At 35.1% G+C, this 125,999-nt stretch overlaps 6 protein-coding genes across 8 annotated transcripts; 4 read left to right on the plus strand and 2 right to left on the minus strand.

Annotated features, from left to right (window-relative positions):
• Nucleotides 1–19,901: 19,901 nt before the first annotated feature.
• LOC132543067 (focadhesin-like) lies at nucleotides 19,902–41,501 on the plus strand (the record flags this gene model as incomplete). The annotated part of the gene is made up of 17 exons (XM_060206522.1): nucleotides 19,902–20,127; nucleotides 22,920–23,177; nucleotides 23,353–23,423; nucleotides 23,827–23,971; nucleotides 25,369–25,488; nucleotides 25,931–26,053; nucleotides 26,831–26,908; nucleotides 27,355–27,523; nucleotides 28,312–28,392; nucleotides 28,620–28,745; nucleotides 30,014–30,129; nucleotides 31,910–32,167; nucleotides 33,015–33,214; nucleotides 33,608–33,785; nucleotides 37,239–37,466; nucleotides 40,341–40,416; nucleotides 41,319–41,501. Coding segments are annotated over 17 exons (2,539 nt in total), but the record flags the coding sequence as incomplete, so codon positions are not given.
• Nucleotides 41,502–42,688: 1,187 nt separating this feature from the next.
• Nucleotides 42,689–58,930, minus strand: LOC132543142 (E3 ubiquitin-protein ligase arih1l-like). Of its 2 annotated transcripts, none has more exons than XM_060206609.1 (14): nucleotides 58,428–58,930; nucleotides 56,462–56,529; nucleotides 55,919–56,006; nucleotides 54,935–55,009; nucleotides 54,544–54,692; nucleotides 53,910–53,976; nucleotides 53,245–53,351; nucleotides 52,489–52,603; nucleotides 51,900–52,030; nucleotides 51,387–51,444; nucleotides 51,013–51,096; nucleotides 50,334–50,507; nucleotides 49,804–49,916; nucleotides 42,689–48,632 (listed from the first exon to the last, which is right to left on the minus strand). In XM_060206609.1, exons 1-14 carry the CDS (start codon nucleotides 58,641–58,643, stop codon nucleotides 48,545–48,547), a joined length of 1,533 nt encoding a protein of 510 aa, XP_060062592.1. In that variant the 5' UTR covers nucleotides 58,644–58,930; the 3' UTR covers nucleotides 42,689–48,544. The 2 variants fall into 2 exon arrangements, with proteins under 2 accessions (XP_060062592.1, XP_060062591.1); XM_060206608.1 differs by having other exon boundaries at nucleotides 54,935–55,012; nucleotides 58,428–58,929.
• Nucleotides 58,931–64,906: 5,976 nt separating this feature from the next.
• Nucleotides 64,907–75,059, plus strand: LOC132543113 (lysosomal acid glucosylceramidase-like). Of its 2 annotated transcripts, XM_060206573.1 has the most exons (9): nucleotides 65,059–65,081; nucleotides 65,564–65,707; nucleotides 66,112–66,245; nucleotides 67,485–67,657; nucleotides 69,448–69,685; nucleotides 70,951–71,175; nucleotides 71,715–71,878; nucleotides 73,190–73,309; nucleotides 73,977–75,059. In XM_060206573.1, the coding sequence occupies exons 1-9, from the start codon at nucleotides 65,063–65,065 to the stop codon at nucleotides 74,077–74,079; spliced, it is 1,320 nt and encodes a 439-aa protein (XP_060062556.1). In that variant the 5' UTR covers nucleotides 65,059–65,062; the 3' UTR covers nucleotides 74,080–75,059. The 2 variants fall into 2 exon arrangements, with proteins under 2 accessions (XP_060062557.1, XP_060062556.1); XM_060206574.1 differs by lacking the exons at nucleotides 65,059–65,081; nucleotides 73,977–75,059 and adding an exon at nucleotides 64,907–65,058 and having other exon boundaries at nucleotides 73,190–73,313.
• Nucleotides 75,060–75,764: 705 nt separating this feature from the next.
• Nucleotides 75,765–77,083, minus strand: LOC132543102 (histone H1-delta-like). Its single transcript, XM_060206558.1, has one exon. It carries the CDS (start codon nucleotides 77,059–77,061, stop codon nucleotides 76,489–76,491), a length of 573 nt encoding a protein of 190 aa, XP_060062541.1. The 5' UTR covers nucleotides 77,062–77,083; the 3' UTR covers nucleotides 75,765–76,488.
• Nucleotides 77,084–79,583: 2,500 nt separating this feature from the next.
• LOC132543110 (myotubularin-related protein 10-B-like) lies at nucleotides 79,584–100,857 on the plus strand. Its single transcript, XM_060206569.1, has 15 exons — nucleotides 79,584–79,684; nucleotides 84,284–84,328; nucleotides 87,195–87,258; nucleotides 87,615–87,754; nucleotides 88,295–88,373; nucleotides 88,630–88,709; nucleotides 88,907–88,963; nucleotides 90,858–90,945; nucleotides 92,359–92,479; nucleotides 93,153–93,240; nucleotides 95,060–95,145; nucleotides 95,976–96,106; nucleotides 96,577–96,726; nucleotides 97,428–97,600; nucleotides 98,126–100,857. The coding sequence occupies exons 1-15, from the start codon at nucleotides 79,631–79,633 to the stop codon at nucleotides 98,948–98,950; spliced, it is 2,181 nt and encodes a 726-aa protein (XP_060062552.1). The 5' UTR covers nucleotides 79,584–79,630; the 3' UTR covers nucleotides 98,951–100,857.
• Nucleotides 100,858–102,216: 1,359 nt separating this feature from the next.
• On the plus strand, nucleotides 102,217–102,717 carry LOC132543069 (circumsporozoite protein-like). Its single transcript, XM_060206523.1, has one exon. It carries the CDS (start codon nucleotides 102,217–102,219, stop codon nucleotides 102,715–102,717), a length of 501 nt encoding a protein of 166 aa, XP_060062506.1.
• Nucleotides 102,718–125,999: the final 23,282 nt, after the last annotated feature.

Consider the following 125,999-nt stretch of genomic DNA (forward strand, 5'->3'; position numbering starts at 1 on the left):
GAGGAAAGGAAAACAGTTCTAATCTCCAAGAAAAATATAGACAATTCTAAACACTTCTTCACTTTCAAAACAAGATTACGATCACAAGTACAACATAGAATTGCCAGATGATCAACACTGTAGACTTTTAAAAACAGCAAATGTTTTAATATCAGCAGGGTTTGAGACTGCTGTAAAGAACATTTAATGACAAAAGTCAGTCTCTCAGCAAGGTTCCAGAAGGGCTATAGATCAATAACATATACTCCCTCCTCCTTCAACCTTTAAACAGTCATTTTTGAAAAGTATTTTATTGAGTAGCAGAGGTCAGGTGAAGGTGATATGTACTGTAGGACAGGAGAGGTATATATAGAACATATAGAGGAGGAGTAGGAAGGGAGGATAAGCATGAAGCAGAAATAGGACAGACATAGGAGACGTAAAGGATCAGAAAAATGTAGTAAAGATAGGTTGAGGGAAAGACAGATGTAGACAGGTAAGGTGAAAGAAGGTATAAAAGGTGCAGTACAGGAGAATGTAGGTGTACTAGTTAAGAAAGGTGCAGGAGAGAATAAGTGTTGGAAAGGACATACACAGAAAAAGATGGATGGGATAAGACAGTGTGAATGATATCATATTTTCTGGATTATAAGTCACACCTCTTTTCAGGTCAGGTGTGTGGCTAATATCATGGTGTGGCTTATACGTGGAAGAAAAAAATCAACAGGATGGGGAAAAAAAGGAAAAAAGGAAGTGTACCAGTACGCCAGTACAAGACAGTATACTCCTATAACAAAAGAGGCCACTGGTTGGCCATTTTATCATCGGTCATAATTGTGCCAACTGCGACTACACAGCACCTGTCATAAGTTTCTTGCCATATAAAACCTCTAACATAGTTGGAGTAGAAACGTTGTTGAGTTTTTCACAAGTACCTGCCAATCATGTGTTTGTGACTGAAACAGATTGTCTAGAGCAGTCATTTGCAACTGTATACAGGATGATTTGAAGATTGAAATAAAAATAACATTCTCATGGATTTAATTAATCATACCTTGTAATATGAATCACAATAATATCTTCTGAACTTTCACAATTACTTCAAAGCCATTAAAATAGCCTTTTGCATCCTAGGATCGATAAGTCATGGGATTATAGGTCAAATTCTAGAATGACTGAATAGCTTCGTGTAACTTACAAGAAGAAATAATATAGGACTATAAGAATATAGTCAGCATGCAAGGGCCTTCGTTAATATTTAACAGTACAGACACTGACAGAGAGATTGTTTCGTAAACACTACAAGTTGTCAGGCTCTATATCTGTGCGTAGACAATTTGTGAAGGCACCCAAGATAAATGAGTTCCATATTTGCTATTTTACGTTTTTTGAATTCATCAATAAAATAAAGGATTATCTGTGTATAATTCATCTGCAAACTTTATTAAATGTTTCACTGACAATCTTGATAAACTGCCCTCTGTTGTCTGTTATATCAACAAACTTTAATCAACGTAATGGTTACCATGTAAGATCTACCTGCCGTTATCTGTTACTGGTATATCAAATATCATCAACAGTGGTCACCATATTGTAAGAAATGGTTCTGCTTATTTACCGGTGCAGCTTATATGTGGGGTAAATCGAAAAAATCGAAGAAAATCCCCTTTGTGGATTATATACCTAGCAAATATACGGTAAGTGGAGAAAAAAGGAGTTGCAAAGATAAAGGTGAGGTGTAGGAAGTGAGAAGGAAAGGAAAAGAAGGAAGAGATGTAGGATTGGTATAGGAATAGGGAAGTATTGAAGGGAAGAAATATAGGAGAGAAGAAGGGCACGGACAGGAGAGGAAGAGGAGTAGGATTGGTATAGGACAAGGGAGGTATTGACGGGGAGAAATATAGGAGAGACGTAGGGGAACGACAGGAGATAGAGAGGAAGAGGAGTAGGATTGGTATAGGACAAGGGAGGTATTGACAGGGAGAAATATAGGAGAGAAGTAAGGGAAGGACAGGAGATGGAAAGGAAGAGGAGTAGGATTGGTATAGGACAAGGGAGGTATTGATGGGGAAAAATATAGGAGAGACGTAGGGGAAGGACAGGAGAAGGAGAGGAAGAGGAGTAGGATTGGTACAGGACAAGGGAGGTATTGACAGGGAGAAATATAGGAGAGAAGTAAGGGAAGGACAGGAGATGGAAAGGAAGAGGAGTAGGATTGGTATAGGACAAGGGAGGTATTGATGGGGAAAAATATAGGAGAGACGTAGGGGAAGGACAGGAGAAGGAGAGGAAGAGGAGTAGGATTGGTATAGGACAAGGGAGATATTGAAGGGGAGAAATATAGGAGTGACATAGGGGAAGGACAGGAGATAGAGAGGAAGAGGAGTAGGATTGGTATAGGACAAGGGAGGTATTGACAGGGAGAAATATTGGAGAGAAAAAGAGGAGGGAGAGAAGGAAAAAGGGAATGTAGGAGCTGTATGAGATATGGGGGTTTTGAAGGCGAATGATGTAGGAGAGGAACAGAAGGAGAGAAGAAAAAGAGGAAGCATAGGATTGGCATAGGAAATGAATGAATTAAAAGGTATTAACAAGGAAAGGTGTAGGATAGAAGTTGTGGGACTGTTGAGAAGAAAAGTCATAGGAAAAAAGGGTAGAAAAGACACAAAATCCAACAACATATGTTTGGCCCTGTAACAGAGATTAGAGTGATTGACTGTAGTAATGAACAGATGTAATAGAAGAATGTGTATATTTAACCAAGGAAATGGTATGTGATAAAGACAGATTGAAGACAAAACAAACTTTATCTATACTTCCAATCCATAGAAAATATACAGGATTTTCAAGTGATGCAGATGATGTTATGAATATTATAAAGATCTCTTCAGAAAACTGTTTGTATATACAAGGATCACCTGGAGGTACAAATAACAGTACGTGCAGGCCTACAAATTTTAGCTTCCTGTTCTAGCCTTTATGTTACACTTTAGACACACACAAGGTGCATGTCTTGCACGTGTTGGTATCTCAAATCATTGTTAGGAATGTATTCAAGTAAAACACCTGCCTTCATGTACCAATGTAGAAATACTAAATAACATATTCTGTCTGGGTCTTAGGCAACCTGGCCCAAAATTCTATTAAACAATAAGAAACCATATGTTTGTCTCTGGTTTTCCTCTGTGTAAATTCCTGAATGACTTTATTCAACAGTCATCAATTTCTGTATGTATAATATACATACCTTGAGCAAAGATCAGTATCACCTACCTTATTTTCTGGGTTATAAGTTGTACTGGTATATCAATCGCAGAGACAATTCTTATTGATCTTTTTCAATTTGCCACATATTAGCCGTACCAGAATAAAAGCAACACTCTTTCTTATGATGTGGTAACCATTATGTTTACCAAAGTTTTTTTTTATATAACATTTAATAATGTTTACAAATAAATTATGCACAAATAATCCCTTATTTATTAATGTATTTTATAAAATATTCTAAACTTTAACAAGAGGCCCAGAAGGCCTGTATCACTCACCTAGATCTTTATGACCAACATTACTATATCTGTGCAAATGTTCCACATTTCACATTTAACACATTTGACCCCTGTGACCTTGACTATGGGTCAAGGTCATTTATTTTACATTCTTGGATTTCATAAAAGGAACATACTGGCCAAATATAATGATTCTAGGCTTTTCAATATTTCAGAAGAAATTGTTTAAACATTTTAACACATTTGACTCCTGTGACCTTGAAGATTGGTCAAGGTCATTTCTTTCAGCAAACTTTGTAGGAAACCATAAGAGGAACATAGTAGCCTAATATAATGATTCTAGGCCTTCCAGTATTTTGAAAGTCGCTTAAAATTTTCTAACACATTTGACCTCTGTGACCTTGAATATGGGTCAAGGTCATTTCTTTTTGCATAATGTGTTGGGCTTCATCAAAGGAACCTTCCAGCCATACATAATGATTCTAGGCCTTCTGGTATTTTGGAAGAAGTCGTTTAAATGTTTGAAACACATTTGACCTCTGTGACCTTGAATATGGGTCAAGGTTATTATTTTTACTACAAACTTTGTTGGGCTTCATCAAAGGAACCTTCCAACCAAATATAATGATTCTAGGCCTTCTGGTATTTTGGAAGAAGTCGTTTAAATGTTTTAACACATTTGACCTCAGTAACCTTGAATATGAGTCAAGGTCATTTCTTTTTGCAAACTTTGTTGGGCTTCATCAAAGGAACCTTCCAGCCAAATATAATGATTCTAGGCCTTCTAGTATTTTGGAAGAAGTTGTTTGGGCCAGGTGAGCTAAAAATACAAGAAATAGCAAATATTGAACTCATTTGGTTTGAAGACTTCAAAGATTGTCTAAACAAAGATATAGTGCCGGTGTTGCATACAGTTTACTGAACATTCTCTCCATCATTGTCTGTACAGTTAAATATCAATGAAGGCTCTTGCATGCTGAAAAAAATCATCCTTCATATGTCAGAGGTGAATGACATCGTACTTCATAGGTCAGTGGTAAATGACATCATACTTCATAGGTCAATGGTGAATGACATCATACTTCATAGGTCAAAGGTGGATGACATTGTACTTCATAGGTCGAAGGTGAAAGACATCATACTTCATAGGTCAATGGTGAATGACATTGTACTTCATAGGTCAATGGTGAATGACATCATACTTCATAGGTCAAAGGTGAATGATATCATACTTCATAGGTCAGTGGTAAATGACATCAAACTTCATAGGTCAATGGTGAATGATATCATACTCCATAGGTCAATGGTGAATGACATTGTACTTCATAGGTCAGAGGTGAACAACAGCAAATGGACTTTAAATATTTGGATTTTGATGGCACTGTAATCCATTACCTAGTGTTTCCATGTTCTAGTGAACTGACAGAAATAAACAATACATAATGATGATTGACCTCCTACTAGACAATAAGTTGATCACATACATTGTGTCCAATCACCTCGACTCCAAGTCAAGGAACTTCCCCACCCCTTCCTCTCAAACCAGCAGTCGAAATTGATCTTAACAAATTAAGTGGAGGTCTTCCGCACCTATTAATGGATTGAATAAATATTCATGAACAGACTAATGATCAACCTCCAGGACAATAGTAAAAGTCAGGAAAAACATCATCAATTTTGTCATTTATCCAATCTCAAGTGGACCTCATATTGGTATGTACTTGCTGTGCCAGATCACTGAATGCTGTTTCCCTGTCTACTGATACATGGACACACCTAGAACATGACCAAAATGATCACCAATACAATATTGATGATGATATGGAGTGGCCCAGAGCTTGGAGCACCATTTATGACTGATGTAATATTGATGACATTGATTCAAGGCTATTGGTTTCTTCAGTTTTATTTCCTGATTCAAGTCTTGGCATCCAAAATTTGCATTGTGTAATTGATAAAATCTTCAAAAACCAAAAAATTTCTAGCGATATTGTATGTTGATTGGGCACAATACATACACCAAGGTGTGTTTCTTACAAAGTCTTCACACGATGTCTAATAAAAACCTGTTTTTGCTAGTTACTTTTAGCCTTTAAATTGACTTATTCAAAGAAATTATGCATATGGCAATAACAGGTAAGATTGGATATATGCTTCTAACAAAATGATAGAGTGAACTCACAAATGATAATTATTGTATATACACGGGCACGAAACGTAATTTTATGACACACAACTGTGTTATAATTATATAAACCCACTTACATCACCTGGAAATTGCAAAGTTGGGTGAAAAACATGAAAAGTTATTTCCGAGGACAAAGTGATATCCTGTGTGATGGACTAATCCGAGTTAATAACAAATGAGATAAAATGAAAGAAAAGAAAATGGTCACACGTGTTGACAGGTTTAAGAAATGAGGGATAACTCCTTAAAGAAAGATATAAGGTTAGAGGATTAGGCAACCTAACTCCTTCAAGAGTATTGACAGGGAAGAGAATCAGAATAACTCCTTAAAGATCAAGAGTTGACAAGTTAGAAAATGGTATCATAACTCCTTAAAAAAGTGTAAACAGGTTTATAGAGAAAGGTAGCATAACTCCTTAATGAATGTTAACAGGTTTATAGAGAAAGGTAGCATAACTCCTTAAAGAGTGTTAACAGGTTTATAGAGAAAGGTAGCATAACTCCTTAATGAGTGTTAACAGGTTTATAGAGAAAGGTAGCATAACTCCTTAATGAGTGTTAACAGGTTTATAGAGAAAGGTAGCATAACTCCTTAATGAGTGTTAACAGGTTTATAGAGAAAGGTAGCATAACTCCTTAAAGAGTGTTAACAGGTTTATAGAGAAAGGTAGCATAACTCCTTAAAGAGTGTTAACAGGTTTATAGAGAAAGGTAGCATAACTCCTTAAAGAGTGTTAACAGGTTTATAGAGAAAGGTAGCATAACTCCTTAAAGAGTGTTAACAGGTTTATAGAGAAAGGTAGCATAACTCCTTAATGAGTGTTAACAGGTTTATAGAGAAAGGTAGCATAACTCCTTAATGAGTGTTAACAGGTTAAAGAAAGATAGGATAACTCTTTAAAGTGAGTTGTAAAGTTAGAAAAGTATCTTAACTAGAATACATATAATTTAAGGTCTTAAAAGAGTGTTGACAGGTTAGACAGGGTAAGATAGCATAACTCTTTAAAGAGTGTTGACAGGAAAGAATTATAGCTAAGAAGAAAGATTTGATGTACAAGAAAATGTTGGGTTTGTTATTTTGACAAGGATTGGACAGGTTTATTGTAAGTTTACAATTCGAGCACCAACATAAGGACGTAGATCCTATAGCCACATGAACGCCTGCTAATGGGGCATGATACCAACCATTACCTCCACACTTTTCTTTTAAGTCATAATTATTGCAAACCCTGTTTTCAGAATTGGATACATATATGATTAAGACATCAACAGCATGTTGAACATGATTTTCATGTGAGTTGAAGATTGTTTTTACATTCAGTGCTTTATGATCCTACAGTTCTGCTCCACCAGGTATCAATTGGCGTGAAAATACTAAGAAACTTAATGAGATATTAGGTAAAGTTTTTCTGTGAAAATTGCCTGACTTTTTGCCTAATGATGTTTAACTGATGCTGTCCTGAGACTTAGGATTGTCACATGGGAGAGGAAGACAACTGTCTGCTTTTTATACATCATAATACATGAATGTTTTACTAATTAGAAATGGAGCTCCTTATTACGACTTGATGATTATTCCAAACGCTCGGATAACATGGGATATTCATCATGACACGTTCTAAAGAGTTGGGATTCCTGAATGATAAACAGCTAATGGAGGCAAATTTAGCCTACGACTTCATCACCACACAAAAACACACAATGCTACAAAAAATGGTTACATCCTGTTTCCTTCAATCTGTCAGGGTAATAAAATTTACAGAAACTTCAAGAAACTCGAAAGAGTTGTGAAATGATAAATACAGACCTGCATATCTTTATCAGTAAAGATTTTGTTATATCCATATTTCTTCTTGTGTACATACAACATGTATTTCGACAATAACAATATACAATTTCAGTCAGCATTTGTCAATAGCCAGAAAGATAATAAAAACATGGATTTTCTTTCCGTAGGTTTGTACCAGTGCTCTTGTACGTATATCATAAATAATTCTAGATAATGTTTTCAAACAGTCATCTGTGTATGTTTCATATTGGAGTGCATACCTCATATCATTCCACAAAGTTCATTACAAGTATGTAATTAATGTTGTCTATTTGTCTTATTTAATAGACAGATTTTTTTTTTTTTAAATTAGACAGTTTAAGTCATCATCATTAATGAGTATTAGATTCATAACAACATATAATTACACATAAAAAGTCAATTAAGTCACGTTTAGTTTGTATCATGTTTACTTGTTTAAACATACATGTACTTTCTTGTCATGAAAACAACAAGGGTATGAGACCAAAGTTATCTCCAGACATACAATAAGATAAATACAGCGTACAACAAAACTTAGACAGTAACGATCAATATGATTGGATTACTTGTTACACCACAAACCAATCATCTTTTTTTTTACACTGACAATATCTAAAAGCAAATTTGGCTGTTTTCCTGGGGAAAATCGACAGAGTTAAATCATAGTTAGACATAACCTGAGCCAATCAAATTAAACTACTGACTGTGGTTCTGGAACAGTATACTGAGGATAGGTGAGATATGGACTTCGCATATCTATCTTGTCACTCACTTTACAGTTCTGGTTAAAATTCTATATTTTAAAATACATCATTAAGTATGTTCCAAAATCAAGCAAATGCTGATACAGCTGTTGGTGTTCCCTGTGATCTGAGCTCTAACATAGCCTGGTCCTAACTAATTGGTGCCCTACAACATAGCACTGCTCCCTAACAATAATGAGTCACACCATTTATTACTCAATTATTTTAGTTCTAACAGAAATTTGTGTGAAAAAAGGCTCCAACCTAGGTTCATTACCGGTACAAACAGCTTCATAAATCTGTGATGTTTCTATTTTGAAGACTATGCCTATATAGATTGTTAAAAAGGTAAAAATATCTGTTATAATATTTGACTTTTTTTCTAAAAATGATGTTTTGTTTCCGAGACATCCGAATTTTCCCTTGACTATAATGCAGTGACAGAGCAGTACAGCTGAGTCTGTACCTAAACATGTGTTTGCCCGTCAGTAAATCAGCCTACTTTACACGTGTATGTCAGAAGTCAATTTGTGTATATTTCCTGTATGTTATACAGACCCTCTGATAAATATTTTCTGGCAAAATATATCTGTTCCTTAATCCGTTACTATTTGGTGTCGGCCTGAAATTGAACCCAGATGGGCCCAGTTAACTATACTTGTTATAATGGTGGCGCAAAAATCAAACTGCTGCTAAAAGAAACTTGCAGTGGTGAGAAAGGGGAAGTGGAAGGTTCCTGTTTTGTCTGATTCTTAAAGAAATTCTTTGATCCTGTCTCAATCAAATATACTCTACAGATATGTTTAAGGTTTGGAGGGGGAAGGGATGGAGCGTATAAGAAACAGGGTAGGGGAGAAAAGGAGACAGGTTGAGAAGGTAAGGGTAGTGGAAAATTGGGGAAAATAGGAGATATATTAAAATAGAGAGGGGTTGAGGGTGAGGTATAAAGAAATACTGAGAATGGTTGCAGGAGGAATAGGAGAAATGTAAATAGAGGTTAGGGATAGGGAGAATAGGGGAGTGACTCAGAGGGAGTAGGGAGAGTGATTGAGAGGGGTTTGGGGAGGGGGAGAATAGGGGAGTGATTGAGAGGGAGTTTGGGGAGGGGGAGAATAGGAAAGTGATTGAGAGGGAGGTTGGGGTGGGTAAGAAAAGGAGAGTGATTGAGAGGGAGGTTGGGGTGGGGGAGAATAGGGGAGTGATTAAGAGGGAGTTTGGGAAGTGATTGAGCGGGAGGTTGGGGTGGTGGAGAATAGGAGAGTGATTGAGAAGGAGGTTGGGGAGGGAGAGAATAGTGAGAGTGATTGAGAGGTAGGTTGGGGTGGAGGAGAATAGGACAGTGATTGACAAGGAGTTTGGGGAGGGGGAGAATAGGAGAGTGATTGAGAGGGAGGTTGGGGAGGGGGAGAATAGGAGAGTGATTGAGAGGGGATTTGGGGTGGGGGAGAATAGGAGAGTGATTGAGAAGGAGTTTGGGGAGGGAGAGAATAGGGAGAGTGATTGAGAGAGAGGTTGGGACAGGGGAGAATAGGGAGAGTGATTGAGAGGGAGTTTAGGGAGGGGGAGAATAGGAGAGTGATTGAGAGGGGGTTTGGGGTGGGGGAAAATAGGAGAGTGATTGAGAAGGAGTTTGGGGAGGGAGAAAATAGGGAGAGTGATTGAGAGAGAGGTTGGGGTGGGGGAGAATAGGAGAGTGATTGAGAGGGAGGTTGGGGTGGGGGAGAATAGGAGAGTGATTGAGAAGGAGGTTGGGGAGGGAGAGAATAGGGGGAGTGATTGAGAGGGAGGTTGGGGTGGGGGAGAATAGGAGAGTGATTGAGAGAGAGTTTGGGGAGGGGGAGAATTTGAGAGTGATTGAGAAGGACTAAGATGGGGGAGAATAACAGATTTATGGAGTTGGGTTTTGGGAATAGGCAGAATAGGTAAAGCCATTGAGAGAGATCGGGGGAGAAGGCAAGTAACAAGAGGTTTAGATGGGGAAGAAGAGGTAAGAAGGGAATATGAATTCAGAAAGAGACAGAGTGTAGGATGGTTAATATTTGTTCTTTTATCAAGTTCTACACTTAACACTGTTTATAGTACTAACAAGAGGTCACATATTCTATTTATCTGGTGTAAATATCAAACACCCCTAATAAACCTGGTACACTGGTCTATTGAGAATGAGGATTTACTTAATTAAGGAATAAGGATCAAATTCATGTCCCTGATAATTAGTCGTTTCCCAGTTTCAATTACAATTGATGGCACATGATGAGGGAAAAATGAATCAATTATGTTGTGCATATTTAAATATTATGAAGCTAATCCATCTAAGTCAGCTAATTAGGTAACAAACAAACTTTGTCATTATACAACCGATAAAAGTGCACCTCTGTTAAAACATCAGATTGAATACTAATGTTTTCCCCGTTTTTTTCTGCCTGTTAAGACTGAAAACTAATGATTTCACTTTTTTCCTATTCTAATTAAAGTTGATGCAAAGAAATAAATTTGATAAAATCATTTCTTGAACCACATGCTTTCCACCTAATCTTTTTCTAATTCAAGTTCATGATTTCCGCTACTAGAAGATGAATTCATTCTACATGTAGTTCAGTAATCTTTTATCAGGGCATACATCCACATTACAATAACAGCAATACTACCAATAAAACACAGTGGCAGTGGTTACTATAAGAAGGGTCCTCTATTGGTCAGTTACATCCCTGTCTGATGCTGGACCTGATTTATGGGTAACGATGACATGAACACTAACAGACACCCAGTATAGGTAAATATTACTGAGATACCGTAAACCCCATAACTCAATCACATCAATGTTTACAGTGCGGAGAAAAATAATCCCAATTTATCATCAATATTTCACCAAATTTTCTCCTACGGTAATATTTGTCTACATGATACGGTCATTGATAGTGTATTCACACCTATAACTGACAGAAGAAGGGAGACAATGTCCCTAGGTTAGGTTAAAATGATAGACGTGGCAATCTTCTCCAGACAAAATCTTACAAGACATCCTTTATAATACTTCTCTATGTCTGGTGCTTCGTTGTCATATCTTATTAATACTCCATAAAGTAACAGATAAAAAGGCTAGTATGGCACAAAGGAACAGATTTTTATAAGGTAAATTACTTAATATAAGTAGGCGAAAATGTGTCTAAAACAGGATTGCTCAAATATTTTAACTTTTTTTTGACGTCTTTTAATAATCTTATAATGCAAAAGTACTGCCATGCAGTCAAACAATAACGTTTAAAACAACACATTCCAAACAGCACAGAAAGGAACAATTGATCAAATATTTGACACGTTGCTGTTCTTAATCCTTTGTGAATGTGGAATCATTGGATTAAATCTACATATACATATTTATAGAAACTTTTTCTGTTAATTGGATAAACTGTAAACCTTCGGTCAGTTCTAACAAAATTAATTGAATATTGTTGAACTTGTTTGAATAATACAAAATTAAGCTATGAAAATAAATTAGAGTTTGAACAATCAGTGTCAACATTGCCCAAAATCACAATGAAGTGTCTAAAAGAGTCCTAGCAGGGCAGGAAACTACCAATTTTCTGAGGTCAATTATAAAATGATTATCTTTTGAAACACTTACTGTACTGAAATATATGTTAATAGACTGTCATATAATAACAGGTTTCGTTTTGATCTTCATAACTTTGGATACCCCGATGAAGAAGCCAGCCCGTAAAAAGCACATTTCTGGTTGTGTATTGGCTGAAGTTAGCATTGATATATCAGTTTGCGGGGTGTGGATTGAGACTGTATATGACTACAGATTAATGTTTGTTACTTTTAGGAATCTTGAAATTATTGGAACATTCTTAACATGATTACCTCAAGTTGTGTCAGGTGGCGAGGGTATGATGTGAAATAAATCATACAACACATCAGTGCTAATTAAGTGACATGTATGTGTATAATCTGATGCTATCAACTGTTTACTATGGTCATTTAGTGCATGCTACAGTGTTAAATGTGGATGTGAATAATGACCACATGGAGTGATTACTGGAAGCCAATGTCTTTATCATTAATAAGACATGTGGTCTCACATTGAGGTTTTTTAATGTAAAACCAATTTTCATGATGTAATACTTACCATAACTTTAGTATGCAAATACAGTACCTACACCCATCTTTGTATCCCAACAACAAAAGATTCAAAAGAAAAACAATCCCGCCCTCCCTACGATCCATGAGCCATCACGACAGGAACGCAGAGTGATCTCCCTTCCTCTAATAACCTTTATGGCGTAAACCCCACAGAGGGGCAGCCAGGCAGATAAGGAAGAGGGGAGGATAGGGTGGGACTCCATAAAGTTATGGTAAGTATTACATCATGAAAATTGGTTTTACATTAAAAAAAACCTCAATTTCATTTCAGTAATAATTACCATAACTTTAGTATGCGAATTCGTCTTACCGTAGTGGTGACTAGAAGCCAGGCAGCCCCTTCAGCACAACCAAAGTAGTAGGGAGGGAGAACAGAGTGCTAAAGTGAAGGAAGGGACCTCTCTGTGAAAGAGCAGGTGTACCCACATGCCGCCGTACGGAAAGACATGGCCCGGGGCTAACGAGGAGGCCCAGCCACTGACTATGCCACCACCAAAGGTCCCGATGATACAGGCCTTCTGAGTGGGAAGCTAGGGATCACAGATAAAAATCTGTTAAGGTATCCCTGCCCTGCCAGAATACTGCAGACATGACCTCCTGAAAGGAGGACTCATTGAGAGAAGGGCCCAGGATGAAGCAAGGGCCCTGACCTCGTGAGACCGCGCTTTCACTCTCGCCCGAGCCAGATCATCAAAATGCTCGTAAGCATACTAAATCACCTGGCAAACCCACCTGGAAACCGACTGGGAGGAGATATCTCGTTGCCCCTGTTTAATGGGCAAAACAGACGGGATCGAGAGCCCCGCCCCCCCCTGGTTTTATCAAGATAAAACCTAAGAGCCCGACAAGGACAAAGCAACCTATCTCGCTCCTCCGAGCTAGTCACAGCCAGGATCCTGATGGGATCGTGCGAGAACCCCGGAACCTGATTCTTCGCTAAAAACAACTCTATTCATAGCAAAGCCTCTGATTAGGGCAGAAAGAGAGGAGGACTAACCGATCTCCTTCCTGCCATAACAAGCAAGAACTCTGGCAATAGCTGTACGATAGCCAGCAATAGTGCCAGGTGGCAGATAGCGGTACCTAAACAGAGAGATTAGGAATTCCGCAATCAAATGCAGAGGCTTCGAATGAATAAGCTTCCTTGCCGACACACCAATCACAGAAGATCATCCAACGTGACTGGTAGACGGCAGAAGAGGAAGCCCTGATTGATTGCTCAATGCAATCGGACACCTCTTGAGAAAAGCCTGCCTTGGCGTGGCTTCCAGAGATAGCCTCAGCGCGTGAAGGTGGAGGATCTCTGGTCAAGAGTGTGTCGTTCTGGGCCAAGGCTGGCGAAGGAGATTCGGTCTGGTGGGGAGAGCCAAGGGCTCCTCCACCAGAAACGACAAGAGCTCCTGAAACCAAGCTTGCCTCGGCCACAGAGGGGCTCTCAGAAGTAAGGAGCAGTGATGCTCCCAGAACTTCTGTAGAACCCTGCCCACCAGGTTGAAGGGAGGGAATGCATATGCATACGTCCCTTCCTATTCCAGAGAAAGGGCGTCCACAGCCCACGCCTTACGGTCTGGGACCGGGGAGACGAAGGTTAGCAGCTGGTTGTTCAGGGAAGTGGCAAACAGGTCTATAATAGGTCTGTCCCACGCCTGACAATTCCCCTTGAAAATCAAGGGACACAGCTGCCATTCCGTCAGCACCGGCTGGTGGCGCCTGGAGAGTGGCCACCAACACACTCAGCCTGCCAGAAAGATGCTTGACCGCTATGGTCAACTGCATGTCCTGGCAGAGAAGATGGATGTGGATGGAGAGGGCACACAGGACATGAGACCTGGTGGCCCCTGTCTCTCCAGATACGCGACAACTGTTGTCGGTAGCCACACTTTGGACTGCAGGATACCCCTAAAGGACTGCAGAGCCAAATGAACAGTGTCATCTCGAGTACACTGATGTGCTCCGAGAGTTATTCGCCAGACCACTCCCCCATCGAGGTAAGCTCACATTCCTGTCATGAACGCGTCCATGAACAGGATCATAGAGGGGATAGGCTTGGTCAGAGGTACCCCGTGGAAAACGTTCTCCTGAATGGTCCACCAGCAAGAGAACTCCCTGACCGACTGGGTAAGCGGGATCCAGGCCTCCTGGATGACGGAACCCAGTCAGACAGGAGGAACATCTGGAGAGGTCCGATGTGAATCCTCCCTAGGGGGACCACATATGCCAAGGAGTTGAGATACCCCAGAAAACTGAGGAACCAATGTACCTGGACAAGTGACCAAGTGATGAAAGTCAGAGCCAGAGCCCTGACCTTCTCAAACTTCTCCAGAGGTGGAAGGGCTAAGCCCCGAACCATGTCAAAATGGTTCCCCAGGAAGAAGAAGTCCTAATATGAAGGAACCTCTGACTTCTCTCTGGAAGGAATGAAGCCGACTCTGAGCAAGAGTTTCAGGACCAGACGAGTGTCCTTCACTAACGATTCCCACACCAAAAGAGGCATGAGGGAGTCGTCGAAATAGATGTGGACGTCTATTCTGCAGGAGTGAAAGAAACACCAGCAGCAACTTGGTGAACACCAAAGGAGCTGTCGTGAGCCCCAAGGGCATCTCTGCCTTGGCAGCATGGTCCCTACTTCCTCCTGGAGCACCCGTGCCCTTTCTGAATCCCCGGGAGGAGGAAAGAAACAAAAACGGCCAGGAGGTGAGGGACGAATCCTGAAGAAGGGGAATACCTAGACCCTCCCTGACCACCGACAAAAGCCCAAGCGTCCTCTGTAATATCCTGCCACTAGGAAAGGAAAGCAGAGAGACGTCCGCCCACAGGGAGTTCCGGATGGGGCAGATCGAGCCCCTGCCAGACCAGAGAATCGTCTGCCCACCCGGAGCCTGAGCCTGCAGGAGAAGGACATGAGCCCGGGAAAGGAGAACCACCGTCCACCCGGCCATACCCTTCGCCTTTCGCGGCCAAGAAGCAGAAATAGTCAGGAACCCTTCTTCTTGCCCCCAGGAGGTTTCTTACCCTTCCTACCCTTCCCCTTGTTGCCGTTGAAGTGAGGTTGGGACTTGGGCTGTGCAGAAAACTGAGCAGCCGAAGACTTCGCCTTCTTCTTAGGAGGCACTGACCCCTGCGAGGCACTGGCCTTCTCAGCCTGAAACCTCTTCACCAGAAGTGCTGAGGCGACCGAGTCCTCCTTCATATCCTTCTGAACCCAAGGAAGAGCTCCCCTGAACAGGGTAGAGCCCTAGAAGGGGGCATTCAACAAGCGGAAACGGTAGGGTTACTGGACTGGGCGGAATTTCAGAACTGAAAACTGCCTAGCCAACACGGCATTGACGAGCAGAGAACCTGCAAGGCTGCCGTGTCCTGTATGTCGGCTGTTCTGTCTCGGATAACCGACACTCAGGCAAATCGGATACCCTGTATAGACAAACTGTCAGGAAGTCTATGTATGACAGAACTTGGATGGAGAGGTGCAACATTCTCTCCATCCTGTGGTGCTCTTTGGGATCGAGCACCACCTGGTCCACTGATTTGCCGGGCCAGGCAGCCAGCTGTCTCAACTCCAGCTGTGCTGGTTGAGAGGCCAGCTGCCCATCATGTGTGGCATAGTCGGAAGCTGAAGCCTCCGACAATTCACCAACACTGAGCTGCAGACCGACAAACCCGGGAGCACGGGTAGAGAAGGAGTCCTTCTCTAAAACCGGAGCCCGGGCCGTGGCCAGAACCGAAGACATGATATTGCCTTCTGGCAGAGACCGATCTGAGCGAACGGAAGCCCGAGGAGCCACCAGGGAACCCAGAAGGATGGTGGATTCAGGCGCCGACGATGCTGAGGCGGTGGGCAAACCTCCGCCCTGAGAATCCGGGAGATGTTGGCCCGGAGGACCCGCATCCCAGAAAGCACATGCTGAGCCTCGGCTTCAGCAGTCTCAGGGCCATCTTCCCCTTGTGAACCCTCTTGGCCCAGGAGAAAGATGAATGACATCGTCTTCCTCTGCCGAGCCCGCACCCTCGATGTCCATCTCCTCCTCAATAGAGACCGAAGTCCCCTTGGGAGGAACAGGGGCCGCCAGAGGAGCCATCTCCGCAGAGGGGAACTCCTCTTTATGGCATTTGGACGCAGCGCGACCAACAGCTGTAGCTGTAGGCTTGGGTCGGAGACCCGAAGCCGACCCCTGGGAACAGGAGACCGACGGGTCCGCGCTGGAGGCGGAAGTCCTTAAGGTCTGGCAAACCTTTATAGGACCGGCCAACAAGGCCCCCGAAGTAGCAGAACATTGGGGGGATTCCGCACTGCTATAACATCTCCTAGAGGAGAGACCAACCCCTATGGGTTCCACGAGTGAAGACCCATGGGGTAAAAACTCAAACCCCTGAGGGAATGGGAACGGTCCAGCGGGCCGGGAGTGACCCCAGAACTGGCCAAGATGGCCTGCCTGAGTCTGGGGCTGGACATCCTGTCCAAAGGACCAGGATGAACCGCCACTCCCACCAGGTGGAAACCCAGACATGTACGGGCTAAGCCCGTAACTGCTGAGTAACTGTTGGTACCCAAAACCATCCGCAGGTTGGCCTGGGCGACCCAGGAATAAGTGCCTGCAGGCACCCCTACTCCCTGAGCCCGGGGGAAAGGGAGACCGGAAACCAGACTCCTGGCCTGAAGCCCCAAACCCTTGGAGGAAAACCCCCTGGGAAACCCTGCACTGGGAAATCTGGATTGGGACGGAAGTCCCAGAGCCAGAAGCCTGTGAGGGTGGGAAAACAGACCCCGCGCTGACACCAGGATTAGTGAACTCAAGTGTCACTAATCCCCGTAGCCACAGACAATCCTGACAAAAAGTCTGTGGCCCCTGAACCTATACCCGAAGGCAAAGTTCCGGAGTCAAAGCGGCCCCCACCAACGACGCCACCTGGCGTGCCGAGGTCCCTGAAGGAATCAGAGACCTCGACCGGAAGTCCCTTTCCGACGGTAACACCGCCGCCTATCGAGAGCTACCGGCCAATTCGACCCTTGACTGCGCCGAGTCAGGGTCGGGCTGCCCCCCCCCTACTCCAGGACGCACCTGGACAGGGGGAGCCACCCCCTGCTGAAGGGCGGAGCTCGGTGGAACGAGAGCACCCCCAGCAGGAACGCTCTGGTTCAGAACTTCAGAAGGGAGGTCTTAAAAAGCTTACTTCCCTTACCGGAAGAAGAGGACGAATCCCTCTTCCGGTGGAAAGTTAGCTGGAAAGGCATGGGAGCCTAAGCTGCAGACTCCATGTGCAAACAAAGTTCACATAGTGAGGTCTGGCTGCAATGTCGGCAAATGGGACAGGTATCATGGGGTTCCCATTATCTATAGAAATAGGAACATCCATGCGCTGACCCCCGACGTAAACCCGGCACCTTTATCCAGCATCGAAACAATAAAAAATTGTAACAATGAAAACAAGGATAAAAAGTTTTCTAACAATCAAAAAACTACGAACGAGATCATAAAACCTACCGTACGCAGCAAGATTGTACTGCAAAAAAAAGAAAACGGTCGTACAAAACGGCCGACAAAGCAGCAAGAAAACAATTTCAACTTCACGAAAATCCGAGTGACGAGACAAGTAGTCACGCACTTGAACATGCGGAGGAAAAACACGGCCGGAAACGAAGTTCTCGAACAATCAAAAAACTACGAACGAGAGCACAAAGCCTACCGTACGCAGCAAAATTGCACTGCATAAATAAAACGGCCGTACAACACAGCCGACAAAGCAGCAAGAAAACAAATTCCAACTTCACGCAAATCCGAGCAACGAGACAAGTAGTCACGCACTCGAATACGTGGAGGAAAAAACGGCCGGAAATACGGTCAAAATAAACAAATGACAATACTTAATTTCACAATATAAGTTGGGAGATGGGTTTATAGACTACTAATAGAGTAACAATATACTCAAACGACAATGGCAGTACGAAGAGAAGGAGTAAGAAAAGCACTTAGCTCAGACACCTCCGCACTCGTCGGCAGCCATAAAGGTAAGAGGAAGGGAGATCACTCTGCGTTCCTGCCGTGATGGCTCATGGATCGTAGGGAGGGCAGGATTGTTTTTCTTTGAATCTTTTGTTGTTGGGATACAAAGATGGGTGTAGGTACTGTATTTGCATACTAAAGTTATGGTAATTATTACTGAAATGAAATGACAGATTTAGTTCATATTAAAACATGAAACATAGCTTCACCTGACCATAGTCTACATTTGATGAGATTTTTAGGGTCATTGGTCAGGGTAAAAGGTCAGAAGTCACCTGTATCATTTTGATTTGCTATTCACACTATACCACCACACTTCTAAGTTCTACACCAGATTCAATTGAGGTCAAAGGTCACTGTTGACATCTTTTGAAATAAAAAAACTACAAAATATCTCATAAACCCCTTATATATTTACCCCTCAATAGATTTAGATCATAATAAAAAGATGATGTTCTGGGGGTGTATCTATGAGAAACTACATGATATTCACACCATAATATCCTAACATATAATTTTCTATCCGAGTTCTATATCTGATCAGATTTTGATAGTCATTGGTTAGTGTTAAAGGGTGAAAGGTCACACCTGATTATGCAATATAAAAAATCTTGTATACAAGATATCTCATGAACCCATCAACAGGTTATACCATAGATTGAATTGTATTTGGTCAAGGTCAAACTTGACCTCTTTGTAATTTAAAAGGTGAGAGGAGTGAATTATATCTATCTATATTTTCACAAGTAAATATAGGATGGAGCATCAACACAAGGGATTCTGTAATTTAAACCTTATTCGTTGACATGTTTCTTCTGAACAATTTTACATTGAGAAACGGAGAGCTGGATTACGTTAAAAAAAATTCGACAAAATAGATATGTAATGACTGGTCCAAAAGACTGTTATCTTTAAATTTTCACAGTCAAAAATGCCATACACACTGTAAACTAACACAATTCTATCTCTGGTGTTGATGCTCCATCCTATATCTACTTGTGATTACCTATCGTCTATGGAGCTTTACTAGAATACTCCTGTATCCACCTAGTATTCCTCTACCGATACACTTACCAACCAGTACCACCCACAGGACGTTGTACTCCTCCACCCTTTTGTACTTTTCCACTCTCTATATTTTGTTAACTTAATAAGGCATAATTTTAGTTTTAAAAAGGTAAGGAAATTTCAAGGAGATCAAATTTAGATGAGATAGCACACAGATAAGCATTGAAAGCATATAAGTCTCCATTATTTCAGTGATTAGGTCTTAATAAAATGGTTTTATATCTGGTTAAGTCAGTTTGTGTCATTTCATCTTCGATAGAAATACAGATATAGAACTGTGATTTGGTATGTGGTTTTATAATGATGATGATGATGATGATGATGATGATGATGACGACGACAAAGTCAATAATATTATCAAGTTCCAAAATTACTTCTCTCTGGTTTCAATCAGAGGCATTCATGTTGCTGCGATTCCTGTCACCTCAACACATCTAATCTTTTTCAACATTATTGTTTTAGAGGAAATCCAACAATGCAAAGCAATTCCATATATGCCCTCGGAGGATTGGCTGTCACTGTGAATCGTCATAGCAATGGGCTGGATACTGAGACTGCAAAAGCAGCAGAGGAGAGCGCTGAGTTCATGAGCCCTTCTCATTGGCTGACAGTTGTCATGGATACCATCATGTCTCTGATGGATGTCAATTTCACTCCGAAAGGAAATCTGATTGGTCTTTGTCAACAGGTACATGCTAATTTCATTTTAGTTTCTTTTCGTTAATTGTTGCTTTAAGTCCTATGAAAAGCCCGAGACACTGAAGGACATGCCAGATTTTGGTTATGCAGGAAAGCTTGAGTTCCCAGAGAAAAATCACCAACCTGTGACCAGTACCTAGCGACTGCCCAATGTAAGCCTTCGACCCAATGCCCAGAGGTGGAGGGCTAGTCAAAGAGATGGTCAGATGTGTTGACCACAAAATATAATTATTAAATATGAGACTGCATAAATTTCTAGAAAATAATGACTATTGAATGAAGAATGATGAATGTTTATCTAAATATTTTGTAACAGAAGAAGTTACTGACTTTCTGCTTGAAACAAAACAATATTCAGTTGCCGTCCAAGCTGTCATGAACATATCTTGTTGGTAGGAAAACCCTTATGAGGAAAGTATCACTGACTACTTCTGCCTGTTGTATCATTTAACAGAAAATAGGTTATTATATAGAAATAATTTTGTCTATTTCGTCTACTTCTCTTGGGTCTGCCCTTTGTAAATGTATTGTTCTGAGAAATATTTCTTTTATATAATGAAATGGAGAAAACATAATTGGAAATTTATTCTTAAAGAATGACAACAATAATTAGATAAATGAAAAGACGAAAATAGATGGATGACTGCTGTGATCAAATTTTATTCTGAAAAACAATTCAGCTGTTATGTGTACAATTCTGACAAATGTGGCTGGCTTGATAGTGCTGGTTGATTGGATCAGTGGTATACGGGTTTTCAAAAGGGAAACATAGTGTCTTTTATATAACAGACAGGCAAAGAGAGACAACCTTGATTGAATGTTAGGATACCATGATTCCACTAGGCTGCACGTTGGTGACAGTCTCAATTAAATCAGCTGCATCAAGATTTAGACAGTTGTACTGTGTGATACATAGATTAGTCTGAGAATATTCACTAACTGATTTCATTAATGATTAATTATCATAACAGAAAGCATATACCATCCCTATACTTGAAAACCAGGTTTGAAAAAATTGGGGAAACAAACATAAATGAAAAATTTCAAAATTAGTGCATTATGTCATTTTGTTTCAAATTACAAATAGTCCATCTGTCCTTAATCTAATTGTTATTACTATTTCTTAGGAAGTACTGTATGGATCTTACTTAAATTTCATATGTAGTTTCCCCTTGGCATCATATTATGTATGTTCAGTTTTGAGACTGATAAAAAAAACTTTACTCATGTCTGGTCATATATATACATATACAGGACAGTCAGAAAATTTGTGTATTCTTAATTTTTGAGAAATGGCAAAATTGCAAAATTAGCATATTTTCTGCTTTTTTATGGTAATCACATGAGTAATATATCCATAGTGCTTGGGTACCTACATACACCTAAACACTATCTTGTTGTGAAGACTTCTATATTGAATAAATACAAGTCAGTATGTAAATCTCTTATCTAGTATGACTGGTCAGTTAGAACCTACACTAGTATGACTGGTCAGTTAGATGACTGGTCAGTTAGATGTCCAGTTAGAACCTACACTAGTATGACTGGTCAGTTAGATGACTGGTCAGTTAGATGTCCAGTTAGAACCTACACTAGTATGACTGGTCAGTTAGAACCTACACTAGTATGACTGGTCAGTTAGAACCTACACTAGTATGACTGGTCAGTTAGATCTCCAGTTAGATCCTACACTAATATGACTGGTCAGTTAGATGTCTAGTTAGAACCTACACTAGTATGACTGGTCAGTTAGAACCTACACAAGTTTGACTGGTCAGTTAGATCTCCAGTTAGAACCTACACTTGTATGACTGGTCAGTTAGATCTCCAGTTAGAACCTACACTAGTATGACTGGTCAGTTAGATCTCCAGTTAGATCCTACACTAATATGACTGGTCAGTTAGATGTCTAGTTAGAACCTTCACTAGTATGACTGGTCAGTTAGAACCTACACAAGTTTGACTGGTCAGTTAGATCTCCAGTTAGAACCTACACTTGTATGACTGGTCAGTTAGATCTCCAGTTAGAACCTACACTAGTATGACTGGTCAGTTAGATCTCCAGTTAGAACCTACACTAGTATAACTGGTCAGTTAGAACCTACACAAGTTTGACTGGTCAGTTAGATCTCCAGTTAGAACCTACACTTGTATGACTGGTCAGTTAGATCTACAGTTAGAACCTACACTAGTATGACTGGTCAGTTAGATCTCCAGTTAGAACCTACACTAGTATAACTGGTCAGTTAGAACCTACACAAGTTTGACTGGTCAGTTAGATCTCCAGTTAGAACCTACACTTGTATGACTGGTCAGTTAGATCTCCAGTTAGAACCTACACTAGTATGACTGGTCAGTTAGAGCTCCAGTTAGAACCTACACTAGTATGACTGGTCAGGTAGATCTCCAGTTAGAACCTACACTAGTATGACTGGTCAGTTAGATGTCTAGTTAGAGCCTACATTAGTATGACTGGTCAGTTAGATCTCCAGTTATGGTAGTCTTCAAGAGGAACCTTCCAATTTTCTGAGAAAATGAAATCACAAAAAATAAATAAACAAGAATTACAAAAGGTAATTTTTTGGATGTTTATAAAAATTGTGCTGTGCAAAAATATCCCGATAAACAGGTCTGTTTTTGAGTTACTTGGTAAAGACTTGCAAATTTTGAAAGAGCAAAAAAAGTAAAATGTAATTCTTTCTTTATCTTAATTTTGTTTTCGGTCTTTTAAGGAAAAATAAATTTTGATATTTCCTAACATGTCTAATTCTTTTACTTTAGCGGTCAGTGGATGATCGTTTGCCAGCAAGCCTGCTAGCACAGGCATCAGCTTCTGTTGCCCTGAGTCAGGTTGTACCTGCACTTATCACACTGGACGTTGACAGAATTTATGTCATCATCAATTTCCTCCTGTCATGGTTGCCAGGACAAGGAGATGTTCCAGAATCCCCTGTTCTACAGTATCATGGTGGACTTGGATTGGGAATGTTCCTGTCACGTCTTTTAGAAGAACACTTTGCTGACATCAGTGGAACTAAGGTAACTTTCAGTAAGGATTCTTATCCCTTAAGTGCACTTGGTAAATGACCAATCAAAATTGATCTTGTAAGATAAATGACCAATCAAAATTGAGTTTGTAAGGTTAATGACCAATTAGATATGTTCAAACCAATCAAAACACTTTTCATTTATTAGAATTAAATTTTGTTTCCAGGGTATGTTACAAATCTGGAAAAGTTTTGACAAGTTAGAAGAGTGTAGCCTTACAGCCGGCTTAGAGAACAGGTAAGCTTCCCTGTATTTGATCCCTTTATCAAAAAATGTTTTTATATTTATCTAATAACAAAAATGATATTGGAAATGAGACCATGACTACATAGACTGGTTAATGGGGCTTCATGTATCAGACAGTACCATTAAAGAATGGAAGGGGAGGTAATCAATTTACGTGATATTCAGATTTAGAATTTACAATGAACATAATGTTGTCTTGGATGATTTTAAGTTTGTAAATGTGTTCTTCATTTAAATTGTACAGCAAGTCATGAAAACCATTCAGTTATCACTATTTATTTGTCTTTTAGATGTGTATGCCTTAATGAATCTGGAAAATTTTGTTTGATTCTGAAAATATTTTACATTGTTTTTTTTAAGAAATTTCACCATCATTTCTGTGTCCGCCATTTAGGTCAGGAGCCATCTTAGGTCTGGGTATGGCTGTCTGTGCGATGTGTGAGGAAGGGAAAACAGAGAGTCGAGCTCATATTGTGTCTGTTTACGACAAAATGCTGACCCTGTGTGACGACATTGACCCCTTAGACAATATATTCCAGGTAAAGGATGCCTTTAGTCCTGACCTTATAACAATATAGTTAGGCATAGGTTTAGTTCAACTTCATGGTGACCTTGGGTGACTGGTATAAAAAGCAACAGACATTGATTCAAATTTTTAATCAAAATAATCGAAGCAATAATTGTTAAACTTTTGTAAACTTATCACTCACAGAATTCATTGGAAGCTACATGTATTTGTGTTACAAATTTTGGTGTGGTTTAGGAGAACAGAGACTCTGTTACTTATTTTTCTGTGTTTATTTGAGATGAAAGACTGTATGATAAAGATAACATAGGTTAGACTAATATAACTATTATATACCATTGTAGACAGGAATAATACCTGCAAAATGTCTGCTGGCACCGTAATTAGTATAACTGAAATATGCCCAATCAATCACGGTAGCTGCCTGCTGACAGTATTTAAACACACAGGTAGTTGCCTGCCTTAGTCCTTACACTCTTTTCAAATGAACAGCAAATTACAGTATTCTCAAACTTACCATATTTTCCAGGGTATAAGCCACAATGGTGTGTAAGCAGAAGGGCCAGTTTTTAGCTATTTTTTTATTTGATCCCCATATAAGCCACACCCTTGCTTACAAATGGACAATGGAGGGCAAGTTATCAAGATCGTCAGTGAAACCTAACACAGATAATCCTTTATGTTATTGATGTATTTCAAAAAATGTAAAATAGCAAATATCGACTCATTTGGCCTTCACAGATTGTCTATGGTCAGAAATAGGACCTAGCGTTAGGTACGGTTTACTAAGCAATCTCTCTGCTGATGTCTGTACATTTAAATATTATTGAAGGCCCTTGTATGCAGACCAAGTCTTATAGACCCATGTTATTTCTTCTTGTAGGTTACTCAGAGTCTTTCATATTGTAAACAATCATGGCGGTCATTCTAGAATTTGACCTATAACCCGATTTTTTTCCTCTTGCCGATTTTATTCTCCATCCACATATAAACAACACTGGTATATAAGCTGCATGCCCAACTCACAGGTAAAAAGGTGCTGCTTATAATTAGGAAAATGCAGTATTCATTTTCTGAACTCTCCTGCTCTTGTGTCACACACTCCTTTTTATACCTGTCCCTGAGGTCGCAAGATAAAACAAAAATACATAAAACTAATGTATTAGTGAAAGTATATTATGTTTGTAAAGAAACAACACTTTTTAAGACATATAATGGAATGCATAAAACTTATAACTAAACATGCTACAATGATATTTGTGAAAATTTCAATTGCATTGGTATGTGAAAGATTAAGTGAATACTAGCTTTTGCAAAGGACCATTTCTAATTGTCCACATGAATATGTGAACCCAAATTGCAATTCATTTTCAGTTTACATACAATTGACCTTGACCTTTGACATTGCAGTCGGTCAGTATGTGCGTTGCTTGTATTGCTGGAGCTGGATTTAGTGGTAACATTCTGACAGTGACCAGAGTGAACGCAGCTGTGGACAGACTGATGACCATTCACTCTGATCATCCTCAGGTAAGGCTTTAGCCAATGGACTAGATCAGGTAGCACTACCTGGTGTTGGACACTTACAGCTTGTTCTAGGTTCAAATCCCAGTGTGATGAATTACATTTCTTCAAGCTTGATAACAATATATCTAATCTCACTTATTTCCATGCAGATAAATTTTAGTTGTATTGCTGATCAAATTTGACAAACAGGATTACCTTTTAATAAATGTCTGAAAAATATGCATAAATATTCTGTTTTGATAGAAGTCCATTTTCTAGATATTTGTTGGGGAAAACAATATGTGGAGAAAAATGTTTGAAATAAAATGATGTGTATAAAACTGATTTTGAAGCTTTATTTCTCTGAAAGATTTGATTAAGTTTATATGATTAATTGATGATTAGAATAGCTGAGGCAATTTTTAACACCTGTAATGAGTTATTTCAAAGCAATTTCAATTCACAGGTGACTGGGGTATGTCTGGCTCTAGGCATGTTGTGTTATAACCTCAAGAGGGCAGGACACCCTGGGATAGGGGACAAGCGGATGAAGCTGTTCACATCCTGGATGAAGGCCATATCATCAGAGGTAAAAAATTTACATGTTTAAAAAGTTAAACGAAAATACAATTTCCTAAAATTGGAGGACTGTGCTAAAGACATGCATCAATTGGTATCTTTCTATGCAAATTTAGTGTTCTGTGATGTAGAATACTGGAGGTCATGAATTAGAGGTTAGTTTGCTGAGTTTATTGCCAGGGTCATTTTCTGGATGGGTCTACTGGTATTGGCTGATGGCTACCTCACTGAGTGATGTATAAGAAGCCCTTCACATACACTTCAGAGCAAATACAGTAAAGTGTCTTGCCAAAGGACAAAACCACATCAACACAGTTCATTTCTTAGCTTCCTGAGAAAAACAAACCACCTTGGTTATACTGTTGAACCTCCCACCTCCAGTTTTCACCTTCAATTATGCAGACTAACACTTGCGACAGAGATATCATGCCCCAGTACATCAAGTTATATATAAAAATAATAGTAGAAGACTAAGATTGATATAGTTTGCTTTAAGAGTCAACCATTTTGCTTTAAATTGTTCAAGAGGAGACCTGAGAAGAAGTTATCGAATAATTTATCATTTTATTGACTGATTTACATAAATCTTGCATAGTAAATAATATTTCAAAATTTTGGAAATTGATGGAATAATATGTATACTTGACTTGCCAGAAGATGCAGTGTTTGTTAAATAAAAAGTGTTAAAATGAATAAAACATTGATCATTATATGTGCATATTAACTTAATATTTCATAATTGAATTTGGAAGTTTCAAATTGAATCCAATGTTTTATGAATTTTCAGCAAACAGCCCCCATGGAGAAGGTAGCCATGTTGAATGGACTGATGGCTTTGATTGGATCAGAGAGAACACTTATACCAGTGGGTTATTTTTCTTTACATTGTTTCATTGTTACATTTCTTCTTTGGAATCTTGATTCTGTAGTAAACTTTTTAAGAACTGGATAAGCCAGAATGAGGTAAAGGCCTTCAAAAGCAACTTAGAAGATGAGTTTTTCTCCGTTTTTGTTTTTATTTTTTATTTATTTCCTACTGGAGTAAGTCAATAGTCTCAAATGATCTGTTTGCATTATTATTCTAAACATTAAATGGACATAACTCTGGAAAAAATAAATGGACCATTACCACGTCAGAGAACTTCATCTACATATTATACATACCAAATTACCTGTAAATGAGTGGAAAAGCAGATTGATGGATTGTTTGTAAGTGTGATACTGTATGCTGAGCTGACCATAAAAAAATTCCAGGGGCATATAAAAAAATTACCATTTTTTATTCGTTAAGTGATGTTGCCTTCTTTGTAGGTCCAAAGTAGTGCTGTCAGTGGCAATGACCTCAATATCGATGATGTCATCAAGGTCGCATCACAGATCGTCACCAGTGGAAACGACTTGGGAATTCAGAACAATGCAGCATGGATGTTGGGGCATCTGTATTTGTCAGCATGTGCTGTGGCCGATACAAGGGCTAGTGGTGAGTTTGTTTTTAGTTTGTGTGGGATGCATTTTTTAAAAGGATTGAGAGAAAAATATCTTATTTTTGAGGTTGGTGTATATTCCCTAACTCTGTTAGGTAAGATTCTTTTTTTATTTTTTTTTTTTCAGGATTAAAGTGAGAATGATTTGATTAGATGAAATATCTCTTTGAATAAATTATTTGCATGATTTCCAAAAATATATGTTTTTGTTTTTATGACAGGTCAAATTGAAAATCCTACCATCTTCTTTTTTGAACAAACTCTTTAATTGAACTTTTATTCTGAGGGTTCAGACAGGTGCTGGAAAACTCTTGGAATATTTTGAATTTTCTTTGATTTACTTTTTCAAAATTCTTTGAAGAATTGAAATTCATTGTCTTCTTGATATTGTCTGTTTTATTTTTCAACTTAGAGTTAAAGAAGGTTACTATGATTGAAGGCATGCACCATTTTGATGTTTTGTAATGCTGTGCATGTTTATATACATATATACTTATACCTAAAATTTTGTTTCATATGTTAGCACTAATGACAATGAAGAAAGGCTGTTAGCAGGAAAAGTTTATTAACTTTCATAAATTAAGTGCTGGAAAATTAAGAAAATCTCCCTGAAGACTCCTTGAATATTTTCAAGCAAAGTCTACATTAAATTTGATTCAACAATAGGTACTAATATCTGAGTGGAATTGCACATTTACTAGATTTTTTTCAATAGCATGTAAAACCTAAACATAGCAGTTGTAAAAGATGTTCAGTATCATGTGTAATGACTGTTTTGTTACAGTGCCTTCTACCTTTGGTTACCTGCCCGAGAAAAGTTTCCTGCGAGCTGTAGTTGACTTTGTGTCAGAGGCTGGCAAAGCAGGTTAGTGCTGGTGTCCAAAATTTGTGAAGATGATTTATAGTCACAATATAGTTTAAGAATTTTCTCTTTAAGATTTGATTAATCAATGACGTGGACATTTGTTTTGAATTTTGTTATCTGAATAAAATACAAGGATAAAAAAAAATAGAAAAAGAAAAATTCTGATGGCTAACCTACCTGATATTTTCATTTTCAAAGATAATTTAGGTATTGAAATTTTCTTTCAGGAGCAGAAACAATACCAAAGAAGCAAGTTAAAGTGGCCTTGACTTCACTACAAGAGGAAGTGGAGCAAGCACTGCCCCCTATCAACTGGGCAGGGTTGTTAACGCCAATGATGAGGATGGGCTTTGGTAAGCCTTTGATGTATAAAGCATCAGGAATGAACATTGTTTTGACAACATTCAACATGTAAACTGAGTGGTAGACGGAAAAACTTTTGAGTGCGGTAGATTTTAAATCATGGCTTGGAGAGCCAAGTAAGCTTTATGGCATACTGTCAACCTTTTTCCTAAGAATCGCAACAAGTCAGAAACAATTTTCACAATTTTAACCAAATTTGGTCTGAAGCATCCTTGGATGTAAAAAAAGAAGACAATTTGTATAAATGCTGGGTCTCAGCTCCCAGGACCCTGAGGGATGGGGCTCAAAATTTTAGAATCATTTCCTCCTGTAGGAATGATAGGATTTTGATGAAATTTGTCAAAAGCATCCTTAGGTGAAGAAGAATCAATTTTGTATAAACAATGGGTCTCAGCCCCATGGGTGGGAAGGGCAGGGCAAAATAGGAGATATAAAGCAAATCCTTTAAGATCTACTTCTTCTTTAGGAATGATTTGATATTGCCCAAATTTGGTGTGAAACATTCTTTGGTGAAGGGGAAGAAATTCTGTATAAAAAGTGGGTTGTGGCCCCTAGACCACAAAGGTCAGGCCAAATCCTACTCCTCCTATAGGAATGATTGGATTTTGCCAAAAATTTGTTTGAAGCATTCTTAGATGAAGTGGAATCAATTATGTATAAACATAGGGTTTTCGCCCAGTGGGATGGGACGAGCAGCAACAGCAGGACCCGATTGTGGAAATAGAGCATATCATTTCTAATCCTACTCCTCCTGCAGAATAAACGAATACCGCCCATATTTGGTCTGAAGCATTCTTGGGTGAAGGGGAATCACTTTTGTATAAATGGTGTTTCTTAGCACCCTAGGACAGAAGATATGGGGCCCAATACGGGAAATAAGGCATATCCTTAAAAACAATTCTTGTGTAGGAATGCCTGGATTCTCTCCAAATTTTGTCTGGGGCACTTTTTGGTGAAGGGGATCAACTTTATATTGAGGCTCCCTTGGGTGGCAGAAATTGTAGAAATAGAGCAAATTCTTTGAAATCCTTTGACTGATTCAATTTTGTCAAGATTTGATCTAAAGTATCCTTTGGTGAAGAAACTTGTCTTTGGATCAATAATGGCAATAGATACAAATATTCCAAATACTTTTCCTTTAGCTTAAATTAATAAATGTCAGCAAGTGAGTTTTTGTTTTTGTTTTTTTTTTTTTTTGTTTCCCAGAGAACGATTTTCATGTATTTGGATACATTTCTTACCATTAACTGTTGTTTAGGTGATGAGGTGCGACATCTCAGTTTAAAGTTAGCAGTGAAACAGAGTGGATCTTCTCCAACAGCAGCCATGTTCCTCACTACCTGGATGACCTTGCCTTTGCTAAGCACGTTGGATGTAAGTTTGAAAGAGCAGTAGATATTGTTATCAGATTCTAAAACATATAAATTTTATCTGTTTAAACACTTCCTTGTAGGAGATAGATTTAGCAGCAATTTGTGTTAAAGGCCAAGAAAATGCTAAGAAAAGACTTCTCCTTTAATACAAGAAAACAAAATTCAACCTAATTTGGTTAGAATCAGTAAAAGTATCTATAGATGTTACCTACTTCTTCAGTGGGAAGAGACAGATTTTAATCTTTTGTATGAAGGGTACCTTAAGTCAAAGAGAGAAAATTCATATAAAAAGATTTTACAAATTCAATTTGAATTGTTGATTCCTGAACTAAAAGAAATGTTTATAGAAGGTTTTGCAAACTAGTAGAAGTACCAATTTAGTCAGGGGATGGGCTTATTACAGGACATTGAAATAGTATTGGGTTATAATTTTACTGAACAGCGACAAACAAGTATAAGGGCTAGCATACTCCACTAAAACATTAATCCTTCCCACAGACTCCAGGTGTTGTTTCAAGGTACCAGCCATAGCATTTAATTGATAGCTCAGAAGTAATAGGCTGGAAACTGAAGCTGAGGTCAAGTATATGTTTTACTGGAATATTTCTATGAAGGTTTATCAGGAATGAGATTAATGCAGGATGAGCACCGTGCTGTCGCTGGTTAAATCACAGTGCTGTCGCTGGTTAAATCACTGTGCTGTCGCTGGTTAAATCACAGTGCTGTCGCTGGTTAAATCACAGTGCTGTCGCTGGTTAAGTCACAGTGCTGTCAATGGTTAAATCACAGTGCTGTCGCTGGTTAAATCACAGTGTTGTCGCTGGTTAAGTCACTGTGCTGTCGCTGGTTAAATCACAATGTTGTCGCTGGTTAAATCACAGTGCTGTCGCTGGTTAAGTCACTGTGCTGTCGTTGGTTAAATCACAGTGCTGTCGCTGGTTAAATCACAGTGCTGTCGCTGGTTAAGTCACTGTGCTGTCGCTGGTTAAGTCACAGTGCTGTGGCTGGTTAAATCACAGTGCTGTCAATGGTTAAATCACAGAGCTGTCAATGGTTAAATCACAGTGCTGTCACTGGTTAAATCACAGTGCTGTCAATGGTTAAATCACAGTGCTGTCAATGGTTAAATCACAGTGCTGTGGCTGAATAAGTCACAGTGCTGTGGCTGGTTAAATCACAGTGCTGTCGCTGGTTAAATCACAGTGCTGTCGCTGGTTAAGTCACTGTGCTGTCGCTGGTTAAATCACAGTGCTGTGGCTGGTTAAATCACAGTGCTGTCAATGGTTAAATCACAGTGCTGTGGCTGGTTAAATCCCAGTGCTGTCGCTGGTTAAATCACAGTGCTGTCAATGGTTAAATCACAGTGCTGTCGCTGGTTAAGTCACAGTGCTGTCGCTGGTTAAGTCACTGTGCTGTCGCTGGTTAAGTCACTGTGCTGTCGCTGGTTAAATCACTGTGCTGTCGCTGGTTATATCACAGTGCTGTCAATGGTTAAATCACAGTGCTGTCGCTGGTTAAATCACTGTGCTGTCGCTGGTTAAATCACTGTGCTGTCGCTGGTTAAGTCAATGTGCTATCGCTGGTTAAGTCACAGTGCTGTCGCTGGTTAAATCACAGTGCTGTTGCTGGTTAAATCACAATGCTATCAATGAAATATTTGTTCATCTTTCACAATATGTTACGAGAACATGTATATTAAAAAGGCAATACTTTGTTATCTAACTTAAGAATTTACTTAATTCCTTTAATTGTCAACATTTGATTCTTCACCATTTGTACAGGAGACTTGTCAAGTTGTCTTGTATGACGCCTTACCCCATCTGATTCGCTCCATTGCACCGACAGCAATCGGCTCTCTCTTGGGTGTAGGATCCAGCGAACCATACATCGGCCTCGATGGAGTCACAAATCCATCTCTACTGCATGTCCTGACAGGACTGACCAATGCACTGAAGGTCAATGACCCACCCGAGGCAGTGACTGCTGTCCTCTACAAAGCAGTGGAAACATTTCATGCTAAACTGGCACCATCAACAGAAGTAAGGAATATTTTGTATTCAGGAAACATCCTTAAAACTTGCTATTCTTGTAGATCATTGACGAGAAAAGGAACATAGACAATTCAAAAATGCCTATATAACTTTATCTTTTCAATCTGCATGCAAATGAATACTTGTTTGAACTTAATCAACAGTAACGTTGACACAAATGCTAAGTTTTCATGGTAAAATATCACTGTTTCCTAATATGCTGGTAAATGGCTTACATTGATATTGATTTGAATCTAGAATTCTTATTACTACCAGGATGAGTGCAGGTGTTGTATTTTGAAAACTCAAGTTATGGTACTTATTACTTTGATAGAATTGAGGTGTATTAAGTATAACCATTCACAATGTGATACTTTTCATGACTTTATAGAGTCCAACCCATTTTTTCTCCACTTTCCTTCTCATCCTGATTGCCCTTTCGGGTTCCATAATGCTTTTGAGAAATGCAGATCACTTCATGTCTCTAACTTTGGGCTATGGTTCATGTGATGGTAAGGAGTTTGGATATTTGAATCTTTTATTCTTTGGGTTACAAAAATGGTTGCAGGTACTGTATTTGGGTGCAGGTACTGTATTTGGGTACAGATACTCTATTTGCATACTCAAGTTATGGTAGATATTACATCATGAACATTTGGTAAAGTTAAAAATCCACATATTAATAATAAACCATTTACAGTATAATAAAGGTAATGAAAGTAGGTCACAGTGATCCAGGACTAGGATGTAAAAATATGATTATCAATTTTTAGATGTAATATGAAGCCAATAGCTTATGGTTTAAAAATTGGTTTTTAAAAAAGGGTAAATTTGAAACTTTTGGTTTATATTTAAGGTACCGGTGCTGTGTGTGTTAGCTGATTGTCTGGGTAATCTGCCGGATGATCTGCTTGATAAGATAACGGGTGAGGATTTTCTGTTCGATAAGAATCACTCTACCGGATGTCTGATACGCTGTTACCTTGTAGCCCAAGGGAAGCAACCCATGGCAATCCTCAACAGCTGTATAGATGCCACCTTCAACAGCAAAAGATGGTAAGCACCTGTCACTTTACTTATAGCTGATAACTCTGATTTGCCAAGATAAAATCCACGATAGCTACCATAGCATCTAATTGGTTGAGATGTTTTTACCTGTCCTGACTAATTAATTGGATTTCAGTTAAATTTTGTTGTACTAAGTCTGGTGCTTGGCCAGATCTATTTGAAAATAGCAAAAACATAATAAGTGCCCCTGATTAAAAGTGAGTCACTGTAGAAATATGATGATACTTTTCGTCCTGTCAGTGATGCCAATTTCCATGTGAATGTGAGTGTTTTGTTTTGTTCTAGTTGACAGGATGGAAATTTCTAAATTCAAAATATGATTGCACTAAACTCGGATATAACTAGAGAGTCTTAAGAAACCAATATTGTCATTGTTTTCAGCAACCATTCCCTGATATCCAAGTTTCTTCAGCATTGCTTCTATCAAGTGACCCAGACAAGGTCAGAGTTCACAGGAGTTATTCCAAGGTTACAGTGGCTTGTTGAGCTCTTGGGACATGTCCGTAACATAGCAACAGGGGCGACAACTTTGTCAGATGACATAACAGAAAAAACACAGGTTAGTCTTTGGTATCATTACTCATGATTCTTAAAAAGATTCTTTCTTTTTTTAGCTGAAAATCCAGAGAAATGGTACTCCAAGTTGTTAGGCTCTGTCAACTTCATATTACTATACTATAACTATACCATAGACTTGTAGTCTTGTATGCAAACCCATGTAAATTGCTGTTCAGTGGAATTAAAAACAAATGCTTTAGACATTTTTTCGTCCTGAAATTAGCCTATGATGTGAGTCAAGGAATATGTGGTGTTGGCCCGGTGAGCTTATATACAAAATAAACACATTATTTTCATATTTGAAACATAACAACTGTTAATGACAGAATAACCTTGAGATGGGCCATAGATAATAATATGGATACTGGAATCATCCTGCCTGCATTTGCAAATATTGTTTGAAGAACTCCTCCTAAACTGATGAAACTCGTTAATAAATATAATGGACAAGATAGAGACAGGGAAGCCAGGTTTTTTGGGTTTTTTTTTTTTTTTTTTTAAATTTAGTTCCCTGATAATTGTGTTTTACTATAACTGGTCATTGCTCATTGGTCATTCAACAGATTTTATTTTTCCACTGTTGTGAAATGGTATAACTAATTAAGCTTATAGTAGGGGTATAAGGGGATGCCAAATATCACTGTAATGGCCCTGACTACCATGCTCTACATAAAATGTTAAGGTCCTTGTGACTAAAACAAAATGTTTGATCTGTAAAGTCTTTGCAACTGCGAGGGGTATAAGTTATCCTCAGGACGACATTTCTTGTTTTGCATGCTTTCAGATTTGAAAGAGCAGAGGGGGTGATGGCTCGGTCCATAGAACATTATCCCACATAAAAACAGTGAAGATCCAAGGTGTACAGTTTAAAACTCTCTACCCATGGTCGTTAGTGGTTCTCAAGGAATTTAGAAACATGCTAGTCTTCACTGACCTGGTTGTGTCCTTGAGTAAAACACTTTACCCTAATCACTCTGGATCATATATGATGGGCCTCCCGTATCTTATTCACTAAGGAAGCCACCAGATATTGAAAGGTGATCCAACCCTGGCAGTTCATGGGCCGATAAACCCATTAAACATACAAAAACTAGACTTTCTCAAAATATAAGGAAAATGATATTTGCCTTTAGACAGAAACCCCTTGCCCTTCCAGAACACCTTGGACTGGGAGACTGTACTTTTGCATTATGTCCATCTGTTTGTTCTTCTGCTCTCTTGTCCAGGCTGTATCTTCTACACTGCTTGTCACTTCATACTAGGGGTATAGTTTACCTTGGTGAGGCAGTGCACTTTGACCTGTATTTTGACCTATGACCTACATAAAGAAACATTTTATTTTGACGCTGTCTTTTACACCCCTAGTCTCTGGGACAAAATTTTGACATAGGTTCACCATGGTGAAGCAGTTTGTCATGTAACAAAAATTGGTTATTCTGACCTACATTTTGATCTTTGACCAATATCAAAGAAAAAGTCTGTCCAAGCTCTAAATCCTACACTATATGTTATGGAATTTCTTACTTGGGGCATTGGTTCACTTCTAGAGCATGCTTGGCATATTATTTGACATTCGATGGGGGAACAGTGTGCTCTCCTTATACTTTCAAGTGTTGATATTCTGCCCTGATTTGATCTGAATTCTGAGTCTGAAATAAGATTTCATCTCATTGACATTTTTAGTTCCCTGCCAGTGAAACTGGAGGGGACTAGTGTTTGTCTCTATCTGGATGTCTGGACGTTGGTTTCCAAACAATAACTTGAGAATAGATGGATGGATTTGAATGAAACTTCAGTTACTGTATGGTTATGAGGTAATACAGAATGGGATTGAATTTGGGGTCGAAACATCAACTGCAAAGGTCACTGTTGCTAAAAATAGGTATTTTTTATCATATTTTGACTTTTAGATGTGATTGAGTTAGGGGTCAAATGATAAGCTGTGAAGGCTGTGAAGGTCACTTGTTTTGGTCATTTATCACCATGTTTAGGACTCCGCATCAAAGATGCGGGAAGCAGAGTTTGTCAGAATAACACCGGTTGTCAACTGACCCATGTTCAAGGTCACTGTGTCAAAAGGTCAAGATCAAATTTACATTTTTACATGTGTATACTGATAATGTAATCAAAAGGTTTTTTTCTGCATTAATTTGTGAATTTTGTGTCCTTCCTGTCAAGACACTGATTTTGGGAGGGAAGACTTTCCATTGCAAAAATTACCTCTGTTCCTGTCTTAGAAAATTAAATTAACGGCAGGGGACAAGCGTTGTCTGCACAACCTGTAAGGATCTTTTTTTTTTCTTTGTTCTTTGTTTCAGAACAATGTTTTAAATGATTGTAAAATAATGAAGTAAAAATAAAATAAAACTCAAAATTTGCATATTAAACAAATTTAGAAGAAAAATTTTGAAAATTAATAAAGTATCTTTGTGAGGATACTTATGATACACCCTCAGAGAAGATAAATCTTCATTAAGATGGTGTCAACTAAAAACACAAAACAGTGAAGAACCTCAGAGTTTGAGCCAAAACATCTTACATATTGAAATAAAATAATGACATTTCTCGAGGAAAGCATTTGAATTTTGGTAAAATCACCTGTTTTTAGGAGTGAAAAATATTTATTTACATGTTCTGTCATACTATATGAAATATTTATGAAATAAAACAAGAATCTATTCAATTTTTTTTAATTGTAAATTTGAAATTTGAAGTAGCAAAATGTCAGTGGAAAAAGAAAACAAATCTGTGTTAATAAGGGCAGGAAACTATTGCTTCAGTAGTGACATATGTTACGATAGACAACAAAACTGTATTGATTTTACCACTATACATAATATTTTACTGTTCAAAAAACCTATTATCTGCTTATCATCACTGCTAAATTGTAATGAGATATGAATTTGAACAAAGACACATAAAGTGTACTAAGCAATTATCAAGTGGAGGAGGGTGGGGAACTTACTTAACACTCTCATAATTTGTCACAGATAAAGATGTTGGCGAGTTTCAATGGAGAGAATAAAAAGTACTGCATTAAATCATCCCCGAACAAATTGTTTTTCTCAAATTGATTGGTTTTTATATTACATGGGTAAAGCTGTGATTAATACATACAAATGTATCTATATAAGATGAAATTTTTTATCTTAAGGTTACAATTAAAACAGGACTTGATTTTTGTTTTTTGGAGTCCAGATTCTGTTGAATTCTGATTTGTTCAGTTCAGAAAAAAAAAATTCAAAAAGTTTGTCTCCACTACTGACATTTACAAAAATATTGCTGTTTATGCCCCAAAAAACCAAATTTTGAAAATTGAAAACATTTGTTTGGTTTTTGCCAATATACTTTAAATTCCAGGTTTTTCTCTTAAGTTGTAGGCAACTGTTGTTAAATTAAGCTCATGAATTTAGTGATATATTTTACTGAAAATTGTGAAATTCTTGGTTGCTAGGTGACAGATTTGGCAGTAGACATCATTGCTGCAGTCTTGTGCCTGTGGATGTCGACGTCTTCTGCGTGTGTTTTAGGCGTCACTCCACAATTACTGGTTTGTCCTGATACATCATCCTCATTAGAAGATTTTTGGTTACCATGGAAATCAAGTGTGTTTCCAAGACAGATCTTACCTGCCTACATCACAAGGATCCAATCGGAGCCCTGGGATCATGTTCTTCCAAAGGTTTGTCAAATTGAAGTAATATAAATGAAATCCAAGTAAAAACAAATCACCATCACCATATTAGCCAACATTTGAATCAACGCTTTTGTAAAATTGTCCTTTTCAAGCTTCATCAACCTAGGCAGGACATATCACAATTGGTGCCTGGTGGGTCTCATCCTTGTATTTCCATCTCCCAAAAGCAGTCTCAAGATGTGATGAAAAGTTCTTACATTCTTTAAAATGACCAATAGGCAAAGTGGGCGTGTCAGGAATGGTCAATTCATTGTTTACAATGTCCATCTCCATGTCGTAAATTTCTATGTTATTTCCTTTCTGAACGATGGACTTGCACTTTGTTATGCGATCTTTCATTTGTGCTTTTGTCTTCTTCAGTTCTGTCTCATACTCATGGAGTGTTTTTTTGTTTTCTTCTTCTTCCTGGCTGCACTTGGATAAAAATTCTTCCAACATTTTATCCACCTGGTCTTTGCATTCTTGTGCATGTTTCTTCATCTGATCTTGAATACTCTTGAATTTTTCAGAATTTCTTGCAAGTCTTAGTTGATTTGCCTGAATGACTAGGTTAATGTTTGCCAACTCCTGTTGTTCGGCAGTGTTAATGAACTCCCGAATTTTGTTTTTCTTTTCTTCTATCACAGCTGATATGTTTTCCAAGTCATGTTTCTTGTGAACTGTTGTGACACACTGGATGCATGCTAACTCATTGTTACAACCCAACTCTTTGCACACGAAGATGACATTCTCTGTCCTGTGATGACAACATAGTTCACTCCCTTTGGTTCTAATGGGTAACTGGCCATCAGTTGAATTAGCCATCATAAAATATTTGTTGTTCGGTTCAGACAAATATCTCGACGTTTCTAGTGATAAAATCTCACAAATTCTACTTTGTAGCTGCTATAGAAAAAACAGTGCACAAATTAAAACTTGAAAATCTGTGTCTTTTGTTATGTTCAACAAAGTTTTAGATATTAAATGCTACCTGTTGACATTAAATTCAAAACCTGAAGTTGTTGACACAGTTACGGTGTTTAGGGGCCTAACTGCCTCTAACTGTAATGAAGGGTTTTGATGTCCAGGTAAAATCCAACCGGGAAGTAAAATCACAAGGTTATCAGGATCTTATCTGTGTTTGTATGGTATGGACACATTCAAGTGTAGAAGATTACAATTTCTGTTCTTAGCAGGTAGACAGTGTTTAAAGATGCATAGGTCCAAAAATGAGTAGATATTTGAGAATTAATTTTATGATTCAATAGGTTTTCCATTTAAAATGATTACTATAAGATTAGAGTTTCATTTGTAAAATATTACAGTGTAGGATATAAAATGCTTGCTGAATAACATTAAGTTTAAAATTAAAATATTGAATTTCTGCCTAATGGATATATGTAAATTTATTGTATATGTCCTATCTTGTAATGTAAATTGATACACAAAAAATAAATAGCTCCCAGGTGGTTTAGTTTATGCTTGGGTTGAATACTTCAGCAATATGTGTGACTAATATGTTCAGTCTCCTAGGACATGGTGTAATCTTGTTTTTAACACATGGCCATTATGCTTGGCAGGTACATACAAACAGGTTGTGTACATGGGTCTGTTCCTCCATCAGGCCATGGGTATTATTTGGAGCATATCTCCAAAACCATGAAAGAAACCCAACAAAACTTTCTACACACATTAGTCAAAACCCATATTAGACTGTATGTAAATGGATAGATATAGAGAACTGCTGTATAGATAACAGACAGAACATATCCTAACTCTTACAAGTTCTAGTCTGGAGTCCTGGTGGCAGGATCCTCGACAGGGTTACAGGCGGGTAGAGAGGGGTGCTGGGTAAAATCCTACAGTCTGTCACTGGTCACTTTGAGTTACACACACGGCATACCAATCATGTGACCACACAAACATTCACACACACACACACACACACACACACGCACACACACACACACACACAATGACAGGTACAGGTATAAACACACCTGGTGCACACATAAAAGAAACTCTTAAGTATTAGTAGCACCAATAAGGTACTACTCCAAACCCAGTCCATGGAACAGACAGTAGAAGAACTGATCAGATATTGTTAATGGTTGAAGTTAATTTGGTGACACAGGAATTAATACCAGAATCAAATAACTAATCCTTTAACTGGTCTATTCAAATTGCCCTTTGTCTGTTGTCCATAAACAATTTTCTTTTTTTATCACTAAGTTTTCAGGAGGACTCTTTCTCAAATATATTTTGTAGTTTCAACTTGGTCCTTATTTGTATGATTGATTGTTGAGTTTGGGATTGATTAGTTGTTTGATTTTGGGCACAATCAGAAAAACAAAATGGTCGAAAGGTGCACGACCATCTTGGATTTGGATTTGATGTATTATCTCTGTTTTTACAAAGGAATGTTCAATTTTTGTATAATTAAGAGCGATAACAGAGAAAAGGTCCATCTTCTAAAGAACAAATAAAGATCAAACAACGGTGGACACCAAGATCCCTGTGGGGTCTCTAGTATAAGCTCACTACCACATACTTACCCCCAGTTTGGTCATTATGGCGCAATCTGTATCAGATAGGGAGAAAGCCAAGGTCTGAAACATGCATGGTTTGTTTATCTAAGGAGGCAGATTCCGACCTACATTTTAGATGTGTTTGACTCTGATTTATTTTTCAATTTATTTAACCTACAAGTTTTGTTACCATGCAACTATGTAAATATTATTGACTTGAAGGATGCATAATACTCCTCCCAGTGATATTTTTATCAATTTTGTACATTGTTGCTTTGTTAAGCTGTATTTATTCTCATAATGAAAGTATGTGCATACCGGTAGTTATCTTAAAATTTGCTTTCTTCATCAGGTCGTTGATTGTTTGATGACACTGTTGTCTCAACCAGACCACATCATTAGCAGCACAACCAGGTCATCACTACAAGGTACAAACCATAGTATTTGCTAATTCATTCTGAAGTCAGCATGTTGAAACATTGTAATTGTCTGGCCCCTTCTGGCAGGGTTCATTAAAATATTGTTTAAAATGTAATACTCCTCTTCGAAAATGAACAGGAATGTAATGCAGATCATATATCCAAGATATTTTGTCATTTATCACTAAAATCAAACTGAAATGTGACAAAAAGGAAAATATTACACATGCCATATATTGTTTTGTTATTCAGTGAAATTTCTGTTTAACACAAGTCATGTTTTCTATTGTGATGGCAGGTTTATAGGTAAACAACGTCACAGCCTAACACATTACAAGACCAAAAAATGTTTTTTCTACAATATTTGCCAGAATAGTCAGGCATGTGATAGAAATGATTATAAATTTAGTTCAGCTTTATAATCAATTGATGAAACTGGTCACAATTGTTTTGCCTTTTTTATTCAAAGAATAGAATGGGCAAATGTAGTCCTTCTGGCATCAGTGTAATCCTATCAAAAAATGTGCAAGTCTTTTGTTAATGAATTTTTTTCAAGCGGTACTGGATTGCTTATGCCAATGAGCAGTTGATTGTAAAATATTTCAAACATTGAAATAAATTATTTGCTGAACCATTTTTTTACCATATTTATGGGGAAAAAAATGAGTCAATTTGTTGATGAAGTCTTGTGTTTGAAGTTTTTTTAGCAAGTTCTATCATATTTATTCAGTAAAACAGGAGATTTGCATTCACAAGAAATGTAATGTCTGTTAGTTAGAGAGTTAATCATTTTATCTGGGTAGCTTCAAATGTCAAAAGCAGCTTGTTTTAGTTCAGAATTTTATCAACATTTTAGTCAATAACCAAGATACAGTCTTGTCCTTAATGTTAAATATGTGCTATTCTTCCAGGTTCTCTGCAGATTTTGAGACATTCAACAACCTTCAGGACACCAACTGTTTGGACAGAGGTTTATGATGCTGTGCAAGTGAAATAAAACTCTACACTCTCTATATACAAACTTTTGTTTGGAAATAATGGAGTCTTCAGTTATTTTCTTTCTACCCAGGAATGTGATAAAACAAGAAATAAAAATGTCAACAAGAATGTTATTTATTTTTTTCTCTCTCTCGCTCTCCTACTCTCTCCTTTCTCAGTTCACAATTGAAATCTCCAACTCTGTCTTAGTTTTAGAATATTATTTAGTTTTTAGAGGTATCAAACCCAAATCACACATGAAATATCAATACATTTTTTTGTGCTCAACAGAACACATTTTTAGGTCATGGTTGCCAACTGGTTTAAGTCAGTAGCCCTCTACATCTGGATGGCAGGCTTGAAGCTTATATATGGGACAGTTGGCAGATACTGACTGCAGACCAGTGGTTTTTCTTGCAGGAACTCCAGCTTCTTCAATCATCTAATCCTTGAATGTCTTTAAATGACCCCGGATGTTTTAAAATTGGATGCAATGTAACACTCACTTGGATCTTTATGACCAACAGTACTATATATGTGCATATGTTCCACGTTTAACACATTTGACCCCTGTGACCTTTAATATGGGTCAAGGTCATTTCTTTTTGCAAACTTTCTTGGACTTCATAAAAGGAACATACTGACCAAATATAATGATTTTAGGCATTTCGATACTTCAGAAGAAATTGTTAAAACATTTTAGCACATTTGACCCCTGTGACCTTGAAGATTGGTCAAGGTCATTTCTTATAGTAAACTTCGTAGGACACCATAAGAGGAACATAGTAGCCTAATATAATAATTCTAGGCCTTCTGGTATTTTAGAAGAAGTTGTTGAAGGTTTTAACACATTTGACCTCTGTGACCTTGAATATGGGTCAAGGTCATTTCTTTTTGCAAACTTTGTTGGGCTTCATCAAAGGAACCTTCTAGCCAAATATGATAACTCTACACCTATCGTTATTTCAGAAGAAGTTGTTGAAATGAAAAGTTGACAGACGCAGTATAACCTCACTTGGCCCTTTGGGTCAGGTGAGCTAATAAATTAAACATTTCAGGTATTTAGAACAGATAGACTATCATTGTCCCATACTATAAAAGATATGTCAACTTGAATTTGGCATGGAATGGACCCAAAATCCAACATGGCTGTCTATGGGACTAAGGAGAAACTTTTTCATGAAATTTGAGAACAGCATATCTTCTCAAGATACAGCAATAAGAAGAATGATTGTTAGACTGACAAAGGGCATTTTGACTGCCTGTCATCTTAAGACTTTGGGGTAAAAAACAGAGGCACAACAAATTTGGTTATCTTTATTATTTAACACTATATCACAACGTACATGATTGTACACAAAAATTTCTCCTGAAAGAAAAAACCTCATATTCCTGTTAAGTTAATGATTTTTGAGAAATGCACACTTCTCTCTCACGTTTAATCCATAGCAACATCGACATTTTACGAGAATAAAAAATCTAAATATGAAGCTTTTGAAGGCCTATAAACATGAGTACAATATCTATTTACTTCTGGAGTTCAAATGGGCGCCATGACTTACAAAAGAAATACTTGATATTTCAGTCAATGATTTGAAATGTTGTAATGGTTTGGGGTGAAAATATTTTACAAGATGATGCAAATATGGATTTATGATACCTTGATAATTACGAAGCATATTTGTAAATTATCAAAACTAAATTCTTTGAATACATTATTCAACTCAATTCTGATTTTTTCTCAGAAACATGTCATACTGTTTTCAAATTTTAATCGTATTAAGGTTTATACTCAATTATAAATGTTGAAATGTGAAAGATTTTTTTTTTTAACTTCCCTTCGTAATTTCCTTTTATAAGCATACAAAGAATGTTCATTACTTTGTCTTTTGTACAGTAAAACAATCCTTTCTGATATTTTATTCCTTTTCCAAATAAAACAGTTTTTTTATTTCACTTTTCAAATTTTCTCCCTTGTATTCTCTTTCATCATTTCCCTTCAGGTTGTCTCCTTTGAATTTTGCTCACCATGCTTTCACATACATCTTTTGGGTTACATAATCTTGTTCCAGAATTGAAAAGAATAAAAGTTGAGAATAAGACAAAAACAAATGATTTTAAACTTGATACTTAGACAGAACACAACATAAGCAGACACTTTTATTTTCATTCTAAAGATTCTTGAAAGTGTCGTGTACCAGTAATCCTATGTAATTACTAAGACTTCTTTTACTGGAAAATGCCTTCAACTCCAAATGCCAAACATGTTTCAATAAAGAGTATGTTTTTTTTACTCTGCAAATACTCAAGGGGCCATTATACCACTAATTACCCGAAATCAGGAGCGTGTTTACTGCAGGATAATGCAATATCATTGAAATATATATTATTGGACATTAATGTTGATGGGAGAGCTTATCATGTACCATGGCCTTATTGCTGCAAAAATTCAGCAAGGTCTTGATCATGATGAAATGATTAGATTAACATTATCAAATGTTCAGGAAGAACTTGTAGTAACTAAATTATTTGATATGTGTATTTTGCAGATGTCACCGAAATGGGAAAAAAATATATTACTTTTCAATTATGGAGACATTTGTCTAAGGTTATTTTCATCCTCAAATCAAATTTTTTATATTCATCAAATGTTTTAAATTTGCACCCTGAAATATATAAATACACTTCACCTATAATAACATGGAAGAATAGGCTACTTTCTATTTTCACTCCTACTAATTTATGAAAGGGCAAACCAGACAAAAGTGAGACTGCAGCAACAAGAGACCTTACAGCCTTGACGGTCACCTGAGATAAGCAAATTTGAACATAAAGGTTAAAAGGCAGTTATCAAGTGTCATGAAACAGAAATTCTGACATTGAATCTAGTAAACCAGTGTCAATACATGCATACCATCAAGACTGTCATCCTATACTGATCATTCTTATTAAGTTATTTCTTGTGGGAAATAGCCAGCATTAAAAATACTATTTTTCTATGCAAATTACGGTCGTCTCAAAAAACATATTCCTTCCCAGGAAGAAATGAGAGACTCATTTTGGTAATTAGAGCACTTAAATGCTTCCATTCATGAAGAGTATTTGATTCTACCATATCTGGGTGTTGAGAAGAAGATTTTTGAAATTTAAGTTAATTTGACCCCTTTTGGCCCCGACCATCAGCCCCTGGGGGCCAGTCAGGATCTTCAGTTCATTAAGAGTATTTGATTCAACCATATCTGGGTTATGAGAAGATTTTTGAAATCTTGGTCAATTTGACCCCTTTTTGCCTGCCCTTCAGGCTCCTTGGGGGTGGGGACTGTATAATTCATAATTTTATTTCATCTTACGCCAGGGAAGGTTTCTGCAAAATTTCATTGAAATTGGATCAGGAGTTTTTTAGAAGAAGTTGAAAGTGTTGAATTGTTTACTGAAGACGCCAGATGATGGGCATTAGAATAGGCCACCACGAGACTTTGTCTCGGCAACCTAAAAATATTGTGGATAGGCAGGTCTCTGCAGAGTAAGTTTCATTTAGCAAAATGATGTTAGTTTCATCATGATTTTATCCTATATAAACTTAAGTTTAATATCTGTGAATCAGAAGAAATTATAGCCTTTTGTTTTCATGTTTTTTTGTTTTTTTTTCCTCGGTGGGAAGAGGGGAGGGGATGATCAAAAGGTGTAGGGTTCGAGAATGTTCCTTTCAGTTTCCAAATAATCATAAATAGCTGTTTTATCATAATTCCAAGTTAAAGAACACTATACAAGAAATATTTAGATTTTCCATAATAGGAACCACATGTTTTCTTTCTTCCTAAATATAAGCAAAACTTCCTACCTAATGCCAAAATATCATCACAACAAACAGAAATACAGTTGTACAAGTCATCCTATCATTTTGAATTGCACAACAGAAAGATTGTTAATGTTCTAAATGAAATTAATAACAAACAAATTAATCATAGCATAAATCTCTTATTTCAATCTTTAAAACATATATAAACAAGTGATACTTTGTTTCTACATAACAAAAAAAAATATCTAGACCACAAACAAATAGGTTGAGGATACAAAAACAGGTGTTGGAGACCATTTTTGTAGCTATGCATACAATATTGGATTTAAAGGGAAGTGACTGTTTGTTAGGTATATTTTGAAAAAAAATTTCAGCAGTGTTGAAACAAATACTGGTGTTAATACATACAAATACATATAAGGTTTTTATGAATTATTTCTAAACAATCTGATAAAGAGAATATGTGCTATAAGTTTCAGTCAGAATTAATTGGCATACCTCTGTTTATATGCAAGCCAGTGCAGTTTACAGTAATTTCAACACCTATCAAAATGTTATACATCAGATAATCTGTACAAAGAAAAAGAATTCTTGGCTACTAAGCCATTTTTATCAAATTTTGAATACAGAATCCACATTTTCTTAATACTGCTCACAAAACACCCAAAGTTTCATCATTTTCCTGTTCTAAAAAGTGACACCTAATTGAAGCCAAATTAAAATACTGGTAAGGAATTTAAAAAAAAAAAAAAAAAATCTTCTGACAATCTTGATTTGAATATCATCATCAATGGTTGTGATATCTTCTGTAAAATTACTGTTGAATAAGGCAAGAACTGATTCTATACAAAACAGATGATGAAAACAAGCAGAAAGAAAGTAAATGCAAACCTTTTTAAAACCCCTTTGGTTTATAGCTTTTTCACACAGATTCACACCCTCTACCTTAAAACCCTCTCAATAATTTTCAACACATACATATCCATTTGCAGCTGTTTGTTTACCAAAAACATTCAGAAATAAACATAAATTATGATGAAGTTGAGAAAGTTACATACCAAAGCAACTTCTATGTGTTACTGCTGAAAATAGTGTTACTTCAGGTAAAACTCTGACACAGTATTACCTTTCATGATTATGCAAGAATTAATCTTTTTGTATTTTAGAGTGTTCAAATGTATCTGTAAATATTTTACTAACTATAATTGTTCCAACTTGAAGTACAATTTCTTTAATTGCTATCTTTCTAAAAACTTCAGGTAAAACTCTGACACAGTATTACCTTTCATGATTATGCAAGAATTAATCTTTTTGTATTTTAGAGTGTTCAAATGTATCTGTAAATATTTTACTAACTATAATTGTTCCAACTTGAAGTACAATTTCTTTAATTGCTATCTTTCTAAAAAAGACGGTTCATGCAGAATTTGAATAAATACTGTAACTTTGATTTACTTACTATAGACATATATTTAGCTTTGAAAATCAACCAGGTAACCATTTACAGTTTTTACGATGAAAACACTTTAAATTCCTTCACATAGCACTTCAAATTTCTTAATATGAGATAATCAGTAATTTGTAGAAGATGCAGGAAGCATATGACTAAATCCACAAAGCATACTCTGTTATGAAGCAGACTACATAACAGTGATTCTAACAAAAACCAATTGCATGCTGTTCAGACTTCCACAATCTATACAAACATGGACCATTACCCAGTGTTACAAACACATTCTGTTTAGTTCTATGTATGCTGCTAAACAATTATATGTATATTTAGATCCACAGCAAAAAGTCTTCATACATTTCACTTGACAATTCCACATAATTTTGTTTCTATATTAATAATTTCCTAAATACAGCAAAATCCATCTCTTTTGTGATAATTCTTTTTAAATACTGTTGCTAAGAAATGTGATCCATGTACCATGTATACTTCATGCATTTCTCTTTCCAATGTTAATTAGTATGTTAATGGTTATTCCAAAAACAGACACATAACCAAGCCAGAGGATCCTGTCTTAAACTTACTGACAAAATTGGAACAGATTTTGCTTGATAAATTATCTATATTATCTAACAGTCTCCATCAATGACAAAAGTGAATTTGATTCTGGTGCAATGTGTTTCCATATTGAGATGAAAATCATATTGTGAACAGTTTTAACATCAAATTAGACAAGTGCATTATAAGAATTTATGGGCTATTCTAGTATAACAGGTACCTAACCCCAGGATTCTAAAAAAAATCACTTCTGTTCCCTGCCTTCAGTTCTCTAATTGATTACTATAAGTGGTTTCCCACCCCCTGCCCCCTCAAAAAAAAACATCTGTAATCCTGGGATAGGATACATGTTTTACTGAAATATCTCCCAAGTGGAAAATTCCAAAGCTTTATATATTCTTTCAAGAAAGTGCATGTAAAGTTCTGTATAACGACATCAAGTTTTTCTGCTGTCTTTTTTCTTCTTGTCTCGAAAACAATTTAAAAAAACATTTCTATAGCAATTCTTGATGCTTGTGTGGGATCAATTGAGAGGTCTGGTAAAAAGCTTTTTTCCCCTCAGTACAAAGTTAAGATATATTAATGGAGTTACTCTATCATAAATATTTTAATTGTGAACATAAAAAAAAAAGAATATACACAATGATATGTCAAACCATAGTGTATGTGTATACAAAAAGGATAAATAAAAAACAGGATTTATTACTGAAAATAAAATTTGATTTGGATGCAGAATATAATGATTATCATGAACAAATAAAAAATATTTCTTAAATATCCGATTTCTGTACTTGTTTAGGAAAACATCTTCCTTGCATTAAACACGCAAAAAAAATAAATAAAAACAGAAATTACCTTTCATCCTCAACTAGATAAAATGTTTTTCATCAGAATATTTCTCCGTCTTTATCCAGCTGCGACAGAATCCAGAAAAATGCTGTATTCTGTCTATAGATTGCAGATTGAACGAAATCACACCAGGTTTCATTCTTAATTCATTCTATAATCCATCAACACTCGTCACTACCGATCAAAACTTAAACCAGACTTTCAGAATTCATATAAGCATATATTTTAATGTACACATATTCCACATACGCATTCATGTACAGATGAAAATACTCATTGGCGCGAGCATACAAAATACAAGGTTATCACGAAAACGGGATCCATTTACCAAATTATAACAATGTTTCTGATGATCTGATCAAGTGTGTATCCCAACATGGCTTCCACATGGATCTTATTGTACCAAGTTTGTATGGACATTGATTTCTCTTTTGGGTCCAGTATCCCTCCCCTTCAGTCTCAATCCATGCTTTACAGAATGCCATCATAGTTGGGTTTGGAATTTAGAAGAAATCATGATACTCCCACAGTTCCTTTTCATAGCCTTCGTGTACGTGATCCAAGAGTACATTTCGTCTGCTTTCACAGTATCTGAAGGAAAAAGTAGAATGTTAATGTAAGATTATTTAGATTGGAACCACATTTCATCTGCTTTCACAAAAGTATAACATTAGAATCACTGATCAATTAAGTTGGTTCAAGCAATGTAAAACCAATGGTTTGTCTTCTTTCAAATGCATTACTTTGAGAGTCAAACCATCAGGTTTTTCATAGCACTTAAGACAAGATTCTTTCTGCCAATTCCATAAAGAATTGTGCAGGTATATGTCAACTAAACAGAAAATAGAGCTAAATAAACTCTAAAAGGACCCATCTGAAAACTGGTAACAAAATTAATAGGTTTGCCAAGGCTCATGAAGATATTAATGAATTTGTCAGAAAATGTGTCAAATCTAGGCTTGTCAGGAAGGAAACTGCAGAAAATTATAAGTCATTAAACTCAATACCTGTTGAGACTTTCCAGAGTCACTAGCAATATTGTTTCTAAAGTCACTAATTCTGTCGAGATTTTCCATATAATTCTGAAGTCACTCATACAATCAAGGCTTTTCATAAATATCCATAGTCAATAGTTCTGTTAAGATTTGTCAGTCACCATCTGTCAAGACTTGCCAGTCACTAGTTCTGTCAAGGCTTGCCAGTCGCTAGTTCTGTCAAGGCTTGCCAGTCACTAGTTCTGTCAATACTTACAAGAAATTCCAGTCCCAACATCATATTTGTCGAAGTTCTAAATGCTTGTCAAACTCTACACATTTGTAAGATCAAATAACACATTTGTAACATCAAATCAGGTCTTTCTAAGATTAAAAGAAAACAGCTGAGTTGAATACAATCACTTCCAGGTCTTTTTTCATCCCTCTATACACAACAAACAACTTATCAAGGTTATAACCTATGCTGGAGTATAGTGAAAACAGCTGTACACAGATTTAAAACTTTGTCCAACAAAATTTGAACACAGCTCTATCAAATTCATACATTTCCCAAGAATTCCCCACTGAAAATCTGTTGATGAAATTGTCTTCATCAAAAGTGTCATCCATAAGGCCTAGCCGAATTTTGAAAAATAAAATGCGATAACTTTGTTTTATTTTTTTTTTTTCAATGGAACCAATTTAAGGATTTTCTCAAGGTTGGATACATTAATAGAGCACACGTGACACCACTGTGCACTCATTAGAGACAAACCCTAAAACCTTACCTGTATTTATCTTGTACTTTCTGTTTGATGTCGTGCAACATGTCTGAGGTGATATCCCTCTCTAAATACTCGGAGAGTTGTTCTGTAGCATTTTCTAAATCCTTCTGATTATCCTGAAGATAAACAAATGATCCATTTTTTATACACAGCAGAATTAAGTACAAATTACATATAGATAACAATTGTGAATCAACTCTTTTCACAGACACTACTTATTATCTGAAAAAGACATCCTTGAAATGTATTGGTTTATAAGGCCATTATTTACATTTGCATCCTTTTCCTGATTAAAACTTTTGAATGAATTTATAGTAGGAAATATTACCAGCACGATATACCATAATTATAACCATGCTTACAACAAACTTATTTGGATTCTATTTATAGACCACTTGTTTGGATTCTATTTATAGACCACTTGTTTGAATTTGATTTACATACCACTTGTTTGGATTCTATTTATAGACCACCTGTTTGGATTCTATAGATGACAGATGACTTGTTAGGTTTCTTTACAAATGATGCATTACCTCAAATATGATAGACTGGTTGTTCTTCTTTAAGTAGAAGGCGAAGACATAGGTAAACATAAGTGTCTGGCGACACTGACATAGAACATCCACGGCTTTCTTCAGGAACTGCACCTCAATCCACGACATGTGTTGCTGCATCTCTTCCATCTTTAGTTTCACAGAGGTGTACAGCTGAGCGAGAAACAGAACTCAATTAATGACTTCATTCAACCCAGCAAAACATATGACTTAATCTTTTACAGTTTACAGCTTAGAAAAAAAATCCTCTGTGGTGACCACTGGTTTTCCACAGATCAGACCTTTTACCATGTAAAAGTATCTAATATTTCCTTCAACTTTGTAGCCAATGTAGACTATTAAAATTTCCAGTCTGATTTTCAAAATAAAGTAACAGAACACATTTCTGAGGAGGCATCTTCATCCACACATATCGGGGAGCAATTTCAAATTCAAAATATTTTTTTATTTCCATAATGACTTTGGTCTTTCTATACAAATTTAATTTTTAATTATCTATAAACTTCAAACTCTGATTAAAGCTAACTACTTTCTATGCATCAAGGAATCTGTACACTTCTTCTGTCTATTATCAAACTTGTAGTGTCTGCAACCTTTGACTGTTCGATTGAACTCTGTACAGTCAACACTCTACTGCCCATCATCGGAGAGGCCTTACCTTGTTCTCAAACTTGAGACTCTGCATGTGATTCATGTATCGATTGCAATAGAATAGGTATCTCTGGAGTTGACCCCGCGATTTCTGTCAAATATAGATAGTGCATTAGTATCTCTACACAAATGACCCAGTTATTCCAAATCAAATTCTGCAAAATATTTTTATAAACAACCTTGAATAATTAACACTTCATTTTTGTTTCATTAGATTTTTTGAATTGATAATTCATGCAAAGAGAACTTAAGAATTTTTGTTTGTCTACACAAACAAAGCAGTTCGAGATACTGAGATCGAGCAATAAAATCTCACAGAATGAACAATAGTTGGTCTAAATGAGAAAGCTGTTTACAGGTCTCCAGCTTTTTCTGACCTACCTCCTGGTTGTCTCTAGCTTTCTTGGCTTCATCCTCATCATACCTGTTACAGTTATACCTGTAAAACAAAAGACAACCAAAATATTTTCATTTTTACCATACATCATTCAATCTATTGAATTCCAACTGGCAGACATCACCACTACTTTAAAACTTTGTTTCAGTATTCTTCGTGTGATTTTTTTTGTTCAAACTTGTGTTAAGGTTTATCCCTAAATAAAGCATTACAAATGAGATGATCTTATGCCAAGTAAGGATGATAAAGAATGAGATGATGCCTACCTTCACCAATATCAGAAGAGAAATAGTTTATAAAACTAGCAAGCTCTTATCTTTTTGAATTGATAATTAGGCTTGAGAAGTGACCACATTTTTTTATGAAAGCTTTTCTGTAACAAGCTGCAAATGTCTAAATACATACTTTAAAATGAGGATCTGTGAGGTTCCCAGGATACTAGACACCATATGGTACCAGCTGGACACCCAGCAGAAGTCTATCCTACAGATACTTACCAAGAAGATCCATGAGGCTCCCAGGGTCCTAAACACACCCAACAGAAATCTGCCCTACAGTTCTGGTTCTTGCAAACCATGTGGTTACATCCGCCATCCTTTTCTATCGTCACATGACACTTGGGACATTCCTGGAGTAAATAGAATTTCTTTTTACATCCTGGTCTTAAACACATATATTTGTAGTATATCGGTATATCACAATTCATTTTTTATACACTTTTAATAACATATCAAATTATCTGTTAATGGTAAAAATGCTAAGGATAACATAAGACCTCAATATTTCACTGAATTTCAAACAGAACACTGCATTTTCTTCATACCAGCACCTAGGTAAATATATAGTCAGACCGTGGTATTTTTTTTACAAATATTGAGTAAGATGTATTTGATACAAAATTTGTAATAAAAAAAGCTATACCATGGCTGTTTTTTTCCTAAACAAAATATGAACCATTGATAAATCACATTCTTGAAACAAAGTGAAGTCTCAAAATAACCCTATTACAAGTATCCAAACCAAGAAGATCTTTTCCTAGCACACTTTCGTAAATACTTTAAAGTATACCTATATTACAGAAATTACCTTTGTATTGGCTGCTATCCAATTTGATGTTTCGCTATCATCATCACATTTCTTTATCCATTTCCTAAGCCAAACACATCTCACCGGGTCATGCCAGTTTTCACCACAAGCAAAACTGAAATATGACATGAACTTTCAATACATTTGATAAAGATTTTGAAAAGAGGTTGAGTCTGGAAAACCACTCACAATTTATGAAGTTTTATCATATACTGCTTTTAAACATTTCCTATAAACACATCTACTGCATTAGTCACGTAAGTAAATAATTTTCCTCTCAATCCTTGTCATTTCATGTCAATCATTAATCGGTTCAGAAGTTGTGGTAACTTGAATCTGATGCATCCCCCAATACAAGCAGTTGATTGTAATTTTGACTAACGGAAAATACTGATTAAGTGTCAAACTTCAGGATCTAAGGATCAATTTTGTTATCAACGTAAATGATACTACACAGTTGTTCAGTTTCTGACGCCCATTTTTGCGGTTGTGTTGAATTAGGCTAATTCACAAAGATTCATTCTATGAATATCTACCAAATGGTATCCATGGATATGGGCATATAACATACATTTTCTGTGATTTTGATTCACTGTAAAATGTTTCCTGAGTATTGAATTTCGCACTCTCTTTAATGAATGGAATATACAGAAAGCATATCCCTAACAAATGACATGACTATTTAAAAAGTACTTTTCAGTAATCCATATGACAAATTCAAACATGATACACCACGTGCCACAATTTCCTACTTACCAGAATGTGTGGCCACAAGCACAAGTTACTGGTCTACAGTCAAAGTACCCAACCTTGACAGCATGGCCACAGTCTGGGGCAGGGCACCATCTTAGTAGTCTATTACACTGTCAATCAAATCAAAGCAAACATATATGACTGGGATCTGCTGCCAAGACAAAGCCCTATAATATGTATTGTCAAAATCTTTTGCAAAACTCTACGAAAAGTTAACATTGTCATTTTTTCACCCTATTTTCCATATCTCATGGTTGCAATCTTCTCAAAATAAATGACAAGAAATTGAAACTTGAGATACCTTATTTGACCTCATAATTGCACTTGCCCCTTTCAGCTCATCCCCACATTTTTTGCATGGAAACAGGATGGGTACACTAATTAAAACTTAAACCACATGATCTGTTAATTCAAGTTCAGTCTCTATGTTAATGAAAAAATAAAACAATTTCTTCCACTCAGATATCTAATGGAACCTTTTCCCTGTACAAGTTTCTACTTAGCCCATCTCTTCTGTATTTTGGTAAGTGGACAGTGCCCTTATAAGGTCGAATATGGTAATTAAATGGCACCATAAACAATTAATCAGAAAATAGAAATGATTCTTCATCACAAACTCATGGTCAATTATTTCTTTTGTAGTCTTCGGCTCTTTATCGTAAACTTACTTCTACAAAACTGTTAGTTATAAGATGCTGGTACTTCAATTTCACTTTTCTATCCTTGACTAGTTTCCTGAAAGAGAAACCAATAAAACATTTAAACTACTAAGAATAAAGTACATTCATCTTTTATTGTTTCAACTCTTACTGATGCCATGAAATAAAACTGTCATATATTTCTTGTTGTTGTCAAACTTAAATTTGTTCTGACGTTTTAATAATGAAGAAAACAGAAAAAAAACTTTTCATTTATTTCTAACACTATATATCTAGCTATTGAAAGTACAATTTGCAGCTCATGGACTTGTAATGGAAATATTTCATTGTCACTACCACATTATTGTAGAACAAATAGTGACAAACATGAATACGTTTTAGAACATTATGGAAAGATTGCTCAGAAAGTTCAATGTAAATGTACTAAAATATTACATCTAGTCATTTTTTAAATTTTTTTTTAAATTATTCATCTGAATCATCAGTAAAAAAAACACTTTACAAACATTTTGATTTCATTTTGGTTTTGTTTGATTGTTTTCTTTTAATCCTTTGAAATACATACTTGAAATCTATGCAATTTGTGCCCCTCCCTGCCCTTTCTTTTACTGGGAGATTATTTGTTTATGACATCATAACTTACATGACAGTGGCATCATCTACATAAATATCACAACCATAAGCAGCACAGGATATAGTTTGGCCTTGACCCTCGTCTATAATCTTTGATGTGAGGTAGTCTGTCCAACATGGTACACAGAACTTATGGCCACACTCCAAGCCTGTCATTTCCTATAACAAAGTAGTATATACATACACTGTGTTCAAATGTCTCCTACAGTATTTTCACATGTAATTATATGAATTAATCATTTTTTAACTGCTTATATTTGCTGTTATAGACTAAATTATGTTGACAATTAAGAGACTATTTAAAAAAGAGTTCAGCCAAAAATAAATTATTGTAAATATAAACATCAGGATTTCTATCAGCTGTAATGATAGGCATATTAGAACTATAATATGACACTCACCGTAATGACTTTACCTAAACAACAGATCTCGCAAGTAACTTCCTGGCTAGCTGCCGCAGATGCTGACCGTGTCATCTTCTTTGTCAAAAGTAAACAAGAAAATAGTTTGTAAACGACTTCAGCTTTTTTGTAATTAAACTCAATCAGATTTATGAAATATTATAAACATCTATATCCTACATTGCCATATAACAAAAAAATAAAGTCTGTACATTCCAACATTCTTTTTGAGTTGCTAATACTAAATACTTAATAACAAGAGGCCCTCAGCGCATGTTATGTTCATATCATCAGGATTATGCCAGCATTCATAATGAAACATTTTTGTAGAAATTTGTTGTTACATCAATATTTTAAACATTTCCCAAATTTGACTCACTATCCCGAGTGAAAGCATCCTTGTTTATAACATCTGGTTTCCTGATTCCAAAATAAAACTTTGAAAATTCAGTCAATAGAAAACTTCAACCTTAAAGTTTTATATCCAATCATGGTTTCCTCATGTTTGCTCCATTCATCCACCTTCAAGATGGACAAAGACTTTCACTTACAAAATATTGAGGCCACTTTACCCTAAATGCTTCAAGACCAGTAATTTGCCTACTAGATTTTAACATTTAGAAATTATCCCCAATTGGACCCCATATCTTCGCTGCTCAGGAGGGAGGGTGTGTGTGTTCAGTTCAGTGGGGAATATTCATCCAGAAAAAAATGGACGCTGTGCCAAGGAATAAGTTTCAGACAAAACATTGTGCAAATCCACAAGTACATGCAGAATGTCTAAACCAGTGAGATAATTTAATGAAAATGTGGATGGATCTTGCACCACAACATAGGTCCTCTTCTTAAATCACACAAATTTCTTTGAATGTTAAGTTCCACATGTAAAGAAGTTGGATTTACAAATATGTGTTTCAAATTTTTTTACACTTCATTAGTAGGTGAATAAATTATAGACATTCTTTCCGTAGGCTGAAATATTACCTTGGCAGGTCTGCCTGATGAATCTTTTCTATGTGGACTGACAACATGGGCCTCTGAGAAGAGTCTCTCCTGGTCTCCATCATAATACCTATAAATTAAATAAATTGACTTTCAAGTTAATTAATGCAATATAATGGTCCTCATGCTTCAATGTATCATTGATTTAATGTTGATGAAGAGAATAAAAAGAGAAACTAAATGATGTAATCATTGATCTGCTTAAATAAGAATCAAAAGAAAATATATCGCCTTTATGAACACTAATTTGGAAAAAGCTGAACACAGATACAGTGATTTCTGTACGATTTTCAAAGCAAGTCCAGAACACTTAATTCAAAAATTCTGACAAGCACCACAGGCAGAGCATGAGTTGAGGACTTCTAAATATCAGAGCCCCAAAAATCACTGCATATGTGATTTCAAATATGTATTACACTGATACAAATAAACTGAACTCAATACATTAAGGACAAAAAACAAATGTCACTTCAATTTTATATGGAATACTGACTTAATAAATCATTTTCAAATTGAGCTCCCTACCTTTCCATTAACTTCTCTTTGTCCCATTTGAAATGATTAAGCAAAATCCTTGTGATTGTTGAAGGGATCTAAAAGAAAAGGAGAAAGTGCATCCTTAAGAACTGTTGGGACAGTAAAATGAATTGTGAATGTGAATGATAACTAAGCCATAAAAATTCACTTTATCAGAGACATTAGACACAAAGACATAAACGAAAGTCCATATCCAAGATTTTGAAAATATAACTGTTATAGTTCCTGCTAGCAAGAGCTTTTAACACATTTATGGTACTTGGTGTGGAAAATCAGGCATTTTTATCAGTTTGGCTTTGCCTCTGAAAATTTATATTACAGTCAAGAGCCCCTTACATTATGTAACAGAATTAATTGACTAGGCATAAATGTACAATCAATAAATGTTTATGGAGACCTAATGTTTAGATGTTTCCTATGTCAAAAAGCATATACATTTATAATTTGAATACCCTCATATTGTAACTGAGGTTATTATGTATTTCAATTCTTCCACTAGCAGTGTTGTGGCCAGTATTTAACCAGTGTTACATACTCTCTCTTCAGGAAATATATTGGTCCTCAAGTTTCCAGAAGGGTTACAGCAATGCTTACGAAAGTAACACTAGGTATTATATCTGAGTCCTTGCATGCAATATAACAGAAGTCATTATTTATTTCATTGCCTCCGCTGGGTTTTGAACCCAGGACCTCTGGCTTACTAGTCTGAACCTCCACAGACAAAGCTAAAGAGGAGTTCTCTCAAGCCAAGTGGTACATCGTGACTAGCATTTTACCAGGGTTAAAATATTACAAGGCGTAACAGTATATGTATCATTAATTGACAGTACAAACACCCAGCTACTCTTGAAATTGCCTTGCATCAACCTTAAATACTTGGTCTAATATTTACAGTCATCTGATATTTATCTTGAAGTCAAAATTATGTGGATCCAGTCTTAAAGACAAAGCCACTATGAACAAGTAACAGGTCATTATTTATTTCAATACCTTTGTTAGGATTCGAACCCAAAACCCAAGGATTACCAGTCTGACACTCAACCAATCAAGATAAACAGAAGTTCTTTCTAGTCAAGCAATATATTGCAGCTAGTATTTACCAGGGTTACATACCCCACCCCCTTCTTGGAAATCACTCATCCTTGAGTGCCCATTGGTTACAGCGGTACTTGTGAATATAACGCTTAGTATTATTCCTGGATCCCTACATGGGAGCCAATGTAACAGAGGTCATTATTTATTTCAATGCCTTCACAATGATTCAAACCTGGAACCCCTGGCTTACTAGTCTGACACTCAACCAATCAAGTAAAAAATAGGTTCTCTCTAGCCAAGAAGTATATTGTGGCTAGTATTTACCAGGGTTACATACAGTAAGATCAAACAGTAGCCCAGTTTCTTTACCATGGATTCTGTGTTATTTATAAACCTGCTCCTGCAATTATAATAAATAGATGTATTGCATGTACTCATTATCCTTAATTCAAAAATTAAGATGCAGTACCCAATTTAAAAATGGTTTACTTAAATATTGTCTGTATGATTGGGTGGCTTCCTATTTCCTGTATTTTGATAATCATAATAACTGAAAGTTAAATTACTGCCAGGAATAAAAGTAAACAAACTTCAGCAGCCTAATCCACAATATCAGCAGTTGGGTGTGGAAGCTAAATTTAGAATATGATGCATTACTTTTCCTAATTTGTCAAATAAGGTCGTTTATAAAAATACAATTTTTTAAACTGAAGTAACATAGAAATAACTAAGAATCATATAGAACGCAATTCAACACAAATAGCAATTAGTTCACAACTATTTACCTTTCAAACAGTAAACAACTTGGAGGACAAAACGGAGACAAATTATTGATATTTTGTTCTGGCAAAAAAGAAATACGAGTCTGCTGAGTTTAAATAGTTGTCGACGGAATCTAAAAATACCCTGTAAAACCAACCTGGACAACTGCATTTACGTCTTTAATGCAATCAACCATGAACTGGACAATTTGATCCGCTGTGAAAATTTCGTATGGGAATTCTTCTGCTTCATGTTTCTCTTGTGTCGTCGATGGTTCCGTTTCGAGACCCATATCCACGAAATTATCATCGCCATCGCTTTCTTCTTCTTCTGACATATCGTCGTCATATTCGAAATCATCATCTAGATCCATAGTTGCAATTTTCAACTTTAAACCAACAATATAAAAGCTATTTTCATTCTATTTGGGTGGTTTGCAACTAATCAGACAGACTGCCTTTCTGGTCGTATTTACATCTGTGACGTCACCTTCGGAAATGAAGTGACCCCCAAGGCAACGATGAAATATACTTTCCGTTACATGCGTTGCTTGATCTGCAATTTCACAAAGCATTTGAAATCTAAATGACCTGTTCGCGCTTTATAAGATGACAATATTTTGCTATAAATAGATAAATTACTCTTCTAAGGAGGATTTACGAAGATGATGTCATCTTCGTAGTTTGTTGTCTCCAAATTAGAGCATTATGGGATACCTGATTGTGATTACACCTCCAGGTAAAGGAGAGTTCGTTGTTTTGGCCCGGATTCCCTCCCTTGAAGTATCGTGTTCCATTCTTGCACAGAAATCTAGACCCGAGTTTTTTTTTTTATTGTCTTTTATTCTCGTGTTTTCTAGGTAGTATTATGATTTTTTTTCAAAAGAACTTATGATGCAATATACGACTGTTGATGTTGAAACCATGCAATCAATTCGAGCAAAATAAAGCAGTAAATACACACATGAAGTTTTTTCTCAATGAGGAGAGAGAGATCTGCATTTAATAAATGCAGAGATTTGTGATTTCGATTTGTTTTAAATCTTATATTAAAGATTACAGCCAGAGAGACTTGGGTTGATAAAAACTTAACAGACTATAAATGAAAACCGTTTGTCAGATTAGAATGAAACACTATTTGAATATTGATGACCATTAATTAAGCACGAGAAGAGCTACCGTGTTGATTACATATCATAGTCTTGTCAATTTTGTTTATTTTCTTAAATAAAAACCAACTCCGTAGAAGTTTTTCCGAGAGTGACAGTAAACTTGAAGTAATCTCGTATTTCAAAAGGTTGTACTTTATACCAAGAAGTGTAAATTTCCCTTCATGATTTACTAACTTGTAATCTCTTTTTTCTACCACGTTCATGTTTAACTCTTAGCCAGATATTCTGTGTGTTATCTCAACTTGCTCCCAATTCAGATTAATCTCTCAATCTATCCAGGATTTATAAGTAGCGTTTCAAGATTTCTTTTTAATTTTTAGTGTTCTTTTGTTTTTGTTTTTTTTTTACATTTTGGTATATTTATGAGTTCAGCAATCTTCGAGTAACGAAGATTTCACCAATTCTATGCGCATAATTAAGAGTAAACCAAACATACTTTCAGACATGTCAGACAAATAATATGTAGACTCTTCGTTAGTTCTCTCAATACCAGGATATTTGAAATTACGCATTATCTTTAAAACATGTAAACATTCGTCAATTGATATAAATCCTTCTACTGCCGCACCATCATCAAGATTTTACTGATCTAAAATGAATTGTGTAAATTTGAAAATGTATTGATCTAATTTTGTTGAGGTGATGGATCTCTACATACTTTAGCATACAGTGTTTTATTAGAATAAACTAACATTCTGTTAGAACGAGTACATTGTATATGTGTTTACATCTCTTGAAATTTGCTTAGAGTTAACGAGCTGAAATTGAACAGCTCAGTAATGTTAGAAAACGGAAGCGAATGGCTATATGGTGTGAGAGATGAACTTTTGAGATTGGGTGTGGGGTACAAATGGCAATATATAAAGATACTTTTACACCTGATGATATCATAAACATAATTAAAACTAGATTGTCCGATATCTTTAAACGAGAGTGTAGTGAAAGATAAATTCATCTCCCAAATGTTCCCCAATATATGATAAATATATCGGTGAGTCCTTTTGGTTTCAAAATTATCTTTCAAAATCTATAGGCAATTCTACTGTAAAGGAAACAGTAAATACATCAAAAGGTCATCTCACAAATTGAATATTGAAATTGGGAAATATAATAATATAGACATGAATGATAGAATCTGCACTTAATGCAATAGCAGTGACATAGAAGATGAATTTCATTTCTATTTTATTTATTTCATTTTATAAAAGATGTACATATATTTAAGGAAACGCTTCTTTAAGAAACATTATCGTCATAGGTCCAGTATGTTTAAATTTATCCAGCTTATGATATCGGTAAACATGAAATAATTATCAATTTTATAAAAATTTATCATAATGAGTATCAAGAAAAAATATTGAATTGTACATGGTAAATATGTTGAATTTCATCTACACTATGCTGATTAATGGTGTGTGTTGGAGGAGAAAGTGTATGAACCATTGTTATTCAAAATATGTTTTACGTCATTCTGAATTAATGAGCTGCAATCGGATCTAAGGTAATATTGAATAGAATTAAATTGGATTGAAAGGGATTTCAGCACCTGCTGAAACTGACGTGTTTTCCAGTGAACATGTTGAGCAGATATTGAAGAGTTCACCGGATCGATTCGTTACCTGTAGTTCGTCTCATTTCTTTTATGTTTCGCTTTTATATATATGTATCCTTATGTATATACAACTTGCATAAACATCTATGACTTTTCGCATAAGTATTAGTATCATCAATATTACCCTTTTCATAGACTTACACAATATTTCCAATTGACCAGCTTATGGAAAATACCTAGAATTAAAAGACTTTATTAAAATGTATACGTACTCACGGAAATAAAACCTCCTTATAATCGATTAAGTATGCATTTAATATGTTACCCGTGCCTTACTAGAATTGAGATTATTAGTAGCTGAAATAACGTCATTATTACTTATATAAGTAAATCAATTTCACCGTAGCATCCTGTATAACATAATCACCCTAAACAATATGGAACGTTTTTATTTTGCATTAACATCCACTTTCCCTAATTCAGAAAAAATGATCGAAGAAATCATTTAATGAGATATTACACTTTAACGTATTTTCTTCCTGTCAAATTGTTTGTGAGATGTTGTTGGGGCTATAGTGAGTGTTTGTAGATAATTGCGAGGTATACTTCAATCAGTTTAGATATGGACTCAATTGGTAGGTTATAAATCCCACGCAAACAAAAAAACAGTGTATGATTAATTTAAGATGTATGATAGTTTCTGATATTGGACGTGGTAGGTACTTCACATAGTTTAGATATTGGACGTGGTAGGTACTTCACATAGTTTAGATATTGGACGTGGTAGGTACATCACACAGTTTAGATATTGGACGTGGTAGGTACTTCACACAGTTTAGATATTGGACGTGGTAGGTACTTCACATAGTTTAGATATAGGACGTGGTAGGTACATCACATAGTTTAGATATAGGACGTGGTAGGTACTTCACATAGTTTAGATATTGGACGTGGTAGGTACTTCACATAGTTTAGATATTGGACGTGGTAGGTACTTCACACAGTTTAGATATTGGACGTGGTAGGTACTTCACACAGTTTAGATATTGGACGTGGTAGGTACTTCACATAGTTTAGATATTGGACGTGGTAGGTACTTCACACAGTTTAGATATTGGACGTGGTAGGTACTTCACACAGTTTCATTGGACGTGGTAGGTACTTCACACAGTTTAGATATTGGACGTGGTGGTAGGTACTTCACACATGGACGTGGTAGTACTTCACACAGTTTAGATATTGGACGTGGTAGGTACTTCACATAGTTTAGATATTGGACGTGGTAGGTACTTCACACAGTTTAGATATTGGACGTGGTAGGTACTTCACACAGTTTAGATATTGGACGTGGTAGGTACTTCACACAGTTTAGATATTGGACGTGGTAGGTACTTCACACATTTTAGATATTGGACGTGGTAGGTACTTCACACAGTTTAGATATTGGACGTGGTAGGTACTTCACATAGTATAGATATTGGACGTGGTAGGTACTTCACATAGTTTAGATATTGGACGTGGTAGGTACTTCACACAGTTTAGATATTGGACGTGGTAGGTACCTCACATAGTTTAGATATTGGACGTGGTAGGTACTTCACATAGTTTAGATATTGGACGTGGTAGGTACTTCACATAGTTTAGATATTGGACGTGGTAGGTACTTCACATAGTTTAGATATTGGACGTGGTAGGTACTTCACATAGTTTAGATATTGGACGTGGTAGGTACTTCACATAGTTTAGATATTGGACGTGGTAGGTACTTCACATAGTTTAGATACTGGACGTGGTAGGTACTTCACACAGTTTAGATATTGGACGTGGTAGGTACTTCACATAGTTTAGATATTGGACGTGGTAGGTACTTCACATAGTTTAGATATTGGACGTGGTAGGTACTTCACATAGTTTAGATATTGGACGTGGTAGGTACTTCACATAGTTTAGATATTGGACGTGGTAGGTACTTCACATAGTTTAGATATTGGACGTGGTAGGTACTTCACATAGTTTAGATATTGGACGTGGTAAGTACTTCACATAGTTTAGATATTGGACGTGGTAGATACTTCACACATTTTAGATATTGGACGTGGTAGGTACCTCACATAGTTTAGATATTGGACGTGGTAGGTACATCACACAGTTTAGATAATGGACGTGGTAGGTACTTCACACAGTTTAGATATTGGACGTGGTAGGTACTTCACACAGTTTAGATATTGGACGTGGTAGGTACTTCACACAGTTTAGATATTGGACGTGGTAGGTACTTCACACAGTTTAGATATTGGACGTGGTAGGTACTTCACACAGTGTAGATATTGGACGTGGTAGGTACTTCACATAGTTTAGATATTGGACGTGGTAGGTACTTCACACAGTTTAGATATTGGACGTGGTAGGTACTTCACATAGTTTAGATATTGGACGTGGTAGGTACTTCACATAGTTTAGATATTGGACGTGGTAGGTACTTCACATAGTTTAGATATTGGACGTGGTAGGTACTTCACATAGTTTAGATATTGGACGTGGTAGGTACTTCACAGAGTTTAGATATTGGACGTGGTAGGTACTTCACATAGTTTAGATATTGGACGTGGTAGGTACTTCACATAGTTTAGATATTGGACGTGGTAGGTACTTCACACAGTGTAGATATTGGACATGGTATGTACTTCACCTAGTTAAGATATTGGACGTGGTAGGTACCTCACATAGTTTAGATATTGGACGTGGTAGGTACTTCACATAGTTTAGATATTGGACGTGGTAGGTACCTCACATAGTTTAGATATTGGACGTGGTAAGTACTTCACATAGTATAGATATTGGACGTGGTAGGTACTTCACATAGTTTAGATATTGGACGTGGTAGGTACTTCACATAGTTTAGATATTGGACGTGGTAGGTACTTCACATAGTTTAGATATAGGACGTGGTAGGTACTTCACACAGTTTCAAGTCAATCATTAAGAAAATTGTCTCGAATTCAATTACGGCCATTTATCACTGAATTAAGGTTTTGAGATATTGGACGTGGTACGTGGTAGGTACTTCACATAGTTTAGATATTGGACGTGGTAGGTACTTCACATAGTTTAGATATTGGACGTGGTAGGTACCTCACATAGTTTAGATATTGGACGTGGTAGGTACTTCACACAGTTGCAGAGATAGATATTGGACTGTGTTATATGGCTGCAAGGTAGTTTTATTTTTCACAGTGGTCCCTTACTATGCCTCAGAGGTTCGTTACAAAAGATATAATATTCATGCACGAGAAAGGTGACATATATACACTTAAATGAGGTTATGGTATATATGCGTCCCACATCGTATTTTATATCATTTGAAACAAACCCTTGTGATTTTATCATATGGTAAAGTCATCTGTCATTGATTAAATAAAGGTCAAAACTAAGCAAGAAAATGTACAACTTTTGAGAATAGTTAAAGATTAGACCTTGTATGATTTATTAGAATTATAATCAGTGTACGTACCCCTGTGGTACTGACCTTACCTCTCAGAGCTTAATTGTACCAGGGACATATAATACGTATTATACGTCCCTGATTGTACCTAAAACTACAAGAAAAAAAACATATATGATTGTCAAATATATTGACATGTTCTTTGCGGTTCATAGGGTAACCATTTGTTATTTAATGCATGTGTATTTTTAACTTGTGTACTGTTTTGGTAGACAGTGTGAAATTTTGGGCTAAAAGAAAGAAACACTACTTTCTTGCTATCTAAGCCCTTAAATTTCCTATATCAGTTATTTAAGTCGGTTTATGAGACAACAATATTATCCTATCAACCTTTCTTTAAAATATTTTTTAATAAATTAATTTCTTTACAGGTAGTGCACCTTGTGCCTTGAAGGACTTCGGTGGGGAAAATTTTGTATGTGTGTGTAACTCCACATACTGTGATATGCAAGATTCCATTACCCCTCCTCCTTCTGGGGTCTATAAGCTCTACACATCATCTCTATATGGACAAAGACTTGATCAGACCTTTGGAAATCTGTCATCAAAACCTTCAGCAAAGGGTACATGACCTTAATGACACAGTGTATATAATATGTTCACTTGAAAAACTGCTTAATAGTTTATACCAATATGTGTATGTATCAAAATTAAACAGGATTAAATTTCTTCTTTTCTAGAAATTAATAACTGCATGTACAGAAGTTGCTTTTTCACTTCAAGGTTTTCTGGAAAACATACTTTCTCAATGATAATCGTAATTTGGATAATATATTGCTGTACTGGTACATGAAATCTTGTTGTTTTTTTTTTTGTTTTTGTTTATTTAAGATCTCAATTACAGTTGAACCTCGTTTTCTCAAACTCCTTTAATTGGAAGACCCTGTTTATTTTGAAGTTTTACATTTTGTCCTGATAAACTTTTCTCCAAACATTCAATCTCACTTAAAATAAATACTTAGATAACTCGGAAGTTTTCAAACGGTCCCTCTGACTTCAAAATAACCAAAGTCGTCTGTATTATTCATTGTGGGAAGACAGTCATTTAAAGATTTTTTTTTTCTTCAGTAGTACTAAAATTGAATAGCAATGTGACCTATCAAAAGATAATAGGATTTGGAGGAGCCTTCACAGATGCTGCTGGGATTAATATTCTCAACTTGACTGCACTCACTCAGGAAAAGCTACTAAAGTCTTATTTCTCTTCTGAAGGTAATTAATTTGCCACTCATTCAGGTAGGTAAGACCTACAAAAATATGCAGCTATAGAATACTCCTTTTTGAGATGGAATTTTGTTAAGGTTTTCAGTTTACCATAATTGGTCCTTACTGTTTGGTCAAAATATTTCCAGACATTTCAAAGTCATTAACGTTAAGTAATCATATTTTAAGATAAACATAAACATTTGGACCATTTTACACAATAATGTTTTAGTCCAATTTTGATCAGCATTTTTATCATGAGGAAAAAGTATTTTAGAGAGTGGACAGATCCTTTATTGATAAAACATGAATGCTTAAATGAAATTTTCATTTAATTTTTTTAAAACTTCTTTCTGTCATTTTTCAATGTGTTTGACATCATGTTAAATATTCCTTGTGATTCACTTCACCAGGTATAGAGTACAATCTGGGACGTATCCCGATGGCTAGCTGTGATTTTTCAACACGACTTTACTCCTACGATGATGAGCCTGGTGACCTCAATTTGACGAAGTTTTCACTTGCAACAGAAGATTTTAAGTATAAAGTAAATCAGACATTCTTTTTCACATGATAAGTGATTGATTATCAACATCATTCAGGTATATATATCTTTTATTTCACCTGAAATCTAAAAGGTTAAGGTCAGATGGACGTATACTATTCCAAAGTCAAAATTTTAATTGATCATATCTGTTGGTCAAGGCGAAATGGCAATAGTAGATTATACTTAATGGCATTTGATGCACCATAGGTCAAGGTCATTTGACTCCAGAAGATTACTTCATGTAATGGTTGAAGGTCAAATTCAGTTGTTTGCCATTCATTCATAAGTTTTATGCTATTAAATTCTGAATCTATGATGAGAACTTTTTTCATGGTTATTAGTTAAAGAATTTTGCAAGAAAATCTATTAACAGTATATGTTTTCAGTGTCTAGTAGTGTTCTTTTACTTTTGAGACTGATCTCAAAAATTGCTGACCGATGGCAATCTGGTTACTGTTTCTTGTTTCTGAATAAGAAATGAATAGATTTTTCTCATTTTTCATGTGCTAGTTCCCTTGGTCGCTAATAGTGCCCTATTAATTCTGAGACAGATCAGACATGATGGCTGATAAGTACCATGTTAGATTTTGACAGTTAAAGTTTGTTATTGATTCTTAAGATGTAGATAATGGATCTTTCTTTCATGTCATATCTAGGTTTCCATGATCCTGTGTATTATTGTATTGTCAATTTTGGGATTGAGAAAAAATGGCATATGCTTGGATAGCTTTGATTTTGCTGGTGATTGTTTGTTTTCGCTATTTTTGGGGAAATATTTGTTGAATCATTCTCAAAATTTATTTGTAGGTTCCGTCTATTTCAAGACTGGTAAAAAAAAAAAAAATGACTGAAAGGCCACCATCTTGGATTTGCCAGTTAAAGATTATCACTCGTTTCATATACATTATAATTAAAAGCAAATAAAATGAAAGAAAAGGATGGAAAGATTCCAATTTAAAAAATAAATATCATAACATGGGATGATATAAAGGTTCCTCATGGATCTATTGTTTAAAAAAAATTATCCTGTGACATTAGAATGATATCAAAGACACATTAATGCTATATGCTTTAAAATGCACATATTGTGATTATACGACAACTAATAATGTCATTGTGTATGCATGTTTTTATACCATACAAACATGTATGTTTACATTACGTTATAAAATTGATTGTAAATATATGAGTGATTTAGCAGAAATATCCTGATTTTATTCTGAAATATCTGCTTTGCAGATCCCAATAATTCTTGCTGCCCAACGGTTATGTAAAAAGAACATTACTTTATTTGGAAGTCCGTGGAGTGCACCTGCCTGGATGAAGACCAATAACAAAATGACTGGCAGAGGTACACTGATTGGCAAACCAGGTGGACAGTACTATAAAGCATGGGCTACATATTTCGTCAAGTAGGTTGACTTTACCGAGTGTGTTTAACAGTAAGATAGTTTTATACTGCTAGAGGGAAAGTGTCAAAATATATATGTCAAATGTTATTGAAAGCTACATACATACCACATATATAATAAACTATGAATATCATATTTTAACATGTGAATGAAATGAGATCATGGGTTTCTGTAATCTACAATATGGAAAAAAATCAGTTGAAATTTAGAGAAAATGTTGGAAGATGATTGATATTCATTTGAACGTCAAGGTGATGGATGAAAAGTTCTTTTAAGACTACTTTATAGGATGTTAGACTTGAGTTAAGTCTTAGCTTTTTTCTCTGTCAATATTCTTTACACTTCCTTCTTCCTTTGATCACAGCAATGTTATTATCAAATGCGTTCCTTCCCTCCGTCCAGATGCTGCTTTCCGCATCTCTTTTGAAAGACTGGTAGGATTTTGTTACCTGGTTGGTATACTTGTTATCTTAATCCCTTGCCCAAGTTTGATTAATGGCAAATTCCAGGCATATTACATGATGCTGCTTTGGCCTGATCAGCTGGTTTCTTTAATATCTTTCTGCGCATTTTCTTATGAAGAAATGATAAGATATTTAGGAAACTTGCTTCATAGACTTAATACCTTAATTCCTTGTTCAGGTTTGATTACCCGGTATTGGCAAATTCTATGCATATTTCATGAGACTGCTGTGACCTGATTGACTGATATCTTTCGGCACTCTAAGTGAATGCTTTCCACATGTTATCTTTTAAGGGATCAAATGAATTATGATGAGACTGGCTTGGTAGACTTGATACCTTAACCCTTCGTTCATGTTTGATTATGGGCAAATTACACACATATTTAATGAGGTTATTGTGGCCTGATTGACTGATATCTTTGCCAGTTTTTCATGCTCACTTTAAATGTATATATTTTACAAGTGAACATGAGCGAGGGACCTTGATGACTATGTCCTTGTATTTTATTAGCCCACCATCATCAGATCATCATTGCTCTGCATCTGTCCTCCATCCATCTGCCGTCTGTCTGTCCATAAACAAATTTTGTTATCGCTATTTCTTGAGAAGTACGGGATGGATCTTTCTCAAATTGCATATGTAGGTTCCCCTTAGTCCCTAGTTGTGCCTGTTTGATTTTGGGAGTGGTAAGAAAAACAAAATGGTCAACAGGCAGCCATCTTGGATTTTTACAATGAAGTTTGTAATTGCTATTTCTTTAAGAGATGGATTTCTCTCAAATTTCATGTATTTAACTACTGTAACGATTTCTCTCAAATTTCACTTATATCTACATAAATACTTTAAAGATCTTTCTCAAATTTCATATATAGGTTCCTTTAGGTCCCTTGGAGTTTGGAAATGACCTTAAAAAAAAATGATCAACAGGTAGCCATCTTGGATTTTGCCTAGAAAAGATTGTTATCGCTATTTCTCAAGAGGTACTGAACGTGTGTCTCTCACTATTTATATGTATGTTCCCTTTGGACTCTCCTTGTGTTCGTTTGATTTTGGGACTGATCAGAGGAAACAAAATGGCTTCCAGTCCAGTTGATTTGGCAGGTAAAAATTATCATTGCTATTTTTGCAAAGGAATATTCAAATGTCTTATCATTAAGAGTGAAAATAGAGAAGAGAAAGACGGGAAAGGTCCAAGTTTCAAAGAGCATATAAAAATCAAACAATAGTGGACACCAAGATCCCTCTGGGATCTCTTGTTTGCATTGGTATCAACCAATGATTGAAGAACATAATACATATTGAGCTTCATGTTTCTATGTTTTAAGGTTTCTGCAGGAGTATAAGAAGCATGGAGTGGACATTTGGGGTGTAACAGGACAGAATGAACCATCAGATGGTAACATCTTTAATTTCAAGTTCCAGGCCATGGGTTGGTCTCCTGAAACACAGAGAGATTTCATAGCAATGGATCTCGGCCCTGCAATGGTTCAGTCTGGGTTTGATCATGTGAAAATCATGATTATGGATGATACCAGACTGTTTTTGCCTATATGGGCAGAAGAGGTTGGTGCTCTTGTCTATAATATACCTTTTCACTATGGATCTCAGAAGCAAGGATTATATTGAGAAGGAAACTCTATCTGAGAACCTTCTCTACCATACATATCCTAAAGGAACTTTCAATATGTAAAATAGATGTTGTAGATGATTTATGGAGCTCTGAATGCTGTTGATCCATGTTGTATTATGTGAACATAATTAAGAAACAAGTTATATGTGATGTTGGGAAATGTTATAGCATTGACTAGATACTCTAATATTGCATTTAGACAATTTAGACAGATGTCTGTGTCTGATATAAGTGCCAAAAGGGGATTGGGATGGAGTGGGACTATAGTTTTGTTTTGTGTCTGTTCATCCTGGTTTTGGCCCTATCTCCTACATTTTTAACTTTAATCTCTGACAAAGGAAAAGTTTAATCTTGATTTTTTTTTCACTTTTCAGAGGAGTACATCCTTAAGAATTCTTTCTTGTACTCTGAAAAGTTTATTTACATGGGAATATCCAGACATGGGTATGCAAATACTATCATAGTGTATCCGGATTTGGACAGTTAAAGCATGAAGGTGATATAGACATTTGTATGGAAAAGAAGTACTGGAATTCGGATTCACAACCATTACTCTCTTTTGTATAATTTAGGAATGATTGCCCTTTGTTACTTTCCATATTTAAAATTTGTCTGGAGCATTACACTAAAAGTTGAGAGGTACCAACATGAAACTTCATAGGTACATAGATCTCGACCAGAAGGAGGGCAGTGCATATGTAAGAATCATAACTATCTTATTGACCTTTGTCCCATTCGGGGAGAGTAACCCGTCTCTGACAGCCTTTGTTTAACAAAAGCCTGTCTATTTTCTACTCAAGTGACATTTATAGACATTTTGACATGAACTTTATCAAATTATTAATATGATGATATTTTAGAATCACATAATACAACTGTGTTTATATCAATGATGCTTTCTTTATTGAAAATTTTGTTCGGTTTTAGATATATGATCATTGTAGGACTATGAAAATATGCCTTTTTGTATTGTATGGTGTATGGTCGTGCAAAGATGTGGTCAACTGTGTAATTGAAATCATATAAAAAGATGTTTTAATAGTATATAATGCTGAAATGTGTGTGTCAAAAAATAACATTATGCACTCAATCATTATAAAGTTGAAATATTGAGCATACACATGTATTGTAAAAGAGTGGTAATAAATTGAATGGAGATCTCGCAATATTGATAATAAGGTAAAAATCATACTCACAGGTGTTCAAGAATACAGAAGCAGCCAACTTTGTCTCAGGAATAGCAGTGCATTGGTACCAAGACTTCATTGTACCAGCAAATGTCTTGACATCTACTCACGAAAAATTCCCAGATAAATTCATCCTGTCTACAGAGGCATGTCTTGGATCTATGCCTTGGGATGGTCAACATGTCCAGCTTGGAAGTTGGTACCGAGGGGAAACCTATGCACATGACATCATAGAGGTGAGAGGCCATTTGGTCATGCTATAAATTTGTAGTTATATTTTTTGTGTTACCATGGAAACACAGTCAAAAAAAACAAAAAAAGTGTTTACTTTCGTTTCTGGTCAACAACTTTGAAACCATTCCACCAACTCCACAAAACTTTCTGTACATATTAGGTTAGTGCCCTAGGTTTTTATTTCACATTGAAGTTGAAAAACTTGCATGATTGATTTCTCACTAGTTCTGAACACATCCAACATCCAGTATTTTAGAGTAATACTTTTTTCTGGAGCCTACATTTGCTAACTGAATCATGATCTAGTATTCTGTTATAACAGTAATGGCCCTTTATTAATTTTTTTGGAAACCAACATTTACTATTACAGTTTATAGTGAGCTGAGCTCTCTTTTCGTTTCATTCATGAACATTTATGAATGAAAGTGATTTAGAATTACTGTAGGAATAGCTTAAACATTCTGTAATAAATACATGTACAGCCTTTTTCCACGTTATTTTTTATCACTGCTTCCTTATAATCTTTCTACTTTCATTTTAGGATTTGAATCATTGGGTAACAGGATGGACAGACTGGAACATTGCCTTAAACATGGAAGGAGGTCCAAACTGGGTCAGCAATTTTGTAGACAGCCCAATTATTGTCAATGCTGAAAAAGATGAATTCTATAAACAGCCCATGTTCTATACAATGGGCCACTTCAGGTACTGAAACTAAATGTGTGACCTTAAAATCACTGAATAGCAGGCCTCTGGTCGAGATCTGATATCAGAATTAGTTCAAACATGACAAGTATCTATCATTATGCATTGAATTTGCAGAACTTGACAAATGTACTCTATACCTTGATAAGATGTAAAACTTGATGTTATGATGCTATTAGATAGATATGATATGACAGGCTGGGATGCAATGTAACTCTATGGACAAACATGGGTAATACTATATGCCAACCCCTCCCCATCCCCTTCTCCCCTCTCTGCCATCTTCATGAAATGACAGGGACATGAATAGTCTTTCTTAAATGTTTATTTATATTTTAGCCCACCATCCTATATCAGATGGTGAGCTATTCAAATTGTCCTGCATCCGTGGTCTGTCGTTCATCTATCCGTCTGTCCATAAACAATTTTTGTTATCACTATTCTTTAGAAGTACTGGATAGATTTTTCTCAAATTGCATATGGTTGTTCCCCTTTGTCCCTGATTGTGCCCGTTTGAATTCGGGACTGACTAGAAAAACATTTGGCTGAGAGGCAACCAGCTTGGATTTTTTCGATGAAGATTTTATCACTATTTCTTGAAAAAGAACAGGATGGATCCCTCTTAAATTTCATATGTAGATTCCCCTTGGTCTCTGGTTGTACCATGTGTTTTTAAGACAGACCAGAAAAGCAAAATGGCTGGAAGGTGGTCATCCTGGATTTTGATTTTGAAAGTTTGTAATCACTATTTCTTCAGAAGTACTGTATATATCGTTTTCAAATTTCACGTATAGGTTTCTTTTGGCCCCTAGCTGTGCCTGTTTTAGTTTGGGACTGATCAGGAAAACAAAATGGCTGACTGACAACTATCTTGGATTTCGCGTAGTAAAGATTGTTATTGCTCTTTCTTCATGTATGTTCTTTTGGTCTCTCCTTTTGCCTGTTCGATTTTGGGATTGATCATCAGAAGGAAAAAGGCTTCCAGGCAGCCATATTGGATTTGGCTGGTAAAGATTATCATCACTATTTCAGTGAAGGCATGTTCACATGTTTTATCATTAAGAGCAAAACTGAGAAGAGAAAAGAAAGGAAGGGAAAAGATCCAAATTTCCAAGTGCAAATAAAGATCAGACAATGATGGGAGCCAAGATCCCTCTGGGATCTCTTTTTTACAGTTCATTAGTTAGTGAAATGCATATTTCAAAACATGTAAATAGTACCTTTGTAATCAGCATTTTCAAGATTTTGTGATTTCAGAATGAATGGTTTGATTTCTGAGTATAGTTTAAAAGTATCATGATTATTTTTCAGTAAATTCCTTGTTCCTGGATCACAGAGAATAGAAATACAGGGTAATGTTCCTGAGAAGGAGGTTTTCATGGTTGCATTTAAAAGACCAGATTCCTTATTGGTCTTCATCATACTAAACCGGTAAGGCTACAAACATAAATAGTTTATTGTGAGATCTACAGGGTTCGTCATGAAATCAAACATAATATGGTACCTACAAAACGTTTTGTCTCAAGATGAAATAAGATTATGAACAATTCATGGTCACAATAGTACATCTAGAAATTTTTTAAATACATGTACTGAAATAATGCATTAATCTATTCTGACTTCAGTTTAACTCATTTCTTAAAATGAGAACTAAAAATGAATGTAGATTTTTTGAGTCTGATATGACTATGCTGACATATCCATCAATCAATTTACTGATATAAGTAATAACTTACATTGATTTTAATTGTTAGGAAATGGAGTTATCAATTAACATTACCTTGTTTTTCATCTCGAATTTCATTTACCCAGTAGTAGTAGGTTTCACTATAATGATGGTCTAATTTCAAATTCTCACAACCTAAATAGCTTGCTGACTTATTATGATCTACTGATCATATTTTCTTTTGGAAAAATAGATTAATCATAATAAGCAGTTTCCATTGTGTATTATGTATATAACTTAAGAAATACTTTGTTCTTTGTATAATAGTTATTATGTGTGTGAATTTAGATAAATCCAATCATATTCAGGAAACAACTGATGAAATAAAAATTATTTCCTGAATATCAGTTTGTTCTGTTTCTGTCGTTGTAGGTCAGAGTTGAGTGGATCTGTTTCACTGACAAGTACAGGCCATGATTTCATGAATCTTTACTACCCTCCTCGTTCCTTACAAACAGTCCTGATGAGACAATAGTAATGTGATATTAGGTAATCAAAGTGATGGCTGTGATTGAAGATGGATTCCATTCTTTTAACTGATCGAACACAAAGTAGCTTACAGTGTCTATCATTTGTGAATGATTTCCTAGAAGTGCAAAGAAAGACTTTAAAGTTACAAAAGAAAATGATTATCTACAGTGCTTAGAACTCATACATTTTGTATTGAACTCCTAATTTTGGAATGGGTTTCTTTTGATTTATTTAGAGGCAAAAACCATGAGATAATTTTCTGTAACACGTGCTGAAAAATTTATCTTTTTAAAATAATAAAGCTTACGTGTTGATTGACCTGAATTAAGCTCCAGGCCAAAGTGACTCGATATAATTTTCCAAAGTTCTATTGGACCAAGAATTTCATTGATAGGCATTCAGTGTCGACCTTTTTATGTTATTCTTGGTGTTCATAAATCACGTTTGAACTCAATATACATGGTAACGAGTGATTCATGTATACATGTTTGATTTTATATTACATTAAATTATAGTTGGATATGAGAAAAATTACAGCTCTTATTCTTTGCCAATCAAAAAAGAAACTGTAAGTATTAAGTACTACAATTTTTGTGAATTGTTGACATGAAAATCTTGATAAACATCTGTCACACAAGAGGTTAAAGAAATAATGTGTATTCTATGATTTTATTTACTCAACTATGTGGGGCTAGCTACTCATTGTAAGCAATATTTGGTCAGGTACATAACCTTGATTTATCCTGATATCCTATGTTTTTTAGAACCAACAAATGGCCTCAAGGCCCCCAAACTGTACCTGAAACATGGAATACAATTATTTCTGAGTTATAGAGTTATCTCCCTTGTTTGATTTTCATCTGAATCCGTCATCTGACTTCTTCAGTTGCCATAACTTAACACAATGTTCTACTGTGTTTTCAAGTATTATAGATGTATGGTTATCTTCATTTTAGATGTGTAAAGCAATGAATAAATCCCATATTCAAGAGATTGTTCCTGTTAAAAACTTTAACAGGTATAATTTGAATTTCACATTTTCTTGCCTTTTCATTAATTACATCAGAAAATTCAGCTGCTTTTCAGAATATGTTTAATTCAGTCATTGATTTGGTGGTTAAATGCCTATAAATAGAAGTTCCTATGTGTAAGTAGAATCACAATCAGTGATTTATGGTGCAATGGTACAGTAAAGCACAGGCTGATAAAACCTCTGGTGAGGATCTGCGACAAGTGGTGTGACACTTCCGACAGCAGTGCATGCTTTTCAGTAAGCTGAGAAATGGACCAGTTTGTGCAAACATGGTCGTGTCCTTGGACTAGAAAAAAAATATTAAGGTTTTTCACGGGGCAATAAACCCTAATAAAATATCTTTCTGCTTCATTCCATGACTAAACATCAAGTAGTTTTCCAATTTTTTTTCATAAAAGTTTTGTCATCTTATTCCCTTGGCTGGTTCCCTACATCAATAGAATAACATTCTAATATGCAGGTGATGTTATGGATACTAGGAAATTTTCACCATCTTAAATACACATTTCTTGGGACAAATCTTGATTTCAGTTTACTATGCTGTATATAGTTCTTGAATCAAAGGGTGAAATCTTACTGTGGAGAAAATTTCCTAACACATAACATGTCATTATTTTATGTTGAGGAATAAATAAATGAAGACTAGACAAGGAAAATGTATTGAAATAATTTAATGAGACATTCAAATTGATATTTGATAACAAAAAGTTTGTTTTATTAAACAAGTGAAAACTTAAGATAAAAAATGAAAATGAAATAAAAACTATATGGAATACTGAACATGATTATGATGAATTGACCATCAATTATACAAAATGGATTCAATGAAATTATTAAATGATGACTTTTATCAACCATGCCTACCTCTATGTTTCAGGAGTAAAATGACATGTCAAACAATGAAATTTATTAATAAATTATGGTACCTTGAAATATAGAACACTTTTCATCATTTACTCAAGAAACAAGATTCTGGTATGCTTGACTATCATAACTGTTGAAGGCATTTTGTTATACAATAAGTAAATGGCATGACTCAGCACTCAGTCATAGTCAGGAAATACTGTTTGGACATAACTTATAAGTCCTTATCATACAAACATGCATAACAATTTCACTGTTTACACTGCCATACTTATTACCACTTCTGAAAGATTTCCAGATTTTAACCATCTCATCCTCACATTCACAACTTCCCAAGTCCTTTTAGATCTAAAATGCATGTCCTTTTAACAGGAAATCTGTTCTGAATTCACAATTATTCTTCTTTTGTGAAACATTTTTCGTATTATTTGTTAGTTAGTATTGAGAATACATCTTGGAGCTCTCAACAATTGTCTGATCTCACATGCACATAGTCTTCCAATTTTCAAAACACTTTTACTTTTTGGCAGCCTTTCCTTTCTTTGCCTTTGACTTTGTGGCTGTTTTCTTGGGAGATTTGGACTTCTTTGGTTTGGCCGCTGCCTTCTTTTTTGGTGATGCCTTAGCTTTCTTCTCGGACTTTGCTTTACTTTTCTTTGGCTTTGTAACTTTCTTTTTCTCTGCTTTTGGTTTTTTCGTTGCTGCTGCTGCTGCAGGTTTTTTAGCTTTTTTTGCGGGTTTATCTTTTCCCTTTTCTCCAAGTTTAAATGACCCTGATGCACCACTTCCTTTGCTTTGTTTTAGAGTTCCATTCTTTACACAGGCTCTTAATGTCATTTTTAAATGATTATTGTCCGATGCTCCATCAACTTTGTAGTTTTGCCGGATATATTTTAAGATTGCTTGTCTCGAAGATCCACTTCTCTCCTTCAAGGATCCTATGGCTTCAACGACCATATCTCTAAATCTTGGATGGGATGAAGGTTTCTTAGATTTGGATTTTGATGCTTTCTTCTTTTTAGCAGCTGCAGGGGCAGCGGCAGGTGCCTCTTCGGCCGCTGGAGTGGTTACTTCTTCGGAGTCGGACATTATTTCGTTCTTGTGTATTTGTGTATTGCACTAGGCGAAGTGAAACTAACTAGCAGTATGACGTGTGTGTTATAAACTTTGCTCGAACGTCGTGGAAGACACCCCAAGAAATCCGGTGCTCGTTGTGTATTTCGATTTCACTGTCGGAACTATTGTGTTTCTATGTTACATTTTCGGTTAAGTTTTGAGAATATATGATAATTGTGTAAACTGACATCGTTTGAGACAGGAGATATAGAGACTATTCTTTAATTTCATGCGTAATATTTCGTGCTTCATTAAAAATTAATGATAATATTGCCAATTTATTTCACCAGCGCTCAGTTTTTTACAGGTGTTACTTGCAATATTTTTGTAAATTCTATTTGAAAACTTCAACTAACAGTCTTCATTGAGTTAGTGATTATTTCATTGGTACTTCATTAACTGTCTCGTCGACGGTCTGCTGCCGAAGTGCTTTCGGGGCCGAGAAAACATCCCGTTTTCAGAGGGACCCAAACACACCAAGACGATTAGATTGAGCTAATGCTTTTGTAAGGGGTGTACTTTCCTAAATTAATTATAAATTAATTCACGGGAAAAATATTGTTCATTTAGGCATGTATTTTTCATAAGAATATTCATGATCGAAATGTGATGTCATATTATTTGTAAAATTAATACATATTTGAAATATTAAAGAAAACGGCCCGCTCCTATCAAACAGCTTAGCTAAAAATACGCCATTTTTATGTCAAGTCGATCTGCATGTCAATTCCTCTAAATGCGTATTTTAGATTGCTGAAGAAGTTTGTGACAGAAATCTGTTCCTGGTTTAAACACAAGTAGGGTTAAGAATTATTCTGAGTATTATTTGTTTGCAAATACATCGAAGTTTTCGAAATATTCACTGAAACACATCGCAGGGGTGCTAGCCTCGCCAAGGTGACCTACTTTTCATTTCCAGACGATTACGACGTCTACATCAGAAGATAAAAGAATTACCAAGCGTAATTTCATATAAAAATCATTAGCAAATAATCATATATTAAAGAATATGTCACAAAAATTAAAAAATGGAAATTGGTGCACAGAGTTTGTGGAGTGACCTTTTTTTTATAACAAAGGGTCAGATTGAAAGCTCATAAATAACGGCTCCAGCTGCACAGGGCGTCGGGCAACAAAACATCTGACATCAGAACGAATTCATAAAATAAAGATGATATTTTGAAATAAATTAGTTTTTAATGATGTTTTTAAACGCTGTGTTTTAAAAATTCATCTTCATAAACTTTTAAAAACGTCCTTTTTGATAAAAGTGTTTCGTTTGTTATTTCTACGTCACAAGCTAAGATTTATACACACGTGTGCCAGCCGATACACACGCGTACACATAAACAAGTTATGTAATAGGACTGGTATACATTGAAAGAATACAAATACGACTGCCTACTTACAACAAACACGATTGTGTACATAACAAAAGAAAATATTTAGTGATGTATCTATATGGTTCTACAATAGCATTAGTACATTACATCTAAGTACTAGAAAAACGCATTAATTTATCATCGGCGCAATTTCCCTCTTGTCACATAAAAAAAATAACATTTTAAGATGAATTCTTGTTTACACTGTTTTTGAGTAAAAATTACCAAAATGTTACCTTTAGAACATATTTTAGATTTTTTTTTATTTATTTAATATCTATTTTAATGAATACAATTTTAAAAAAAATGAAAATCGATTTAGACCAGGAATATACAATTTACGTCATTGTTAAAACGTAATCTTATTTTACTTTAATGGGAAAATGCGAATTATAGAAAAGACAATTTTTAGTGATTTTCCATCGCATCAGGAAGGTTCACTGATGCTAGATTTAGCACCTCTTTGTTAACAGAGAAAAACATTTTCTCGAACAAGAAGCGATTGTTATAAATTGGCAGCTGACCATTGGGGTCAATGGTGTTTTTTATTTCAAAGCAAAACGGGTATTACTATTTCGCAGACAAAGCCTAATTCAAACATATGAAAAGGCCGAACCCCACCCACACGAAGACACAAACGAAAAGATGAAAAACTAACAAAAAAGAGAAGGGAAAAAGGAAAAGCATTAAACTTTTCAATGGGGAAATTAGAGTGTGTGTGGGTTTTTTTTTTTTTTTTTGTATTTTGTTTTTTTGTTTTTATTTCAAAAATCGAAAGATATAAATCTTCAACAAAAAAAGTATTCAAATATTAAATAGTGTATTCTACTACTACTAATACATCATACCATCAGCACCCAACACTAACACCAAAAATGGATAAACAATGGAAACACCAGGAGCTGTATTACAGCTGCAGATATAAAAAAGAATGGAAGTGACAGAACTACATTGATTAACAACAACGAGTCCGGTGAAGAGGAATTTTAATTCCTGTACTGGAAATCAACTATAAGTAACTATAAGTAATGTAGGGGAGTAAACTGCTGTAATATTTTACGAATTGTCTCCCTTGATTCATAAGGACAACAGGAAGTGAAGAATAAGAAAATGACAACTTCGGCTATGATCACTGAAGTTAGCACCTTCCTTCATTGAAGATGTCTGGCTTCATCTCCTACATCAGCAGGAATGAGGTGGAACGTGGGAAAGAGGTAACGGTTGTTTTCAGAATGGTAACGATAGATACAAAAGTTGGAGAAAGATTTACATGTTGTAGAAATATCATCGTTGACCCGCCCTCTTTTCTGCCATACTGTAGGTGTTAAAGTTAGGCTAGCTAGGTTTTATCGCGAGACCGGAAAAGACCGGATATAATCATTATTTATATCAAATGTTTTTATCTCTAAGTTGCTGTACATGTCATGCTTGGCTTAGATATCAGTTAAGTTTAAAAAATCTACATTAGTCAGTAGTCTTGAATTTTGTTTCGATACAAAATTGTTTTTTTTATTCCAAGTTGAACTAAAAGCTAGACATATTATATATGTGTAATGTTAGAAGAAATATAGATGCGATTTATACATTTGTATTTTCTCCTAAATAAAAAAAAAGAATTATGCCTAAATGGAGTTTGGTATGGGTGTAAATATACAAACAAACAAAAAAAATTTTAGAATATTCAAGTGTTATGTCACTTATAATTATGCATTTATCTTAATGTTACGTATAAGTGGTAAGTCGGTTGTGTACATATACTGAGTATTCTTGATGTACTTCGTTGACTTGTGTATAAGTATAAAAAATATGAACAAACAATAAGCTAAAGGAAAATCTGTTTTTGTTGAGTTTAAAATAATTTTTTTTTTAATTTCTTCAAGAAGAAGCACAAAACTATTGATGGCTATCACAAAGTATGAAAAGTTCAATTAAAGCTTAGCAACAACATGCCATCTCTATGTGGTACAAGAGTTGATAAGTATGATTTATAAATGACCTAAGGCAGGGGCAAGATATTACATGTGTCTGTTTTAAGATGTAGAAAAATCCCATGAATTGGCAACCAATCTTTGTTATATCATTTAATGTGGTTCTTTGATAAAACCTTCAGTCATATCAAATTAACAGATATGTTAACATTGAGTATACTTCGCTTCACCAATAATTAATTAACTTTTTGTTTTCTTTTCAATATTAACACAAGTTAAGCATACCTGCCAACTTTTCAAAATTCTCATGGGGGAAAAAAGTGTGGAATGAAATTTTTGACTCACCACAATACCTTGTGAATCGCAAACATTTGTCACAAAGGAAAAATTAATTAATGTATATTTAATCAATACATCTAGATAACTTTAAATGTACATGAAATTTAAATAATAAAATATCTGCTTTTTTGGCATGTAAGGTTCAAGTTGGAATTTATTCATTTAAATGCTCAGTATTCATTAAACTCACACAATATAACATATTAATATTGTATGATTATCTGTTTGGTTGTTAATACGGAAATGTTTTACATAAGTGTAAGTAGCTACTTCCTGTTTAACCATTATCAGGTTTCAGTGGAGAACCAAATATGCTTGAAATTTTAATCAACTTTTCAGTGAGTAAAATATGTGTTTGGTCTGATTTATTATTTATGATGCCAACTTGTTTGTAAGGACTGTTGTGGTTAAATTATCGGTATTTATTGAGGAATGCTTGTACATTGTTACATCATTTTTCAAACCATTTTCTTGTTGAATTGGTTATTTTACTGAATAGGAATTATAAACATAGTAATAACTACTTAGTTATCTGTAAAATGATCTTCACCAAACATTTGCCAGGGCCAGCCCCCCCGAGTCCTGACCAATGGTCTACTGTTGATTAGGTAGGGTAACAATCGGTCGTGTACAGTTGTGCTCCCATGACTAGCAGTCAGCTAGAGTTAGCTGTAATTGGATGATATTAATTAGATAATTGTGCAGTGTATTCACCTAGGTAGGACTTGGTTATGTGGCCAGGTGGTCAACCAATTTGACAAACAAGCAAGGTTACTTATGACCTACCTAGCAGGATCTCTGAAATCGGGATTACCTCAGTTTCGATCCATACAATCAGGAGGCAGGGATGGGGAGTGAAAATGGGAAACTCCAGACTGAATCGGGAAAGTTGGCAGGTATGGTTAAGAATTAAGGCGGTGTCAATTTCATACTATTTTTGCCAGCTGGTGAGCATTTTTAGACGAAAGCCATATATTTTTTTTCCTGATATAATTTGAGAATAGGCAAAAATTTTACTAAAGATAAGTATCGTTAAGGTATAACAGGAGTTCTGTAGGACGTATTTGTGATGGCCCTGATAATTTTCATTTACCTCCTGCAGGTATAACGTTTATTTTGACTGATCAAAACACCATCATAATTGGTCAGTATTTCTAAGTACTAAGTGATTACAGAATGCAAAGCATATTACTTCCGCATGGCCTTGAGTTAATTTTGGTGTTTCAAACTTTTTTTATTGAACCAAATAGGCTGTATACATTTTTTTGAGATCCATCAAAAACATTCAAAATGTTGATCGTTTTTGTGACATTATACAAAATTTTTCTATTGGGGAAAAAATCTCTTGATGGAAAATAATAGTATAAGGTTATGTTAAATCTCTAGGATTTACAACATATTTTGTACATTTACATGGTTGATATATACCCTTCTTGAGTATGATGTTTTTTATTAACCCTTTCGGCGCCAATTTATATCTTACAATGTACAGCTCAGCGCCAAATATTTTCCGGAAAATATCCGAAAACATCAGAAAAATTGTCGACCAAAGTCGCCTACGGCGCTGAAAGGGTTAATCTGAAAATGACAATAATCTTTTACCATTTTAATGCTTTCAGTAGGTATATAAAACAGTATAGAAACATTTCTGTTAAAAAGCAACATATATACATATATCAAATTTGGTTTGGCCTCAGAATTTTACATCAGTTTAGATAAGAGATGGAAAATATTTCCTGTTAGCAATTTACAAACTTATAAGTAAGTTGTTTTGATGTGAAGTGATCGTACAACTGAATGCAAAAATGATTTCGTGTGTATTTTGATCACGGTCTTATAGACAAAATGTAAGATTCTTGAATTCAATGCTACAAATATGATTGATAAAACAGCATTTGTACCTTGCGAAAAATAATGATATACATTATGTAGATAAACTTGCACTGACAATTAAAGAAAAAATATTTTTAATCCATATTGAAATTTTACAGAAATAAACAACTTTGAAAAAAAATGTATGTGTTGATAATAATCTTTACTGTTACCGGTGTTTAAATATTCAATTTTTTATTTATCATCAAATTGTCAACAAATTTATACACAATTGATTCCTTGTTAAAAAGACTTACATCATGCTTTAAATAGAATAATTACTATCGATAAAGCCATGGACTCAATACTTAATGTTGTATCTCTAAAGAATTTCAGTGTGTCAGAATTACCTGTATAAAAAATATATTCAAGTTTACAAAGAGAAAAAAAATCTGAACAAGTTTGAAAAAAATTGGATATATCTATACCTACATTTGTATTTGTGTTGGTGAGAATAAGTTACCTACGTACCAGTTTTACTGTTTATGAAAAATTCCATATTGTCATCAGTTTCTGGAACTGTGTAATGTATACCTCCAATTTGAGAACTTAAAAATATATTGATAGACTTATCAAAATTAATTTCCTGGAATTAAAATAAAAATGATATTAAAATAGGATGAACATTACAAAACATAAGAATTACCTCCATTTATCTGACATAACCTGTTGAAAAATTAACAAATGATCCATTATGACGGTGTGTAATTCGTCAATAATTCAAACAAATTCATTCATTTTTAATGACCTATACAAACATTGGAAACAACAAAGAACATTTATCGCATAGATTTATAGTCAAATGTTTTAATTAGACAGTTCTGGTTTCCAGATTCCTGTGTCCTAGCTGTGTTTAGTCAGTCTGGTCTTTTTCCCACCATGTAAAAAATATCAAAGACAAATTATATGAGTTTGATTTAAATAAATACATACAACTTGATCACTGACAAATGTCTGTTTGCATTCTATTTGTAGTTAGTTCAGCTTTTTCTGGTGTGTGACTGTTATTCGCTTGCATTGGGCTCATCCTGAAAATAGTTCTCAACAAGGATATCACTGTGTGAAATTGCAGTAGTGTATTTTATTGATCATAAGATCTTGAAAATTAGAAAGCTCCTACATATAACCATCTAATGCTTTCCGTTTAAGATCCCCATTGATTATAAGACAATGTAGAGTCCCTACAAGACCATTCCACAATAATCCTACACCAAATTTTTGTAAGCTTCCCACTGGACCCTCAGCTAGTCTCTTGATAAATTCAAATCACCGATCGCAGGTGCCCCCTAGTACCAGAAACACCCCACTTATGATACCAACCAGGGACTCTTTCAGAGCCCCCTCCATCTCCTAACCTCCACCCCAAGTGTTAGTCTGTACACCTACCATCACAACCTGTACACATGGCTTGATTCATATTCCGATTAAACAGCAAGATTCTTTTGAATATGCGATTATATACGTTACTATGATTCCAGACTAGACCCAGTGAACCATTTTCGGTCTTACGAAGGACTAGCTATAGCCTCCGAGACGTGGGATTATCTCAGGTACAACATATATAGATTTGTCTATTACACTGCTTTACAATTAATCATATGACTGTCTTTCCTATTTCACTCCCTGCTTTCCGATGTGCTTTCGTCCTGACTCACTGTTTCCACGACAACAAAGACCTTCAAGTCTTATTTAATTGATGAAGAGGAAGAAGAAAATGATGTAAGTGATCACAGATACAATCAATAGTTATTTATTCAATTACTAATTAGTTTATTGTGTTGTGATCTAATTAAAGAATTGATACAACTTTATATAACAGTACTGAAACCTTACAAAGTTTTGCAATATCTTTATTTTATTTATTTATTAATTTTTTTATAAATTTATTCAATTTACACTGTACACTGCTCTTTGTCAGATGAACTTGATATGTAGCAGAGTAAAAATATTATATAAGAAGACTAGGTTACAAGTGATTTGAAGAAAATTTGAACAAAATTGAAATTGACAATAGGATATGAAATTTGATTGGTCTGATTAACAGATAATGCATTTTCAGTCCCTCATTCCTGATTATCGTAAATATTTTTTGTTAGGACTTTTTTTGTATTAATTATTGACTTTGCTTGATTTTCAAAGGCAGATAAAAAAAATTGTGTTTAATATCAACCAGTACAAAAAATATGATAATGATATCAAGATAAACATAAACAAAAATAAAATAAAAACAAAACAAAAAAGTTTTTTTTGATAGTTCACATGTAATGCATTAGGAAGTTTTGGCCTGATATTAATTATGATAAAGAACTGAAGAATTTTTCACAGGCACCCTCTGCAGAATATATAGATATATAAAGACTTGCTTGAGTGTTATTCTAGCTGGACAGAGCTTTGTTGATTATCATTTAATCGCACATTCCCATCTTTGCTAGTTTGCTAGTTGCCATAGTTACCTTGTCAAGCGATAAGCTGAGGAGATCAAAGTATTACATCTGATTCAAAGTCTTATGATGAGGAAGTAGAATCTGCTGTTCATTCTACAGAATGTAGTTTATATGGATGGGCTTATTGCAGGACATGGGCTTATTGTAGGATCAATAAATATCATGAGGTATATATTTGTAGATTCTAAATCAAGCAATAACTGGATATTATAAAGTTGTCTTACTCTTGTAAGTTGGTTGTGATTTATTTCATTTTGAAAGATGTGATAAGAACAAGCTCCCACTCACCACAAATGCCCAAGGGAAGCTCTTTAATGGCAAAACATGCATATATAGAGACTGACAAGGTTACCTCCCTTCCCATACATATTGCCCTTAAAAATTGATTGGTCACAATTACTGACTCTTTATATAGCCTTTCATTGAAAGTAAATGCCAGTGAATTACATGTTACAGGTTAGTATAAGCTGGTCTCTTTTAAGGATATTTGTAACATATTATAACTGTGCACATAGAGTTCATATCACAGTCAAAGTTCATTATATTGACCAATGAAAATGTTCTAGAGCTGTTAATTAATTTGTGGTATTAAGTTACTTAAAGATGATCCTTACTGCATTCACAAGTTTATATGTTATGTATTATGATCCAAATTAGACCTAGAATAGAAATCAGTATTTAATATAAATAGGAAGTTTTTACTGTCTGGCATATTTTTCCTTAGGTTCCGCAGGGTGGGGGACCGCTGGAAACATTTTCATTTCATTTGTTTGCAAATTTAGTTAATTGATTTGGAGATATACAAAATGTATGCAATGTCAGGCTCCTAACTTAAAAAAATAGTTTGAAAAAAAACCCTGTATAATAGAAATGTAAAATTTTAATAATGTGATATTTTATATGAAAAGAAATTGTGTTTTATGATGATAAGTTGCTTCTGCATATTCTATAAACATCCTGTCATTTTCAGTATGTTAAAACAAAGTAATGCAAACTTCCATATTCGACCTAATAAACACAATGTGCTTACAAAAACACACGAGCGGTGCGCTTAATAAAGCCATCTACAGGGAAAAGTTTCCGTTTGAAACCTGAATGGAAAAAACTATTAAGAAAAGGTTAATTAACATACCTTTATGTAGAGTTATTATAGACTGAATCTCGTATTGGCTGATCTAGATCAGTCAGACAAAGACCTTTGTTATTGGTTTGAATTAGCACGTCCATCCACTTTCCCTGAATAAAGGTAGCCATACACTTACATAGGAATATAGGGGCTGGTTCGATTCATAGGATAAAGACGGTATTCTCAATTTTACCAGATAAATATAGGTATATATATATATCATGTAAATAGAAATGTCATTTTCTTGTCCTGCATAAATAAACCTTTAACAATATGTTGTGCCTTAGACCAATACTAACACTTAACATTTTTTACATATGATATTTCATATTCAAATTTTATATTGTGTAAATCGTTTGAGTATTTCGTTTACGGTATGATGAAAATCAAGGTCCATAAATATTTCACATGAAATAGAAACTACCTTAAATTCCTTTGTTAGCAAATATTGATAATTGATTTTGCAAATAATGGTTTCAAATGATAAAGTTTTCTGTACAATTCCTGGGGATATTTTTTGCCCAAATATCTATTGTCTTCATTATGACGTCATGATAGTTATAATTTGTAAGTTTGGGATGGTTTTTAATAGCATTTCATATCGTCTCAAAAAGTTGTACATGTATGTACTGATATGTATGTTGTACTGTTCAAGTAACATGGCAATCATGAGCTTAGGAGATTGATTAAAACTTTTTAAAAAAGTCATTGCAGAAAAAAATTTCTAGTGTGAAATGTTTTCATTAGAAATATTCCAGAATACTTGAAAGATTCAGAATAAGAAGAATGTAATCAGAATATGAATTAGATTTTTACCTGCAAATTGTAATTATATTACCTAAATCTAGAGATAGATTAATAATTTTGAGACTTAAAAGAAGTGTGTTGCTGTTACATAAATAGCAGGTTATATTATGATATGATCAATTGAAAATCACCATGAACGAAGATTTGCGAAAAAAAACATTTTTGTAGCCTGTAATTATTTAATTTTACCTTTGTTGAATTTGTACAGGATGAACTTAACAAACGTGCCTCAGCATTTTTCCAAACAGATCTTGCTCCACACATGTTACCAGGTATACATTGCAAACGTTGACATGATCTAGATGTCATTACTTTTCAAGTTCGATGCAATTTAAACAAATGGACTTTTTTAAAAGCAAATTTTGATGGTCAGTTCATTCAAAAAAAGTCTGAATGTTTACAATATTATGGTTAAAGAAAAAGATTTAGTTTAGCTTTCACAGATGGAAATTATGTGTCCTAAAATCTAAATTTCAAGAATATTGCTGTTGCAGATATACCACCTCGTTAGTAAAAGTGAAAAACTAATACCTTTGAGAATAAAAAAACAAAACATCAGCATTTTTAAAAGATTTGAACTACAGCCTAATAGGAAATAAACTTGATAACATCTATATTTGCTTGGCAGGCGAACGCTTGGTTACAGAGGCAGATAGTGTGTTGAGTTTCACGCCCTTTACAGAGAAGAAAAAGGGCATTTCAGGAAAACTGTTTGTTACTAACTTCAAGGTCTGCTTCCTGACTGCTGATCGATCGTCATATGAAGGGGTAGGTGACAACATCTCAAATCTTACTTGTGCTGATCAGACTGACTTTTATCACAAATCTTTAATTGAAAAAAATTGAAATTTGTTTTGGTTCATTAGTATTTGAATTGTACAGTGTATTCACAAATGAGATGTAAATTTTAAATAACTAATATCTATTAAGATATATTTTTTGTATGTTAAATGAGATTTTAAATGATCTATCTGTTAGAGGTGGTAACTTATTGATAATTAATTTGAATGAAATTTAGTTAAAAAGACATTTTCATAAAATGCTTCCCAGCTTTGTCAGGTTTTGCAAGTAATTCACCTGTAGTGGCACCCAAACCATTCTTTTAGGGAAAGATAGACTTTCTTCCCAAGATGTTCATTCAGGCAGAAAATCACTGTAGTAGAACAGGTTTTGTATTTATGCTGTTATCAAGCTATAAAATGATTGTTATGTGAAGAAGATGATCTTAAAACAAGTGTTTGTTGACTATCGTATTTTTAAAAAAAAATCTACCACATTGTTTCCTTCATTTTTATTTCTGATCCTCAGCCTTCAGCAAAAAGACAGCGAAACAAACTAATTAGAGACACAGACATTCCACTTACTTGCATTGATGCTATTTATCAGGGTAAGTCAAAAGAGCAATTTTATCATCAAGTTATCATATTTCTAGAATAATTCAATGATTTAAACAAAATCAATATAAATATGTCTTTGTGTCTTTTCTATAACCTTCTCAAATATAAATATTGTTGAATCAATTGTTTAAATATAGATATATAATAATTTGTTTTATATAGACAGGCATTGCTCAAATGATTAGATTAGACAGGAGTGACTTTGTTACATATTCTTCTGCTATAAACTTTGTTTTGATATTTTAGTTGTGTCAGGGAAAAGGAGAAAGTTGACACCAGGAACGACGGTTTCCAATATTACAAAATATTTAGAACTTCATTGTAAGGTTTGTAAGGCACTTCTGACAGTCTTATTTCTGATTCTCTGGAACGTTTTATTTAATACAATTTTATACACATTTAATTGAAATTTTTGGTGTAAATATATTGATATTCAGAATACTGCACCTTAAACTATCAAAAGAAAATCTCTCATTATTTTTGTTAATGCATAATGAAGACCTAAGTTTTGTTTGTTTTTCAGGACTTTAGAGTACATACTTTTGGATTTAAATTTTCACCGAAAGACCAGAACAAGAAGGTGGGTTCTTAATTCATATTCAAGCTGACTATTTAAAAAATTAAATGTTTGATTATCTCTGACCTTTGGTGACCTCTCTGTTAGAATGATAACACAGAAAACATAAGAATGAAAACAAAAATATTTTGGTAGTGAATTTGTTTAGTTCCTATCAAAAACACTCCATTATGATAATCACATTATTTTAGAATATCACTTAGATGAAGAACTGAAAGTATTTGTTGGTCTTTTAACTTGACATGGAAATAGTGAAACTTCTAGTAGATGTCTTCAGAATAAATTAGGAAATCTTATATCAGTAAGTAGGATTTAGCTTCAGAAAACTATCAAATTTGAATATGCACAGTGCTTTCTTGTAAGACTTCACCATGAATTTTGCGTGGAGGTGTAATGGGAAATAACTAATGGGTATACTCTTGTAAGCAAACAAACGTCTTCTCCTTAATAGAAATATCCTGTGGAGATTTGTGTCTTATTTAAATCTCAAATCACTGCATTCACTTTACTTACAGTTCTAGCAGGGTTAATATATTGCTATTGGTTGAAATATAGAGGATTTATTGCGAGAAAGCAAAATTTTAATAAGTTGGAGCAGTTTAGCATGTAAGGGTTGGCAGGATGTAATGGAATAGCCAAACCTGTCTATAAAGGTCACTCAAGGGAGCAGAGAAAAATTACTTTTAAAGGGCAGGTGACCTTTACATAAAAGGTACAATTAATATGAATTGTTTTATGTTTGGACCCAAAACCATTGGCCTTTATAGACAGGTTTGATGACATTTTCAGTTTAAGCTATACCTTGTTACACTTATATAATAACAGAAATAAATTTAAAGAGTTTTGTAGTATTTTTCTGTAACTATTATTAAAACCATATCTGTTTGTTTGCTGGGTTTATCGTCCTGTGAACAACCAGGGTCATATTGAGGGCAGAGTCTCCTTGTAGTAGTTAGAGGCTACCTCACTGAACAGTGTATGGGAGGCCCGTCACATGTCACCCACAACAACTAATGTAAAACATATTGCCAAAGGACACAACTACAGCAGCGCAAAATCCATGTTCTCATCTTCTAGATAAAGACAAACTGCCCTGGGTAGTGCTGAGGCACATAGTGTAATACCCAGTTCTGTCCATCCTTTCTCACGTTCTGAAGCAATGTCATGTCTTGAGAACTTCTGGTTTATATTTACCCCATAGTATCATTGCATTAAATTCTATACCTTAAAAACTTTATCATAACTTTTTGCTGCCACATAATGGACCTCCCTTATGTTATTCAATGAAGGAGCCACCAGCTACTAGGAGACACCTGTCACAAAATGGTCCTGCACCAAGGGCAATTAACCCTGAAAACAAACATCTACTCCTTATCATATTATGTTAGCTGAGCATTAGTAAGGGTTTGAATGGTCAAAGGTCACATTTGACATTTATTTTTGCAAATTCATAAAACAATTATGGTATACTTAAGCTTATATGCATTGGAGTTTGTGCATACATGTCTGACAGACATTTTCGTGTTTTCAAATAGCTGTGATTAATCTGTTTCCTCTATCTACAACACTAAAGTTTTGGCATTTTGATGCAGGTCAGAATGTCTAAATTCTATGACATGAGCTGACTATGGTTCCAACAACCGGACGTTTTTAATCGTCATAATTGTCTTTGATAAAAGACTGTCTGTAGTCCCTGTATTGAAGACAACACCTGCCTTAATTATCACCTACTTATTCAGGTGTATTTGGTCAATGTCCAAGTTTGTCATTCTACAGAGGTTTCCTTGTACAAAATGTACTGTCAAACCTGTATAAAGAGAACTGTTTTGGATTAAGTCCAAAAATATTTCATATCACATATTGATTCTTAACGGAGGTAAAAAATTTTATTTTTCAGTTAATGAATGCCATTGTTCATCATGCTTATCCATCCAAATCCAACCTGCTGTTTGCATTTGACTATGGCAAGAGTTTACCAAAGCAAGGTAGGAACCATTTAAAACCATGGACAAAATATTATGGAAATTCAATGCACTATTTAAATACAAATTAGAACACTTAAAACTAGGAGGTAAGGGGGGGGGAGGCAAGTTGTATTAATGTACATTTTTTGAATAAGGAATTGAAATCATTTGAATTGATCTTTACTAGGATTTGTTTATAATGAGGTTGAGAAGATAGCATTTTGTGAATTTTTTAAGGTCTTGTTATATTAAGACCCATAAGGAGAATGGAAAACAATGTAAACACATAATCAAACAATCAATATTGTAATAATATAGGTTAAACATACTTGTCACTATGAATATAAATATGAAATTCATCATTCAATACAAATTTGACATACTGATCTTTAGTACAAAGGGACAAAAAAGACTTTACTTTTAAAAAATTTACTTCTTGAAAAAAAAGAACATTTTATTTATTTTTTGAAATTTTCTGAACATTTGTTCGAGTTGGTTATAGAAGTTCTTAAAACACAACCAGAGGATTAGAGTGTGAACATTTCGATGACCACATGATCACCTTCATCAGACAAATGACCAGGGTAAAGTGTACTAACACAGACATATGTAGTGTACAAGATGGTAAGGAATTGACTAACTATTTCAACTGTACTATAATCTTAAGCTCACAAAGGTTGAAAGTAGTGTGATGAGATGGTAAACAGATTAATTAAATGAAAGGACAGGTAGTGATCCTTATATCAGATGAATGTCAGAAACCATTCAGAGGATTTACCTTGGTCATGGCATAGCAACAGTCATAAAACCTAAGAAGGCTCTCCGAAATCTCCTAGTCCATCCTTAGGATAAAACATTCAATGTGTATACAAGTCAGATGCAAGAAGTGCGACACATCTGTTATCGGAGATACAAGCATGAGATTCAGGGTCCAAAAATTTTGAAATAGCTGGCAAAGAAAACAACCTTTTAGGGTAGTTGAAGGAGGTCATCTGGATATGTGGCAGTGGGCCAATACTGAACAAGGATGAGTGGGGGCATAGGATCTCGCACGTCTATGATCAAGTGTTAAACAAAATGTAGCTGAATCAACTACAGTACATTGTTACCATCTTCTGTACTTTCTTTCTAAATTATCTGTTTGCTATCTTGTCACACTATTTTCATTCTTAGTGTACACAGGATTATAGTTCAATGGAAAAAGTTGGTCTATTGCTTACACTACATGAGAGTCAGTGCTAGTACAGTCCACATTGGTCATTTGTCAGATTTAGGTGACTGTGTAATCATGGAAACGTCTTACCCGAATCTTCTACTGGTTGTCTTATTAGAACTTCTATTCTGAGGAAATTTTAAAGCATGGCATGAAAGAAAATTGATTACTGTTAAAGGTTTTGCGTAAATAGACATTAGATATTGTTACATATCTTGCAGGTTATATGTGTGATACTCCGCTCTATGAAGATGCCTCTGATTGGGAGATGGAACTTAACATGTGTAAATGTACTAAGTGGAGAGTGTCTGAAGTGAACCAGAACTTTGAAATGTCTATGAGGTTTGTATGTATGGAAATTGGACAAGAACAAGTGAATTATTCTAAAACAGGTGCTAAATAAGAACACATTTTTTGGCACTTCCTTATTATTTCAATTTATTTATTTGTTAATGTTTTTTGCTTTAGATTTTGTTATTAATATTAACAGAAAAATCTCTTTCTACTTACAAACATACAGTGAGATAACAATCAATGATGTAACATATTGTGTTAGAAGAATTAATGTGACTATCTTATAAAAATGAAAAACATTTATTGATAATGAAATTGCAGTGGTACATTACTTGTATGATATACTGTCCAGAGTGACACCTTGAATATTTTAACATTTTGTGTTTTCTGACTCACAAAGATTCTTGTATTCTGCCAACTTTCGTATGATGAACACGTCCCTTTAAAACTGTGTAGTCTTTGTGTAGGGACACCCTGGCTAATATGATCTCTGAGAACTTCCCTATTAAACTATGTACCTACTGACATCCTGTGTAATCAGATTCCTAAAGATTTCCCATTTAAACAGTCTCTGTATTCTGCCACTCTGTCTAATCTGACCAATATATTTTGGTGTGTATGTTGTCTGATTATATAGGTTAATATGATCAGTATACCGGGTGTCCTACACAGTGTACAATTTTACTGAAGCATTAATTGATGTGATTTTATTGTGTCACAGTTTGCCAAAGCTCATTGTGGTTCCTGGTGCATTGTTTAACTCTGATCTGATGAAGGCGGCTGGTCACTATGTCCAGGGACGTATCCCTGTGAGTATTGTACTAGATATCAGTTGGCAAACACTTCTCCTAGTTAATGTATAATTCCAAGTTGACATACAATTCTAAGTTGACATACAATTCCAAGTTGACATACAATTCCATTTTGACATACAATTCTAAGTTGACATACAATTCTAAGTTGACATACACTTTCAAGTTGACGTACTCTTTCAAGTTGACGTACTCTTTCAAGTTGACATACAATTCCAAGTTGACATACAATTCCAAGTTGACATACAATTCTAAGTTGACATACAATCCCAAGTTGACATACACTTTCAAGTTGACGTACTCTTTCAAGTTGACGTACTCTTTCAAGTTGACATACAATTCCAAGTTGACATACAATTCCATGTTGACTTACAATTCCAAGTTGACATACAATTCCATGTTGACTTACAATTCCATGTTGACTTACAATTCCAAGTTGACATACAATTCCATGTTGACTTACAATTCCAAGTTGACATACAATTCCATGTTGACTTACAATTCCATGTTGACTTACAATTCCAAGTTGACATACAATTCCATGTTGACTTACAATTCCAAGTTGACATACAATTCCATGTTGACTTACAATTCCAAGTTGACATACAATTCCATGTTGACTTACAATTCCAAGTTGACATACAATTCCATGTTGACTTACAATTCCAAGTTGACATACAATTCCATGTTGACTTACAATTCCATGTTGACTTACAATTCCAAGTTGACATACAATTCCATGTTGACTTACAATTCCAAGTTGACATACAATTCCATGTTGACTTACAATTCCAAGTTGACTTACAATTCCATGTCGACATACAATGTACAATTCCAAGTTGGCATACTGTAGATTTATAGATTGTTATTGAAGAGGTATATAAATGAACCCTGTTAAGTGTGGCTCTGTACCACTGAGCCATGTGAAATGTATCCTGATAGAAGTACCCTCTACAAGGTATAACTGCCATTTGTGTTATTTAATTTAACATAAAATCTGAAATTTTGGTCAACTATCAATATTATAGTTACTGTTGTAGTTGACTCTTTGTAATGCTCTTTATCATGATTATAGGCATGGAGATATGACGTCATGAATGAAGGATTCTTGTGTGACGTCATCATTTCACACTTTGGACTTGAATTTTGCATATTTTGTTATGCATTTATGAACAAAAGCCTATTTGAAATATTGTCCTTATGTCAATCTTTGTCCAGCTTTTGAAATTTTCTTTCACAGAATTATGATAAACATTGAAATTTTGTATTTAGCTAATAATATCTGAATATTTAAAGTTATTGTGTTGCTATGGTATGAGAAAGACTGAAACAATAGACTGTTTCATGATGGTACGGTTTACAGGCTGACAGACTGAATGTTTTCATTACTCTTGTATCTTTGATGGAATGGATAACAATGAAATTGTATTTTAATGAATAAAAATGGCAAATGTAAGGGTCAATTTTCTGTTTTGTTTAGGTTATCAAGGGGTAACTACAATTGATCTAAGATAAATTTTTGTTTATCTCTTTACTGGAATTCATTTATAGTTACCACATAAACAAAATGAAAAAATTAATCCAAAAAAAATTTCATTATAATATATGTATATTTTGACCATGAATGAATTACAATTTTCCCTCGTGTACAAAGTTAATGTAATTAGTATAATTATTGTTAATGTAATTATGCAATTATGTGGTAAAATTGATCAAAGATTCAAATTTTATTTATATTATACAGAACATGGTGCAATGTGCTAAAACATATTTCAGTATTCTTTAGTACAAGATTCTATAATTTTCCGTTCCATAGTGTTGGTGCTATACACATAAAAATGGAGCAAGTCTTGTGAGGTCAGCTGATCTGATTCCAGACGCGGACACAAACTTTGAAGAATTGTAAGTACTTCATACAGTCATAAATAACTTCACATTATCTAATAAATATGCTTTCATACAGTTCCTGCAGGTCACATAGAAATGATTTTAGCTTACATGTATACAATTCATTCAGAATATGGCAGTCTTGGTAATGTTTATACTGATTTATTTGGATAAGTTTTAGGCCATCCTTAATATTTTCTGTTTGGTTGGGGTTATATTGTTGAATTAGTAGGTCAAAGTTCAACAAATTATATCTCATTTTAAGCCTTACTATCAGACTGATTCTGGTAGCTTTCTCAAAGTGTTGTTTTTCCCTTTGAATAAAAAAAAAGTAAAAAATTTTCCACTTGTGTTCATCAATCAGCATCATTGTATGGTGGTTAAGCTACAGTGTTAACATTCAAAGTGAGGCAGAATTTAATGGAATTTCTGGGTCATGCCTGTTGTCAATGATATCAATTTCACGGAAATTTTACTGGAAGATCTGCATATGTAATGAGGTGTAGTTATTATTACTGTAAATCACTTAGATTACTAAAATACTTTATTTCACAAAACAACCTCTTCAGACAAATTCGTGAATACCTGATTTTACAGTTATCTGGTGAAGACATTATGTTTTGCGTATGATGAGCTATTAGGTATACATTGTATATCGGTAATCGAACCAGCAATGTGATGTTGATTTATGTCTCTATTGAATATAGTTTATGTCTATGTAGATCAAATTTCCTTATTACATGTACCAGGGTAATCTTTATTAACGATGATCACAGAAAAATGAAATATTTAAATTTTGAATAATATTTTCTGAAGTTATTCAGACTTATTGTTATTGACTGCAGGATGCTAAGTGCAGTCCAGATGGCTGACCAACATCTCGGAAAACCTGTTGTATTTGACCTCCAGGAACAGTGTCCATCAATCAAGGATGTCCAGCAGAGTTTTGAAAAGTTCAAAGAGTTGTGCCTGATTGGTAAACTTTTATTGAAACTTTGAATTAACAAAAAACTTGTTAGATAATCCTAAGTTCATAAAAACTCAAGGTGATGATATTTTCTGAATCAAATTCTGTTGCAGTGGAAAATGAAAGATTTCAATGTTTCACTAATGCAGAGAACGGGAAATATATATCTTTTGTAATTAAGGACTTGTATTCTTTAATAAAGAAAATAGTATATGCATATGCTGTGATTTTCTTTATAATTGAAGTTTTATGTTTTTTCTTTTGTTCAAAACTTCAAAAATTATATTAAGCTCTATAATTACTTTTGATACCAAGCTTGTTTGAGACTCAAGATCTGACAGAGTTTGAATTTATTTTGTGGTTGCAGAAAAAGGATTTTCTTGTGCAGTTGAAAAATAATTTAGATAAAAATTCTCTTATTTGAGACTAACTTTAGTTTCAAAGATCTGATTGTGTTGAAATTTATTCGGTGTCTACAGAAACAAAAAAGGATTTCTTAGTGCAAGACTCGAGCTGGATGTCCAGACTGGACGACACAGAGTGGTTACATCAGATACGATATTGTCTGCAGTGTGCCAGAGAAGTTGCAGACACTCTACATAACAAAAAACGCACTGTCTTTATCAAAGGTGAGTGTATTAGAAGTGATTGAATTCATGACATGTGACCACAAACGATGACATGTGACCACAAATGATGACATGTGACCACAAACGATGACATGTGACCACAAACGATTACATGTGACCACAAACAATTACATGTGACCACAAATGATGACATGTGACCACAAACGATGACATGTGACCACAAACGATGACATGTGACCACAAACGATGACATGTGACCACGAATGATGACATGTGACCACAAACGATGACATGTGACAACAAACAACAGTTTGAACCATTACTGTAAATCATATAGCTACCTTCTATACAATATTGTTCTGTCGCAAGTTCAATTTTCTTTGGTCATCGCAATTTTATTGGAGGTGAGGGGAGATATATTTTATCAGCGATGTCCATTCTGATCTGTTTCATCAGAATACTTTCGAGATCGTTGCCATATTTTGTCCCGTTCCAAATAAATGTCATATCTTACCAGAGATTCGGTTTACATTCTACACCAGAGTAGATTTTGATTTGTATTGAAGCAGAGATTTTATGCCTAAACAATATTTACAGTTATCTCCAGTTATTCACTTTCAATTTCTGTAGTAGTTTTGGAAAAAAATTATAAATTTCAATTAATTCTTCGGCTAAATGTTTGGGCTTATTCTCTAGTAGTTTCGAAAAAAGTCATAAGTTGATGTGAAATTTATTTACAGAAACTGATGGCCGTCACTTCACTTGTTTAATATCCAGTCTGACACAAGTGATGCTGAATCCCAAATGTCGCACCCAGGTTGGTCTGCAGGCGCTCATACAACGTGAATGGGTGGCTATGGGCTATCCTTTCCAGCGAAATGGAGGCCTTATTATTAAGGACGGGGGTGAGGAGGTAAATATTCAATGTCTTTGTAAAATCAATGAAACTGCTTCCATTTATTGTTGATTGCTAATTGTAGTTTAAAAAATGACTTCTGTTCTGTGTTTTTATTTTTTTTCTTATTTTGTTGATTTTACTGACTTCAGATTGAGCTGTCTCGTGAAAATTAATTTGCTCAAAACTTTTTACAATAAATACCTTTCCAGTAAGCTGTGTGGTTTCTCATGGAAATTATTCAGATCATTGATTTATCACAAATATTATATGATAATTAGTGTTTCTAAAACATTTACCATTAATAGAATTTCTTCATTTTAGAAATTCTTTCATGGGCTATGTTTTATAAAATATGAATTATGAATTATCATAGTTATTGATTATGAGATGTTAATTATTAGCTATTAATTATTAAATATTAGTTATTATAAATCTAAAAATAAATTTGTTCTTTTGAGTTTAAAACAACTGAATTATTAATTTGTTTTTCGTTGTGAATGTTTTTCAGCTTATTGATCTATACTGATTTATCTCCCTTAGGTACAACTCTTCCTGTTGTTTCTCGATTGTGTTTGGCAGATTTTACAGCAGTTTCCATCTGCTTTCTCTATATCTGAGACATACTTGACGTCAGTGTGGGACTGTGCTAGTTGTGGTTTGTTTGAGACTTTTTTGTTTGATTCCATACACCAGCAAACACGTTTCACGAGTGAAGGTCGCAGTTTGCGACGGTTTCGTCTCCCACCAGTTTGGGACTGGTCACGACAGTTCAGCACTAGTGACCAAACTATATTTAATAACCCTTTATACCTCATGAAGTGCAATGTAAACTTGAAAAAGGCAATCAAAGAGTCAAAACGTAAAGTTTTGTCTAATTGTCAGAAGATGGACAGGAATGAGCTGTATGCATACAAGTTGAACAACATGTACTCTGATGACGCTGAGGACAAGGATATGAATGTCATTCTGCCTGAGTACGCTGCTCCTGTGATAAAACTGTGGACACAATGCTACATAAGGTGGCAAGCTCCGGCACAAATCATTGGGGGAGGTAACCCATCCCAGTACCTCCAGCAGTGCCTCATAGTGGAGGAAATCATACACCTTCAACACCAGATCGAACTTCTACAAATGAATTCCAAAAGACGCACTGTTATGGCACGGCGACCTCAAAGCGACTTGATTTTCAGTGTTGGTATGGACATGCCAACGTCAACAGAGTTTCTCACAAATATGGTCCTGTCGTCTTCGTTCCCATTTTCGCCTGGTCCGTCCAAAGAAGATCAGCAACTCATGTTAACACCCATCAGTGCGTATCTAGTTAATAGTGCCATTGATTATGATTACAGAAATTCTGAGGACTGATGAAATTTGATCTTGGTTCAACATGCAACGCATCATCAACAAAGATCTTAAAATTCAGAGATGGATAGGTTATCTAGTAACCATTGTGTGATACTAAAGGCTTCCTTCTTAAATACCTCTATATATGGTTTTATGCAACAAACTGAGACAAAGTCTCATGGTGACCTATTCTAATATTCTTCATCCGGTGTCGTGCATGGTGCATTGTGCGTCGTGCATTGTGTGTCGTGCGTCCATAAACAATTTAATACTTTTGACTTCTTCTCAAAAAACCCCTGATCCAATTTCAATGAAATTTTGCAGAAACTTTCCTTTGCCTAAGATGAACCCCCCGGTGCTGAGGGATGGGGCTAAAAGGGGTCATATTGACTCATACTTCAAAAATCTTCTTCTCAAGACCAAGATATGGTATAATCAAATACTCTTCATGAACGGAAGCATCTTAAGGTGCTTTCCCAAAATTGTGAATTTCATGGCCCCAGGGTCTCACATATCCCCGTGGGATGGGGTAAAGTTTACTTAAGTTTATAAAGGAAAACTGGATTTTTGAGCATAATTTGTTTAATTTTTTTTTTGAAAAATTTCAAACTTGGTTAGAATTATGAGTGAAGGATGATGGCTTGATGGTATGCCCATTTTGATCCTGACTGACCCCCAGGGGCTGATGGGTGGGGCCAAAATGGGTCCTATGGACTTAAATTTCAAAAATCTTCTTCTCAAGACCCAGGTATAGTAGAATCAATACTCTTCATGAATGGAAGCATCTTAAGGTGCTTTAGTCACCAGAATGAGTCTCACATTTCTTCCTGGGGAGGAATATTTTTTTTAGACTTCACTCTAATTTTCATAGATTGTGTTTTTGAGCATATGGTTGGTTATTTCCCACTGGAAATAACTTTATAAGAATGATCAGTATAGGATGACAGTTTTGATGGTATGCATGTATTGCCACTGACTGTATTCAGTGTTACAATTTCTGTTTCATGACACTTGATAACTATCCTTTATCCTTTATATTAAATATTGCTTATCTCAGGTGACCATCAAGGCCGCTTGGCCTCTTGTAATCATTACATCTCCATAATAATAAATTTTAATTTCGTTACCAACAGATGATTCTCTCTGGTAGATGTGATACTGGAGGCAATCAATCGTCGATATAAATTGTCTTTTTTATGTATCTGAGGAAGAAATGATGCAAATGATGCAATATCATTACAGCACTAATAAGTGATAAATCCTTTAGTTATATTTGTATTTTAAATAAGTAAAGTATGCAATTAGGCTTTATTAAAGAACAGGGTTCAATTTAACCCTTGACCTCAGAGTCAAATCACCATTTGCTCCAAATGAGAAGAGTCAATGTTAGAATCATATAGGTATGACTTTTAAAAGTCAGGAATCAGGACTGAAATTTTGAGTTAAATATGTAGCTTCAAGGGTTGAATTAAAACTCTGATTTTCATTTTTTTTTTTTTTTTTTTTGAAGTTTATGTAATATTAAAAGAACATATGCAGGCATATAATTAGATCTTTATTGAAGTCCCTAACAAATATACACCAAATACAAATATGTTGGAATTGTGAGCTATTTTGGTCGCTGTAAAATTTTGATCGCTGATGCATCATACCATTGTGTCCTTCTTCTGGTATATATATATCTCTGAAATATCAGTTAAGTTGTAATGGTACATTTCATGTAAACATCAGCCGCAAACAATTTCTTTTGACCAAAGTTATAGAAATGTAAATGTACCAATGCTGGCTTACAATTATTTTGTTAGATTGTGTAAAAAAGGGAAGAGTTTTATTGTCACACTATAAAAATGCTTTTTTTCCCCCAAAAAAAGCAAAATTATATTTTCTTTTTTAAAATGTCCAAAATCATACCAAACCCATTGTTTATGATTGAATAAAAAAGATATTCATTTTAATTTCACTGAAAACATGTCTTTTAGTATTATAAATGGTGCTTATGTTAGATCATTTTTGTTGTGTTTGATATGTTTTTAAATATGTTGAATTATTTTTCACCAATCCTTTTAACAAAGATATTATTAAAAAGTTATCCCTGTAAGTTTCAAGTTAAAATTTGTAAATGTATTTGAAGAGCTGTTTAGAATGAATCACTGTACGCTGCTTGGAACTAAAAGTATATCATGAAGCACAATTATTTGATTGAAGTGACGTTTTTCGTAAAAAAGTTATTTTAAATGCTTTTATATATATGTACATATGTAAATAGTGTAAACCTCAAACAATACTTGAATAAAAGTAGATATGAAATTACTGAGAAGATTAGCCAGCAAGATCACCCAGACATTGTGGGTCACACATGAATTCATTCCTTATAAGGTTACAATAAATTCAGGTATTTTATCAACTTAATTCCAAAAATATATATATATATATATTCTTTGGCATAGAAAATGTTATTTATTCTATTGTAGAATTTGTTTTTATTGAATATATTAGTAAATCATATCTGTCTCAGATTTGTATGTTTTAAAGATATTGACTGCTTGTAGTACAACATGATATTATCCAATTAAATTATGATTCTACCTAATTTCTGGATAAATATAAATTAGTTACAGAAATTATATGAGATTCATATTGTAAGAAAATAGTCCATTGATTTGTTTCAAGATCAGTCTGTTTATTTTAACACTTCCACAGATTTCATTTTCAGAATTTCGTTTACCTGGTATTAGACCCGTGTCTACTCCCACCCATGTTAGTTCAGGTGAATTAACAACACATACTGTTTCATTGTCCCATAGGTAGACAGTCTTCCTACTTCAGTCAGAAATGACACCCCTGGACTTATCAGATAAATAAGGTTGAGGAGATAATAATTTATCATTTTGCTGAAATAAGCTTCAAAACCAATAAATAAGACTCCTGTCACAGTAAAATCTGCTGTTCTCCAACAATTAGCAGGTAATGAAATATTAAGATGTTTACTTGACATGAAGCCAAGGTCTTGTAATAATCCCACCCACTATACTGTAATCAGGTTAACTTTGAAAGTTTAAGAATTATGACTTATTGTCCTCAGTATTGCTTGAATCATATTGAAAATGTTTGTCATCCAAAGGAAGGGTTTTTCATAAATCATGTTTGTAGCTTAAGTATTTCAAATCTGTCAACAAAGCAGAGATATCTGTGATTATATCTACATGTATTATACGTGATGTTAATAGATGTGTCATTTATGATGCTTTTAATGACAACAGTGTATGGATGTTCACTCTGCAGAAACTATGCAATTGTGTTGTGGTCAACCTAGTGGTCAGCCTAGTGGTCAGCCTAATGGTCAACCTAGTAGTCAGCTTAGTGGTCAGCCTAGTGATCTACCTAGTGGTCAGCTTAGTGGTCAGTCTAGTGGTCAGCCTAATGGTCAGCCTAGTTTTTCACCGAGTGGTCAGCTTAGTGGTCAGTCTAGTGGTCAGCCAAATGGTCATCCTAGTGGTCAACTTAGTGGTCAGTCTAGTAGTCAGCCTTATGGTCAGCCTAGTTGTCCACCTAGTGGTCAAACTAATGGTCAGCCAAGTTGTCCACCTAGTGGTCAGCCTAGTTGTCCACCTAGTGGTCGGCCTAGTAGTCAACCTATTGGTCAGTCTAGTGGTCAAACTAATGGTCAGTCTAGTGGTCAGCCTAGTTGTCCACCTAGTGGTCAGCCTATTGGTCAACCTAGTGGTCAGCCTAGTTGTCCACCTAGTGGTCAGCCTAGTAGTCAACCTAATGGTCAGTCTAGTGGTTAGCCTAATGGTTAGCCTAGTAGTCAACCTAGTGATCAGCTTAGTGGTCAACTTGTTGTAAATTTAGTGGTCAACCTACTGGTCAATCTAGTATATTTGATATTTCATGAAGTTCTCTTTTGATCTCTTTGAAGTGTTTTTCTTTCAAAATGACATCTATGGTGATTAGTATGACTCATGGTTGAAAAATCTACTGCTGGAGTGGTCAGTGTGGGCAAGGCTAAGTTTGACCTTTGTAATTGTCAAACCTTCGCTTGGAAATTTCCAAGTGATTAACCAATCTTCAGTTAGTCAAGTCTTGGTGTGGCAGAGTGACCCATGTAGTGGTCAAGCTAACACATGAAGTAAAGCTGTCACTTAGAATGACCTGAGATTTTTCTACTATGGTCATTTCCACCTTCATTGTCATTTTATAGCCATTCCAACATCTGTACTTAAATATTATTTTGATTACCTCCCTTTAACCAATAAACTGACAGCTGTTTGATAGCTAATTATAACCAACATTTAACAAAGAATTGTAGTTAAATGGAACTATACCTCGCTTTGCTTGTTGTTTCTCACGAAGGCAGCTTGAAAAAATATGGACTCTTGACCCACTCGGTCAAAACATCATCAGCTTAACAGAGAGTTTAAAAAATATTCTTGTAAAAACTAAGTAGTTTGGAGTCTGCAATATCAGCTTTCTTACTGGACAAACAAATTGTTACGAAATTTGAAAGTATTTCCTTGAATTAAGAAATTGAAAATTATTTTATTCTTTTTACTTTTAATGAAAATGTTGTCAGCTTGAAGCTTATGTGTATTTCAAATGGAAACATTAAAAAAGAAAATTTGTGGATATTATTGATAAAATTAGAGTCCCTGATCATGGTCAGGATGATGTTTTAATTTATACAGTATAGATCATTGTGTGCTATCTAAAGTTCCATTTTTCATTTCTGTTGAATAACATTCCAATATAGCATTAATTACATGTATAACAAGCATTTCAATGATTTAGTTTTTTCCATCTGATTAATAAAATGGCAGAAAATGACCTGTCTTTCTGTTTTGTTTTTTCGTAAAACTGAGGGGTGAAATAACATCATACAATATAGATATATTACTAAACCTGTCAATAAAGACCACCAAGAGAAACAGCCAATCCCTTATGGACAGGTGACCTATATACACAGGTTCTAGTGTTAAAAAAGATAGAAATATGATTTACTCCTATTACACGTGCCCTAATAATACATGAACGTGCACACTGTGATACCAACACCAAACCCAAATAAATATCTTTTGTATCATATGTGATTCGAAAACTTTGGCGAATTCAGACTTTTTTCCATTTGTTCTGCTGGTTCAATAACCCGGCAGAGTTAGGTTGTGCTGAATTTGACGATCTTACTGTTGGACCAGTAGTACAGATGAGGCCAGCCTCTTTTTAAACATGTAATACATGATACATCCACCAAATGGTCAACTGGTCATTATGCCATTTAGCCACTTAAGGACACTTAATCCTATTTCGAAATCAGAAATACAAACAGACTTCAATGTAGAACTCAGTAAATAAATGATACTTTTTGTCTGTTTAAAATTTAAGGACTCTGGTGCTATACTACTCAAATTCCACCACCACATAATTTGGGTATTTTGAAAAAAATATTCCTTATTATCATCAACAAGATCTATTACTTGAACAGTGCAGTGTTCTCATGTAGAAGATGGCTCTTACTTAAGTAAGTGTCCATTTCATATAAGTCTTGTTTTCATTTGTTTTATTTCTGTTTTTTTTTTTTCTTCTTTTTTTTTTAGGGTTTTTTTTTTGTGTGACTGTGTGTGTGTGTGTGCAACTAGTGGTGACTTGACCGGTAGTTGACAAAAATCTCCTTTGTATTTAACCAAGTCTATGGTGAGGTAAAATGAACATTTTTGAGGTGGGTTTCATCAATGTCACAGGAATACAATGAAGGGGGAATGACAAGAGCAATACTAGGACAGGGAGAAACAAAAAAATGTAATACAAAGGGCAGGAAGAGACAGGAAAAGTAATACAAAGGACAGGAAGAGTAATACAGAGGACAGGAAAAGTAATACAAAGGACAGGAAGAGACAGGAAAAGTAATACAAAGGGCAGGAAGAGACAGGAAAAGTAATACAAAGGACAGGAAGAGACAGGAAAAGTAATACAAAGGACAGGAAGAGACAGGAAAAGTAATACAAAGGACAGGAAGAGACAGGAAAAGTAATACATAGGACAGGAAGAGACAGGAAAAGTAATACAAAGGACAGGAAGAGACAGGAAAAGTAATACAAAGGACAGGAAGAGACAGGAAAAGTAATACAAAGGGCAGGAAAAGTAATACAAAGGACAGGAAGAGACAGGAAAAGTAATACAAAGGACAGGAAGAGACAGGAAAAGTAATATAAAGGACATGAAGAGATAGGAAAGTAATACAAGGACAGGAAAAGTAATACAAAGGACAGGAAAGTAATACAACGACGGCAGGAGACAAGAAAAGTTATACAAGGACTGAAGGAGACAGGAAAAGTTATACAAGGACGGCAGGAGACAGGAAAAGTTATACAAGGGCGGCAGGAAACAGGAAAAGTAATACAAGGACAGGAAGGGGACAGGAAAGTAATACAACGACGGCAGGAGACAGGGCAGTAAAATAAGAACGGCAGGAGACAGGAAAAGTTATACAAGGACGGCAGGAGACAGGAAAAGCTATACAAGGACGGCAGGAGACATGAAAAGTTATACAAGGACGGCAGGAGACAGGAAAAGTTATACAAGGACGACAGGAGACAGGAAAAGTTATACAAGGACGGCAGGAGACATGAAAAGTTATACAAGGGAGACAGGATGCAAGGAAGGGAAGAGACAGGAAACAATACAGGTAAAAGAAGAAATAGCAAATTTATATCAGGGAGGAAGGAGACATAAGAATGAAAAGGGAAGACAAATCAACCGTCTAGAGAACGTTGGTGCTTTTTCCAAAGACGAAGGGAAATTATTTCATGCCCCACACAATAAACAATTTGAAGGCTTTGAGGGAAGGCGGTGGTCTACGTTATAATGAAATGGTACCGTTTATACCATAAAATAATTGAACATTATCTCCATAGCAATAGGCCAGTAGGTCGGTGTCTTTTGGGAATCTATTTCCATGAATATTTTGTTTGTTTGAGTTTTTTTTACTGATTTCGCCGCAAAAAGGGTTAATGGGTCGGGGTCGTTTCATAAGAGCACAATGAAATACATTTCAATCTAACGACTTTTGAAAGATTTTGTTTTGTCGGAAGGCGTGCTAAGGATATGTCGAAATCCTGTTAAGTTTGTAAGAATTTGGATACCTGCCATATGATTTAATAAAAGGATAATCAAATTGATACATATTTCTATGTCTGGAAAATATCTGTTTTGATATTAAATATGGTAACTTTGTCTGTAAAATTTACGACACAGTTAAAATATCCCGTCTGTTTCATTTGTAGGTTTTGCTTGAACGGTACATCAGGGAATTACAAGCATTACGATAAATTATTATTGGACGTGAAATTTTACAATACGTCAATTTAATATCAAACCCAAAAATATAATGCCCTTTTCGATATATCGCTTTCGTGGCCAATTCGACATCAGTGTCCGCATGTTTAAATTGAAGAGGTTTGAAATCGGGCCTTGTTCATATTTGATTACCTGTTTTTACGTGACGAGCAGATTGTCATTATGGTCCCAAGTGATCGGGCACATATGTTTTAACTGTGAAAAACCCAGAAATATTAGACTTTCTACCAAAACATGAGGTAATAATATCAATTGAATTCCACAGAGAAATGCTGAATTGATTTATTTTTTTATTTCATAATTTGGTATTTTTTAAAGTAATTTCGGATAGATAGCCATGCCAAAGATTACATTTTTGGTTTTACAATGGCATATGATCGATTTTATCAATAAAAGCAGTCTTTGGGTTCTCTCGGCGGAGCATTAAAATGTTTTCCTAACACTTAGGCTGATAGAATAGAAAAAGATACATCTGTCATATACCTATTTAACAATTCGTTAAACAATTTTGTTTCATAGGTATTACAGTCGAATTTCGCTTTATCCCATTCTGATAAGTCGAAGGTTTTGTTTTACTCGAAGTTTTCTTGAGAAGTGCCCGAAACTTCTCTATAGTTCAAGCATTTAAATAAAAACAAAAACCCACTTTTTTCCAATATTATTCTCGGATTTTTGCCATCAAAACTTGTGTGTCATGATAAGTCGTTTAATACTACTTTGGAATGAAAAATTGTTTGATGTCAAGACTTCCTGCAGGAACCTTGGAGTCGATCATCGTAGAATTTTTTCTTTTTTTTTCTCCTTTTTTCTTTTTACTTTATATTTTCTTATAAAATACGTACACGTATATTTGTGAGATATATCTTTTTCTGCATCAATGCTATCTGATAATGAATAAGATCAGGTGATTATGACGCTTTTTCGGCGAACATGTTTTTCTCGACCATTCGATCTTGATCAAAATGGACGATTTACAATACTAGCTTTAGTCGTGCATGCGCCCTGTCCTACGCTCAGGTGGGCAAGCGCCCTCAGAACAAAGCTTATGTACAAGATGTCTCTGGTACTTTTCTGTAGTGTTTTTTTCCATATATGTGTACCATCACAGGGCAAGGCGAGCGTGTGGAAATGTAGACCACTGTATTTGAAGTCATGTTTCCTTGCAGGTGATTAATTTGTAACAATGAGTCGAGCAGACCTGTGTCGCTAAGGATAAGTATTTATTTTTTGTTTATTTCCCGTCCCAAGCATACTTCAGACCAAATTGAGACAATTTGCAAGTCTTCCTACGGAAGAAGATTTTAAAGAATTTACTCCATGATTGTCAAAATCTCACACGGAAAATTTCCACCACTACCGAATTTGTTGATGTGGCTTCAATAATATTCCTTAAGTAATTCTGAAGAAATAGCAATCATAAAAAATGTAATTAATGGCGGGCTAAAATGACTTTCATAACATTTTTTTTTCATAGCTTCATTTTGTAAAAACCACTTTCTTTCTATTTTCCTTTCGTTCTTTTTACAAGAGAAACAAAATCACGTGACACGTGACTTATTTTGGTTGACATTATATAATGTTTCGTCTTCAGCTGATGCATTGAAATGCTTATTTAATACACCATAGGATATTTGTGTATATGATCCGAATTTCAAGATGACCGCTGGTCGCCATTTAGAATTTTGACATTTTGAATTTTTGTGGTTGCAATCTCTGCAGAAGTATTGAAACGATATCTAAATTCTAGTTTTCAACTGAAATTTAAACATGTGAAAACGCTGCAAAACAGTGTTCATATACACCAAAAAACGACAGCTTCGGATCGTAGACTAGACTCAAGAATGAATTTATTCAAATTAGTTCAAATCATTATAAATTATCAAAATTTGCATATCTCCAAAGTCATTGACATATGTAACTATTTAATGTTTGAGAAATCACAAAGAGAAGGTTTCGCGGTAAAATAGCTAACCATTGTGGGAACACCACAGATTACAAGACAATATTCCAGTCGGGACCTTGAACTAAATTAAATAAAATGCTTGTGATTCATAGATTAACGGATATAACCTAATTTTGCAGAATTAATTTTAGCAATTCTACGATCTTGCAGTCACTAATCGAACCCGCCTTTTGATTCCTGAGCCCTCGTGTAATTATTCACTAGAGAGTGATGTGTTTCACAGACAGACGGATTTAAACCAAACAAATTTCATACTTAGGTTAGTTTTAACTCTAAGACTGTCATGGGAACTTTTTAGTATCTATAATTATTTAAAATGTTTAAGGAGAGCTATTTTGATACACTATAGTTAAAATGCTTCACAATAGTTTATTTTTAAGGTATAAGAAAATACTAGCCTAAAGCATTCTAGAACTTCTTGCATATAGATTGAATTCTATGGAGAACACAACCTGACATCCCCCTTTATTTTAGCAATATGATATGGGGGAAATGAACAGTTTCCATTTCTGGGCGTAGAATACATCAAAGTCCTACGTGATGTGATAAGGAATATTGTAATGACAACGATTTGAGCACAATATAATATCTGCACTTGTGTTGTGTATACATCTGTACATGAAGCTTAACAATACTGATGTTTGTGGTTATTGATACTTAAGCAAAAACATATGGTCTTGTCATTTATATCAGTTGTAAATGCTCTCTGTTCGCTTTCATCATTGAACTTTGTATAAACGTGGTTTAAATGTGTAAATGAAGAGACATGAAAAAACATATTAATACAATTTTATATAATACATATTTTTTCCAAGAGGAAATCAAAACACCAATCTAATAATTTGATATTTGAATTATTTTGTTGCTGTTCGCGTTGTCAATGATACCAAAGTGGCGCTACCTACTGCTTACGGTTGTTTAATTGAATCTGTTCTAACATATTTGTTTTTAAATATTTCATAAAAACCTGTGGTTATCAATGTAAATATGATTATAATTTCTATTTCCTGTACGTCTATCAACCGATGTGTATTTACATCGTGGTAATTCACATTTTAAATACTTTGGAACACCTACCCAATTTTTCACTTGGTTCGTGATTCAGGTACAGAAATAATGAAAATATACTATAGATGAATAGAGACAATAGTGACGTCATTTTCAAATGATAGTCACAGCAAATCATATTTTTTTCTCAATGAATTTGATTTCCACTCGTGGTGAAGAATATGGAAATATTCACAATACTCGAAGAACATATTCGTTGTTTTACTTGTCAGTAATATTCACCATATATTTCAATTAAGAAAACAATTCTATAGATATATATATAATGTCACTTAGGAATTAATTACAAAACTAGCATACAAAAATTACTACCGATGGAAATATTTCCATTCTAAAGCTTTGGAAGCTTGATATAAAAGAATGATGTAATGATACGTATTTTTCCTTGTTTCATGGTGGACTTCAGAGCGAGTTTGTTTGAGACGTGAGTAAGGCTGTTGAGGTAGACCCTAATCCGATCATTCCGATCATGACGGATAAGGCTGTCGGGCTACCAGCATGCCACAAACCTCGGCTTGTCTGTAAGTATAAACTCACACCAACTCGAGAGGAAATCCTAACCCTATTTCTATCATGTCCTAGTATTCGAAATGTTCGGTCTCAAACATGAGGGTTAAGCACTACCAAAATATAACTAAGTTTATTTTAATCCTGAGGGGTAAAGTTCGGTGTGAAATACGGGAATACGTTGCAATTTGTAAATCAAACGTCAAATTTAGATAAAAATATACGCCAATTAACAGATTTTATTGGTGAAATTATGTACATTGCTACAAAGTACCTTTGGTTTTATGAAATTTGTTCACGTATAATAAAATTAGGTCCGAATACCGGTGAGACCCATATACGGAGCAATACCGGTGAGAATCAGAATCGGTGTTTAGAAACTGGTTGAACACAATATAATGATATTCATGTACACGAAAAACTTTTTAAATCTTGTTCTCGATACACCCACCTTATTTTCTATACATATCAAGAGTACACGCACACACACACACATATATATATATACATATGGTTTTGTTGAAGAGTTTACTTAATATCAATATGATATTGCCTTCCTTTTAATATAACAGAAGTTTTATGGACTTTTATAAATAGTTCGAATACAAAAGGGAGCTTGAACATCTGAACATTTGGTGAATGAGAACACACTTTCTGATGACGAGAAACACATTTGTAACGTTTGGTGAATGAGAACACACTTTCTGATGACGAGAAACACATTTGTAACGTTTGGTGAATGAGAACACACTTTCTGATGACAAGAAACACATTTGTAACGTTTGGTGAATGAGAACACACTTTCTGATGACGAGAAACACATTTGTAACGTTTGGTGAATGAGAACACACTTTCTGATGACAAGAAACACATTTGTAACGTTTGGTGAATGAGAACACACTAAATGATGACAAAGAACACATTTGTAACGCTTTGGGAATGAGAACACACTAGTTGAGGAAGAGGAACACATTGAAACTGCTGCAGTAGTTAGTCACTCACGGTTACGGAAATGTGACTCCAGTGTTAAAAAACCCTCTCTAAAAATCATTTAAGAAAACATTTCTTCAATAAGATCATTTAGGTTTTCCACTCTATCCACTATCTGACCCCATTCAAAACTGAAGGAATGCCAATGTCCCTTGATAAAAGAGTTTTCTTTTCAAAGAAAGGAGAACGTACGCCGGTCCAAATACATGGTTATGAGCTTTATTGAAGTATACTTTGTGAAAAACAGTCAAAATCATTGAAAAATGCATTGAAGACGAAATAATAAAAATGACAGAATTTCTGTTTGACTTAGTTGAGTTTTTTGATAAAATCTTCCAACAGACTATTGTCATAACTTTGGAAACAAGCTGTCCTTTTCAAACAAATAAGAAAATCCTTGGTAAAATCTTCAATACAATCTTTAGATATATTGACGACATCCTGCCATGAAGTAACAATGTACCCACCTGAAATGGAAACCAGGAATTTACTTTAATCTTTTCCTATCACAAAACCAGACTGAATAGCTTTCAACCGAGTTGTATGATCAGCATCGTGATTTCAATTTTCCTATTTCTTGATAGCAACATACCTATATCCACAACATATGATGTTTATATATGTTGCAATAATTGATAGTCTTTTCCAAAATAGTATATGATGTCGGTATCTGACAGACAAACTCACAACAAAGAGTTTCGATAGAGGCTGACTGGTGAAAATTACGTGGAAATTTCACGCTAGTCGTTCGGCGATATCCTCACTACATATTCAAACCAGTGCTTTCCATATTTTAATATGAAAATGAAACTCGTTTAATCGCTGCAAGCATCCATTTAAATATTTTTTCGACTGCTAAAAAACTCGCTTCATATATGTATTTTTCATGACGTCGCAATACAGCTGACATTAATTATGACGTGACAACAGAAACAATGGTGACATTAAGACAGTCAGACAATTACTAACAGAGTTGTCGTTCCTTAACAGCCAGACTACACCTCTGTAAACGGCTCACGGACTCCCCAATAATTGACCTCGCGGTCAGGGTCAAAGTTTGACGTCGTGCATAGCTATGGCGGCATCCACGCAAACACAAAAGAAGGACACAGCCGTAGACTCTTTGTATGATATCAATACGCGCGCAAAAAATACAACATTTGGGATATCTGAAATGTTATGTGTCACTAGAATTGTAGCAAAATTACAAATAGTTATCAGTTATGTTACAGTATATCATCATGTATCTCAAGAACACGTCTGTGGTTGAAAAGCGAAAGTACGAAATATAAACATGACGGTTGGTGTCTATTTACTCAAATTTGATCTTCCGCGAAAAAATATATAATTTTTATAACCAGAAAAACTAATGTAGTTATTCCCAGATGAACAAACATCTATTTTCAAAAATAATAGTACAAATAACGAAACAGAAAAATCATGATATACAAATGACACAAATACCTTTTTCAAGAAACTTGAAATGACTTGAGCCGTTCACAGAAGTGTTATTGGGGTAGCGCAATGCATTATGGGAGAGATTGACTGTCAGGCAGCCGGATGGACGGACGGACTTCTTTTTAAAGTTTTTATTTCATTTTCAATAAAATGTGTTAATACAAACACAGGTAGGAGACATTAATTGGTTTTCCGTTTTAATCCAATGGAAAAATCCCAGATATTATATTACAATTAGTGACTCCCTTTTCTGTAATTACAGACCCGGTTGATAAGTTTGTTTTGTAATGACCAAGTCAAACTACCAAGAACCGGTGTTTTATGATTCATCAAACTGTATTAGAGAAGAACTTGGCACAGGTCCGGAACCAAACCCGCATCGGTTATTTGCGGTGTTTTTGACATATTATTTAAATTTGTTTGTTCTTCGATCTCCTCCTTGTTTGAAAGTAGAGCATTAAAATTGAATTAGCTACAATGCGGGGCCATGATGGAAACACATTTGGGAGAAATAATGTCGAGGCATTGCTCTGAAGAATAAAATGTCCCGATCAAGGAGAAATTGTTCTGACAATACCTGCTCGCCATGTCCCAATTAATGAGAATACAAGAATATATTTCAAAGACGCACGTGATATGATGTCAGAAAAAAACCTCTAGTGTTTCCCATGCTTGATTTGATTATCAAAAGTTAGAGAGCTGTGTAGTTGCCGTTATATATGATCCAATAAAGCAAGCTAATTCTTCGTTTCTCTTGGGAAATTGAAGATGTTCTTGAAGCTTCTGCCCCCCTTCAGATTTGTTTAAGCGTCCCTGGTCAATAGACTAAGTCGTGCCTAACTCATATACTTCATACATCATGTTTTTGGCATTCCGCCTGTGTGTGTTTCTTCCTTTGTATAGTAAAGTACCCAGCTTGATATTTCACATTTCACTTACTATTCTTTAATCGTAATTACAAATTAAAAAATGATCGTGCCAAGCAAAACGCCCTTTTTCCAAACAATGAATGTATTTTGATCCCAGCGCGCTTCCATAATTTTATGTAAGATACACGAGTTTACAGCGGTGGTATGACATCGATCTTCACAGCAAATTAAGACGTGCACTGGTTTACATTTTGCTTCCCAAAACTTCATATAGTCGAACCTCGTAATCTCGAACTCGTACAACTCGAAGACCCCGTTTAGATTGAAAAAAAAAATTCGTCGGTCCTTGTCTCACTTTACACAAAGCATTCGAACTCGCTTGAATTGACTACTTGGTTATCCCGAAGTTTTCCTATGGCCCCGTTCGAGTTCGAGATAATGAGATCGGACTGTATGTATAACGTATTGTTATTGACGAACATAGATGTTAGAATTTCTGTCTTGTCATTCAGAGGCTTTATGTCAAACTTTGGTACTAAAATGACATGACATCAAGGTGAGACTGTGTCTGTTTTTGAGGTTCATAACAAAGTTTGGTTGTAAAAGGACACTATATCGAGATGACATCTCCCTTTTGTAAGATACCTTGTATCAAAATGTCAAAGTTTGCTTGTAAATTTTTGACTGGAAGAAATTCAGTAATCTCATGTTGATACGTGAAAAAAATAATCAACGCTTGGCAATGTAAACAAGTGTCGTTTAACTGACTGATAACTTTAACGGAAAAAAACAAAATGAAAAAAAGTCTTTAATAAAATAACGATAGAAATATCAGAAACATTATGTAAACAGCTGTGTACTGGATTTTACTGTATCTGGTGATTTTGAGTCAATTGATTTAAGATTTGATCGACAAAATCACGTTAGTATACAGATACAAGTGATCAAAATGAAAAGTGATATTTTTGTTTTAAACGGATTCATCGGAAATCTAATAATAAAGGCCGGCTTTCCTTATAATGCCAATGTGTGTTATTTGTACCTGGACTCATGGTCTTGGAGGTTGTGTACTTAATTCTGTGTATACTAAATGCTGTAGTATTCTATGCTAGTATTTATACGATTGAATCCCTGTATCAACGGAGGAGACACCGACATGCACTAGCCTTATAGTTTGAAATTCCGTTGAAATGTCCCCTCCGGTAAGAAAAAACTCCAGTTTCGAAAGAAATCCTTCAATACTTACTGTAGAAGTACAGAGTAGATACAAAATACACCCGAATATTTAAAGCATTTCTAAAGTACAGTTGATATGTGTAATATAGGAGCAAGATATCTAGTAGAAAATATGAATTTATATCTCACCTTTTTTCAAATTCTCAGTTACGAGCAACATGGCCTGGGGATAAATACTATATAAAATTTTAAAGCTCTCTTGAGGCTTCCGGGAAGATGACGCAATACATATTTCTGTCATGGATCATCTTTTTCAAAAACTGAACAAAATAATTCATGGAGATTATAAGAATTGATCAAGAATGTTGGTACTACCGGACAGTTTACTTGGGATGTCACCCCTGGATTTTGTACACAACAATTTTCATATTCTACCGTACAGTCTACTTTACAACCACCAACTTAGGTTGTCCTCTCTGGATTCTGTACACAACAATTTTCATATTCTACCGCACAGTCTACTTCATAACCACCAACTTCGGATGTCCCCACTGCGTTAAAAAAGTAGAAAATATTTGATTCAATTAGTCATTAAGACCAAAGTTCCTTGTCAAACGAACACTGAAGCTTGTATTGTCATTCTACAACTCAGTTTCATTGTATCTGGTTCCATCCGTGTCTTTATCTTTATTGTTTTCTTCCTTCCTGTGCGATATGCTAATTTTCATATTTATTTGTGATGTAATCTTTGAAAAAAAACTTGAAGCCTTTTCATGAAGACTAGTCATACACAAACGTAATTAAAGCATGGCTAGATTAGTTAAACACACAGGATTTTAAAGAGGCTTAATTCACAGGAATCCATTCTTTGTTATATTTTTTCATTTTATGTCTACATTTCATTTGTGATGGTATCTTCTTCTTTGCTCTAGTGAAATGGCATGACCAGTTGTAATATCGCGCTGATGAAACCCCATCACACGATTCCATAGCGGTTGGGACTAAAGAGCGGCAATTGCTTGTACTAGAGGCGGGAGACAGAGAGAGAGCATTACAGAGTATCAGTTATCACGGGTCTTCTGATGACAACGTGTTATGGAAATATTGTTGCTGTAATCCAACAGGATAACAGGCTTTCTTTATCAATCATTATTTATAACGTATTAAGGTTAAAGACTGCCATGGTGTGACATTTATTTCCCTTCATATGAAAAAGATTTCCAGTTAAGACCATTAAAAAACAAATCTTTTTTTCTCATGATTTTCAGAATGTTTTAAAGATTGTACAAACGACACACAAGTTAATAACAGTTTTCAATACAAACGCAAAGTTTGATACAATGGAGCCAAATAACCAAACTGCATCATACAGCTTTTTCGTTTGTCTAAGATTTGGAATGATGCTAAGGACATAAATTTTGATAATTGGGGTCCAATCAAAATTGGTGGAAAGAAACGACAAAACCTAGATGAGGAATTGCACATACAATTCAATTAATTTTCTGTTTTTCCTAAATGTCATCTTTTCCTCAATTTTTAGTCATGACAACTGCATTGTGCGGATCGTTATTGAGAAGCTATACATTTTTAAATCTAACTTCCCAATGCAATAGCATCATTAGACAGGTCCATGTTTAACATTTTTCAGTGATTTATGCGAGTCATATTGTCATCCTGTTTGAATGTCTTTTGAAATTTCGTTTTTATCTTATTTTTGAAATTCAATTTGGAATTCATTTTAAAAATAAGATTATAGCCGTCCCTGAAATACATTTTTCTATTTTCATAAATATATTGTATCTAGAATTGTTTTTGACAAGATTAAAGACAACGAAGAATTACCGACATGTTAACAGAATCTTGATTCGAACACAAATCGGACTGAAATGTGTTAAAATAAGAACAAAAGAAACGTTTATACTGAGACACCTGAAAAGGTATATAAAAAAATAAGACCGGTTGTTCCAGGGTAAGCGTTTTCTGCTTTATATTAAGAAATGTCACGTTCCCAAATGAGAACAATGTAAATAGCAGCGACGCCACCAGGTATACAAACGAACAACAAACACACCCAGTTTTATATGGCCTAAAGAAATTGAATGTTTTTTCTACGAGACCATTATGACGACCATAAAATTCCCCATGATTTTTGTAGGAAGGAAATTTCTAACGTTTTCTAAGTGTGGATGCTCTATCATAACAGAAAAAACTAATGAAATGATAGAGACAGAAACTTAAATTATTTTTGATAAAATCACAATTTTGCCATTATTTCTTCTATTCCAAGTCAGAGTTAAGATGTCGCTAATTTACTGTTTTAACCATGTTGATCCCATTTAATGTTTCTGCGGGTTGAGAATACACAAGCATTTTAAACTACTTATTCGTTTGTATTGTTATTTTTTTTCTGTAAAGCGCAATATGTTTTCGCGGTTTTTTCTTTATTAAGATTTTCCTGACTTAATTTTCATTTATTCGACTCCAAACATCCTTGGTAGGTTAAAAAAAAAAGTAACAATTGTATTGTTTTATCACCACGCGGCATGTTTCACTGGCATGACTTTTAAATTATTTTGTAAGTATGTATTTGCTTTGGATGTTTCGTCTCGTGAACAGCCATTTTAAGGCGATGTCTAGATGGAGACTACCTCACAGAACAACTTACGGGAGGTCCCGCGTGCTATCAAGAAAATATGATTGAAGTGTTTTTCCTAAATACATAACCACAAGCACAGAACTGCCCGTATGCCACCTAGCTGAGAATGTGTCATAGCTATGTTTTCATAAGAAATATTGATTAAAACTTTGTAAATTTATGTAAACAACGTACCTGTGGTAATCAATATGACAATTAAGATATTTAATGACCTGGGTAGGCAATTTCATGTACACGTTAATAAACCTCCTTATGATTTAATTGAATTAGACTTTGTCTTGATTTCGGATATGAATAGCCTATTGTTTAAAATTAGTGCCACGTGAAAAATTAAACGAGATTAACTTTAAGATAGTACTTAATGATGTGGCAGTATTTTGCGTGCAGAGTTGTAAGTAGCGAAGATATCAAACGATTCGAGTCGTGATGTCTCATTGCTTAATCTCTACATGAAAAAGAAACTCCGAAAAAAGGTGTTGATTTACATCTGCAAAGAAAATTAAATTACAAGATTATTTGTTTAATTCTTTATCCCAAGCATGAACTTGGATAATAAACTTTAAAATTATTCATTAACATCTCTGCTCCAATTCAATTACTTTTATTATTTGCCTTTTTTCCCCCTACGTTTTTCTTTGCTTTAAACTATTTACTTCTTCTCCGTAAACTCCTTAATTCTATTACGCCAGTTGCAAGAAATAGTAAACCGTCAATTTAAGATAATTACTAGGAAGAGAACAAAGCTTCTTACAAGTTTCTCCGAAAGTCTTAATTATTTAATTTGTATTTAATCCTTGGTGTTTCTCAGTATTGTGAGAAAAATCAATTATTTCTTTCTTTGCCAATTTGCTGTATAGCTGTTGGATACTTCAAGCTCAATAACAATGAACGGTACGGCCGATTTCTTCTAATGTTTTGTTATCTTTCAGAATTTCATCGCCATTACTTCAAACGAAACGAAAATATAACAAGAAAAACATCAGAATTAAAAAAAATATGAGCATAGCGAAAACTATCGGGGTTGAGATTTTAGCATGTTTTATGAATTTTTTTTATTATATTTAAGACGATTTTAAAATTTCATATAAATTATGATTAAGCTGACTATTTTTTGTTAAAAGTTAGGAAGGGTTCCTAAGGGAATAGACTAGACAAATAATGGACTCTTTGCCTTGTTCTCTTCATGCCTTTGTCATTTATCTTATAACTAAATACTGTAAATTCTCGAGTGCCATATGACAGCTTTGGTTCCGGATACGTCATCAATATTTCATTTAAGAAAAGTAGAGTGTATACATGCAGTGTAACACTTCAATGTTTTACACCATACATACTGTACACTGGTAAGAGGTTTGGAAGGATATACAATTTTTCTATAGGAAATATGAAAATATTTTTGTAGGGTATCTATTTACTTAATTGAAATATCAGTTTATATCGTCTAATTTGGTAGTATATTGTACGTAGAGGCGCCGTTTACAATATTATTTATTCAAATATATTTTATTGACAATACATCAAGGGGATCAGGTACAGGTTCTTGCATCTCACTCTGCCCTCTCTCTACATTACAATACACAATATCTACAGATAACACAACTTACTAGGCCCTCTCCCAACATTACAATACACAATATCTACAGATAACACAACTTACTTGGCCCTCTCTCAACATTACAATACACAATATCTACAGATAACACAACTTACTAGGCCCTCTCCCAACATTACAATACACAATATCTACAGATAACACAACTTACTTGGCCCTCTCTCAACATTACAATTCAAAATAACTACAGGTAACACAGCTTACTAGACCCTCTCACAACATTACAATACACAATATCTACAGATAACACAACTTACTTGGCCCTCTCTCAACATTACAATTCACAATAACTACAGGTAACACAGCTTACTAGACCCTCTCCCAACATTACAACACACAATAACTACAGATAACACAACTCACTAGACCCTCTCACAACATTACTGTACACAATAACTACATATAACACAACTTACTATGCCCTCTCCCTACATTACAATACACAATAACTACATATAACACAATTTACATAGACCCTCTCCCTACATTACAATACACAATAACTACAGGTAACACAACTTACTAGGCCCTCTCTCAACATTACAATACACAATAACTACAGGTAACACAACATACTAGGCCCTCTCACAACATTACAATACACAATTACTACAGATAACACAACTTACTAGGCCTTCTCCCAACATTACTGTACACAATAACTACATATAACACAACTTACTAGACCCTCTCCCAACATTACTGTACACAATAACTACAGATAACACAACTTACTAGACCCTCTCACAACATTACTGTACACAATAACTACAGATAACACAACTCACTAGACCCTCTCACAACATTACTGTACACAATAACTACATATAACACAACTTACTATGCCCTCTCCCTACATTACAATACACAATAACTACATATAACACAATTTACATAGACCCTCTCCCTACATTACAATACACAATAACTACAGGTAACACAACTTACTAGGCCCTCTCCCAACATTACAGTACACAATAACTACAGGTAACACAACTTACAAGGCCCTCTCCCAACATTACAATACACAATAACTACAGATAACACAACTAACTAGGCCCTCTCCCAACATTACAGTACACAATAACTACATATAACACAACTTACTAGGCCCTCTCCCAACATTACAATACACATTACAATACACAATAACTACAGATAACACAACTTACTAGACCCTCTCCCAACATTACAATACACAATAACTACAGATAACACAACTTACTAGGCCCTCTCCCAACATTACAATACACAATTACTACAGATAACACAACTTACTAGGCTCTCTCCCAACATTACAATACACAACAACTACAGATAACACAACATTACAATACACTCTCAGATAACACAACATTACAACATTACAATAACTACATTACAGATAACACAACTTACTAGGCCCTCTCCCAACATTACAATACACAATAACTACAGATAACAGGACTTACTAGGCCCTCTCCCAACATTACTACACACAATAACTACAGATAACACAACGTACTAGGCCGTCTCCCAACATTACAATACACAATAACTACAGATAACACAACTAACTAGGCGCTCTCCCAACATTACTACACACAATAACTACATATAACACAACTTACTAGACCCTCTCCCAATATTACTACACACAATAACTACAGATAACACAACTTACTAGGCCCTCTCCCAACATTACAATACACAATAACTACAGATAACACAACTTACTAGGCCCTCTCCCAACATTACAATACACAATAACTACAGATAACACAAACATTACAATACACAATAACTACAGGTAACACAACATACTAGGCCCTCTCCCTACCTTACAATACACAATAACTACAGATAACACAACTCACTAGACCCTCTCACAACATTATTGTACACAATAACTACAGGTAACACAACTTACTAGGCCCTCTCCCAACATTACAATACACAATAACTACAGATAACACAACTTACTAGGCCCTCTCCTAACATTACAATACACAATAACTACAGATAACACAACTTACTAGACCCTCTCACAACATTACAATACACAATAACTACAGATAACACAACTCACTAGACCCTCTCACAACATTACTGTACACAATAACTACAGATAACACAACTTACTAGGCCCTCTCCCAACATTACAATACACAATAACTACAGGTAACACAACATACTAGGCCCTCTCACAACATTACAATACACAATTATTACAGATAACACAACTTACTAGGCCTTCTCCCAACATTACTGTACACAATAACTACATATAACACAACTTACTAGACCCTCTCCCAACATTACAATACACAATAACTACAGATAACACAACTTACTAGACCCTCTCCCAACATTACAATACACAATGACTACAGATAACACAACTTACTAGGCCCTCTCCCAACATTACAATACACAATGACTACAGATAACACAACTTACTAGACCCTCTCACAACATTACTGTACACAATAACTACAGATAACACAACTCACTAGACCCTCTCACAACATTACTGTACACAATAACTACATATAACACAACTTACTATGCCCTCTCCCAACATTACAATACACAATTACAACAGATAACACAACTTACATAGACCCTCTCCCAACATTACAATACACAATAACTACAGGTAACACAACATACTAGGCCCTCTCCCTACATTACAATACACAATAACTACAGGTAACACAACTTACTAGGCCCTCTCCCAACATTACAATACACAATAACTACAGGTAACACAACTTACTAGACCCTTTCCCAACATTACAATACACAATAACTACAGGTAACACAACATACTAGGCCCTCTCCCTACCTTACAATACACAATAACTACAGATAACACAACTAACTTGGCCCTCTCCCTACATTACAATACACAATAACTACAGATAACACAACTAACTTGGCCCTCTCCCTACATTACAATACACAATAACTACAGATAACACAACTAACTTGGCCCTCTCCCTACATTACAATACACAATGACTACAGATAACACGCGATGACATAATTGTGAGCATGTACTGGTACTCAATATCAATAATTAGTACTATTCGTATTATAGAGAAGAAAAGAATTCGAGGGAAGAAGGGAAAGATGAGACGGAGAAGTTTTGGCCGCCTAGGTTGTCTAAACACTAGTTTCGAACCTTTTTGCTCATTTGATAGAGGAAAAGTATAATTGTTATAATTTGGGATCGTGACATTACATGCTTAGAGTGGCCAAGATTGTCATGGCGGATATCGTCGATGAAGCAGAGGACCTTTTACCCTTCCGTAACAAAAGTTATTTGCGGATAAACAATGTATGAGTGGTCTTTTTTCATATACACCGTTTCAATCAATTTTGTTTAATAAAAGTGTTCATCTTGCAAATTCATGCCTTAAAACATTTCGTTGTTGTCCATTTTCTCCTCTTGTTTTGACAACCTAACACTCATCTTCTGAAAATAAAATAAAAATAAAGAATCCAAATGTCGAGTTGAAAAACCAAAATCAGCCGAGATGATGTTTGTAAGTTTGGTCTAGTGCACATTGCTTGCACAACGTATGGTGAATGTTATTTAGTAAAACTGCATGATCGCATGTAAACATTTTGTTTGTTCTAGACATCTATTGTCCGCTGCACGTGTAAATTGACAAAAAAATACACCCATATGTAGGGAATAAAAAACAGCGATTCACTCCTTCGAGAAGACAAGGCAATAGTTTTCTAATTTTTTCTCAACTTCTTTCTTATCAAATTTCTTTCTCCCCGAGGGATAATTATTGTTGAGAAAATTGCCTTTCTATCTACGTGTTTGGAAAATGTAGATTTAGTAACTTACACATGGTACAAGTATTAAATGATTTTGAGTTATCTTTCATTGCAGGATTGGGGGTAATTTCCTAAATGCGAGAGTAGGTTTGTTTTATGTGATAAACGTTCCGTCATTTTTAGTATTCACTTGTCACCTAATCCACCTGTTATTCGGTAGTCGTCACTTGTGTACTATACCCTAAAGCGTTTTACATTGGCTGCGCCAGTTAGAAATCGATCGTGATGTTATAACACAAACAATGACGTTACGTCATAAATTTAAAATTCCACAACAAAATGACTGCTCCCGTTTTAATTTGTTCTCTATTATTTTACTTGTCTTAATTAATGTAGCTTTTCAAAAAGTTATTTGATAAAAATGTATCTTAATTGCTTTTTATTTTAAATGAAATTTTAGAAAAACTCGTCTTAAAGTTTTTAATTTCTGCTCTCTAAGGCTCAAACAAATATAACTTCGAAGCCTCGTTTAATAAACTCATATCAAATCAAAACTTTTGATATCATCGACGTTATATTTTCTTATTTTGTGATAAATACCATTAAAAAAAGACAAACAAAAAAACTCTTTTGAAATGTTTGCTCCCATGGTGGTCATGCCTCCTGTTTTTTAAGATTCTAAAGAATATCATATTTGAAAAAAAATTGCAAAGTCTCTGTTAAATGATTTGTTTTGATCTGCTGTTCAAATTCTATATTTGTTGTAAAAGTTGTTATGTACTTGTGTGCTTTTCGTAGAGTCTTTGATATTTCAGGTGATGGACACTGCTGGTGGACTGTAAGTCCCTAAGGCTTGCTGTAACCTGCTTGTCACGTTATAATTCATAGTGTCACGGTTCAGAATGTAACACTTTTACGTCACGTTCTTCTGAAATAATCTGACATATGAAAATTACGAAATTTATTCAATTGCTGAGCAAGTGCACATCCCCATTAAGATTCGTTTCGTTTCTTTTGATCACGTTGTATTTTTCCTCAGTCACGTTCTAGGTTTCAAAATTGAGATGGACCCTTAGCATCACTGACGAGACTTAGGAGACCGAAACAGCTGTATGATGCCGTTTTTTTAATTGTTTGACTCTACTCCAACTCTAAATTTGTTTTGAAAGGTACTATTTACTTGTGTGTCTTTTTCAACCATGATGGACTGAAATTTATTGACCCCTTTCGTTTGAATTAAAGCACTACTACCAATGTCGCCACTGGGCTCCGTTGAAGTCTTCCATTTTCCGGTGTACACTTTTTCTACCTCTCTCTCTAACTACAAACTGTTAATACTGCTCCGAAATTCTCCTCTATTCATTGTGTATTCTCTTTCATTTCTTTGTATTTTATGAGTAAACGAAGAATGGAATATTTTCGTTTTTGTACGGATTTGATTTGGAGATGTGTTCGAACCCTTTGATCTACCAGAGTTACTTCCCTTTCTTCCAAATAGTCGTTACAGCTAATGTATGCTGTTGGTGTAGCGGTAATGTAGTTGATTGCCGCGGGTTGGATGTGTTGTGTGGAGGGGTCGGATGGGGAAGGATATTCAACGTATAGTAAATATCATATACAATGGAGATCTATTTTAAGAATCAAGAATTAAGCAAACCTACTATGTAATTTGTCCTCAATTATCAAATTTTCCAGACACACTACTTCCAACAAGAGTGACAATAGATAAACCTGTTTATTTGTTTCACAAATGCTTATATTTCTACAATCTAGGTTTTTTACGTAACAATTCAAATGGTATATTATTGTATTAACACCAAATGGAACTAGGTACTGTTCTTAATGTAACATGTAGCCTTAACAAAGTTCGAAAGAATATCTTTGTCTTAAAAGATGTAACTCTTTCAACGTAATTGCAATGAGCTATTTTGGGGGAAATTTTATGCATGTTCTAGATCGCTTTGGAAATAAATATGAGGCCATCGAAAAATAAAATGCAATATCGGTAGTTTTATATGTTAGAATCAGCATACGATTTGTCCTTCTAGAAAACAATTTGGTTTAGATGTAAGCTTCTGGTACATGATATACAACAACGCATAACAATACTAATAGAATTTCCCTTAGCGTAATGGTCTGCAATTACACGAGACTTTATGAAACAGTTCGGACTCGGACTGGAATCAGTTCATGACGTGTCCTTCTACTAAGCTATATATATCCAGATAGACTTCTAGTACTTTTTGTCGTCGACAGCAATAGTGAGCTATACCAATAAAGAACTGTTTTCCATTTGTTTTTATGGTCGGTAATTGAGTTACCTTGAGGGAAACACGAAAGAATCGCTATAACGACTTTGTAACAAAGTATCTGCAAACCCCTTAAGATGGCCTCAACACTCAGAGGTCCTGTTCACACGCCACGCCTAAGAATTAGTCTTCATCTAGGGAAATGCAGACAAACACAATTAGCTCTGTTGTCAACAAAACTGAAGAGGCCTACTAGGGCAAACTGGCTCGTATATCAATATGTCTGGGTCCACCCGTGTCTCTCTGCCATTGTCTTTTGTTTACTGGAACAGGAGGACTAGTTTCTCACAACACGATGTTCGGTTATTGGATTAACACCAAAAGTGACTCGTGCCGGAGCTGCGAGGTGTGTGATCTAGTCACCGAAACCCATCGATCGAGCATCGCCGACCCTCCCATAGTGATTGCTAAACAGTTTATAAATTCATTTGAATGAGGAAGAGAAACCACTAAGGGCAGTGTTTTATAATGGAGAAATAATTAATGGTACGACAAAGGTGTAAAAGCGTAATAAACCCCTCACAATAATCTAATTGTGATCGCTTAATATTTCATGACCCTGTTCAGGAGAAGTTGTTGTTAAGGATAATATTTTCCTATATACATACGGAACAGATTTGGAAGCAATCTGCTCTACTGTCATAAAAAATGGCATATGAAATAGACATGACATTTGGTGGTATTTGCCGCCACACAAAGGTGACTGTAGGTATTGATTTTATTACAAAGTCTACAATATCTATTCTATTTTATTCTAAATCCCCAACACTTCAAAATATCACTTGGAAGTTACGAAGCAATTTTGCACTGATTTAGCAGACGGTGATAAACTGTTCCGTCTAGAAAAAGAAAAAAAGCAAAATCTGTGATTTATGTGTGAAATCTACGTCTGAACACAATAAAGCAATTTGAAAACTGACTCTTTCGTTCCAAGGAAAAACGAACGTGACATAATATTATCTTTACAGTTCCGAGTGATTTGTGTTAAGAATATATGAGGGTATGTCTGTAAACTTACAAGAATCAAAACCTTTTTGATTTTCGAGAAATGAAATGTCAAAGGTAATGAAGATGGATGCTGAAATGAAAAACAGAACATTTCAAAAATATTTTGTCGTTTATAGTGCTTTCTAATATATGGAGTGTTAATTAAGTTGTCAGATAAACGGAAACATGACAGCAAAAGTCATTTAGGAGAAACATTAACAAGTTATCTATCGAGGGCAATTACATACAAATTGAGATAAGACAATCCTAAGCATGCCTAGTCATTTGTGTTCTTTCTTGTTTTATTTTACAATTAGATTTGAGTCAAGGACACAAATTCTTTGTGTATGT

Source organism: Ylistrum balloti, unplaced genomic scaffold (genome assembly GCF_031769215.1).
Source record: "Ylistrum balloti isolate Yb309-2 unplaced genomic scaffold, AGI_CSIRO_Ybal_v1 Utg369740, whole genome shotgun sequence".
In the NCBI taxonomy this organism is placed as follows: domain Eukaryota; kingdom Metazoa; phylum Mollusca; class Bivalvia; order Pectinida; family Pectinidae; genus Ylistrum; species Ylistrum balloti.

Excerpts from the sequence above, each read along its gene's own strand:
- LOC132543069 (XM_060206523.1), top strand. The coding sequence starts at position 102,217 with ATGCAATTGTGTTGTGGTCAACCTAGTGGTCAGCCTAGTGGTCAGCCT.
- LOC132543102 (XM_060206558.1), bottom strand. The coding sequence starts at position 77,061 with ATGTCCGACTCCGAAGAAGTAACCACTCCAGCGGCCGAAGAGGCACCT.
- LOC132543113 (XM_060206574.1), top strand. The coding sequence starts at position 64,941 with ATGCAAGATTCCATTACCCCTCCTCCTTCTGGGGTCTATAAGCTCTAC. Across the intron at positions 65,708-66,111 it reads GTCTTATTTCTCTTCTGAAG|GTATAGAGTACAATCTGGGA; the intron begins GTAATTAATTTG and ends TCACTTCACCAG. Across the intron at positions 71,879-73,189 it reads TATACAATGGGCCACTTCAG|TAAATTCCTTGTTCCTGGAT; the intron begins GTACTGAAACTA and ends ATTATTTTTCAG.
- LOC132543110 (XM_060206569.1), top strand. The coding sequence starts at position 79,631 with ATGTCTGGCTTCATCTCCTACATCAGCAGGAATGAGGTGGAACGTGGG. Across the intron at positions 95,146-95,975 it reads GACACAAACTTTGAAGAATT|GATGCTAAGTGCAGTCCAGA; the intron begins GTAAGTACTTCA and ends TATTGACTGCAG. Across the intron at positions 97,601-98,125 it reads TTAAGGACGGGGGTGAGGAG|GTACAACTCTTCCTGTTGTT; the intron begins GTAAATATTCAA and ends TATCTCCCTTAG.
- LOC132543142 (XM_060206608.1), bottom strand. The coding sequence starts at position 58,643 with ATGGATCTAGATGATGATTTCGAATATGACGACGATATGTCAGAAGAA. Across the intron at positions 53,977-54,543 it reads GTAGATGATGCCACTGTCAT|GAAACTAGTCAAGGATAGAA; the intron begins GTAAGTTATGAT and ends TTTCTCTTTCAG. Across the intron at positions 52,031-52,488 it reads GGATAGCAGCCAATACAAAG|GAATGTCCCAAGTGTCATGT; the intron begins GTAATTTCTGTA and ends TATTTACTCCAG.